Below are 128,346 nucleotides of genomic sequence, written 5' to 3'. Positions count from 1 at the left end.
GGCCGGAACTGAGCTGAGGACTTTAGCTGCTAGGCTAACACACCAGGCCTTCTTTACTAACATTGTTGTTATTATTGGAAAGGCAGATTTACAGAAAGAAGGAGAGACACAGAGAGAAAGATCTTCCATCTACTGGTTCACCCCGTAAGTGACCACAACAGCTGGTGGTGAGCCAATCTGAAGCCAGGAGCCAGGAGCCTCCTCCAGGTCTCCCACATGGATGCAGGGTCCCAAGGCTTTGGGCCATCCTTGACTACTTTCCCAGGCCACAAGCAGGGAGCTGGATGGGAAGTGGGGCTGCCAGGATTAGAACCGGTGCCCATACGGGATCCTGGTGCTCGAATAGGGGGGATTAGTCAATCCGGCCATTGTGCCAGGCGCAAAATAAATAAATCTTCACACACACATATACAGTTTCTAAAGACAAAAAAAAAAAAAAAAAAAAAAAAAAAAAAACCCCTTTCCCAGGAGTCAGTGGTGCTGTGTTTCACAGCCAGATCCATCCGGCTACACCCCCTTGCAGGGCCCCGGGGAGGGGTGGGGTGGGCCCCGGCTGTTTGCTTTCCTGTCCCCAGAGTTCCCCATCCAGAAGCTGGCCACACTGCCCCATTGTTCACCGGGGACAGGACGCCGCCGGCCCGTGCTTGTGGTCACCAGCCCAAGTGGGAGGACGCTGGGTCAGCGGGAACCGCTCGAGCCAGCCCCATCTGCAGGGCGGGCCATCCCCATGGCAGCCGCCACGCCTGCCAGCCTCGTCACCTCCCCAGTGTTGGCAGGACAGGCGTGGGCACCCGGGCGGGCCAGGGCAGGCTGATGCCCGCCTCGGTCTGGGAGCCACTGGAACAGAACCTGTCAGGGCTGGCGGCTCACGTGTGTGTGACCTTGGACGGCAGGTCCTTGCCACACCTTGTGCCTCAGTTTCCCCACAATGAGGGGAGGTGACGAACTAGCTCTCCTAGGAGGAGCCCTCTTGGAAGCCTCCAGCATGAGGACCCTGGAACTATCAGCAAGCAAAGCTTGAAGAGCCCCCCTACCCCATTCCCCATCCCCATCTATGTTTGGAAAACTCAGAGTCTATCTTAGGAAAATTCTAGAATGTTCTAGAAAGGAGCAGCTTAGAATTCTCCAGTTTCTCACACTACTTGCTGCCTACCCTGAAACCATGCCAGGACCCAAGGGTTCCGACCTCGTGGAATTGAGGCCAGCGCCCATGGCACAGTGAGTTACACCACCAACTGTGATATGAACACCAGTTCAAGCCCTGGCTGCTCTACTTCCCATCCAGCTCCTTGCTAATGTGCTTGGGAAAAAAGAGGAAGATGGCCCAAGTGCTCAGGCCCCTGTACCCAGATGGGAGACCCAGAAGAAATCTCTGGCTCCCAACTTTGGACCAGCCCAGCACTGGCTGCCACAGCCATTTGGAGAGTGAATCAACAGACAGGAGATCTCTCTCTAATACTGTCTTTTAAATAAAACTAGAATATTAAAAACAAAAAAAAAAATCACAGTATAGGCCTGGCACAGTAGCCTAGTTTCTAAAGTCCTCGCCTTGCACACGCCAGGATCCCGTATGGGTGCCGGTTCGTATCCCAACTGCTCTACTTTCCATCCAGCTCCCTGCCTGTGGCCTGGGAAAGCAGTTGAGGACGGCCCAAAGCCATGGGACCCTGCACCCGCGTGGGAGACCCGGAGGAAGCTCCTGGCTCCTGGCTTCAGATCAGCTCAGCTCAGCTCCTGCCATCGACAGCCATTTGGAGAGTGAACCAGTGGATGGAAGATTTTCCTCTCTGTCTCTCCTCCTCTCTGTATACCTTCCTTTCCAATAAAAATAAATAAATCTGAACTTGAACTGTGGTTATGCAACAAGGTGGAGGAATCCACCATGGGGGGAGGGTTAGGGGGAATCCCAGTACCTATATAACTGTGTCACATACTGCAATGTAATTAATAATAAATAAATAAATCTTAAAAAAAAATTTACGGTGTGACAACACCATCACTGACCTCTGGCTTCATTTCATCTACACAAAGTGTAGGGGGATAAGTTCATGTTGTGGGAGTGTGAGAAGCCATTTCTGCTGAAGCCGTAGGGGAACTCAGGGGCGTCACACCGCCAGAACAAGGTGGGGGGCTGGCCGTGTGAGCTTCAGCTCCCTGCAGCAGCACCCAGGGGATTCAGATACTCAACACCTTGGCAGAAAATGCAGGTGTGTGGATCTCTTTTTTTTTTAATAATTATTTTTTATTTTTATTGGAAAGGCAGATATACACGGAGGAGAGACTGAGAGGAAGATCTTCTGTCCGATGATTCACTCCCCAAGTGGCTGCAACAGACAGAGCTGTGCAAGTCTAAAGCCAGGAGCCAGGAGCCCCTTCCAGGTCTTCCATGCCGGTGCAGGGTCCCAAGGCTTTGGGCTGTTCTCCACTGCTTCCCCAGGCCACAAGCAGGGAGCTGGATGGGAAGTGGGGTCACCTAGATTAGAAAAGGAGCCCATATGGGATGGTGGTGCGTGTTATGCAAGGACTTTAGCTGCTAGATTATCACGCCGGGCCCAGGTGCTTGGATTTCAAAATGTCTGCTTTAAAGCCATCCCATCAGGGCTGCTGCTGGCCTCACAGGTACGCGCCTGCTATGAATTCCGCATTCCACGTGGAGTGGGAACTCCCAACTCCAGCCTCCCGCTCACGGAGTCCCTGGGAGGCTAGCCCACGACGGCTGCAGTCCCTGGGTCCTGCTACCCATGCGGGCGACCTGGACCCGGTTCCTAACCTCTGGCTGTGCCGAGCTGGCCGTTTGCAGGCATTTGGGGCAGTAGATCAGCAGAAGGAGCTGTTCCTCTCTCTCTATTTCATTGTATCTGCCTCTCCAACAAACGCGTAAAAAAGACTTAAAACATCACACTTGACTTTGTGTTTTCTCACGCTCAAACACAACCGCGTCGCGGCTTTTAAAGTCTCGGACACGCGCGCACCACTCGGTCAGTGTCTGCTAACAGACAGGAGCGAGTCCTCGCTGCGGCCCCAGCGTGCACGGTCCGCTGACAGCTCGCAGGAAATGCCCGGCCGGGGCGTGGGGCCCGGGCACCAGAGGGCGCCCCGGGTCCCGGAGGCGCACGGAGCCCTGAGCTCAGGCGCCCGGAATGCGCAGGCGGGTCGGGGCAGGTGCCGCAGTTCCCGAGGCGGGGGAGCGGGGCCGGGCGCGGCGAGGAGGCGGGACGCGGGGGTGGCGCGGGTCGCGTCTCCGTTCCCAGGCCCGGGTCCCTGCCCTCGGCACCCCCAGGCTCTCTTCCTCGGGCTCCCTGCCAAGTCCAGCTTGCCCCTCCCACGGGCTCCTGTCCACCCACGGAGCACCCAGGCCCGGGATTCCCTCTCTGCGCTCCACCCACCTCGCTTGCGCTCCCCACCGGCCTCCTGTGCACCCCAGTCCGGTTCTCTGCGGTTAAGCATGACCGTGGGCTTCCCGGAGGAGGTTTCCTGGGAGGGTGGGAACGCAGACGGGGCGTGGAGCTGGGGATGGGAGGAGCTTCTGCGGATGTCTGTGGGATGAGCTGGGACACTCCTGACACTCCCTGCCTCGGGCCAGTTATCTCTCTTCCCCGTGCCTCAGTTTCCTCGTGCCTGCGTGCGTGCGGATAATGGGAGAATTATACCTTTGGCTGCCAGCGTGGAGCTGGCAGAATCGGGAATTGAGAACAGTGTAGATAAAGCTCGTATCCCTGAGAGCCTTAATTACTGGCCTTGGTTCATTAAGATAACACAGGTACGAGGGAGCCCCGGGCTGGGCTGCTGAGTCCTGGAGCCCTAAATGCCAGCTGTGGGGACCCCCCCACGCCTGAGGCTCTGGGGACAGGCAGGGTGGGCACTGGGTAGGGACCCGCTCTCCAGCCTCAGCTTTCCATCGGTGGGGTAGGGTCCCTGCCTGGGAAAGCCAGACCCCACCACACACACTCACACTGAGCCTGCAGCCCTGAGCCTGCACGCCCCTCAACCAAGGGGGATCCTTTTTACGTCATCACTGGCCACCCCCAAGCCCAGGACTGAGGAAACGCCCCCTCTCCCCCACCTCCTCCATTGCCCCCCCACGACCCGCGCAGGGGGAGCAGCCGGTTCCGCCCTTCCCCAGCCTCAAGGACAGACGGACACCTCCAGAATTAGCCCGGATCCTCTCTTATCTCCCACAATACCTCAGGTCAGGCACGATGGGGGGTGGGAGGAGGTGACATTTCTCACCTCAGGGTCAGGGTGACGAGCCCCGGGAGCCCGGCCGGGTTGGTCAGAAAAGCTGGCTGGAGCCGGAAGGCTAAAAACCCACCCGGAGCGACCAGCCCACTCCGCCGCCCGGTGCGACACCCCAGCTGCCCGACCCCAGCCTCAGTTTCCACCCTCCTCTCTGCGGGACACCCGTGTGCGCTCTCGCGCGGGGCCCTCAGGCCCCTTGGCGGTGACCCCGCGTTCTGGCACGACCTCGGGCAAACCCCAGATTTTCCCACCGGCCCGGGCCACTGGGAGCCCCGGCACGCCTCCGCCAGGGGGCGCGGAGTGTGTAGGGGGGCGGGCGGCGGGTGTCCCTGCTCTGGTTCGGCAGGTCTGACGCCCCGGTTAATGACATGTTGGGGTTCGCTCAGCGGCACACACAGCAGCTGCCTCCGCCCCCACGCAGCCGAGAAGTGGGAGGGGGAGCGCGGGTGGACGGGGGGTGTCCCGAGCGCGCACCCCACTGTCCCTGTCCCAACCAGCGTCTCCCACGTCCCGTGGGAAAGGCGGCAGGGACGGCGACGTGCGCGATCGCCCCCAATCCGAGCTTCCCCTTTCTGCACCTGAGACCCTCCCCAAATCCCACCCAAGCAGCCAGAGTGCCCAGAACCCCTCCTCCCCAAATCCAGCCACTCAAGAATGTTCGCTCCCACAGGTTCGAGTCTCCCCCACCCCCGTTCCGAGAGCTCAAGCAGCCGAGACCCCTTCGTTTCAGCCCATCGGACATCCGAGTTGGAGCCTGCCAGGCGCCCCGCCATCTGCGCACCCCGAATCCCGCCCTGGGACCCGACACCGAGTCCCCTCCCAGGCCCCCCACCCTCTCCCAGGCACGCGGGGTGTCGGGTTCCTCTCGGGGCCGCTGGACCCCAGGAGGGTGGGACTCACGGGTCCGGGGCAGATCCTGGCACCGGGGGATCCCTCCGGCTCCGGCTCCGGCTGCGGGGAGCCGAGGACGGGGCGGGGCAGGCGCCGGGAACAGGTTAGACGACGTGACTCGGGCTGCAGGGAGGCGGGTCCCGCAGGGGCGGGGAGGGGGAGCCGAGGTCGCCACGAGCACCTTGGGACTTGTAGTCCCCCAGTGGCTCGGTGTCCATTTCACAGACAGGAAGGGCGAGGCCGGGGAGCCCGGAGCGATCTGGCCAGCGAGACCCGGCGGCAACGCCTGGATGCCTCCCTCCCTGTGGCTGCCAGCGGGTGCGCCCCGAGCCCCCTTCCCACCTCGTCCAGGCTGTTGGCCTTTAGAGAGGACTGGGACATCGCCAAAGGGTTAGGAAGTTCAAGACTGCGGGAGAACCTGAGTGCCCAGTCCCTAGGTGGAGAAAAGCCTCGTTTAATTGCCCCGGGACTCGGAGCCTCAATCTCCTGCTCGGTAAATAAAAATAAAATTTTTAAAAAGGCGGGGCGGGGGGGATGTGGGGGAGGGCTGCAATTTAAGAACTTTATCAGCCCACCCAGCAAGCGCCCAGTCGAGGGGCTGGACTACAATCCCCAGCAGCCTCCACGGCCTACATCCAGCTTCTCGCCGCCTCGGGCCTTCTGGGAATTGTAGTCCCAGAGCCCTGAGGGGCGGCTCCCTGGAATGCGTGTGCCCCCACGCGCGGCGGGGAGCCGTGTGGAGCCCTCGGGCCCTTCCGTCCGCCCCGGAGAGTCGTCTCCCTCCCGGGGAGCAGAGCGGCCGCCTCCGTCCTGGAGCAGGATCTGAAGTCTTGGCAGAGGAGGAAAGCGGCGCTGACACACCGGCCAGGAATGCAGTCGGGTCACCCCGTCTCGCCGCCGTCCCGCGGCTCCACCCGCCGCCCCACGCGCTCCAGTCCCGGCGGGGCGTGGGGGCGTCCCCCGGGTCCTCGTCCACGTCGGGCCGGGGAGAGGCCGCCGGTCGGGACGCCCCCCTCCCTTCCCTCAACAGCCCTGCCAACGTGGACCACGCGCCACACCAGGTCCTCGCGCGCATCCACGCATGTCACGGTGGGTGCAAGCCCCGCCCCTGGCAGGCCACGCCCTGCGGCCACGCCCCCGACCACAGGCTCCTCCCCCGCGTTTCCCGCTCCCCGAGGCCCCGCCCCCACGCGTCACCGCTCGGCCTGCAGCGTCACCGGCGCCTCCTCGGCCGCCGATCAGCGCTTTGAAGGGAACCGGGAAAGCGCGTCCCTGCGGGCCGCGATCCCTACCTGCTTCTTCCGAACGTCAGCCCAAACCATCGTCCTGTCCCTTTAAGAGCCAAAAAAAAAAAAAAAAATCCTCTCACGGAGACCGCCTCTTGAGGGCGGGGCTGGAATGAACCATACGGAAACCCTGTGGGAGGTCCGCCGAAGCATGGCGAGGCTCCGCTTCCTGAGAATTAGCGACTACGCTGTTTTTTCAGCGATTTTTAGATAATAAGATCGCACTCCTCTCGTGCTGCTGCCGTTCATCGTGGAGATCGCCCCCGGGGCTGCCCCCAGAGCGGTCGGGCGCTCGGCGGCGTCCCCCGCGTTCGGGCGCCATGTGGGCGCTCCCGGGTGAGGCCCCGCCCCCGGCACCCACGTGGTCGGGGCTGGCTGCGGGCGCGCGCGGAGAGGAGTCCCGGATGGCGGGGTCGCAGCCGGGCGGTGAGCGTGCGGGGCGCGGGGGGCTGCTCGGGCGGCCCGGGGCGCTGGGCCGGGCAAGCGGCGGGCGAGGCGGGCGGCACCGGCCTGCTCCATGCCGCCGGCCCCCCGCCAAGGGCCGGAAGTGAGGGTGGAAGTGGGGTGCACCCACAGCGCGTGCGGGGCCGGCCGGCGAGAAAGCATCAACAGCCGTCCTTGTCTCGCAGGGGCCGCTCGGTTCTCTTGTCCCCCCAACTTCACAGCGATGTCCCCGGACCCCGAGACCCCCCGGTTCTCCTTGGAGACGCTGGCGGGCCCGGACGTGGAGGTGTGGCTTATCCAGGCCCCGGCCGACTTCGCCCCGCTCTGGTGAGTGTCGGGGTGCGGGGTGCTGGCCTTGTCCCACCTGATGAGTGTCGGGGTGCGGGGTGCTGGCCTTGTCCCACCTGATGAGTGTCGGGGTGCGGGGTGCTGGCCTTGTCCCACCTGATGAGTGTTGGGGTGCAGAGTGCTGGCCTTGTCCCACCCTGATGAGTGTCGGGGTGCGGGGTGCTGGCCTTGTCCCACCCTGATGAGTGTTGGGGTGCAGGGTGCTGGCCTTGTCCCACCCTGATGAGCGTCGGGGTGCAGGGTGCTGGCCTTGTCCCACCCTGATGAGTGTCGGGGTGCGGGGTGCTGGCCTTGTCCCACCCTGATGAGTGTTGGGGTGCAGGGTGCTGGCCTTGTCCCACCCTGATGAGTGTTGGGGTGCAGGGTGCTGGCCTTGTCCCACCCTGATGAGTGTTGGGGTGCAGGGTGCTGGCCTTGTCCCACCCTGATGAGTGTCGGGGTGCAGGGTGCTGGCCTTGTCCCACCCTGATGAGTGTCGGGGTGCGGGGTGCTGGTCCCATCCCGCTTCGTGTTAGGGTCCTAGGGTGCAGGGTGCTGGCCCAGCTAACGGATCTGACCGAGCCCTCGCCCTCTTTTCTCCCCACAGCCTCAATGGGCGCCTGGTGCCTCTCTCGGGCTCCGGGACGGTCAAAGGCAAGCTGGCGGGCAAGCGACACCGCTACCAGGTCCGCAGCAGCTCCGGACCCGGTGCCGGCGAGGCAACCCTGCTGGCCCGGTCAGCTGAGGCCGACAGCGGACTCACCTGCGCCCCGGCGCCCCTGGGCTGCCTCAGGATATTTGAGGCACCCCAAGAATCCCCGTCAGGGACCCCACTGCAGCCGATCCCAGCTTGCCCCCCACCACGCATCCCTCCGGGCCTGAGGCCGCGGTTCTGTGCCTTTGGAGGCAACCCACCCATCCCAGGGCCTGCCCTGGTCCAGAAGAAGAAACGCAAGAAGCGGATGCCCGAGGCTGTTAATGGGCACATGGCCACAGCTTTGGGGTGTCCGGGAATGACCAGCAGCGAGCCCAAGGCCATGGAGCACGTGGTGGAGGCGCAGTTGGAGACACTCCCCACTAGCACCAAGCGGAGGAAGAAGAAGCTTCCAGGGGGAGAGGGGGCTGGGCCTGAAGTGGGGAGTCCAGAAGCAGAAGACAGGGGGTCGGGATTGGATCCTGCACTTCTGGCCCCGCCTCCAGAAGAGCCGGACCTGTGTTCCCCCAGTAAGAAGAGAAAGAGAGAGACCCAACAGGTGCAGCTGCCAGAGGGGGCCGGAAATGATGCTTTGCCGCAGGTGAAGGAGCAGCAGGAAGAACCCATCCCACTGACCCCCAAGAAGAGGAAGAAAAAGGAGAAGAGACAGAATGTGACACTGGAACCAGACCCCGGGGCCGTGCAGTCAGAAACGGGGTTCCCAGAGCTCGGCGGGGACATGATGGAGCCCGCCTCACCAGGGGCAGCTGGGCCTTGCATGGACGCAGCTCTGATGTCCACCAAGAAAAAGAAGAAAAAGAAGTGGCTAGGGCCAGGGGCAGCAGACCTGGGGACCCCAGGTCCTGCGGAGCCACCGTCAGCTCCGGTGACCCCCGAGAAGGCAGAGCAGAGCCAGCAGGAGGCAACCGAGCTGGGAACAGAGCCTGGGCTGGAGGGCAGCGCGTCCAAGAAGAAGAAGAAGAAAAAGAAGCAGGGTGAGGAGAGCGGGGCCCTGGGGCCGGAGCACCCAGAGGAAACGTCAGAGCCGGTGATGCCACCCACACATGCACCGAAGAGGAAGAGGAAGCTGGAGCCTGTGTAGTTACTCCTGGGGAAACTGAGGCATGGAAACAGTGGAGACTGTACCCAGACTGGCACCCAGACCTGGTGCAGCTTTATTGTAAACAATGGGGAGCTCCGGCCAGCGTCTCCCCGGGGGCTGGTAGGGGGACAGTCCTCGCAGGCTGTGTGCTCACCGGGGCACGCGCAGAAAGGGCTCGTGGAAGACGTCGAAGAGGCGCCGGGCCTGCAGGGCGGGAGGGGGTAGTGCCCAGTCATTAAAGCTGCCTCTTGCAGCCTCTGGAAGTGGGTTCATTTCTTTCCTGCCACCTTCTGGGGGGCGGGGGCCCCTGGATTTGGTCTTAGGCCAGCTGTGTGAGGTCCCTGGGCTGGCCCCCCACCTCACCCATTTGCACCTCCAGACACTGGGATCTGGGGTAGGCGCTGCCTGGGATGTCAGCCTCTGTTGGCAAAGGGGGCTAGGTCCAGGTCCTGGCCTTGCTCTCCATTCTAGCTTCCTGGTAAGACCCTGACAGTGTAAGTGCCAGGGAGGACCCTAGTGGAGTTCCTGGCTTCAGCCTGGCCCAGTGCTGGCTGCTCAGGGCGTCAGTGGAATGAATAAGTCTAATTGACACATGAGTCCTTGCTGATTTGGGGTGCCTGTGCACCCCATGTTCTCTCCCAGGGCTTACCTTCTGGGGGCCCAGACCGGGGCACAAGGCCAGATCATCCCGCGAGGCGGCTGTGAGCTGTTCCAGAGACTGTGACAACGACAGGTGGAGGGCGGGGGGAAGCGCCAGTTACCCAGTCCCAACTGGGCAGGGAGGCGGGAAGGGAGTAGGTGGGAAGCTTCTAGAAGGGGGACAGGGCAGCCAGCGCTTACTCCGAATGTGGCCAGCAGTGTATGGCTGTCAGTTTTGTTGACAGACTTCACAGTGGTGAGGCACTCAGTCACCTAGAAGGGTCGCAGGCCGGGGGTGTTAGGAGAAGGAAAGCCGGCCGGGCTGGACCCCCGAGGGCACAGCCAGGTCACCGCCCAGTGCCAGCAGCACCCCCTGCTGGGTGGGGTCCTCGCTGCACAGTCCACCTCAGCTTTGTTCACTCCTCAGCCAAGGCTTCCTGGTGCCCTGTTGCAAGAGGGGGCAAGCAGGCACAGCCTCCTGGGAAACATCCCTGCTGGGTCAGTGATCATCCAAATGGCCTAGCAGACACCTGACATGGCCTGGGCTCCCTGGAGGAGGCAGCATCAGAGCTGAGATGTGCCAGGTGGGCAACAAGGCTGGGCCTCCCCTCTGGCTGCTGGTGGGTGGGGGGCCTCACCCGGGACAGGAAGTTGTGCTCCAGCTTTTCCATCAGGAGGTCGGCAGGTTTCAGCTCGTAGGCCTTGTAGGTCTCCAGGTAGCGCGCGGCCTCCTCGGGGCTGGACCACAGGGACCCTCGGGTCAGTGCTGAGCACGGGAAGGCTCCCAGGCCCCTGCAGCAGCCACTGCCACGTACACACATCCCAGGCAGAGGGGAGGGTTGGGGAGCCCCAAGCTCACCTCCAGGCCAGGATGAGGGTGCAGTCGGCCAGGATGCACACCTTGGCCAGCTCCTTGAGCGCCTGCTGCGGGTCTTTCTGGAGGAGAGGAGCTTAGTAGGAAAGGCCCTGCCTGGGCCCTCTGCACGCCCCCCACCCCCAGGCACTGGGGCTGGGTCAGGTGTGTGGGCTGCAATGAGGAGCTGCAGGGGGACAGGCCTGGGAGCCATGGGACCAGGACAGAGCAGGGAAGAAGCGATCAAGTGATGAGCTGCTGGGAAAGGGGGCCGCATCTCGCTCCCGGCCCAAAGCGTGGTCTTGTGTCAAGCCTAGAATTTCAATTTGTTTCTACAAGAGCTGGGTGAAGCCCAGTGGTCCCACATCCCAGGTGGGGGCAACATGGCAGGAGCCCCGCTTACCACGTCCACCTGCAGCAGCAGGACGCGCAGGGCGAAGCTCTTGCCCAGGCTCTGCAGGCGCTCGTGGATGTAGTGAGGGTGCAGGTTGTGGTAGCGGAGGCTGGGGGCGGAGAGGGGCCTCAGGGCCTGCACGCCCCCTGAGGGTTTGAGGGTGCAGACACGGGCGGGAGGGGTCTGCAAGCCGGGACCCCGCTGCTCACCGAGGAGGGGAAGGGACTGGCACGAGAATGGGGCATGGGCCTGAGGACTGTCAGACGTCTGCTCACACCTTCCCAGGTCTGTGGGCCCCAGGGAAAAAGCGAGGACTAAATTGGGGTGCGGGGTGGAATCTCCGATCTTGTCAACTCCAGTTGGGAGGCAGATCAAGGAATACAGGTATCCCAGCTCCTCCTCCCTCACACCCAGGGGTCCAGCCCCTCCTCCCTCACACCCAGGGGTCCAGCCCAGACCCTCCTCCCTCACACCCAGGGGTCCAGCCCAGCTCCTCCTCCCTCACACCCAGGGGTCCAGCCCAGACCCTCCTCCCTCACACCCAGGGGTCCAGCCCAGCTCCTCCTCCCTCACACCCAGGGGTCCAGCCCAGACCCTCCTCCCTCACACCCAGGGGTCCAGCCCCTCCTCCCTCACACCAGGGGTGCAGCCCCTCCTCCCTCACACCCAGGGGTCCAGCCCAGCCCCTCCTCCCTCACACCAGGGGTCCAGCACAGCCCCTCCCCCCTCATACCCAGGGGTCCAGCCCAGACCCTCCTCCCTCACACCCAGGGGTCCAGCCCAGACCCTCCTCCCTCACACCCAGGGGTCCAGCCCAGCTCCTCCTCCCTCACACCCAGGGGTCCAGCCCCTCCTCCCTCACACCCAGGGGTCCAGCCCCTCCTCCCTCACACCAGGGGTGCAGCCCCTCCTCCCTCACACCCAGGGGTCCAGCCCAGCCCCTCCTCCCTCACACCAGGGGTCCAGCACAGCCCCTCCTCCCTCATACCCAGGGGTCCAGCCCCTCCTCCCTCACACCCAGGGGTCCAGGCCCCCAGCTCTTATTCCTCTGGGCACCTGCAGGCCAAGATCCTCCCTTCATCCCCAGGGGCCCAGAGCCCAGGCCTTCCAGGAGAGGCCGGCTCCTAGCTCACCTGAGGAAGAGGGCGCAGGTGCTCTGGCCCAGCACATAGTCTGGAAGGACTTCACCGAACTCCCAGGGCACGTTGCGCACAAACTTCAGCACGGGGTTACCTCTCTGCGGAGAGAAGGACAGGTGTTACCCCAGATGACCCCTAGGGCCAGGGCCTGGACCGCGCCCCCTCTTTCCACCCCTGCTCTCCCTCAGGTCCTGTCCCTCCCCAGGGTCCCTCAGGGGAGGGCTGCCTCCAGCATAGCCCTCCCCCGCAACCCCACTCCGCATGCCCTGGCACTCACTGGATGCATCCCCCTGGCTGTCCACCCTGGCTCCTACTTTGGGCCGTACCCTTCAAAGCCCCGGTGTGGGGGTGCGAGACACTCCTTCCTCACTGCCTTCACAAATGGGTTCCCATCCCTGCACCTGCTCTGTCCTGACCCCACCCCACCTCCTCACTCCCTCCCCAGGACACGCTGCAGGCCCTGCAAGGCAAGCTCTGCCACTCAGATCTCCTGAGCAGCTGTCAGACAAAGCAACAGGGACCAGGACAGCCATGTCCACGCTCCTGGGGGCACTGCCACACAGTTCCTGACTCTGAGGCAGGGACACCAGGACAGTGTGTGTGTATGTGTGCAGTGTGACCCTTGACCCCGGGTCCTGAGACACAGGATGACCTGAGACCTTGGTCATTTCCTACATGATAACATCACCCAAGCCCCCTAAGTCCTCAGGAATGTCCCTGCGGTAGGAGCATCCGGTGACCTGCCCAGGCCACACGGGCGAGTCATCACAGTTCCAGCTCCTGACCACCAGGGAGGGGCAGCGCCTGAGGGCAGGTGGCTCACCAAGGGCCAAAGGTATCGCCAGTCCCGTCCGTTCAGGTGCAGAGGACAAGAGCAGGGCTGGCGCTGTGGTGTGAGGCGAGGCAGACCAAGCTGCGACCAGCAGCACTGGCATCCCATGTGGGCACCAAGTCCCCCCGCTGCTCTGCTTCCCATCCAGCTCCCTGCCAAAGCACTTGGGGAAGCAGCGGAGGATGGCCCAAGGGCTTGGGCCCCAGCAGCACCCACTGGCTTCAGCCTGGCCAAGCCTGGGGCCATTGTGGCCCATTGCGCAGTGAATCAGCTGATGGAAGATCTTTCTCTGCTTCCTTCTAACTCTGCTTTTCAAATGAAAAAAAAGAGGCAGAGTGACAAAGACACACATGTTTTTTCACCCACTGACTAGTTTACTATCTCAAATGGCTGCAACAGCGGGGGCTGGGCCAGGCCAAAACCTGGAGCCCAGAACTCCATCTGGGCCTCCCACCCAGGTGGCAGGGGCCCAAGCCCTTGGGCCATCCTCTGTTGGTATGTCAGCAGGGAGCTGGGTCAGGAGTGGAGCAGCCGGGACACACACCGGCACCCATGTGGATTGCTGGCACTGTAGGCAGCAGCTTTGCTTACTGCACCCCAGTACTGGCCACTCCCCAACTTCAATTGTGAAAGCTTTACTTTGTTCACCTTATAGCCAGCCACTGGAGTGGATACAAGCAAAAAGAAGGTGGGGGAGCTTGGGTCTGGAAGTTACACAATCCATTTGGGAATGGATGATGCAGTACAGTGGGTTAAGCAACTTATGGCACTGCCCACGTCCCAGACTGGAGTGTTGTTCTGAATCCTGGCACTCCACTTTTAGTGCAACTTCCTGTTGTTGCAGGCCCAGGAGGCAGCGTTCAAGTGGAAGACCTGCACCGGGCTGCTGGCGTGGGTTGGATCCAGCTCTAGCTATGGCAGCCACAGCAAACAGTGACGGGGCCACCACTGGTACAGCAGATTAAGCTACAGCCTCGGATGCCGGCATCCCACGTCGAAGTGCCGGTTCAAGTCCAATGGCTCTGCTTCCTGCTAGTGCCGCTGGAAAAGCAGCCAGTAACAGCCCAGGGCTGGGGTCCCCACAAGCAGGTGCTGCTGGCAGGTGACAGCCCGGGACTGGGGTCCCCACCAGCCATGTGAAGAGTGAATGAGCAGGTGCTTCCATCTCATTCTCTATGTGAATCTCCATTTCAAATAAATATTTTAAAAATCTTTAGAAAGGCAGTGATGGGTAGTGGGGCCCCCGCCAGCCTCAGCAAGTGACAATGGAATGTAAAGTGACTGGCATGTATCACCAAAAAAACCCAAACATAAATTTAAAAACAACAACATAAAAGAATAAAAAAAAACAAAAACAAAAAAGAATAATAACGAACAACAAAAAAGTGACTGGCATGTAGGTCAATCAGCCTTGGGGGTGGTTTTCCCACAGTGCCTGGCAGGGGTGGGCTTATATCCACACCCCAGAAGATGGCCAACAGGCGGCCACGCCACAGCCTGCGTGCCCATGTGCCAGACGGCCCCATTTCTGATCACAGACAGTGCCAACGAGCCAATGGCTGTGAACTGACAGACACAGCAAGGGTATCATGTCCACCCAGGGCTGCGCCTGCGGGTACAAAGAGGAAAGGGCCGGGGGTGCCAACACGGGAAAAGCCCGCCAGACGTACCTGCTTGGCCTGCAGTGGGGATGGGCGGGTCACCTGGGAACTTTTTTTTTTAATTTATTTATTCTTATTGCAAAATCACAGGTACAGAGAGGAGAGACAGAGAGGAAGATCCTCCGTTCAATGACTCATTCCCCAAGTGAGCACAATGGCTGGTGCTGAGCCCATCCGAAGCCAGGAGCCAGGAGCTTCCACACGGGTGCAGGGTCCCACAGGCAGGGAGCTGGATGGGAAGTGGAGCTGCTGGGATTAGAACCGGCGCCCATATGGGATGCTGGCACATTCAAGGCGAGGACTTTAGCCGCTAGGCCATCGCGCCAGGCTCTCATTTGGGAACTCTTGATTCATTCACTCAAAGGATGGCCCAGGCCATCTGTCCCCAACGGGTGGCCCCAAATCTACATTCCCACCAGCAGGTGTGAAGGCTCCCTCTCACCCCATTTTCAGATGCCTGGCAGCTGAGAAGGGCCTCATCGTGTTTAGGGGTTGTTTATTTTTACTTTTTTTAAGGTTTATTCATTTATTTGAAAGGTACATAGATGTGGGGCAGTGGTAGAGCAAGCTAGCCCTTCACCTGTTGTGCTAGCATCCCTTATGTGCTTGGGTTCAAGTCCCAACAGTTCCCCTTCAATCCAGCTCCCTCTTTATGATCTGGCAAAGCAGCAGAGGATGGGCCAAGCGCTTGGGACCCTGCACTCGCACAGGAGACTTGGAAGAAGCTCCTGGCTCCTGGCTTTGCATCAGCTCAGCTCCAGCCACTGCAGCCATCGTGCAGTCACTGGTTTATTTCCCAAATGGTCCTGACGGCAGAAGCTGAGCCAGAGCAGACCCAGGAGCCAGAAGCATGTTCTAATCTACCATGCCGGGGCACTGCCCCAAGCACTTGAGCCATCCTCCGTGGCTTTCCCCAGCCTGTCAGCAGGAAGCAGCAGCAGAAATGGGATGCCAGCACTGCAGGTGGTGGCTTCACTTGCTGTGCCACAGTCCCCTGCCTGCTCCCCCCGCATTCCGCTACATGTGAACAGCTGGACAAGTCAGAGGACTGGAAACAGCCTACAAACACAGTCACAGCCCCAGCAAAACAGGTGCGAGCACCCTAACCCCCTGGGAGTTGTTGGCTGACTGACTGAAGGAACGAATGAATGGCCACAGGATGGACCTCAGCTCTGCCACCGCCCAGTGCCCACAGTGACCCCTCTAGCTGCTCCCCCTCCTCTGCAGCCCCCCAGGGTCACCTCACCTGCCGGGGGCTCACAATGATGCTATTGGACTTCGTCCCGGGTTTCAGGGCCTGGTTGGGGGCCTCGTCGGCCAGGGGCTCCACGGCCGGGGGGCACGGCGCTGCAGCCTCTGCCGGAGGCCGGGAGATGGCATACTCCGCATAGGTCTGGGGAGCTGGCCGGGCCGGGGTCTCTGGGGTCCCCGAGGTGGCGAGGCTGCGTGTGGATTTGAACAAGGGCTTGGCCTGCAAGGAGGAAGGAAGCCATCAGGGCCGTCTTGGGGGGCAGGGCTGGGTACCCCAAGTGCGGTGCCCCCAGCTCCGGTCATCTCGGAAGCCACCCTGCCATTTCACAGATGTGCAAACTAAGGCCTGCTTTCCCCAAGCCGCCCAGCAGTTCCTAACCCACACCCTGGCAGGTCACCCCGCTTCCTTCCAACACTCACAGCCCCCTGGCCTCCCAGTGCCCGCCCCAGTCGTACCCCAGCGGGAGGGACCGCCTCGTCGTCCAGGGGGATGACGAATCTCTTCCTTACGGGGGCCCCCGCGGCAGGCGGCACCCCCTCCTCAGCTTTTCCGGGTTCCATCAGGAGCCTGCAGAGAAACACGCAGCGGCGGAAGTGACTGAGGCCTCGGCATCTGGGTTACTCGGCCCCGCACTCACAGCTGCGACCCCGACCCTGCCCCTGCCCCGCGACCATCTCGGGGTTCCCTAGCTCTCCGCACCCCGAGTTCGGACAAGCCCCGCCCCCTGGACCGGTCCTCTCTGCGTCGCCCCGCCCCTACGAGCGCCGCACGCTTGGCCCCGCCCACCGCGTGCTCTTGGTCCCGCCCCCAGCTCGGGCTCCTACCTGGATCCCTCGCTCTCTCTAACACCACCGTGATTGGATCCCACAGCTGCCAATCTCCAGCCGTGATCTTTGTTTTTTTTCTCCTTCCCGCTCTGTTGGGCCGGGTCTTCGGGCCCGACGCTCCGCGGCTTCTCACCTCCTCACTGCGCAGCCGCGAGAAACCGGGCCCGGGGATGATCGAGATGTCCCAGCGCTCCGGTGCCTAGCGCGCCCCCAGGCTCGCCGCACTTCCGGCCTCTCTGGCCCTTGAGTCCGCCCCCACAGCACTTGGGGGTAAAGGGGGGCGGTCCCCGCGCGACTCTATGACCTTGGAGGACCGCGCTGCTCCTGGGGCATTGGGAGTTGTGGGTTTGCTCACCTGGGCACCTGTCTCCCCAAGCGGCTCGTCCCTCTGCCCCTATTAAGCGCCTGTATGGGTTGGAATCCACTTGGGCCTCAGTTTCCCTAAACAGAGAGGTGCTTTGTGTGGTGTCCGGATTGGGGGGAGACCCTTGTGTCCCTAGGTAGGGGCGCGCGTCTCGGGTGAGACCCCAGGGGCTTGGAGTAGGCTTGGGGGAGCCCCGGGTCGGCCCAAGGAGGCCGGAAGGCTTCCTGGAGGAAGGGACACCTAGTCCACGGGAGCTGGCTGATGACTTGGAGTTCCCTTAGTCACTTCCTGGGCGGCTGGCATCACTCCGCACTAACTCTGATTACTAAGGGGCCTGCGGCTCGCTGTGGGATTACAACTCTCCTGTATTGTGTCCTTCGAATGGCTTGCTCATATCCTCTGTTCCTTTTACCTTGTGGATTCCAGTTCTGACTCAGTGGAACACGCAACCGGTACTTCCTCCCCGGTTTAAACTTTATTTATTAAGATTTACTTATTTTGCTTGAAAAGTCAGACTTACTGGGAGAGAAGGACAGAGAACAAGATCTTGCGTCTTCTTCTTCACTCCCCAAATGGCCGTGATGGCTGGAACTGAGCTGATCTGGAGCCAAAAGCTCTTCCAGGTCTCCCAGGGGGGTGCAGGGTCCCCAGGCTTTGGGCCATCCTAGACTGCTTTCCCAGGCCACAGGCAGGGAGCTGGATGGGAAGGGGAGCAGACAGGACTAGAACCGGCGCCCTTATGGGATGCCAGTGCTGCGGGTGGAGGATTAGCTTGCTGTGTCACTGCTGGCCCCTTGCATTTCTGTTTTTATCACCTTCCGTATTCCCATGAACACATGGGACTGCCCGCGGGGTGTCTGTGGCTGTGTTGGTTCCTCCTTGTGGCTGGCCTGTGTCACTCCGGGGAGTCCATATCACCCCCACTCTGACCCCACTGGTCACATAGCATGGGGCCCACTCTCGTGACTCACGGTACCTTAAAGCTGCCCCGGGGAAGGTCCTGGGTCTACATGAACTCACCTACTGGCATACCAGGGTTAGGACGTGACCTGCGGTGCATAATAATTCTGTATCACTTCAGTACACGTCTCTACTTAAAGACAGTGTCACACACACCCCCATCTTCCATCCACTGGTTCACTTCCCAAATGCCTGCAACAGCCAGGGCTGCACGAGGGAGCGCGAATCTGTGCCCAGGTCTCTCACCCGTGTGGCAAGGGCCCCGACACTTGAGCCACCTTGCAGATGTACTGCCAGGGAGCTAGATGGGAAGTGGAGCAGCTGGAACTGGAGCCTGCATGTCTGCGTGGCATGTGAGCGTTGCAAGCAGCAGGCTAACCCACGGGTATAGCAGCGACAGCCATGGCGAGGGTGAAGTGTTACCAGGGATCACGGTAAGGAGAATATGAGAATTTTGGCCAAAAAATAACTGCCATTCACTTCCACTGGTAAACAGGAGAATCGGGACAGGGGCTGAGTCTGGGCAGACAGGCCATGGCACCTGCCGGCATGAGTGAGGGCTGGAGAGGGGAGTCGGTTCAGTTGAGTTAGGCATCGACTCCCAGTGGCGTATATGAGAGCTGACAGGACCAGTCCATTGCACCTGCTGGCAGGCACAGGAATCGGGGATGGGGGCTGGCCCAGTGAGGCTAGGCGGGGATCACTCCTGCTGGTGTGCGTGAAGGCCCAGTGTGTGGTGGGCGGCTTTGGGCTGGGATGTAGCACCCACTGGTTTCTATAAGAAATGAGGCTGGGGCCCCAACGTGGTAGTCTAGCAGCGAAGGTTCTTGCAGCTAAGGTCACCACCGGGATCCCATGTGGGCTCTGGTTCTAATCCCAGCAGCCTACTTCCCATCCAGCTCCCTGCTTGTGGACTAGGAAAGCAGTCAAGGACGGTCCAAAGCCTTGGGACCCTGCACCCGCGTGGGAACCAGAGGAGGCTCCTGGCTTCAGATCAGCGCAGCTCTGGCCATTGCGGCCATTTAGGGAGTGAATCAGCAGATGGAAGATTCTCCTCTCTGTACACCTGACTTTTCAATAAAAATAAATAAAATCTTACAAAAAAAGGAATGGGCAGGAGCTAGATCTGACCCAGCAATTATACCTATCAGTGTGTGTGTAGGCTGCTGTGGGTGACAGGAGTTGGACCCTGGACTGGCGGGCACACACAGGTCAGGGATCACCTCAGATGAGATTTCTTTGAGGGTCCCCTCAAATAAACTGCTGCATTCAGAATTCCAACCATGGGGGCCTGGCAGCATGGCCTAGTGGTTAAAGTCCTCACCTTGAACACGCCAGGATCCCATTTGGGCGCCGGTTCTAATCCTGGCTGCTCCACTTCCCATCCTGCTCCCTGCCTGTGGCCTGGGAAAGCAGTCGAGGACGGCCCAAAACTTTGGGACCCTGCACCCATGTGGGGGATACCTGGAAGAAGTTCCTGGATCCTGGCTTTGGATCGGCATAGCATCGGCCGTTGCACTCACTTGGGGAGTGAATCATCGGACAGAAGATCTTCCTCTCTGTCTCTCCTCCTCTCTGTATATCTCCCTTTCCAATAAATAAATAAATCTTAAAAATAAAAAAAAGAATTAAAAAAAAAGGACCTGTGCCCACACAGTGGAGAGCCTGTGTGTGAACGGGGCCCCCTCAGTTACTGAAGATGCTGCAGAGCAGAGCATGCCCAGATGCCCGTGGAGCATGAGGCAGTCGCTCGGAGCCTGCGGACGACATCTGGTACCAGAGCAGAGGAAGAAGGGCAGAATCAACTGGTCAGCTTCCACAGAGAAGCCTGAGAGTAATTTTCTGGGTGAACGGAGACTCGGGGTGGGCTGCGTCAGCCCATGGACCTTGGGGGGATTTCCTCATCCTTGGATGTACAAGCTGGATATGTCAGAACTATTGAAACACCACTGGAACAGAACCCTCAGAACATACTCCCCATTGAGGACCCTGGGATGACATCGGGTGGCCGTTCCGTACCCATGGGTACTAAGGCAGATGGAAGGCTGGGTATGGCTTCTCCCCTTGTCTCCCCACAGATACAGGAAGGTGTGGAAATAGTGGACTCATCTGCTTTCCCCTCGTCCTGGACCATTCCACCTTACCTAATCAACTGCGTAAACATTATCAAAGATAAAATTTTTAAAGAAATAAGTACCCTTGACCATGCCCTGGGCAGACAGGCTGGGCTGTTGTGGCGGCAGCTGCCCCACAGCGCCACCTGCAGGGCGCCCATGGGTTCGGCATTCAGAGTTGCGTGGAAGGAAGCAACAGCACTGAGTTCCTTCCCAGGATGTCCCCTGTCCGGTTGTGTCCACACAGGGAGCCATGATGTCTCCATCTGCAATTGCTGACTTTTTTTTTTTTAAGATTTATTTTTGTTGGAAAGGCAGGTCTGATTTACAGAAAGATCTTCCGTCTGCTGCTTCACTCCCCAGGTGACCACAGCAGCCAGACCTGGTGGCCAGGCTGAATCCAGGAGCCAGGAGCTCCATCCAGGTCCAGCCGGTGGGTTACAGCAGCCAGGCACTTGGGCCGGCCCCTGCTGCCTCCCAGGGACACCAGCAGATGGGCAAAAGTGGCCGGGCCTTGAGCCCAGTCACTCTGCTAGGGAAGTGGGTACCGCTAGCACCATCGTCACTTCGCCATGCCAAATGCCCTGATTTCATTTCTTGGTTATCTGCATTTTTGAGCACCTGTGGAGGTATTTAAAATTTTGGGATAATGTGTATTATGAAAAAGCTACAATGGATTTTGAATAAACAGACTGAAATAAACTTTGGTTTTAATTGTTTTAAGTTGTTTGTTTGTTTTTAAGAAAGGCAGAGTTACAGAAAGTGAAGGAGAGACAGAGAAAGATCTTCCATCTGCTGCTTCACTCCCCAAGGGGCTGCAATGGCCAGAGCTGAGCCAATCTATAGCCAGCATCCAGAAACTTCTTTCAGGTCTCCCACGCGGGTGCAGGGTCCCAAGGCTTTGGGCCGTCCTCGACTGCTTTCCCGGGCAGTCGGCTTCCTCTCTATCTCCCCTCTCTGTAAATGTGGCTTTCCAATAAAAATACAAGTGAAATAAAATCTTATTTTAAAAAAGTGCTTTTCCGGAAAGAGACCAACCGGGACCTGACTCAGTTTCCCAGTTGGGGAACGGCCAGATGTCCACCTGCAACTAGCGCCACCTCCACCAGAGGGCAGTGGCGCCACGCCCGACGCTCCGGAGCGAGAAGCCCCCCAACACCCCAACACCCCAACACCCTCGGGGGCGCGACTTCCACGATGGGCGCTCGGGAGGCCCCCGACCGGGTTCCCCGCTGACCCGGGCTCCCCGGATGGAAGCGCGCGGGGCAAGCTGTCGCGCGCATGCAAGTTGGTTTCCACGCACAAACTTGAACCTGCCAGCTCCGGTCGCGCAGAATCGCGGGTCCCGGGCTCTCCGCGGCGCGCGCTCGGACCCCGCACGCTCCTTCCGGGCGCACCGGAGCCGGCCCGGGGTCCTGATGGCTTCCCTGCCTCCCGCAGGCCTCCACCCCAAGTCCACCCTGCGCCCAGCGCGCCCCTCGTCCCAGGGGTCCCCAGAGGACAGCTGCGAGCCCCCCGGGGTGCGGTGGGGTGGGGGGGACGGACACAAGGACCTGGACAGTGTCCCCCCAACCCCAACCCCCGCCTCTAAACTTAGCGGCGGTGACGCGCGGCCAGGCGATCGCTGCGGCCCAGGGGACACTGAGGGGCCCGAATCCAGGGGGGCGGCTCGGCTCGCTAGCCTCTATTTATAGTGCCCGGAGCCCGAAATAGCGCGCAGCCGAGCGGCCGGGATGACGCGGGAGCCCGCCGGGGACTGACTCACCGGGCCCCGAGCGGAGGCCCCCGGATGAGGGGGCCAGTTAGAGGCGCCGGGCCCCGACCCCGCATCCTCCCGGCCACCTCTTCCGCGAGACATCCCGAGTGTCCGCGGGACGGGCTGTGGGTGGCTGTGCAGCCCCTGAGAAAGCAAGCAGCATGAGAGACTGCAGTCGGGTAAGAGGAGGAACTTCCAGGCAGAAGGAGGGGGCGGGACGGACATGCGCACCCCAGGAACCGCTTTGGCAGCCACTAGGCGCCAACTTGAGCCACGTGGAGATTTCTTTATGGACTTGAACTCAGAGAGGCCCCATTGCCTGATCCACAAATGCCCTCAGTGGGGGTTCCCCTGAAAGCCTGGAAGTCAAGGACAGGTCTCCCACGTGGCTGGCACCTGGGTCACAACCGGCTGCCGCCCAGGGCATGCATGAGCCGGACGCCAGAGCCAGGAGCCTGAGGTGTGACACGGGCATGGCACAGGCATGACTTCTTGGTCATCGACTCTTTCCAGTACCCTGGGCCACCCCCAGCCCGGCTTTGCACCAGGAGCAGGAGGTGAGCAGCATGGCCCGGGGCGGTGCCATGGAGGGGGCGGGGCTCCTTGCTGGCCACCCTTACCTACCTGTCAGCTGGGAGCGGCCACCCACCTGGGGGACAATCGGCCCCTCCCACGTGGACAGCCCTGCTGGCAGACTGCCCTGTCATCCCCCTGGGCGGGGCCAGGGCTTCCTGGGTTTTGATCGCAGTACCAGCGGGACTCACTGCATTGGTACACAGGACAGCAGCATCCAGCCCTGCTTCCCTTCCAGCTCCCTGCTTATGCACCCAGGCAGCGCACGCTGGTCCAAGTACTGGGGTCCCTGCCATTCTTGGAGAAGACCCATTTAAGGAGTCACCCAGCAGATGGAAGAGCTCTCTCCCCAACATCTTGTCTTTGAAATGGATAATAAATAAGGACACCTTAGACGGTGCTTTTTTTTTTAAAGTTTATTTTTTTATTGGAAAGTCAGATGTACAAAGAGGAAGAGAGAAGAGAGGAAGATCTTCCACCTGTTGATTCACTCCCCAGGGGGCCGCAAGGGAGCCAATCCAAAGCCAGGAGCCAGGAGCTACTCCGGGTCTCCCACACAGGTGCAGGGTCCCAAGGCTTTGGGCTGTCCTCTACTGCTTTCCCAGGCCACAAGCAGGGAGCTGGATGGGAAGTGGAGCATCCAGGACTCGAACCGACGCCCATATGGGATCCCGGCGCCTTAGCTCAGGTGCAGGATTAGCTAGCTATGCTATGGTGCCAACCCTTCACAAAGATTTTCTTTTTTTCTTTTTTGAGAATGTAAAGTGATCAAAGAGTTTTTAAAGGTGGCTGCAGCAATGCTCCGACAAGCCAGGAGAGTGCCCTGGGCACAGGGAGCACGGGACACCATGTTACTGTGGACATGCCCTGAGGGAGCAGGGGAGACCTCCAGGGTGAAGGTCTGGCAAAGGCAGAGGAAGCTTTCGAGGTGAGATAGCCCGGGTAAGGGCCTGCGGTGGGAAACTGCTCCACGAATCTGAGAAACTTGAAAATGATCTGGATGGCTGGCGCAGGGGAGAGCAGGGGGTGGGGAGAGAGAAGAAGTGATACTGCACAGCCAAGGGCCGGGACCCGGGACCAGGGACCAGGAAGGACCTCGGAGTGCGGCGTCTCTGCATGGAGAACTGCAGGCCGTGGGGCTGTGGGCGTCACTGTGCGTGCTCAGTGTGGTTCAAGTTCATGAGCCGCTGTGCCTACCTCAGCCACCATTGTCGGCAGGTGCAGGCTGACTTTTTTTTTAAGATTTATTTATTTTTATTGGAAAGGCAGATCAGATTTACAAAGAGAAGGAGAGACGTGGGAGGGCAGGATTGAACTTCCAGCTCCCAGCGTTGCCCTCAGCCCGACTCCAGCCCCTGCAAGCATGGCTATGTCTGTTTCTACCTCGCAAATAAATAGAAATGTAAGAAATATTTTGTTGAGGGGTCAGCATTGTACTATATAAGGGGTTAAGCACCACCTAATAACCCAAAGGAGTACTAATTCAAATCCCAGCTGTCCCACTTGCAATCCAGCTCCCTGCTAATGAGTCTTGGCCCGTGTACTGGAGATCCTACCCCATGGCGGAGACCCAGATGGGGTAACTGGCTGCTGGCTTTGGTCTGGCACAAGCCTGGCAGTTGTGGCCACTTGAAGGGTGAACTAGTAGAATGGAAGTTTTTTCCGTCTCACTTTCTCTCCATAAATCTAATCTCCCTTCCCAAGAAAAATAAAGAGAGAGAGACAAAGAGAGGGACTGGCACCATAGCCAAGTGCCAAAAGGCCTCGCCTTGCATGTGCCAGGATCCCATATGGCCACAGGTTCTAATCCCAGCGACCCTGCTTTCCATCCAGCTCCCTGCTTGTAGCCTGGGAAACACCCCGTAGGCCCCAGGGACAGGTGTGGCTCTTGGTCCAGTGAGTCGCAGCTAGGGAAATGAGAGGCTGCAGAATCTGGGGATGTGGGCGTGGGCAGCAGGTGGGACAGGGTGGTGCCTGGCATATCCTGAGGGCTGTATATGTGGGCTTTCAGACCTGCCTGGGCCCTGTGAAAACCTCACAGCATCACAGCAGTGATGATGGGAGAGCGAGCTCCTGGGACCAATGGAACACTTGGGGCTCGTGCAATGGCTCAATTGACTAATCCTCTGCTTGCAAGAACCAGCATCCTAGATGGGCATTGGTTCCAGTCCCGACTGCTCTACTTCCTGTCCAGCTCCCTGTTTGTGGCCTGGGAAAGCAGTCGAGGACAGCCCAAAGCCTTGGGACCCTGCACCCGTATGGGAGACCTGGAGTAGCTCCTGGCTCCTGGCTTAAGATTGGCTCAGCACTGGCCATTGCAGTCACTTGGGGAGTGAGTCATTGAATGGAAGATACTTCTCTCTGTCTCCTCTCCTCTCTATATCTGACTTTGCAATTAAAAAAAATAACTTTTTGGGCCCGGCGCGGTGGCGCAAGTGGTTAAAGGTCCTCGCCTTGCACGCCCGGGATCCCATATGGGCGCCGGTTCTAATCCCGGCAGCCCCGCTTCCCTTCCAGCTCCCTGCATGTGGCCTGGGAAAGCAGTCGAGGACAGCCCAAAGCTTTGGGAACCTGCACCCGCGTGGGAGACCCGGAAGAGGCTCCTGGCTTCGGATCGGCATAGTATCGACCCGTTGCGCTCACTTGGGGAGTGAATCATCGGACGGAAGATCTTCCTCTCTGTCTCTCCTCTCTGTATATCCGCCTTTCCAATAAAAATAATAATAATAATAATAATAATAAATCTTTAAAAAAATAACTTTAAAAAAAAAATAATAAATCTTCAAAAGAAAGAAAGAAAAAGAATAGAGAGATCTTTCTTCCACTAGTTCATCCCCTAAATGACCAGAAGTAAAACGATCCAAAGGCAGGAGCCAGGAGAGTCTTCTGAGTCTCCCACACAGGTGCAGGGTCCCAAGGCTTTGGGCCGTCCTCGACTGCTTTCCCAGGCCACAGGCAGGGAGCTGGATGGGAAGTGGAGCAGCTGAGACACCAACCGGTGCCCATATGGGATGCGTGGCTTCATCCCCTACATGCCAAAGCACCAGCCCTTGTTTATTGGAAAGGCAGAGTTAGAGGAAGAGCGATGAAGCCAAGACCCAAGATCTCCCTCACAGTCTCCTACGTGGGTGGCAGAGACCAAGCACCTTCCCAGGTATACCAGCTTCCAGGTGGGATCCTGGTGTCGCTGGGCTCCACTGCCAGCCCCTAGGGCTTCTCCCTTAGGACTTCCCACTGGCTGTATCCCAGGACAGGCAGGAATATTCGGCGGGAACTCCCTTACGGCTGGGATCACCTTTAGGAGTGACCCCTGCCACCTGTCAATGAGGACTAATTTTTATTACTTATTTATCTTAAAGATTTATTCATTTTTGTTGTAAAAGCAGATTAGATTTAGAAGGACAAGGAGAAATAGAAAGATCTTCCATCTGCTGATTCACTCCCCAAATGGCTGCCATGTCAGGAGCTGAGCCTATCCAAATCCAGGAGCCAGAAACATCTTTTTCCAGGTCTCCCATGCAGGTGCAGGGTCCCAAGGCTTTAGGCCATCCCATACTGCTTTCCCAGGACACAAGGAGACAGCTGAATGGGAAGTGGAGCAACATGAGATCCTCTTGTGTGCAAGGCAAGGAACGAGCCATTGAGCCATTTTGCCAGACCCCACAGCAGCTTCATGGAAGCCACTGACCCTGACCATAAGGGCATGATCAATGGCTTCAAAGTTACCCCGTGTGATGGAGACCCTTGCCATGAGCCAGCAATGACGTGAAAACGGGCCTTGCCCCAGAACCCGGCTTCTCCTGGCCCTTGACCCGGAAGGTGCAAGTGAACAGCCCTTGTATCCCCCATCCATCCCTGCCCGGGGTGGGGGGTGGGGGCCTGGCCACCTTCCCATAGGAGGCAAGCAGACACTGTGGCCCTGAGCGAGTCACAGCAAGTAATGAACGAAGAAAAAGGGGGCTCCTAGGGGACCATGACAGCTCCCTGACTCAGGGCCAGGGATTGGTGTGAAGACCCAAAAGAAATTCCTGGCTCCTGGCTCCTGGCTTCAGACTGACTCAGCTCCAGATGTTTTGGCCACATGGGGAGTGAACCAGCAGATGGGAGATCTTCCTGTCTCTTCTTCTCTATGTAAATCTGCTTTTCCAATACGACAAAAAAGTAAACCTTTATAATAATAATAATAATTTAAAAAGTGGTAGTTGCAGCTAAGTCAGTTAAAGTTTCACTTCCCCAGAAAGGCTTCCCCACCCCCTGAGCAGGTCATGGATTTTACTGTCCCTAGGGGGCCGGGGGCCACCTATAAACAGACCCCACTCACGTGTTTACGCTCTCCCACCAAGCCTTCCCCACCATGCACCTCCAGTTTCCCACCTGAGACACCACGGATGACTACATCAGCATCAATAACAAAAAACTGAGAGGGGACCCTGGCGCTGGGCACAGAGCCTCCTGCCAGGTAAGCATGCCATGTGTGAGTTCCAGCTGCTCAGCTTCTGCTCCAGGTCCTTGCTAATGCGCCTGGGCAAACAGCAGGAAAGACCCACCTGGATGGGCATCCAAGCTCCAGGCTGTGGCCCTGGCCCAGTCCCGGTCACTTTGTCCATTTGGGAAGGGAGTCAGCCAGCCTAAGATCTCTCTCTCTCTTTTCCCGCCTCCCCCCACCCCCAACCCATCTCTGTCTGCCACTCTGGCATTCAGTTAAAATATATATATATTTAAAAACCAAAATTATACTTTTGTTGAAGGGAGTGAGTTGACGCTGAAGTTGAACCACGTCCTTTGCAATTCAAGCTACAAGCAGAGTCCCAGTCTCTCCATTCACCGAATCGGGGTCACCATGGCACCTCTAGCCCAGCTCCTGCCAGCGATCCCGGCGGTTAAAGGGGGGCGCCTCGTGGGGCGCGGGGCACCAGCCCCAAGCCGGCCCTGGGCCGCTGGAGCTCCTGGAAGGTCCGGCACAGCCTGGGCGCGCGCGCCGTGCGCCCGGCACCCGCGGAGAGCGAGGTCCCCTGGCCGTGCGTGCGCGCTGCGTGCGTGCGTGGGGAGGCGGGCGAGCGGTGACTCAGGCGCGCCGCCCCCGATCCTCTCGAGGGGGCGCGCACGGCCTCGGGAACCCGCGCGGCGCCGCGTCCATTTTTACCCCAGCGCCGCTAAATATAGGCGCGGCGTTCGAGCCCGGCCCGAAATAGCGGCCCCCAGATAAGGCAGCCGGCTCAGCGCTTCCGGGGAGCGGAATAGGGGGGCGGCAGCCGGGGAGGGGCACCCTCACCCCGGTCCCAGGCACCTGCACCCCTAAGGCCTGGCCTTCCCCCTCCATTGTCAACCTGCTCCTTCATCGCTCTCCTAATTCTCCCTCCCAAACCCGCCCCTTCCCCTCGCCCCCCACCCCGTCAGGCCCGCATGCCCTCCGCTCCCTGCCTGCCCCGAGTCCCGCGGCTCTTTGCCTCCCTAAAGCTGTGCTCTGTCCCCAGGCCTGGGCGGGATACTGGACCAGCTGGCCAGGGTGCAAGGCTGGAGGCTGCGTGCGAGCCTGGTTTGATCCATGCTGGATTTCAAGGACCAGGGTTGGGGCTCAGGCCGAAGAACAGATGGAGACAAAGTTTCGCAAAGTTGTGAGGCCGGAGTGGTCGGGTTCCACCAGGGTCTTCCCTCCTACCTGCGTCTTGGGCATTGGGCGCAGCAGCCCCAGGGGGTGCAGCACCCTGCTGTCCGGGGTTGGGGGGAAGACTCGGGGTCCCCATTTGCAGTTGCACTCTCCGGCACAGCCCTTCCCACTCTGGAATCCCATGCCTCCCGCTGCCCGCTCCAGGAGCCAGTATCTGCGCAAGGCACTAGATTTCACTTAGCACAAGTTCATGCTGTCTGCATTCTTCTAGTAAGGGGCATAAGGAGCCCCCTCCTCCAAGCCGCCCCACGGGGGAGCAGGAGTGGAGTGCCCAGATGTTGGTTCCAGGAGAATTTACACAGAAACGCTGGGCAGTGGCTGGGAGGCAGCCAGCCAGCAGTGCTGGGGTTACCGCACTCCAGCCACATGCCCCCCATTGCTAAACCCTCCAGGTTGGAGGGATGGGAAGAGGCGGGTAAGGTGAGGGTGCTGTACCATCAAGCAAAGGACTAGAGCCTGGAGAATCTTGTGAGGCCGGAAGGAAGAATTGTGCACTTAGAATAAAGGAATGGGGGCCCGCACGAAAACGTAGTGGTTAAGGTCCTCACCTTCCATGTCCGTGATCACATATGGGCACCGGTTCTAATCCCGGCAGCTCCACTTCCCATCCAGCTCCCTGCCTGTGGCCTGGGAAAGCAGTCCAGGACGGCCCAAAGCCTTGGGACCCTACACCCACGTGGGAGACCAGGAGGAAGCTCCTGGCTCCTGACTTAGGATTGGGTCAGCTCTAGCCATTGTAGCCGCTTGGGGAGTGAATCATCGGACGGAGGATCTTCCTCTCTGTCTCTCCTCCTCCTCTCTGTATATCTGAGTTTCCAATAAAAAAATAAATAAATCTTTAAATAATAATAATAATAAAAGAATAAAGGAATGGGGGCGCTGGGAAGTCAGCGCAAACCAGCTCACTGTGAAGCTGGCAGCAGGGCCCTGGGGAGCATGGCAGACCCTGTGCAGGTGTGTGCTTTAGAGTAAAAGCTTTCTGGCTGCTTGTGAGGTGAGCAAGGGGCCGGAGGCCTAGTCCCTTGAGGGGCGAGGAGAGTGCGCTAGGAATGTGGAGGCGAGTCAGGGTTTGTAAGGAGGTGATGTAGGAGCAGGGCGTCCTGGAGTGAGACCCCGGGGTCTCACCTGGTAGGAGGGTGGCAGATGGGGCCGTCCATCCTGAGGGTGAGAGGAAGCAGGTGTGGGGGAAGGGCAGGTTTCAGCTTCGTCCAAGTTTTATTTACTGAGCGAATTGTTCAGAGAGAATCTGCTTCCTCCCTCCCACAGCCCGCTTAGGGCTCTCCAGGACTCCCTCTAAGGTCCGGCTGGCCGGATGCAAGGGGTTACCATGACAGCCCAGGATGGCAGGGAGCCATCACTCAGCACCTGTGTGTACACCGAGCTCCACGGCTGGGCCCATTTTCCTACAAGGAAGACTGAGGCTTGTCTTGGCACGCGTGCCAGTTTGGTTTTGAAGGCTTGTCCCAGCTGAAGACAGGGAAATGGATCAGATCTGAGTGAGATTAAGATCAAAATGAGGGCCCGATGCAGTAGCCTAGCGGGCAAAGTCCTCGCCTTGCACATGCCAGGATGGCCCATAGCCTTGGGACTCTGCACCCACACAGGAAACCCGGAAGAGGCTCCTTGCTACTGGCTTTGGATCGGCACAACTCCGGCCGTTGCGATCACTTGGGGAGTGAATCATCAGATGAAAGATCTTTTTGTGTCTCTCCTCTCTGTATATCTGACTTTCCAATAAAAAAATATTTTTAAACACATTTTTATAAAAAGATCAAAGCATAGGGCCGATGCCATGGTTCAACAGGTTAATCCCCTACCTGCAAGTGCCAGTATCCCAAATGGGCACACTCATGTCCCAGCTGCTCCACTTGCAGCTGCTTGCTTATGGCCTGGGAAAGCAGCAGAGAAAGGCCTGCACCCACGTGGGAGTCCTAGCAGAAATGCCTGCTTCCCGGCTTCCAGCATTTTCCTGGAAGCTCTTGCTCTCCCTCTGTCACTCACTTTTTCTCTATAACTCTTTCAAATAATAATGAAAGATCTTGAGACAAAGGACAAAACCCCAGGGAATCGGGGTTGGGGTGGGTCTCATAATTCAAAGAGGGCTGCCTGGAGGAGGAGTGAGAGTAGTCAACGTCTTCCAGAACCTTCTGATGCAGGGCTTGGGTGGGAGGCAGCACAAGCCCGCAGGAGGCCAAGAGCCACTGACAGTGGCTCCGGCACTTCCTCCCCAGGCCTTCAGGACCCCAGCGCTGTGGGAGAATGACGCTATGATATCCTGGGGACCTGGCTAGGTGATGGCAGAGCCAGCTGCGCTGACGTCTGAGTGATTCTTCTGTTAGCACCAGTCATGCCCAGTGGGGGGGGGGGAATGAGATACGGGAGGAAGTGACAGGCCACGGGGGAGGGGGATGCAGCAGCTCAGGCAGCAGCTGGAGGAATGCACGGGATGGGGGGTCCCCAGAGGGCTGGGGACTAGCCAGGGTCAGGCTGCCAGGACGTTGTCACAGTCAGCTTGGGATGGGGTCAGCCCAGAGGGTGCTCGGATTGGGTGCTTCCGTTCGCTCCCTGCTGTGTCGGCCTCAGCTAGGCCAGTCCCAGGGACACAGCAAGGGTGAAAAGAATGGATCAAGCCAGAGGGCTTGGGCCTCTCGGCTGCACCCTCCCGGCCACGCTCAGCGCAGTGAGACGCCCGGTGGACCTCACTTTTTTGCTTTCCACCGAGTTTTGGGGACTCTGGCCAACACGGTCCCCCCGCCCCAGCCCAGCCGTTCGGGCACTCCGGTCGACCGCTCGGGCGGAGGGGAACCCGGGCCAGGGCAGCAGGCAGCGGCCGGTTACATAACCGCCGCCGTCGCGGTCCCGCCCCGGGGACGGCTCCGGACGTCCTGGCCGCGCTGGGGACAATGGGCGGGGAGCGCGGCGGCCGCCTCCAGCCCTCTGATTCAGCCGCGTTTCCGGCCTCGTCTCCAGGGTCCCCGAGTCCCCCCAGCCGTCTCCCCTCACCCCTTGCCTCCTAACTCCCCAATTCCCTCCAGTTCCAGGTGCCCACGTCCCCCCTTTAAGCCCACCCCTCCAGCTCCTTCAACAACCACCTCCCCGTTATCTCGTCCCCCGGTCCCCAAGTCCCTTCCTCAGTTTACCTCAGCCCTGCTTCTCACACGGATCCCCTTAAACCTCCCCAAAGTCCAGACCCCAATCCGCTCTGGTCTCGTGCCGGCCCCTGCCTAGCTCACTCATCCCCAGTGACCCTCTCCCCAAAAGCGGCGGCCTCGCGGACTCCCCGCATTCCCCTCCAGGCCCTGCCGCTCCCACGCCCGGCGCCCGTTCCCAGGCCGCCCTCCCGCGATGGCCCAGAGACCCAGTTTGCGGCGACAAAACATTGGTTTCCCGGGCAACAGGTCCCGCCCCGCCCCGGGGCTGCCGCGCGCGCGCGCCTCCCCATCCGCCAGCCAGCCGGGGACCTCGCCGGGGCAGGGCGGGCGCGCGGGACCCCGGGCCTTCTTCTCCTCCAGAACCTGGGGTGTTGGGGGGCTGGAGGGGGTGCAGCTCAGAGCCTCGCGGACCAGGAAAGGGCCACGCGGAAATAGCGAGCTCCGGGGTCAAGAGCGAACCTACAGCCTGGCACCTGCAGCCATGCCGTCTTTAGAGACCCCGGAAGGGGTGAGCATGACAGGAGGTCTCCTAACATAGTACGATGAGACACAGGCAATCCCCGGACGCACGGGGACAGGGCACTCCATCTCTGGTCGTCACTGGTTCGGTTCCCATCCCAGGGACTTCCCCTCTTCTTCTCTGTCAGTTTCACATCTGCTAAAGTGAGGACGGTCCTACGCATGGCGCTGAGCACACAGAGCTTTGGTGACGGTGTCACCGATGCCCAGACCTGCCACCGCGGCGGTGGGCGCGGGCCACTCCTCCACCAGGTATTTCCTGAGCACCTGTTATGCGCAAGCCCTGGCACGCCCAAGTGGAGGAGGTCGAGCTTGGTAGCCTCCCGTGCTTCCTCCTGGGACAGAGGGGGAAGAGAAGTGACCAAGCAAGAAGCCTGCAATTCACAAACGTAAACGAGCCAAATAGGGTGTAACAGCACATTGGCGCTGTCGGATCCTAGGCCAGAAGTGGGTGAAGGAGCAGCAGCATGTTCAAGGGCGCCCAAGGCAGGAACCTGTCGAGCCTGTTGGGGGAGAAGGGAGAGGCCAGCAGGCAGTGCTGGACCTGTGGAGGGGGCTGGGAGTGGCAGCAGGTGTGGGTGGGAGCGACTCAGAGCCCTGATCTGCATGCAGGGCCTTAGGGAGCCCCAATAGACCTAGGACCTTGAGAGGGTCCCGGAGCCACCAAAGGGACGTGTAAGCTGACTCAGTTTTAGCTGCATCCCTCCTCCGCATGTGGGTCAAGGGTTGAGGCCTGAAGACCAGACACAGAGGGACAGGTGCTGTCATGGTCCAGGTGGGGCCTGGTGGGAGGGAGAGGGCCAAATGCAGCCTGGCAGGTTATTGGGGGTGTCAGGGTGTCCCCAGTGCTGGCCGGGATACCTGCTGTAGGAGCAGGCGGGCAGGCAAGGTCCTCCCCGGAGCTCCGAACTCTGAGCATCCTCCTCCCACTCCCTGGGCCCTGCAGGGACGTTGGCAGGCCAGCCAGGCCTGCAGCAACCTGTTCAGCACAGTGGCACAGACACCCAAGGATGTGGCCCTGCCTTCTGGCCGATGCTATTTCAGAAACACAACCTCTCTTATCTACTTTTTTTTTTTGTCTCCATCTCCACCCATACTTGCTATCTGTAACCTTTGCTTTTATCTCTCTCCCGCCTCCACCCTCTGAATCTTGCACCTGCGTGGAATGGTCCCTGGCCTTGGCCCACTGGAGACCCTCCCTCACCAGGTGGCTGTGCACCAGCCTCTGGGGATGCCCAGGGTTGACGTCCCCACGGTGGGCACGCGACCTGAATTTTTGCAACTCCTCCTTGCTTAGAGGCAGTGGTGCCACAGCTTGGCAAGCTTGGGCGGAGCGAGCCAAGTCTCCTCCCTGGGCCTGCCACGCAGGACGCACATTAAACACCTTTATATAACCTGCCCTCCGCGCAGATGCTCTGAGCTTTTACATAACATGGCTGGTGAGTCAGGCGGCAGACATGGGGCGCTGACATGGCATGCCCAGTGAGAGGGGACCCCCCGGCCCCACCCCAGCACCATCGGTGTCTCTCTGAAAGTGACGGAGGCATGGAGGGCCATCGGTTTTGGCCAAGTAGAAAGGCAGGCCCATGGTCAGCTGCTGTTGCGGCACAGTGTGTTAAGCCACCACCCCCTTCCCTTGTGTTGCTGCGGCATCCTGAGAGTCTTAGCCCCAGCCCCCTGTTATTGTACCTGAGAAGGCAGCAGATGGTAGCGCCCATGCTGGGGCCCCAGCCACGTGTGTGGGAGAGCCGGATGGAGTCCTAGGCTCCTGGCTTCAGCCTGGCTACAGCAGCCATTTCTTCCTCTCTGTCGCTCCCTTTCTCTCTGCCATTCCACTTGTCCAATTGATCTTCTCAAAAAACAGCGCCAGGCACGTGCCTGGGGTCACACGATGGAGTCCCAGCAGGGCAAGGATTCTGACCACAGCAGCTGGCACCTCACCTACAACTCCTTTACCACCATGCGGGAGACCCCACCGGCCCTGGCTCAGCAGCCCAGGGTGCTGAAGGCACTGTGCGGAAGCCAGCTCCCCCAGATGCCCTCTCGCTGATGCCAGCACACAGTGCGTCAAGCATACATACAGCTGTTCAACAGCATGTGGCAGCCTGTGTGGTCCAAGGCCATCCCTGGGTTCGGAAACTTTTTGTTGTTGTTAAGACTTACTTATTTTTTATTGGAAAGGCAGAGTTACAGAGAGGAGAGACTAAGAGAGAGCCCAAGTGGCCACAATAGCCAGAGCTGAGCTGATCCAAAGCCAGGAGCCAGGAGCTTCTTCTGGGTCTCCCACACGGGTACAGGGTCCCAAGGCTTTGGGCCATCCTCCACTGCTTTCCCAGGCCACAGGCAGGGAGCTGGATGGGAAGTAGGGCTGCCGAGATTAGAACCGGCACCCACATGGGATCCGAGGCGCGACACGCTGGAGGATTAGCCTGTGCGCACGGCGCTAGCTCCTGTATGGAGCCTTTTTGTAAAACAAGACTTCAAACACCAACAATTATGGAGCTGGGTGATGTTATCGTCCCTACTTCAGGAAGGAAAGAGCCTCACAGGTCAGGGTCACAGAGCGAGTACTTGAACCCAGGTCTCTTTATCTGCATCTCTGCCACCTCCTGCCATGTGCCTGTGCCCACGCAGGTGCACGCATTGCTCAACACCTGCTTCCCCTTCCTATTCCTTCTCTGTCTCCGGGGTACGGCCTAACGTAGCCTTCAATTCCCTAATCCACTCTCTTCACCCTGTGTAACGCCTCGGTCCTACCAGAACCGGCTAAAGGCAGGCGCCTGTTGGGACAAAAAAAAAAAAAAGTTCCTTCCCCTTTAAGAAAGCGAACAGTCGGCCGGCGTTGCCTAGCAGCGCCGCGGCGGTTGCCGAGCAACATCAACAAACGATGCGGCCGCCGTCTCCGTGCGCGCCCTCCCCCCGCCCCTGCCGGACGCCCGCGCAGACGTGGTGACGCGACGCACTGTGGCACGCCGTCGCTTAGCAACGGGCGGGCTGTTTGTCCCCAGCTCGGCGGCGAGGCCGCAGCAGGGTGCAGCGGGACCGGCCGGGGCGGAGAGCGGGGCCCGACCGGGAGCCTGGGACGCGGTGGGGGTGGGGGAGAGCCGAGACCCCCGATGGCCGAGCCCCCGATGGCGGAGCCCCCCGATGGCCGAGCCCCCCGATGGCCGAGCCCCCGATGGCCGAGCACCCCGATGGCGGAGCCCCCGATGGCCGAGCCCCCCGATGGCCGAGCCCCCGATGGCCGGAACCCCCGATGGCCGGAGCCCCCGATGGCGGAACCCCCGATGGCCGGAGCCCCCCGATGGCCGAGCCCCCGATGGCCGGAGCCCCCCGATGGCCGAGCCCCCCGATGGCCGAGCCCCCGATGGCCGAGCCCCCTGGATGGCCGGAACCCCCGATGGCCGAGCCCCCCGATGGCGGAGCCCCCCGATGGCCCAGCCCCCCGATGGCCGAGCCCCCCGATGGCCGAGCCCCCCGCTGCCGGAGCCCCTCGGACCGCCTCCGCTCGGGGAGATCTGTCCGTCGGCGCCCCCTCCTCCCCGACGGGTCTGTCGGTCCGGAGCTCATTCCGACAACCCCTCCCCAACAGTCACAGCCAAAACAGGAGGCAGGTGCACGTCCGGCCCGCCGTGGCGCCCCCCGCCCGCGGCTTCGCCTGCCGAGCCCCCGGGGTCCCCGTCGTGGGAGACGCGCCGGACGCGCCTCCCTCCCACCCCGTGGCTGTGCCCGGTTCTTGCCTGTTTCCCCCCTGAGCCTCTTCCATCGGACGGGCGGCCCCGCGGCGCTCCCTCCCTTCCCTCCGGGATCTGGGAAGCCGGCCCTGGCTGGCTGGGAGGGTCTAATAGCTCAGCCCCAACACCCCCGATGCGGTGGCTCCATGTGACCAGGGCTGGGGCGAATCTCCGAGCAGAACAAGTCGGGTGTGTGTGGTCAGGAGTGACAGTGCTACCTGGGCCGTTTTCCCCCCACAGGGGCCAGCGGGAGACAGCCGGGTTTCCCTCTCCATGGCCTGGTTCTGTGTCGGCGTCGGGAACCCTGCAGGACACAGCCCTGTGTGTGTGTCAGGAACCAGGACACAGCCCTGTGTGTGTGTCGGGAACCCTGCAGGACACAGCCCTGTGTGTGTGTCAGGAACCAGGACACAGCCCTGTGTGTGTGTCGGGAACTAGGACACAGCCGTGTGTGTGTGCGTGCGTCGGGAACCTGCAGGACACAGCCCTGTGTGTGTGTCGGGAACCCTGCAGGACACAGCCGTGTGTGTGTGTGTCGGGAACCAGGACACAGCCCTGTGTGTATGTGTGTGCGCCCGCCACCTCCCACAAGGACTCCTCAGCCACCGTGTCAAGCACAATCCTCTAATGACAAATCCGTTTAAATGTTTAGGGTCTGTCTCCCTCTCCCTGCAGGTTCCCCCGCTGGCCCCGTCGCCAGCCCCACTCTAAAGTGCAGGCTTGTGAAGGTGGAGGGCAAGGCAAATGAGGGGCAGAGCTTAGGGGGGGTTGGGAAATAGTGGTGGAGTCACTGACAGGCCTGGGAATGTGCAGAGCCGTAGAGAACACTGCGCAACTGCCGTAGTAGGCTGACTGAAAGTCAGACCCTCCAGGGGCCTGGTGCAGTAGCCTAGTGGCTGGGGTCCTCCCCTTGCACGCTCTGGGATCCCATATAGGCGCCGGTTCTAATCCTGCTTCCCATCCAGCTCCCTGCTTGTGGCCTGGGAAAGCAGTCGAGGACGGCCCAAAGCCTTGGGACCCTGCACCCACCCCGTGTAGGAGACCTGGAGGAAGCTCCTGGCTCCTGGTTTCAGATCAGCTTGACTCTTGCCATTGCAGCCACTTGGGAAGTAAATCAACAGGTGAAAGATCTTCCTCTCTGTAGATCTGGCCTGCCAATAAAAATAAATAAATAAATAAATAAAATCAGACCCAAGAAGGACTTCTTCCAAGAGCCGGTGTAGGGGCTGAAGTTGGAAGAAGCTGGGGCTGGGTGAGGGCTGCTTGGAAGAGGAACGGCCAGCCCCAAAGCCCTGGTTGCTGGTGGCTGGTGGGAAAGTCTGAGAACATGGGACCCCCCCACCCCCCCACCCCTCCCCCCCGTCCCTAAGGCCTAGAATGGGGAACCTGGAGCAGAAATGTTGGAATGGCTGATTGAATGAATGCATGACGGCTGTAGCAGAAGGCAGGATGGGCCTCTGTGGGTCTGTCCCTCTAGACACAGCCTGTGGTTCCCACTGCTCAGGGCTGCAGAGAAAGGGCGTGCAGGGGGAGGCGGGGCAGCGTCCGAGGCCACCCGTCCTGGACACAGGCCCGGGGGTGACTGCAGGGCCGGGTGCTTGAGTCACCCCGGAGAAACCCCGGCGCATACCTGGCCGCTGACATCACCCGCCCAGGGCACCCCCGGCGGCTCTGATTCACTGATTCAGCCACTGGGGCAGGCACATGGCCCACTGTGACCGTGACCCCACAGGCATCTCCCCACCCACCCTGGCTGGTGGCACAGGGCCTGACTCAGGACAGGACGGGCTTCAGCTGGCGACCACCCGGCGGCAGGCCAGGCCCCAGCAGGAAGGGGAGCTTGGGGGAAGGGAGGCCCATGGGGCAGCGACCGCGGAGGAGGAAGCACGTGTGCCTGTGACAGGAGGCTGCGGCTTGTGGAGAGCGCCAGCGGGGCTGGGCTGGGGGCCGCGTGTTTGCGCAGGGAATCACGAAGTTACAAGACGGCAGCGGTAACCCATGGGACAGCTGTGACCTCTCTTTGTTGTCACATGTACACTGGGGACCCCAGCGTGGGGAAACCCCGCTCCTGCACCCCACAGCAGCCTGCAGGGCGGGCAGGGCTCCAGGACTCGGTTTGCTTAGCTGATGAATGGCGGCGGCAACACTCACCGTCACTACCAAAGCGGGCATTGCCATGAATGATTTATTTCTTTCGTGTGAAAGGGAGAAGAGAGTTAGGGCGGCTTCCACGGGTGGGTTCACGTTTCAGAATACCCACAACAGCCAGGGCTGGACCAGACCCACGAAAGGAGCCTGAAACTCCATCCATATCCCCACATGTGTGTGGCAGGGACCCCAAAACTGGAGCTGTCACCTGCCCCCCCTGCCACCCCAGGACTAGCAGGAAGCCGGGACTAGTATCCCAGCATTCTGCTACATACAAGTTTGTGGCAAGTGTGCTCTGGCCCTGGGTAGACCTGCAGCCTCAGCGCAGGGCTATTGCCAGTATTTAGGGAGAGGGAGGCAACGAATCCAATTCTAAGCTCTCTGACTTCATTAAGGAGATATTTAAGCACCTACTGTGTGCCTGGAAGCATGCTGGGGACACAGCAGTGACCAGGACAGCCTCAGTCCAGCCCTCATGGGACTCAAGGCCCAGGTGAGGAAGAGGCGACTCTGTGTCTAGTAGCAGAGCTGGTCAAGGAGACTCCTGGGTAAGGACACTGGTCGGAACCTGGAGGACTTCCTGGAGGAGGGGATATAGGGCTAAACCCTGGAGAAAAGCATGGGGGCCAAAGAGCAGGCTCATGCCGAGGCCTGAAAACAGGTGAAAGAGACACCAGGCATTTGCAGCGGGGACGGGAGATGGAGCCAAGGTGGAGGTCACCAGCTCCAGCAGTCATGCCAGCCCTCACCGGCCCTGGTGAGAAGCTGGAATGGAGATAACAGGGATACCAGCTAGGCCCAGCTAAGAGTTCCACAATCTGGGTCACTCCGCTACCATGAAACTCCAGGAACACCCCCTCTGGAAGGCCTCCAGGATTGCCCTAAGTGGCCCGGCCGGTCAGTGTCACTCATTGCTCAATGCTGGTTTCCGTTAAGCAGGTAATGACACCCTAACAGCCTGGCGTGACCTGCCAGAGGTCACCTGGACTCAGCAGGACGATACACACCTGCCTTCCTCCCGCTGTGCCAGCTCCTAGCCTGGCAGCCAAGGAAACTGAGGAACAAGGTAGCAGGGGTTTTGGCTGAGGGGAGGACAGACACATGCCCAGGCCTGCCTTGGACCCACCCCAGCTCACAGGGCCCAGCCTGCCTGGACCCTCGCACACGCCTGCCCAGCCTACGTCCACACCGGCCAACAGACATGCATGTCGCAGCGGAACCAGCTCCCAGCCCTGCCACTCCACTTGCGGTGTGGCCTTGGCTGACCAACTTCCCCCCTCGGGTTCGGGTTCCACCTCTGTGAAATAAGGGTTCTTGGGGACTGGCACTTGGGTGCAGCATATAAAGCTGTCACCTGCAGTGCTGGTTCGAGTCCCAGCTGCTCCACTTCCCATCTAGCTCCCTGCCTGTGGCCTGGGAAAGCAGTCAAGGACGGCCCAAAGCCTTGGGGCCCTGCACCCACATGGGGCCCAGAAAAGGCTCCTGGCTCCTGACTTTGGCTGGGCCCAGCTCCAGACACTGTGTCCACTTGGGGAGTGAACCAGTGCATAGAAAATCTCTCTCTTTGTAATCATTTTAAATAAACAAATAAATCTGATTTTTTACTTTTTAAAGCAATGGGTTTATTTTATCTGAAAGACAGATTTACAGAGAGAGAAGAGAGACGGAAAGAGGTCTTACATCTTTGGTTCATTCCCCAAATGGCCACAACAGCTGGAGCTGGGCTTGTCTAAAACCAGGAGCCAGGAGCTTCTTCTGGGTCTCCGCCCTGTGCACTTGGGCCATCCTTGGCTATTTTCCCAGGCACATTAGCAGGGAGCTGAATTGGACACAAATCCGCACCCATATGGGATGCTGGTTCTGCTGGCAGAGGCTTAACCTACTACACCATGGAGCTGGCCCTAACATTTTTTTTATTTGTTTTCTTTTAAGATTCACTTTTACTTTTATTTGAAAGACAGAGAGGAGAGATCCATTCACCAGTGTCTCAAATAGCTCCAATAGCCAGAGCTGAGCCCATCTGACCCAAGGGCCAGGTGCTTCTCCTGGGCCTCCCATGTGGGTGCAGAGGCCTAAGCACTTGGACCATCTTTTGCTGCTTTCCCAGGAGCAGCTGGGACTTGAACCAGTGCCCATGTGGGATGCCAACTTTGTGAGTGGAAGATGAGCTTACTACATCGTGCATCGGCCCTAAGGGCTCTTAAAAAGAAAGTTCTTATCCCCAAATTGAGAATGAAGCAAGTGAAAGTGCTGGGCAGAACTGACTCTGGTCGCTGTCCTGTGAAAAGGTGACCATGGTGCTCTGTAAGAGCTGTGTGTGTGTGTGTGTGTGTGTGTGTGTGTGTGTGAGAGAGAGAGAGAGAGAGAGAAAGAGAGAGAGAGAGAGAGAGAATACCTACCTGCTCATCACTGCAGCAGCCCAGGGGTCCCCTGTGCACTTTGAGGTCCATCCCAGCCTGGCCTGGGATGGGTGGTGGTGCATGGCTGAGTACAGGTGTGGGTCTGCAAGGCTATTTTCGTGTGGCCACACAGGTCACTGCTGTGGGTAAGCGAGTGTCTGAGTGTCGCCTGTGGCCACGTGGGCTGAGTCTGTGCTGGCGGTTCTGTGGCCGGAGGTGCTGAGGATGCACTGGGCAGGCCAGGCAGGTGCCGGAGGGTCTCCCCTGCTCTGTGCCAGGGGCACTGAGGGGCCTGTGTGGGACGGCGTGCTGAGGGTCACTCCCTGTCTGATCCTGGGACCGAGTCACTGCTGGTGGTTGCTGTGTCATCTCCCAGTCCTTGTCCCTTCCTCCTGACTGGGAGCAGACAGAGGGGGCGTGAGGGCCACGGGGGCGGGGGTAGACTTGAGGCTGGGCCTGTGTAAGGGTGCCTGTCTCCTAGCTGTCCCTGCTCACCCCGTATCCCTCCAGCCTCCGTCTCCTGGTCCCTTCCCAGTGGTCAGGGTGGGGAGTCACGATGCTCCTGGGACTCAGGTCACTACTGCCACTCACTGCTCAGTGTCAGAGCCACTTGGCGACCCTCAGCTCGGCCCTCCCTGGCTCTGGAGCTGGGCCAGGTTGGATCCTAGGAAACCCTGGATTTCAGAGGCAGCTGCTGGCACCCTGGGTAACGTGGGTGGGGAGTGGTTAAGAACTGGGGGGCTGTGGAGTGAGAAGTATCCAAGTCCCAGCTCTGACACACAGAACCTCGACTTAGAGCTCAACTCTGAAGTCGGAGAGTGGCAGGAGGCAGGTGGCAACGAAATGGCTCATCTGACTAATCCTCCACTTGCAAACACTGGGATCCCATATGGGCGCTGGTTTGTGTTCTGGCTGCCCCACTTCCCATCCAGCTCCCTGCCTGTGGCCTGGGAAAGCAGTCCAGGACGGCCCAAAGACTTGGAACCTGGAAGAGGCTCCTGGCTCCCAGCTTTGGATCACATCAACTCAGCTGTGGCCATAGTGGCCATTTGTGGAGTGAGCTAGCAGATGGAAGATCTTTGTCTTTCTGTAACTCTGCCTTTCCAATAAAAATAAATAAAATCTATAAAAACAAAATGAAGTAAAAAATAAAAACAGTGCCCTGGGGACACCGGGGGTGGGTGTGCGGGGCTTACCTATACCCCTCCACATATAGAGGGACTTGGTGAACGGGAAACACATAGCATCGACTATTAGTATTATTAATTCCCCCATCACACACACGCGCACATCCCTGTCTCTGGGTTGTAAATTTGGAAAGAGGCGGCAGGCATGACCTACAGGGAGGACGCTTGGCTCCCCTCGGGCTCCCATGCACTCCGCGGCCCCTCCAAGTCCCCACATTCCCTCTTTTTGCAAGGAGAGGGAAAGCTGAAACTCCAGGAAAACGCTGGGCGAGCTGGCACGGCGAGCCAGGGGGAGAAGCTGGGCGCGTGCGAGGAGGGGGTCGCAGGCCCCAGCCCGGCGCTGCACCCCTGGAACAGGACAGCCCGTCCGAGCGCGCCCGGAGCCAGGCTCACACGGAGGACGGCGCTCTCCCTGCCCGGCACAGGGTGCGCGGCAGGGCTGGGGGCGCACGCCGTCCGCGGGGGGCGCTTCCCGGGCCCCGGGTTGCCCCCGATCTTCTCACCCGTGCCCGGGTCAGTCCCGGCACCCGTGCGTCCCCGGCGCCCGGCAGTGCGCAGGCGCAGCGCGTTCCGCAGGCGAGAGCAAGCGAGCGAGGGATTCCCTCTGACGTCATTGCTAGGATACCAAACAAACACTCGGCCGCGCCGGCCGAGCTCCTTATATGGCTAATTGCGTCACAGGAACTCCGGGGGGCGGGGTCGGGATCCCCTCCCGCCGCGCGCCTGAGCCCGCCGCCCCCCGCCGCCCCCCGGCATCCCGAGGGTCCCACGGGGGTCCAGTCGGTGGTCGGCACGGACCCCTCCCCCGGCATGGCGGGGTCCGGCCGAGAACCGAGGAGAATTTGGGGGAGTTTGTGGCGCGCCGGGGACGTGACGTCAGCAGGGGGGCGGGTCCGCCGGAGTATAAATAAGGCTGGCGCTTCTGGGGTTCATTCATAAGACTGAGCGCCACAGCCGCGGCGGGGACACGCGGGACGGACACCTCGGACGGGCTGCTTGCAGAGGGACGGGCGCCGGCGAGACTGGCCTGAGTTTTGGTTTTTATTTTGTTTTTCCGCTTTGTTGTTGTTGTGATTGTTATTCTCGCGGAGAAAGTTTGGCGAAGGATTCTTCTCGACATTTCTTCCTCGTTCTTTCGGAGCACCGACTGACTTTCTTCAGACACTCCACGCCCCGCGTGGACCTTCCACCGCCCCGCGTGGACCTTCCACCGCCTGGACGCACGGACTCTTCCCCAGCCGGGGGCGGGGGACAGCAACCTTCCGGCGCTTCTGGACCTGCAGCCCGGAGGGGGCACCTCGCGTCCCCCCCGCCGCCCAGAGGAGGACTGTCCGGCCACTCTGCTTGGCTCGTGGCTCCGGACCGATCGGCGGACGGGCGCGGCCCCCGTGCAGCCCCCTGCGCCCCCGGACTCGCAGCGAGCTAGCCCCCCACCCGGCCAGAGCCTTGGCTTCCCGGCGACCTCAGCGTGGTCACAGGGGCCCCCCTGTGCCCAGGGAAATGTTTCAAGCTTTCCCCGGAGACTACGACTCCGGCTCCCGCTGCAGCTCCTCGCCCTCCGCCGAGTCCCAGTACCTGTCTTCGGTGGACTCCTTCGGCAGCCCGTCCACCGCCGCCGCCTCCCAGGTCAGTTCCAGACTACTTTGTCAAATTTGGGGTGCGGGGTGGGGAGGAGGAGCAGGCTGGCGACAGCCAAGCGGGGTACACCCCTCGAGTGAGAACAAGACTAGCGGTCGCACTTTTGCAAAACTGCAAAGAAGTCAGGAGCGGGCGGCCCGGGGCGCGCTCCCCGCCGCTGAGAGCTTTGAGGTGGAGGCAGGACGGGGCGCCTCCCCGCCAACCTTCCAAGCCCGGAGCCTGGCAGGGGAGGCAGGTGTGTGTGTGTGTGTGTGTGTGCGTGCGGGGAACAGAAATCCTGCAGAAGCTTCCAGGAGCATCCTGTCCTTTCTTTCTTGCCCTGCGATCGGCGGCTCCGGCGGCCGGGGCGCTCTCCGGCACCCCGCGGGAAGGCGGGCCTCGAACCCGGGTCCGCCCGGCCTCCGCCTCCCTGCGCCGAGACGTAACGGGGAGGGCGGTGATGGCGGGGAACCCGTGCGTAACGGCTGACGTGCTGGAATCCTCCGTCTGACGCGGGGCACGCACGGCGCGCGACGCCCCCTTCGCCCGCCCCGCCCCTGACGTCCTGAGCGCGTTCTATTTTGGAACGCCGGGCCACGTTGCTAAGGGAGGGGGCAGCCCGGCCTTCCGATTGGTCGGCGCGACGCGGGCTGCGGCCAATCAGCGTTCTCTTCCTCTGTGCCGGGGGCCCGCTGTTCCCATCCTCCGCCTGGCCGCCCCCGGAACGCGCCGGGTTCTCCCGGTGCCCGGTTGGCGGCCGCCCGAGCCCGGTCTCCCGGACTCCACGAGCGCCACGAGCAGCTCTCCGCGACCCCGCGGGGTTTGCGCGGACTCGGTCTCCCGGCTGTGGAGAGCAGCCTAGCGGAGCGTCTGCTCGCGTGCTGCGGTGTTGTTGTTGTTGTTGTTTGCGGGGGAACCCGAGGTGGCCGTTCCGGGGCATACCCGGACACTCCGCCGGGGTTCCTTCCGCCCCGGTGTCCCGGGAGCGCCCCGAGGTCGGGCGGAAGCTAGCCAACCGGGGCTGCGGGGGGCGGGAGGGACGCCGGCGGGAAGAGCCGCAGGGGCGGGGCCAGCCAGCCAGGTGGCCCGGGGCCCCGCCCCTCTGCGTTCCCAGGACGCTGATTGGCCAGCGCGCCAGCCCTTCCCTCGCCACGCCCCCCGCGAGCGTATTTAAGAGCGGCGCCGGGCTGGCGGCCGCGCGGTTCCGGCGTGTGGAAAGATGGACGTTCCTCGGTCCTGGGGTCCCGGACCCCCGGCCGTCGCCCCTCGTGCACAGCCTGAACGAGCTAGGGCGTCTCTGTCCCCTCTCCGTGCATCCACCTTCCACTGTCCCTTATCAGCCTCACTCAGGGGAGAGGCAGTTACTTGAAACGTTTTCAAACTACTGGGCCCTGTCCTTGGAGGGGGTGGAGTCGGGGGTCTTCTGACACTGTGACCCCCACCCTCTGCACCTGCAGGGGACCTCGCCGGAGCAGGTGTGTGTGTGTGCGTGCGTGTGCCTGGGGCCTAAGGCCTCTACCCCCTCCTCCCGGTGCCTCCGGGGTGGGGGTGGGGTGTTGTGGCTGCTGTGTGTGACTGTGGCTCGTCCCCCTCCTCCCCCCCCCCAGAGCGGTGTTCTGTCACCCGCCCCTGTCCGGCCTCCTCGCCATCCTCCCTCCACACACACACACACACCTAAGAGTCACCAAACCCGGGTGTGAATCACCACCGGCTGGAACCGGGCAACCTTTTTCCCCCGAAGCCGGAGGAGGAGGAGATAGAAGCCAGTTGAGCAGAAATTTTCTCATTAACCACTGCGTCACGGCATAGTGGAAGGGCGGGTGTCGTGGCTGGGAGCCGGTGACACACGCATGCAAGCCCACTGGGCCCTGAGCTGGCTCACCAGGCCGGTGTGTGTGTGTGTGTGTGATGTGCAACGGCGGGCGGGTGTGTGTTGGTGTCTTTGTTTGTGTGTCTACGCCCGTGTGTGGCTGTGTCACCCCGTAGGAGTGCGCCGGCCTCGGGGACATGCCTGGTTCGTTCGTGCCCACGGTCACAGCCATCACCACCAGCCAGGACCTCCAGTGGCTCGTCCAGCCCACCCTCATCTCGTCCATGGCCCAGTCTCAGGGCCAGCCCCTGGCCTCGCAGCCCCCAGCTGTCGACCCCTACGACCTGCCGGGCACCAGCTACTCCACGCCGGGTCTGAGTGGCTACAGCAGCGGTGGAACCAGTGGTGGCGGTGGCCCTTCAACCAGTGGGACCAGTGGTCCCGGGCCTACTCGGCCAACCCGAGCTCGGCCCAGGAGACCCCGAGAAGAGACGGTGAGTGAGGCACCTGGGAAGTTGGCCTGGGAGGTGGGCAGGGGCAGAAGCAGGGGCAGTCACACCCCCTGGCTCTAGCTGCAGGTGGCACAGGCCTGAGGGGCTAGAGGGGCGGGCATGGGCTTCTCAGCATGCTCAAGCCTCTTTCCCTCCCACTCAGCTCACTCCCGAGGAAGAGGAGAAACGAAGGGTTCGCAGGGAGCGGAACAAGCTGGCGGCTGCCAAGTGCCGGAACCGTCGGAGGGAGCTGACTGACCGGCTGCAAGCGGTGAGGCTGGGCCCTGGGCTGGGCTGAGGGTGCTGCTGCTGCAGGGGGCTGTCTCCCCATCTCTGTCCATTCGCCCCCACCCTGCCCCTTCTTGGACCTGTTGCAGGTGCAGCTGCCCTAGGTGGCGCTGGCCACACACTCAGATGGGCCACACGTCTGTGTCGGCTCCTGTTCGCCCCTCCCCACCAGTGATGACCCAGGGCTTGGCATTGCCAGCCTTTGCCATATCCTGAGACGATGCCTGGGCTGGGCTCCCCAAGAGGAGCTTCCCGTTACTTCTCCCATCTCTTCCTCTCATTGCTCCCTATACCATCCAGGAGGGTCTGCCCCAGCTGCTGCCATGTTCTAGCAGTCTTAAGGGGTGATGCCCCCACCCCTAGCCTGGCACTCCTGTGGGAGACCCCCTTACGTGGCAATATTGGGGGTGAGGACTTAGTATTCCTTGAAGAAACTGGCAGCTTCTCCTCTTCCCTGTTCTGGGAGAGAGCGGTGTGTGGGGGCTGCGGACAGCATTAGAAGGAAGTTGCTGAAAGCGTGTGAAATGCCACGGGGCAGTTGGTCATTCACTGCACAAACCTGGCAGTGCTCCCTGCACACCGGATTTCCAGGGACCCCAGGGCCTGTTGTAGGGCTGCGAAGTCAGGCTCCATGGAAGCCTTGTCCCATGGCCCGCAGTGTGCTGCAGAGTGGGGGACTTCTCTCCCACCTGCCCCGCTCCACGGGGGCCTGGGTGGGGCGAGGCTCTGTTCCTGGTCCCTGGGCAGCGCTGGGGAGGGGGATGAGAACCCTACTTGTACAGTCACTCACTGGCTTTGTCCCCTCCCTCCCTCCCTCCCCCTTCCGCCCTGCCCCTGCGTGGTGCGCCGCTGCTGCGCTGCTGCTGACCACCCCCCTGGGGGTCTCAGGAGACGGATCAGCTGGAGGAAGAAAAGGCAGAACTGGAGTCAGAGATCGCCGAGCTCCAAAAGGAGAAAGAGCGCCTGGAGTTTGTGCTGGTGGCCCACAAACCGGGCTGCAAGATCCCCTTCGATGAGGGGCCCGGGCCGGGCCCGCTGGCGGAGGTGAGAGACGGGCCGGGGCCAGCGCCCGCTAAGGAAGATGGTTACAGCTGGCTGCTGCCGCCCCCGCCACCACCGCCCCTGCCCTTCGAGACCGGCCAGGACGCGCCCCCCAACCTGACGGCTTCTCTCTTTACACACAGTGAAGTTCACGTCCTCGGCGACCCCTTCCCCGTTGTTCCCCCTTCGTACACTTCCTCGTTTGTTCTCACCTGCCCGGAGGTCTCCGCGTTCGCCGGCGCCCATCGCCCCAGCGGCAGCGACCAGCCTTGCGACCCCCTCGGCTCGCCCTCCCTGCTCGCTCTGTGAACTCTTTAGACACAAAGCAAACCCGCCAGGCAGAGGGACTTGGAAGAAGACAGAAAGAGTTGGGAGGGGAGATGTGCTGGGGGCATGGCCAGCTGGACCCTTGGCCGCAGTCGCCCACCCCGGAGGACCGCCCTATTGACTGTGCTGCCTCTGATGGCTGCACGTGCTTGCACACAGGACTTGACCTGAGAGCCGGTGACTCTGGGGACAGGGACTGGGGAGGGTGTGGATGGTTGTGGGGTGCCTTGTGTGGCCCCCTACCGCTGGTTCCCACCCATCGCTGTGGCTGCGTGAGCAGGTGGTGGGGTTGTGGGAGGTGGGGCACACAGCCTGTGTGAGGCTGGGGGTTGGCTTGTGTGTGCTGTGCAGTGGGCAGTGGGGTGGGTGGACTAGGGGCTTTTCCAGAGCTGTCCAACAAGGCCTTGACCCACCCCCACCTACCCCCTCCTTTTCCCAGCCTCTCCACTTGTACCCTTCATGGGAGCAACCAAACCGGTTTGGCCTAGCGCCCCCTCCCCTCCCAGACCCCAGCTTTATTTATCCCACATTTCCAGGGGCAGGGGTTTTGATCCTCTTAGGCGGCCCCTGACCCCCCAAGGGGGACACTGCTGAGGCTCTGCCCCCTCCCCAGACTTAGTTTAAAATGTGAACTGCCTTCCCGGCTGCCCCATCCCCATCCTTGTCTCCCAGAACAACACCCAGCTTGGCTGGGACCGGGCTGTGCGGGTGCCCCGCCCCAGGACCCCCTGCCCCCGCCACCCACACTGCCTTGTTGGGTCTCTGGTAACAGCAGCAGGGGCCCCGCGGGTGAGCCTGGCCTTGATACTGTGAAATGCACGGCGTGATTTTGCGCAGGGAGCCAGGGGCAGCATCCCCCACTCCCTGCAGCCTCCCCTCCCTCATTGGGAGTGGGTGTCTGTCTGCCCAGGACTCTCAGTGCCCTGGCCGCCCTGGCCTTCCCCTCTTCCTTTAAGGCTGCCACGCCCACACCCACCCCCAGCCTAGGAAGCCCGTGGCACCCCGCATGCCTTTGGGGCTGAGGCTCCTGTGCCCACCCCGTAGGGGCCACTGGGTTCCCTGGCGGGTTCCTCCGTTCCTTCTAACTCTCGTGAGGGTCAACCCGGAGGCAGATGTCTTATTTTTTAACCCTCTGTGGGTGCCCTCCCTGGCCGCCACCGCCACCGTCCTCCAAGTTGCATGGGAAACATTCCACCCGCCGCGTCCGTCCGTCCGTCGCCGGCATTGGCCTTGAGTCCCCCAGGCCCGTCCTTAGCTATTTATCCCGTCCCTGGTCTCCGAAAGGCACTTATATCTATTATGTATAAATAAGTATATTATATATGTGTGTGTGTGTGTGTGTGTGTGTGTGTGAGTGTGTGAGTGTGAACCCTGCGGCAAGCCCAGCTGGGGTCCCCCATCCGGCATGCAGAGTGTGGGGCCGCTTGGGGAAGTAGCCGCAGCCTGTCTGTCCCCAAGCATCTCCGCCTCTTGCGTGTTTTGTTTTGTTTTTTTTTCCTGCCACTCTGAGCGTCCCTCATCCTCCGCCTGTCTGGAGCCGGGGCACGGGGCTGTGTGTTTCCACGACTTGTACCCTGGACAGTACTGGGTGTGAGCAAGTGTGTGACTGTGGGTGGGGCTGCCCTGCTGACCACAGTTCATGGATTCCCCAGGCCTCGGCGATGCCCTGCTGTGTTCGTGATTTCCTTTGTTTTTTTTCTATCTTTCTTTCTTTTTTTTTTTTTTTTTGTATTTTGCACCTGACCCTGGAGGGGCTGGGCCGCTTCCCTCCCCCACTTGGTTTTGCACTGTCGCCAATAAAAAAAAAAAAGCTCTGAAAAACACACCTGCTGGGTCACAACGCCTCTTCACTAAGGATGCTGGCTTTTCAGCAGGAGTTAGAGAAGTTAGGGGGCTGGGGAGACCCCCCCCCAAGCCTCAACACACACACCTCCAGGTGAATCAGCCTGCTGCGGGACAGAAGCAAGCTAGACTCTCGGGTGGACTTCCACAAGCTCTTTTTGTGGGAGCTTCCTGGGACAAAGTCCCCTGAGGGGTCAGAAACCTTGTAGTGACCGGGATGTCCGATGGAGCCAGAGAAGGGGCTGGACCAGCAAAAAAGGCAGGATGGATGGCGGGGTGGCAGCTGTCTTCGGACTGTCACCACTTGCAGGCATGTGCCCCCCGCGCCACAGCATACCCTGAAGACCGGTGCCGTTGTGCCTTGCCCACCTGCATGGTGGGTACATGAACGTGCACTGGACTAGGTCTAGTCAGGAGTGAAGAGAGGGTTGGAACTACAAAGTACAGAACGCGCAGCACTTCCCTAAGCGTTTCTATAAGTTTTATCTTCTGATTTTCCCTTTGAGAAAGAAGTCTTCTATGAACTCGTTCATTATGTCTATTCCCCTCGTCCAAAAAAAAAAAAAAAAATTCTGCAGCAGCCAGGACAAAGCCAGCACTTGGGAACCCCATCGGGGTGACAGAACCCCAAGTGGGTAGCAGGGACCCAAGGACTCCCAGAACACAAATTAACAGGGAGCTGGACTGGAAGCAGGCCCGTCTTCCTAGGTCAGGGCTGACTGGAGCGGGGATAGGGCACAGCAGCTGAATCTGACTCGGCATAGGAGCCTGTGGACTTCCTAGAGGAGGGGGCATTGGGTCTGTGTGCACGGGAGGGGCTGGGAGCCTGGGAGCGGGGACTGGATGTCAACAAGGGGCTGGCAGGGGTAGACACCGCAGGTCCTGTGCAGAGGAGGTAGGGGCTGTTCCCGGACCCCTGACCCTGGCCTGGAGCATGTCCGCTGTTCCCTGAGCCAATGCCTCCCCTGGTCTTCGTGGAGGCTCGCACTTTCCCTGCACAAATCGCTAATCAAAAGAAAACACAAATAAAAGCAGGGTCCCATGCGGAGGCTAGACAGAAACAGGGACCTGCAGGGGTCTTTGCCAAGCCCCAGGTGCACACGGAGCAGGGGTCCCTGGGGACGCAGGGTGCAGAAGTGTGCCCTAAGCCCATGCGGGGTTTACAAACATTGCAAAACTAGGGAAAAAAGAGGGCCCAGCGCCCGAAAGGTGGAATTGAACCACTCTGTCGCTAGACAGCTACAGGTTTGAAGCCTGCACCCCAGACCACTGAGGATCATCCGGGCGAGTAACAAACTGCCCGCGGCGTTATATAAAGCTCTGAAATCCGGCCCTTTTAGGGTGATGGCATCTTACTAGATTATGACTTGATCAAGCCAGTTTTACATTGATCAATTCTGTCCTTTTTGCACCACCACGCATGCCATTTCGAATCGCTCTGTTTTCTGGATACAGTCTGAATTATCCTTATTCTAGAAACAGTCTCATTTACATAGCGCCGCGCATTCTGGGAAGCAGCGCTCTGAAAGTTGGCTGTTCATTAAAGGGCCAGGAGTCCCCTCCACACTTTTTTTTTTTCCAAAAAGAAAAAAGTCAGGTTTTTTTTTTTTTGGTTTTTTTTTTTTTTTTCTAAATAGTAGGAAAGGCTTCCTCATTCGGCTTTCAGAAGGCGCTTCCAGGAACAAGTCTGGATTCTTGCAGTCTGACGATGCCCGTCTGGCGATGGGGCTGCAGCGGCACCTGCTGCTTCTTCCGTAGAACTGCAGGGACCTCGGGCACGTCCACGCGTGTTAGTCCCACGTCCAGGAGGGCAGGCCTGCAACTTGGACCCTCGCTGGCCACATCTGGGTTTTTGTAATCAGAAAATCGGACGCCCTCCAGCCCACGCGCCCGGAGCAATCAGCTCTTAACGACCAGAGCTGTTCCTGTAAAACAGGCGATTCCCTGGGGAGAACTTTGGCATCCCCTCTGGAAGACCCCCGCCGCATTAAAGGGGTTCAGGGGGGTCCAGGCTCGAAGCCCCCAGCTGCTTATCGGACTGCAGCTTCCTGGGAAGCAGAGGTCGATGGGCCTCGGGGCTTGGGTCCCTGTTGCTTCTAAGGCCCAGCCTCAGCTACTTAGTGACAATTTTGGAAGGTGACCAGTGAGTGCAAACCCTCTGTCTCTCTCTGCCTTGGTGCCTCACCCTCCTGCAGCTGGCTCCCAGGATGCAGGTGCTTCGAGGCTCTAGCTAGAGGGTGGGTGTGTGGCAGCCTCCTACGGGCTCAGTGCCCTGTCTCCGTAGCTCCCTGACTCCTTGGGCTTCAGCCTCTGCTTGGCTATCAATTCCAGGTCTAAAATAGCAAGCCTGTCACCCTATCCCCTGAGCCCGCCATCACCTGGCCTGCCACATGCCATTCTGAGCACTCCACTCCACAGATTCACGGATCCTGCAGTTCTCGTGGGTGGATCCTGTAACCCACCCCCTGCCACCCCACCACCTGGCACCCAAGAACCCAAGAACACTTAACAGGTGTCCACCTGTGTGGGTGGGGTGAGTCCTTGTTCTGCAGGTCTCAGTCTCCCCAGCTGTGTGCTGGGACAGGCTCCACTGACCTCTCCAGAGGAGATGGACGCCGCGCTGAGGTCGGCCCAGGCCGCAAGGCCGTACAGCATAAAATCTAGTCCAGATGGGGAGACCTGGGGGTTCAGCCACTCCCGCCCTGCAGTCTCCAGGCTGTGAGGCCAGAGCATTCACTAACAAACATTGTAACTGTACATATTTCTGTGTTTTTTGTTGATTACTGGTGCTCAGTACAGCTTCCGGGGTGGGAGGCAGGGTGGGGCTTCTGCCTTTTTCTTTCCCCTTACCCCAGATACAGAAAAAAATAACAACAATAATAACGTGCAAACAATGGTCTTACACACTTTCCTGTAGCCCTTGACCCTTTGTGCCCTAATCAGCTATGTAAAGATTGTCAAAATAATTTCAAAATTAAAAAAAAAAAAAAAACACGGCATCCTTTCAAGGAGTAACAGTTCTTTGAAAAATATATTGTAGGGCCCGGCACATTTAGGGGTCTCAGGCTTGGAGATGGCCACACAGCAGGTGGAGCAAGAAATCGTAGTGAGGCCTGCCTTGAGCACAGCTATGGCAGGGCTGCCCTCGCCCTGGAGTGGAGCGGTCTCCCAGCGAGCTCTCCACAACCACTTCATAATCTTGGCAGACAGGCCAAGCACAGTAACTTGGTGGCTAAAGTCCTCGCCTTGCACACTCGGGATGCCATATGGGCACCAGTTCATGTCCTGGCTGCTCAGCTTCCCATCCAGCTCCCTGCTAGGGGCCTCGGAAAGCAGAGGAGGACAGCCCAAAGCCTTGGGACCCTGAACCCATGTGAGAGACCTCGAAGAGGTTCCTGGCTCCTGGCTTCGGATCAGCTCAGCTCTGGCTGTGGTGGCCACCTGGGCAGTGACTCAGCGGACAGAAGATCTTCCTCTCTGTCTCCCCTCTTCTTTGTATATCTGACATTCCAATAAAAAAATAAATAAATCTTACCAAAAAAAAAGAGCCGAAGGAGGCTGTGGGTTTTTCCACAGGAGTCTTTATTAAAGTGTAACTCCAAGCTCAGGCCTCCCCTGGGCCCCATGCAAAACCCCCAGCCTTGGGGGGACCCTCTGCCTTGGCTTGTCGGGGGAAGACACCCCTTCCTGCACGGCGCCACCAGCGGCGGGTCGCAGTAGTGCAGAGCGAGGCCTTGACGGATGACTCGCAACTACAGGTCCCAGCAGGCCCCGCGGCCAAAGCTCCTCGCCTCTCCTGGACTCCGACAGCAGAGCCTCTTGGGAAGTGTAGTCCTAGCCGCTCAGACGAATTGCGAGTTCTTTTGGGTGGGCGTGACCCTGACCCCCCACCAGGGGAAGTGCCTGAGGCAGCAGGGGCTGGGGATGCAGATGGAGGGGCCGTGGGGGGCTGCTCGGGGATGGGGTCGGGCGTCCCGTGCGGGCGCAGAGGCAGCCCTCTCATTCGGCTTTGGCTTTGGATCCAGAGACGGCGGCGGCGGCAGAGGCCAGGGCTGTGGTCCCTGGGATCTTGGCTCGGATCCTGCAGAAGAGGCGGAAGGGAGGCGTCCGACGTGGGGCAGGCAACCCCCAGAACCGTGGGAGAGGAGGGATGGAGGCCGATAGAGCCAGCCCTGTCCACCCAGTCACCCTCTGCGGGTACAGACAGAAAGCACGTGCCAGGCCTCCCACCCCGTCCCCCACCTACTTACTTGGCTTTGATGCTACTCAACTGATTGGTCACCAGCCCCACGTACTGGTCAATCTGGGTCTGGGGGAAGAGAGACAGGATCGGAGGGGATCTCCCTACTCCCTCAGCTCACAGTCAGTCTTCTCCTCCAGGGAGCCAAGAGTGACCTCAGGGCAGCCCACGCCAGGGCCTGCCCCAGCGTCCCCATCCTGGGCACGGTGGGAGGGGAGCTGGGGGTGTGCATGTCTGGGGGTGTGCGCACGCACGTGGACAGAGCCGCGAGAGCCGCTCTGGGGCGAGGGCCCGAGTCTCTGCTCCGTGTATTCATCTGTCCGTCTGCGGATGATTAGGGGAAGGTGGCAATTGGTTTGCCCGACCCTGGCTAGGGGAGGAGACAGAGGTGGAGGGCCTGGTGCGTGGGCTCAACTGGCTAATCCTCCATCTGCAAGCAACAGGACCCCATGTGGGCGCCAGTGTATCCTGGCTGCTCCACTTCCCATCCAGCTCCCTGCTTGTGGCCTGGGAAAGCAGTCGAGGACGGCCCAAAGCCTTGGGACCCTGTACCCGTGTGGGAGACCTGGAAGAAGCTCCTAGCTCTTGGATTCAGATCGGCTCAACTCCGGCCACTGAGGACACTGGGAGTGAACCAGCAGATAGAAGATCTTTCTCGCTATTTCTCTTTCTCTCTGCCAATCTGCTGTTCGGGATGCTGGCCTCTGGCCACTCAGACACCGTAACTTGGCTCTATTAGCCCCACGGAGAAGAGGAGCGGCCACGGGACACGTGCCCACAGCACGATTTGGAGCGCTCACCTGGTGCTGCCGGTAGAGTAGGGGCACAGTGAATAGCGCAATCACGCCTGCAGGAGACACGGCCGTGCGAGGGGGGAGTGTCAGGGCTCACCCAGGACAGTCCCACCTGCAGCTCCCCCCATCCAGACCCCAGCCGTCCGCCTCCCCACCCGGCCGCCTTCCCAGCTCACCCAGAATGAGAAGGGTCAAACCATTGAAGACGGCGCCCACGAAGGTCAGGATGTAAAAGAGGAGGGCCAGCTGGGGGTGGGAGGGGGTGCAGGGTCAGCCATGAACCACCCCCTCCGGCCTGGGGCACCCCCTCCCGACTCACACACCCGGGGGGTATACAGGTGGACCTGGGCAGTCAGGAGGGGGTGGGGCACCTTGAGGGAGTCCACGAGGTCTTCCACAAGGAAGAAATGCCGCAGCTGCGTGGCCGTGGAGACCACGTGGGAGGCGATGTGCCGGGACAGGCGCTCAGTCTGCTCCCGGGTCATGGTCAAGTCCACATCCAGGTATGCCCTGAGAGGACATGGGGAAGAGGGGGAGAGGGGAGGGGCATTCAGAAGGACCATGGGGCCCAGACTGAGCAGGGTGTGTGTGTGTGTGTGTGTGTGTGTGTGTGTGTGTGTGTGTGTGTGTGTGTGTGTGTGTTGAGGGGGGATGCTGCAGCCAGCACAGAAAATGGGGGTCAGGGAGAAGGCCAGAGGGCCAACATAGGGTCAAGGTCAGGGATAAAGATGGAACAGAGGTGAGGATGATGGGGGGGTGGTGGGGAAGTCAGAAGGCAGAGCAGGCTTCAGGTCAGGGCTGGAGCCCGGTTAGAGGATGAGGACGGACTGCACTTTTGGGCTGTGGGGAGGGGGAGTGGCAGGGGGCTCTCACTGGAAGGGGTTGGCGCCATCCCCCCGGTGCACAGCCTGCAGCACTTTGCGGTAAACCCTGAGAGAGATGGTGCCACACAGCAGCAGCAGAGCCACGTGCGCGGCCACGGACACGATGCTGAAGTGCAGGAGGCAGAGCAGGGAGACCATGAGGCCCGTGAAGACCACGCCCGACCACCGCGTGTCCTTCCAGTAGAGCAGGTCCGCCACTGTGGAGAGGGAGGGGGCGGCAGCCTGTCACCTGCCTGCGGCAGCAGTGACCTCCCATTATCCAGCTCTCCCAAGTCCCAGCGTCCTCTCTGTCTGGTGCCCATCTGGAAGACCCCATCCTTCCTGCCCCTCGTCCTGTGTGTGCACACACAGGTGGCACTGCACTTCCTGGCCACCACTAGGACAGGCAGGTCACAGGTGCAATTCATCTCCACATGTGTCACGGGTCACACACATGTCACACACAGGTCATGTATGCACAAGGTGTGTCCATTCAAACACAAGTCTTCACGCAGCTCTCAGAAGCTACCTGCACAGATCTGTCCACAGACTTCCACACGCACCTGCCTATACCCACTTTCTGAATGTTTGCACACTGCGCCCTACTTTCTCCCCACAGCTCCCCCTTCGTTAAATGCAGTGGAGCCTGGTGATTTTTTTTTTAAAAGACCTGCATGCTATTCCATTGTCTGCTGTGTTGTCATTTGTTTTGTGATTATTTTTTGGACTCAATGTCTGGCTGGTCCTTCTCGCTCCAGTCCCTAAGCCCTTGACCCATGCAGTGTCACACACAGCATCCTTCCACTGCTTGGAGCTGCTGTTTGGGAGTGAATCAGTCCCTGGAGAGTAGGGACATCCCTGGACAAGAGGAGCTGGCCGCCGGTTTGGCACGTCACACGTGGTGTGAGCTTGCTCAGTAATGAGGTGGCCACCTTCTTCATTTACAGCAGCAAAACCAGAACCATCACTCGCCTCCCAGTAACCTGCCCCGGTGAGCTCACTTGTCAGCCTGCCAGGGGCTACAACCACAGGGACCCCCTTTGTCTAGGGGCTGCCTCTTGGGGAAAGGTGGGCCTTCACTCAGACCCAAGGCCCCTTGCTGAGATCTGAAACGCATCTCCTCAACCACCCCAGAGCCCTGGCCAGGGACTTCCAAACCCCAAAGCTTTGGCTCCTCCGTCTGCAGCACCCCACCCCGACCTGGCCCCCAATAACCCTCCTACCATGCTGATCCCCACACAGGGGGCTGAGCCCCCTGCCATGCATGAAGCACCCAGCAGGCTCCCCAAGGGTGGAGGAGGGGCCGGGTCGCCTGAGGCGGGGTCTAAGTTTAGGCACGCTGGGGGGGAGGGGGCCTGGCCAGCAGCTGTGCTGGCTTGTCCAGCCCTGGGCTGACAGCTTCGCCTGGGCCTCAGGCTGGGGGAGGGGCCCACTCAGCTCCTGGGGCCACAAGCCCTGGGGCAGAGGACACAAGGGGGACCCCCAATGCTCCAAGGCTCGCCCTCCCTCCCCCTTCCCTGAGCACCCCCAGCCCCAGCCCGCAGCTCTGCAGACGCCCCAGATCACTAGGAAACACCACCGCTGCCCCCCGAGTTGGAGGGGAGGAAGGGCGAATTCAGGACCGCTCCCCTTTCTGCTATGCCCCAACCCTCCGGCCGGCTCCCCTCATGCCCCAAAGCCCACCTTGACTGCACATCTTGGCTCAGAGGAAGAGGCTCCGGGTACCGGCTCCTTTCCGGGGATTTTGCCCCTTCAGCGGATCCGGGAGGCAGAGTTGAGGGGCGGGGCGCCCCTGGACCCAGCCAATGGGTGTCCCCAGAGGTGGGGCCCCAGGCCCAAACTTGGAGGCCGAGTTGTAAACAGCGCAGGGCTGGGAGCTCCGGGTAACCCGGCCCGGCGGGGCGCGGAGGCGGAGCTGCTCTGTTTACGACCCGCCAGCAGGTGCAGCCCCAGGAGGGGCGGCCGCACCGGCCCCGCTCGGCCTCCAGGGGGCGCACTCCCAGCGAGGGGCGAAGCTGCAAGCGCTCTCAGCCAATCCGCCTCCAGTGGGCGGGGCACTAACGCACCAAGAGCCAATGGCAACCTCAGATAACGGAGCCGGTCCCGATGCAACCCACGCCTGCCTTCCCCCCATTGGCTCCTTCCAACTCCCGCGGTGTCCAATGGGGGGGGACTTTTCTCCAGCTCTTGGCTTACCGAGAAGGCGTGGCTCCCAAGTACACTGGGATTGGTCGGTGCTATCGAGGCACTGTCTTGTGATTGGCTCCCGCTCCAGGGGCCCCCACGGGGCTTCCTCCTCGGCCAGCGAGGGCTCCTCAGGACCCGAGTTCGAATCTCGAGATCGGGGTGGAGATGGGGTGCCGGGCTGCGGGGTCCCAGGCCGGGGGCTGGGCTGAGGAGTCGGGACCCTGGGCGGTGAGGGCTGAGCAGGCCGGGGTTGTGCGTCCAGTTCTGCAGTGGGAGAGAGACAGGAAAAACCGTGAGCTCTGAGGGGCCAGGCGGGGAGACCCCCAGCCCAGGCCTCAGCCCTCTCACCTGCTCCAGGCTCTCCGGCCTCCACTCCGGCTGCACGTCCTGGCTCCTCGTCTTCCAGCGGCGTGGAGCTGCTGGTGGCGGAGGAGTCCTCCCCAGCCCCGGCCTCCTCGGCAGCCCAGCCCAGCAGGTGTAGCCGCAGCCTCAGGTCCTCCTCGAGGGGGTGGTCGGCGGTGATGGACGCAGGATCAGGGTCGGGGTGGCCGCGGCGTCCGGGCTCTGGGGACTGGCTGAGGCTGGGGATACTCTCCAGGCTGTCGCCCAGGTCCAGCTGCGGAGGGGGGTCTCGCGGTTCCGAGATGGAGCGGCCCTGGGGGCGGGCGCGGCGGGCGGTGGGGTCGCGGCGGCCGCTGGAGCCCCCCACGCCGTCGAAGGCGATATAGGAAAAGGTCAGCTCCCGGGGGGTGCCCCAGTCCTGCGACGTGGTCTCCTCCTCCTCCTCGTCGGAGAACTCGCGGGCTGTGTGCAGCTCCCGGAAATCCGAGTGTTCGCTCCCTCCTGCCGAGGACCCAGGTGGGAGCGGCTGAGCTCGCCGGAGGGGGATGCGGCCCCCAGCGCCCCCTTCCAGCTCCACCCCACTTACCCTCTGTGGAGTCCGGGGTAGAGGAGGCTGTGGACGGGGCTTCCTCTGCAAGAGAAAGAGTGGAAGACTTGGGGCAGGCCCAATGACTGGTTGAGTGACCCTCACTCTGCTTGCACCAGCATCCCATTGGGGTGCCAGTTTGTATCCCAGCTGCTTCACTTCCCATCCAGCTCCCTGCTTGTGGTCTGGAAACACAGCGGAGGATGGCCCAAAGCCTTAGGACCAGCACATCCATGTGGGAGTCATGGAAAAAGTTCCTGGCTCCTGGCTTCAGGTCAGCTCAGCTCTGGCTATTGCAGCCATTTGGGGGGAATGAACTGGCACACACAAGATCTTTCTGTCTCTCCTGCTCTCTATAAATCTGCCTTTCTAATATAAATAAATCAATCTTTAAAGATGGAAGATTCTTAGAAGAAAAGTCTGGACTGTCTGAGCCAGTGCTGGCATCTTGGGACACGTGGTCCACCATAGGGCAGGCGGGCAGCTCAGAAGTTGAAGTTCAGAAACCTTAGAGGCCTCCCATTAGGGATCTTAGGAGGAAGGGGTTCCACCCCGACCACCTGCTCTATCCCAGCACCTTTACCACACAGAGGCTTCCGGAAAATGTGCAGAAGGAAGACAACAAACACGTGCTATGGGGGCTCATCAGACAGGGCCGAGAGAGGGAGAGCCTGGAGGTGCGGTGTGCACCCCAAGATGCCCGTGGGAGCAGAGACCCAAGGCAAGTGAGGCACAGTCGTCCTGCAGTGCGCAGGTGTAAGTGAGGAGGGGGAGATGAGAGCGGAGAGGGGGTGGAGGCAGGGTACCCCCTTCCTAAGCCAAAGCAAGATCTTCACGTGCTGGGGTGCTGGGACGGCACCCCACGAGGTTGAGCTCACACCTTCTCCCATCGTGGTTTCTGTACGCTCCATTCAGGCAAAGCGTTGAAACACAGCCGTGGGAGCCAGCCACCATGTGGGGCAGGGACAGAGAATGGTGCCCGAAGCCCTGGGCTCAGAGACCCAGGGCATGCTCAGCTGGGAACCCCGGGCCCCCCGGAACCAGCCAGGTGCTCCACACCCAACAGAGGTTCCACACCGCTGCAAACCCGCCACCCTTCGCCCCAGCTCTGGGAGTCGGAGGCCAACAGCAGGGCAGTTACTACTAAGCAGTGGCAGAGCCCGCTGACGACTGGCGAGTCCTGGCCATCACCCAGAGGGACAACAGGGGCTGGGCCAGGTCGAGCAGAAAACGGAGGTGGGATGTGGAGACGGGTGGGCCATTGGGGAGATAGATCCCCTCCTCTCCATCCTGGCTGTCAGCATCGCATCCAAGCAAGCACATTCGCCGCCGGCTGCGGCCAGCACCAGGGCCAGGGGACAGCTCCCGCCCGCGGCCTCGCCCTGGGGAGGGGCCCGACCCCTCCCAGCGACCCGCGCGACCCATCCCGGGGCGCCCCTCATTCGGGTCCAGCTCCGCCCGGGGTCCTGCAGGTCAGGCTGCTCCCCTCCATCCCCCCCGGAGGCCGCGGGATCGCGGGGGGAGGGGAGGCCTTCCTTTGTCTCCACCGCCTCCTGCTCCCGGTTCTGCATCGGCGGGGCGCCCCAGGCGGGGTACCCCAGGACCCCCGGCGCCGGCCTCTCCACCAGCAGGCCCGAGCCTCCTGGTACTCACTGCAGTGGGCGAAGACAGGCAGGACCTGCCCCATGGCCCCCCTCGGGCCTGCATCGGGACCCCCGCCCACTCCGGCCGCGCCGCCCTGGGCCCGGGGCCGCCGGCGCTCATCTCCGCCGCGCCCACGACGCCGCCATCCTCGCCGCCTCCTCCCGGGCCGCTCCCGCCGCCGCCGCCGCCCTCTGCACGGCTCGGCCGGGCGGGCGGGGCCGGCACTGCGGCGCGAGGGGGCGGGGCCGGCCGGACCACGCCCCCGGGGCGGGGCCAGCGAGGTAGCCCGCAAGGCGAAGAGGAGGGGAGGGCCATGGTGGGACCACGCCCTCGGGGCGGGGCTAGTCTAAAGAGCTAGCTAGGGGCGGGGCCAGCGAGGTTAGCCTACAGGGCTAGGACGGAGTGGTTAACCAGCGGACGGGCGTGGCCCAGCGGGACACGCCCTCCGGGGCGGGGCTAGCTGTAGAGCTAGGGGGCGTGGCGGGGCCAGCGGGTCTGGGGTCTGCACAGAAGGGGCGGCGCCGTTAGGGGAAGAGGACGGAGGAAAAAGAGAGTCTGAGAGCGGATGGGGTGTGGGTATCTGGGCTGAGCTGGAGCAGGGCTAGGGATGGCAGGGGGGAGGCAGAAACAGAAATATTCTGGAAGCTCTGAGCTGGCCCAAGCCCAGATGGAGTGGAAAGAGACCACGAAGAAACATTTATTTGGGATTTATTTATTTATTTTTATTGGAAACAGATTTACAGAGAAGAAGAGACAGAGAAAGATCTGTCCCCTGGTTCACGGATCTGAGCTGATCCAAAGCCAGGAACCAGGAGCCTCCTCTAGGTCTCCTGGAGCATGGAAGACGAAGACTTTAGCCACTAGGCTACCACGTTGAGCCCCTCATTTTTAAAAAAAAATATTTATTTATTTTTACTGGAAAGGCAAAGTTACAAAGAGAATGAGCCAAGTATCAACAGCCAGATCTGAGCTGATCCAAAGCCAGGAGCCAGGAGTTTCTTCCAGATCTCCCACGTGGGTGTAGGGTCCCAAGGCTTTGGGCTGTCCTTGACTGCTTTCCCAGGCCACAAGCAGGGAGCTGGATGGGAAGCGGAGCTGCTGGGATTAGAACTGGTGCCCATATAGGATTCTGGCACATGCAATGTGAGGTCTTTAGCTTCTAGGCAACCGCACCAGGCCCAAGAAACTTTCTGAGTTCTGAAAAGTTAAGACACAGGGTTGGGCCTCAAACAAATTAGGATTATTCTGATAAACGGGCAGGATCGGAGTTCTGGAGGCATGGCGAGAGGAAATGAGAACTAGCTGGTCAGGTTGGGGGCCTTCTCAGAACCTGGAGAGAAAATAGGCCGGTTTCCACAGGCCAGGGTTTGGGGACAAGAGCTGGAATTCTGTCCGCTTACTACAGGCTGCGCTCAGACAGCGACAAGGATGACAAGTGTGAGGCTGCGGGCTTGGTCGGTGGGTGGGCAGGGCTGGGAAAATAAAAAGCACCTGACAGGCCGCAGGGCGCAGGGGTGGAGGGGCCAGGGCACCCTCACTGCGTGGGCGGAGCTTGGGCCGGGACCCTGGCCACGGACGCTCACACTTCTCCCTCAATTTCCCCTCCATAAATTGGAGAAGTGAGGTGAGCCGTGCGTGATGTTTGCTCAAGTGCTAGTTATCCACGTCTGCCCTCCGAGACCCTAAGCCCGACCTCGGCGGTGCGACCCCATTCCACCTACAGGTCCAGGAATAGAAACGGGATTTAGCTGGTTTAACGTCTCACCTCGGAGGGAATTAATTGGGAGGAGGGAGGAGGGCAGCGGAGGGCGGAGCCTTCCCGATTCATAGGCCACAGGATGGCGGCCTTGGCCCGCTTGCTGGAGCGTATCCTCCGGCCAAACAGCGAGGAAGAGGAGGAGAAGGAGGAGAAAGAGGGGTGCCCGGCCCCAGGCGAGTGTCCGTCTTTGCTGGCCGTCCCGCGGTGCGTGCAGTGGCCGCACGGGGGAGCGTCGGGAGACCTGCGCTTCGGCGCCAGTGCGGTGCAAGGCTGGCGCGCGCGCATGGAGGACGCGCACTGTGCTCGCCTGGAGTTACCCGGGCTGCCCTCAGGATGGGCACTCTTCGCCGTCTTCGACGGCCACGGCGGGGCACGGGCTGCCCGCTTCTGCGCTCGCCGCCTGCCGGCCCACGTGCTCGAGGCGCTGGGTCCGGAGCCCCGCGAGCCCCAGGGTGTCCGTGCCGCGCTGCGCTGCGCCTTCCTGCGCGCCGACGAGCGCCTGCGTGCACTCTGGCCCCGCGGTGAGCCCGGAGGCTCCACAGCCTTGGCGTTGCTCGTGTCCCCGACTTTCCTGTACCTGGCACACTGCGGGGACTCGCGTGCCGTGCTGCGCCGGGCCGGCACCATGGCCTTCAGCACCGAGGACCACCAACCTCTCCGGCCCCGAGAACGAGAGCGCATCCACGATGCAGGTGGCACCATCCGCGGCCGGCGAGTCCAGGGTTCTCTGGCCGTGTCGCGAGCATTGGGGGACTTTGCCTTCAAGGAGGCGCGGGGACGCCCTCCCGAGCAGCAGCTAGTGTCGGCGGAGCCCGAGGTGGCCGCCCTGGAACGCCAAGCCCAGGATGAGTTCGTGCTCTTGGCCTCGGATGGCGTTTGGGACGCGGTGTCTGGCACGGCTCTGTCCGAGTTAGTGGCGTCGCGCCTCCGCCTGGGCCTGGCCCCAGAGCTTCTCTGCGCGCAGGTGTTGGACACGTGCCTGTGCAAGGTGCTGGGGACAGGGCGTGGGGGCCAAGTGGGGTCCAGCGCGTCCCTAGACCAGGAGGCGAGGACACAGCCAGGTCAGCTTGCTGGATCCCTAGCGATGCTGTGAGACCTCGCGGGAGAGTAGAGAGGCTAGGCAGACGCGTGGAAGGGGCCTAAGAGAAAGACCCTGGTCTCACGGAGAGGGCAGTGCTGGACAGGGTTGGCAGGTCAACTACGCACTGGTGAGAGCCTCAGCAAAAAGGCGTGGTCATCCTCCCATTAGGTCGGGGCTTGGACTTGAAGGGGCATGGTCTAAGGGATGGGGTCTTATGGCCTGGATTAAGAAGGGGATCCCTGGGCTCCGGGATTGTTGGGGAATTCGGCCTCCATCTTGCTCTCCCATGGGGCTCCCTTTTCTCCTTCCTCTGTAGGGCAGCCTGGACAATATGACTTGCATCTTGGTCTGCTTTCCGGGGGCCCCCAGGCCTACGGAGGAGGCCGCTAGGAGGGAGCTGGCCTTGGATGCAGCCCTGCGCCGCAGGGTCGCAGGTGAGTGGGCGCTTCAGGGAGTCCGACTCCATGGGTAGTCGGAGAGCAGGGTCTTACCACTCCATCCCCCCAACCCTTGCCTTCTTCACAGAACTGTGTGCCACTCAGGAGCCCCCTACCCTCAACGCCATATTCAGAACCATGGCTTCAGAGCACATACCAGATCTGCCTCCTGGGGGAGGGCTGGCTTGCAAGTGAGTGGGGGGTGTGGAATGGGGAGAGCTGGGGGAGGGGTGGGAGGAGGAGGGCTCACTGCAGAAGGCCACCCCCTCTCCCTTCTCTAGGGCCACCACCATCGCTGAAGCCTATTCTGAGCTCCGCCCGGCCTCAAGAGAGCTGGGGAAGGTAAGGCCCTTGCGTATTTGATCGATTCTTTTAGGCGTCTGTGGTATGATCCCCTTGCCCCTTTTGTTTTTGGAGGGTCATCCCGCAGTGGCCTAGGAATGCTGCTATAACTTCCAAGCAGCACAGGCAGGTGCTTTCTGGGATTCTTGGCACTGTGACTAGGTGGAAGCGAAGCAGGGAGCTTACTGGGCCGTGTAATTGAAGAGGCCGGAGGCTGCAGGCATGGTTGCGTTTGGCAGCCTGGAGATCCCACCAGGAACTGTCTCCGTGCTTCTATCCTTGGAGTCGGGGGGGCGGGGCAGAGAGCCGTGGCTCCAAGCTAACCCCTCCGCAGTTAGTCATTCTTCCAGGAGAGGGCAGCAGCTGACTCTCATCCGCCACACCAGGTCCTGTACCTGACCTGTCACTGAGGTCACCGATCAAATCCTAACCCTTAGCATTGCGGGGGTTGGGTCATGCCACCTGACTATACTGGATTGAGGACAGATACAGGAAAGGCTGCATCAAGGTCATGGAAAAGGGTGGGCATTTGGCACAGCGGAGAAAATGGGCCTCGGGATGCCTGCATTCCGTGCTGCAGTGCCCAGCCTTGGGTGCCAGCTCCACTTCCCCAGAAACACCAGGGGATGGTGGGTCAAGTCCTCGGGTGCCTGCTGCCCACTTGGGAGAGATGGGTGGAATTATAGCCTGTTCGCTGACCTGGCTGTGGTAGGTAATTTTATTTCTGAGGAATGATTTTTTTTTTTTTTTGAGGAATGATTTTTTTCTGAAAGATATATTTGTTTTTTTTTTAAGATTTATTTATTTTTATTGCAAAGTTAGATATACAGAGAGGAGAAGAGACAGAGAGGAAGATCTCCCATCCGACGATTCACTCCCAAAGTGAGCACAATGGCCGGTGCTGCACCGATTCGAAGTTAGGAGTCAGGTTCTTGGTTTCCTATGCAAATGCAGTTGGTGGGTGCACAGAGTTTGGTGGGCAATTTTTTAAAATTGCTTTTAAGATTGATGTATGTGGGGCCCAGCGTGGTGGCGTAGTGGTTAAGGTCCTCGCCTTGATTATGTTGGATTCCCATATGGGCACAGGTTCTAATCCCAGCAGCCCTGCTTCCCTTCCAGCTCCCTGATTGTGGCCTGGGAAAGCAGTCGAGGACGGCCCAAAGCCTGGGGACTCTGTACTCGCCTGGGGGACCCAGAAGGAAGTTCCTGGCTCCTGCATCAGATAGCTTAGCTCTGGTGGTTGCGCTCATTTGGGGAGTGAGTCATTGGATGGAAGATCTTCCTCTCTGTCTCTCCTTCTCTTTGTATATCAAAGTTTGCAATAAAAATAAATAAATCTTTAAAAAAAAGATTGATGTGTGGGATTGGCATTGTGTAGGTTAAGCTTTCGCCTGTGGCTGGCATCCCATATGAGTGGTGTTCTTCAAGTCCTAAATGCCTTACTTGCGATCTAGTTCCCTGCTAAAGTGTCTGGGGAAGCAATGGAAGATGCCACAAGTTTTTTTTTTTTTTTTTTTTTACCGAAAGATTTATTTCTTTTTATTGCAAAATCAGATAGACAGAGAGGAGGAAAGACAGAGAGGAAGATGCTCCATCTGATGATTCATTCCCCAAGCAGCCCCAACAGCAGGTACTGCGCCCATCCGAAGCCAGGAGCCAGGAACCTCCTCTGGGTCTCCCACATGGGTGCAGGGTCCCAAGGCTTTGGGCCGTCCTCCACTGCTTTCCCAGGCCACAAGCAGGGAGCTGGATGGGAAGTGGAGCAACCAGGAATAGAAGCGGCACCCATATTGGATCCCAGTGCGTTCAAGGTGAGGACTTAAGCCATCAGGCCACCCACCGTGCCAGGCCCTATGCCCCAATTTCTTGGGCCCTGCCCATGTGGGAGAGCCTAAAGAAGCTTCAGGCCCCTGGCTTAAGACAGGCCCAGCTCTCGCCTTTGGGACCATTTAGAGAATGAACCAGCAGATGGAAGATCTCTCTCTTTCTCTCTCCTTCTCTCTATAAATCTGCCTTCAAATAAAAATAAATAAACTTTTTTTTTAAAGTCAGATATATATAGAGGAGGAGGAAAAACAGAGAGAAAGATCTTCCATCCAATGATTCATTCCCCAAGCGGCCACAATGGCCAGAGCTGAGCTGATCCGAAGCCAGGAGGCTGGAGCGTCTTCCGAGTGTCCCACGTGGGAATCGGGGCCACTGGGACATGAACCAGTGCCCACATGGGATCTCAGTGCATGCAAGGTGAGGACTTTAGCCGCTAAGCTATCACGCCAGGACCCTAAATGAACTTTTTAAAGTGCCTGGCTCCTGGCTTTGGTCCGGCTCAACTCTAGCCAATGTGGCTGCTTGGGGAGTGAATCATTTCACAGAAGATCTCCCTGTCTTTCCTTCTCTCTGTATATATGCCATTCCAAAAAAATAATAAGTCAAAGGGGGGGCAGCACAATAGCACAGTGGCTAAACTCTCCTTGCAGGTGCCTGGATCTTATGTGGGTGCCAGTTCTAATCCTGGTTGCTCCATTTCCCATCCAGCTCCCTGCTTGTGGCCTGGGAAAGCAGTAGAGGATGGTCCAAAGCCTTGGGACCCTGCACCTGTCTGGGGGACCCAGAAGAAGCTCCTAGCTCCTGGCATTGGACTGACTCAGCTCTGGCCGTTGCAGCTGCTTGCGGAATGAATCATCAGACAAAAGATCTTTCTGTATCTCCTTCTATTTATCTGCCTTTCTAATAAAAATAAATCTTGAAAAAAAAAGCTTTTAAAAAAGGATATATTTATTTATTTACTTGAAGTTGGAGTTACAGATTTGTAGAAATAGTGGGGAGAGGGGGAATCTAAGAGAGAGAGAGAATCTTCCTGCAATGACACAGTGACCAGGGCTGAGCCAGTCAAGACCAGAAGCTTCATCTGTGTCTCCCACATGGATGCAGGTGCCTAAACACTTGGGCCATCCTCTGCTGCTTTCCCAGGCTACTAGCAGAGAGCTTGATGGGAACTGGAGCAGCCGGCATACCAACTGGCTCACATATGGGATGCTGTTGTGGCAGGTGGTAGCATTACCTGCTATGCCACAGTGCTGCCCCTTTGGGCATTTGAGGAGTGAACCAGTGCTTTGAGGATCTCTTTCTTTTGAAGATTTACTTGAAATCCATACTTATATGTAAAGAGAGATTTTTCCAGCTGCTGATTCACTCTCCAGATGGCTGCAACGGCCAGGACCGAACTTGGCTGAAGCCAGGAGCCAGAGCTTTGCTCGGGTCTCACATGTGGCTACAAAGGCCCAAAGACTTCAGCCGCCTTCTGAGACATGTTAGTAGGGAGCTGGGTTGGAAGTAGAGCAGCTGGGACATGACTGGACTCACAGGGACTGCTGGCATGACCAGGTGCTGCGTCATCGGCTATGCTGTCACAGTGCTGGTTTGCGCGCTCTCTTTCCGATAAAATGAAAATAAATAGCAACTTTATAAAGCAGACAGAGGCTAGATGCTGGGAGGCTAGGGGAGCCCCCACAGGCCACCCCTTCCCACTTGCATTTTCCAGAGGTATGAGGTGGGGGCTATGGGAGACGCCCCCTCCATGTCCACACAAACTTTGCCTTGGGCTTGGAGGCCACCCAGCTGTCACCCTGAGCAAACCCTCAGGGCAGCGGGAGCCCCAGGGGACCAGAGGAGGACTACTGCCATCGTCCCAGCTCCCCAGAACCAGCAGAAAGAAGCCAGGATGAATTTTTGCTTCCCCCACATCCCGTCAGTCAGGTCCGCTAAGTGGGGGACTCCACCCCCAAGCAGAACACAGCACAGAAACCAACCCTCAGGGTGTGCAAAACTAAAGTCACCCAGCTCAGCTATCCTCTCTCCCCTCCCTATATAGAGGCCTTTTGGGGGGGAGGTAGGGGAGAGCTACTTTACTTACATTTTAATTACATGTGTTTCTATGTACATTTTCTTTCTTATTTAATTAAAGGTTTATCTGCTTCATTGAAAAGCTGATACACACACACACACATATATATAAGATCGTCCACCTGCTGGTTCACTTTCCCAATGGCCATAACAGCTCGGGCTGTACCAGACCAAAGCCAGGAGCCTGGGACTCCATCTGGGTCTCTCCCATGACTGGCAGGGTCCCAAGTACTGGGATCAGAAGTGGAGCAACTGGGACTTGGAACTTGTGTCTATCTGTGGTGCTGGCACTGCAGATGGTGGGTTTACCCACTATGCCAGAACACAGGGTCCCACTGTGCACGCAAGGGGAGAGCCTAACCACTAGGCTACTGTGCCAGCCCACTGTTTATAGCTTTTTTTAAAGATTTATTTTATTTTTATTGGAAAGGCAGATATACAGAGAGGAAGATCTTCCGTCCGATGATTCACTCCCCGGGTGGCCGCAACGGCTGGAGCTGAGCCGATCTGAAGCTAGGAGCCTCTTCCGGGTCTCCCACACGGGTGCAGGGTCCCAAAGCTTTCAGCCGTCCTCCACTGCTTTCCCAGGCCACAGGCAGGGAGCTGGATGGGAAGTGGAGCTGCTGGGATTAGAACCGGTGCCCATATGGGATCCCGGGTGCAAGGGGAGGACCTTAATCACTGCACCATCACCCTGGTCCCCACTGTTTATATTTTTAAAGAGTTGTTAAAATTACCCAAATAAAATAATACCTTATTTTGAATATGTCTACAGTACTTACTATTTAGACTTTTATAGAAAGAGTCTGCTACAGGCCTGAAGCAATGGTTCAGTTGGCTAATCCTCCCCTTGCAAGTGTCAGCATCCCACATGGGTGCTGGTTTCTGTCCCAGCTGCACGATTCCCCTTTCAGCTCCCTGCTTGTGGTCTGGGAAAGCAGTGGACAGTCCAAAGCCTTGGGACCCTGCACCCGTGGGGGAGACCTGGAAGACGCTCCTGGCTCCAGATCCTTCAGCTCTGGCCACTGCAGCTCTGTGGGGAGTGAACCAGCAGATGGGAGATCTTTGTCTTTCTTCCTCTCTATAAATCTGCCTTTCCAATTAAAGTAATAATAATAATAATAATTCTTACAAAGCAGCTCAAAGGGGCTCGGGCTAGAGGGCCCAAACTCCCGGGACTCTGGGCATCCCCAGCCTCAGCTTTCCTGCTCAGAAACTTGAAAACTGACTTAGGGAGTACACCTTACCAGGGGCCAGGTGTGGCTGAACAGGGAGGGGCGTGGTCGGGGGACGCGTGATGTCATGGGGCGGGGCTACTAACGCGAGGGGAGGGGCTTCCGAGGTTGGGGTTCGGTGTGGGCTTGGGGGGCCGAGGTTGGGGTTCGGTGTGGGGCTGGGGGGGCCGAGGTTGGGGTTCGGTCTGGGGCTGGGGGAGCCGAGGTTGGGGTTCGGTCTGGGGCTGGGGGCCGAGGTTGGGGTTCGGTCTGGGGCTGGGGGCCGAGGTTGGGTTCGGTCTGGGACCTGGGGGCCGAGGTTGGGTTCGGTCTGGGACCTGGGGGGACGGTTTGGAGCTTGGGGGGTCGGTCTGGGACATGGGGGGCGGCTCCCCGACTTGGCGCCCACCCCGATTCCCGCGCCGACCCCGCCCCCTTCCCCAGGAGGTCACCTCAAGGCGTGCGTGCAGAGGTCTGGGGATCACGCGGCTTCCTGCACCCTAAACCCCCCCTATTCCCGGCCCCCGCGCCCCCCGCACTCCCGGCCGGTCACCACCCCCTCCCCGACCCTGCGGCTCTGAGTCAGCGGCCGGCCTCGCCTCCTCGGCCCACTTCCTTCTCACCTTCCCCGGGAGGGTGGGGTGTGGCCCAGGCCCTGCCCCACCGGCTGCCCCCTCCTGATGCCGGGTGGGGTGCTAGGAGGCTCACCCCTCAGCATCAATTAGACACAGTGTGTGTTGGAAAAGGGGCACCTCACAAAGGTGGGATTTAGAGGGCACAAGCTGGCTTAACCCCGAAGGTCCTTTCCCCTACCTTCCCCCAACCCCGGAAATTCAGCAGAATATGCAAGAATGGACACGTCGGTGGAGAGAGCAGGACTGAGCAGGGCAGGGGCGGGAGGACCGAATTCTGACCCCATTGAGACGCCCCGAGAATCCCCCATAATGGGAGAGGACCCCCCTGCCTGGTTTCCATGAGGCCGGACCCCCCGCCTCCACCAGGGCTGCACCCCCCGAGTCTGGGACAGGGGTGACAACCAGGGGTGCAGTCCGCTGGGGAAGTGCCGCCGGGGTTCCGCCCCCCACCCCACCCCCATCCCTCCCCACACGGCCCGGAGGCGTCTGCGGGCCCTTTAAGGCGCGGGGCATTGTGGGAGCGGGGAGTGGAATTTTGGAAGGAAATGTAGCGAAGAGAAGTCCGGGAGTGAGAGTGAGGTGCTGGCGGCCGCCGGCCGAGGGGGCGCGCCGGGCAGCGAGCCGCACCCCGCCGGGCACAGCCGCCTCCCGACCCGCGCCCCCCTTCGTCCCGGGCGCCGGCTGCGCCCGCGGAGCCTCCCGGGCCCTCCTCCCCGCAGGGGCGGGACCCCGACCGGGGGAGCACGGAGCAGACCCGGGAGCCGGCCTCGAACCCCCGCCGCTCGAGCCTGGGGCGCCCCGGGAGCGCCCGGGCCGAGGGCGCGCCGCAGCCATGAGGTGAGCCCCGCGCGCGCGCGGCCCGCGACCCTCCCCCCGCGCCCCGCCTTTGTCCCCCTCCCCCAGCCGCAGCTCGCCCGGGATCGGGATCGGGACCGGGGCCGGGATCGGGATCGGGGCCGGGACGGGGTGTCGAACCTGCTCAGGCCATCTGCACACCCAGACCGCCTCCTGGGGCAGCCTCGCGGGGCTCCCCGGGTCAGTCCCCTCCTGGGAGCCTTCGGGTTGGGGTGCCGGGGTGGGGGCGCGCTGCAAAGACTCCCCGGGTTCTCCACTTTGTCAGGGGACCTCCAAGTTGGCCGAGACTCCCTGTTAGAGATGTCGCGATTTCTGGAGCGCTGCTCTCCACCCCAACACCCCAGAGCTCAGCTGGGGCCGGGGGAGGCTGTTGGGGACGGTTTGGGGGAGATCCTGGCACCTTCAGATTCGATCGGTCTGGGTTCCCGTGCTAAGTCTCCTCCAAGTGTGGGCGCGCACCTCACTCCTCACTTCGGGAGGCACTTCTTCAGTCGCTCCCCATCCTCAAACTTGGGTTCGCTCAGATGATGAGGGTGAGGAGGAGAGGGGGTGGTCGGCCCCGCGGGGCGCCCTGCGTGCACACGCTTGGCCGGAACCAGGCGGTGCCTCGGACGGAGCTGCGGGTGCCCAGGGCGGCTCCCCCGGCGCGGGGCCAGGAGGGCGGCCCCCTCTCTCCACCTGCAGGGAGGGGGCGCGGCAGCTGGGGAAGGGGGGGCCTTTGTCTTCCTGACTCACCTGTCGAGACAGCTGGCCGTGCGGAAAGGAGGGGGCGGGCGTGGAGCGCAGAGGGGCGGCTGCTCCCCCAGCCAGGGGGGGTCCCCCCATCCGCCTACTCCGTACCTACACCCCTTCTCCCAGCCGGTCCCTCAGAGCGGGGAGGGGGGGATTGGAGGCAGGGTCACTGGGGAGCTTCAAGGTCACAGCCTTCCCAGTCCCCTACCGAGATTCCAGCTGCCCCAGTAATTCTATCCTGGAGGGGGAGCCCCCCCAGTACCCGTGGGTTCACCTGAGGGCGGAGTGGGCCTGTGCTGGGGGGGTGCCATGTGGACTAGGCCCACCCCCACTCCCCTGGGGCCCGAGGCTGACAAAGCTATCTCCCTTCCTCCACTCTCTCTGGGACTTCCTGCCCCAAAGCCCCTAGGCTGAGGGGGGAGGCCCCTGAGGCCGGCTCAGGGGAGTGGGGGTAACTTCGTGCCGCCTGCACCCTGCACTCCCCCTGCTGTTCCCCATGGTCCTCCTTCCTCCCGGGACCCTGAAAGACCACCCCTTCCCTCCCCTTTCTGGAAATTTTGCTACGGGAGAGGGAAGGGGAAGACCTCTCCTTGCACTTACACACACCCCCAGACTTCCTGCCAGTCCCCCTCCAGAGACATCCCTTCCCAGGGGGCCTGCCCTGGGGCGGGAGGGGGCGGCTGCTGGGAGCCTGGTCCCCTGCCTGCACCCCCTCCCCTCCCCCGCCTCGCCCCTCCCCCCCAGCGTTTCCGGTCCCAAGCCCGTGGAAGGCGGATGGCGGATGTCCGAGTTAGTGCCGCCTCGCTCGCCGCGAGACCGTAAAAGGACAGGAGCCTGTGGTGTCTGTCTGGGACGGCCTCCCGACGCCACCCCCACCCCGCCCCGGCGGGCCTGCCCCCTCCCCAGTGCCGGCTGGGCAGGGGCAGAAGGCAACCCCTCTGTGTGGGCCGCACCTGAGGGTCTACCCCTTTCTCCCACCCACACTTCTGGGACTGTACCCCTCTCGAGCGTCCTGGGGGATCTGCACCCACACTCCCTGCTGGGGAAACTGAGGCTGGAGGAGCGCAGGGGCCAGGAGCGAGCCTGTCTTCATGGACTCAGTGGTGCTGCCCGCAGGCCCTCCTCTGGCTGGTTTGGCTGGAGCCCTGACCCCTCGGGGGAGATGGAAAATTACAAGATATAAGTTCTTTTTCTCTCTCCCAGTTGGACAAATATTTGTTGAGTGTCTGCCGGATCCGGGGACTTGGAGCCGGGATTGGAGGGAGGGCTGGGAAAGGAGCAAAGTGGGCCTTAGGAAGACTTCAGGGGGTGGGGGACAGGCTCCTGGGGCCGTGGGGTGGTCGGGTTATTTAAGGGGGTGTCCCAGCCCCATGCCCTTTGCTGACAGGAAAACGGAGGTGTGCAGGGAGCCTGTGGGAGTCGCACGATGTGAGAGAGGCTAGGCTTGTTCTTACTCTTGTGTTTGAGCTCTTTTGCTGTTAGAGCCAAACTTTTTAAAGTACAAATAACGTAGTTTCACTGTGAAAAAAAAAAAGAACCACTGAGGACAGTTCAGTCCCCTGACTCACATAGACACCTGCAGGTCCGCTTCTGGACCAGGGTAGGTTCACAGATGGAGAGTTGGGGAGGCTGGGGGACCAAATCTCCAGCACTAGTGTGGCAAGGTGGGGTGGCACACTCAGGTGTGGCTTGGGGGAGGACTCTGCTTGACTGCCACCCAGGAATGGGAAGCTCTCGGCCTCCCGGCTGACCATCAGCCCCAAGGCGTCAGATGGGTGCCCACCTCTGGTTGCTGAGCTACAAGGTTGGCGAGTTGTGGCGTGAGTCACAGAGGCAAGCTGGGGGTGTTGGGGAGACCCCTGGAGACCCCTGCAGGGCTCAGTTTGCAGTCTCCCTGACTTTCCCAGTCCCTGGCTGGTTTTGACTCTGTTACCTGTAAGGTTTTTCACTGCAAATTTCCACCGAGGACAAAGACGGAGTGAACTAGTTCCACAAAGGGCTAAGCATGAACTCACTGACCCACAGCGGCTTTTTAAGGTTGTCAGTGCTCCACCTTCTGCTCAGCTCTTGGTGGGCTTCACAAACAGCCCCTCTGCCCTGCTGCCCTGTGGCCTGGGACCGGCATCCCCACCCATGTCCACTCTGTGCCTGCGGCTCCTGGCCTATCACAAGGGCAGGAGCTAGAGGCCACCTCCTGCACCGCGTGTGGGACACCAGGCCGGCTGATGGGGGCTGGGCGGCTGTGCTGTTGTTGTTTTTTCCTTTGTATTTAACACCCACTGAGTCCCTGCTGTGTGCTGGGTCCTGGGGACATAGTCCTACCCCACCGATGGCCATCCCGCCCCTGAGAACCCCGATGCTTTGCTGGGGGCTGGGGTACGGGAATCGCAGCTGGGAGCCATGTTGGTGGCAAGGATGGAGTATCCTGGAGGGCTTCTGGGGAGAGGTTACATGTCAGCGGAGGGACCACTAGTTTGTAGAAGTGTCACAGGGGCTTGTCTGGTTGGGGGGTGGGGCTGTGACAGTATGAAGTAAGAGGAAACCAGGGAGGGTGGGGTGGGCACAGGGGCACCATCCCTCTGGCCAAGGCCAGGTCACCAGACCCTCAGCTGGGCAGGGCTGCCTGGGAGAGCAAAGGGCAGCTGGGGTGGGGCAAGGGCAGTTCTAGGCACCTGGCCAGAGTTCTGCCCTGGGCGTGGGTGGCAGGTGTGGGTGCAGCCTTAACTCTGCCCTGTTGGGGGTGGCGCAAGCCAGAAACAGGCCCTGAGGCTGCGCTTGGCTGGAACTGGCACCTGGGGTTTGCCAGGGGCCCACACAGTGCCGGCTGGTTATGCCTGGGGGCCCATGGTGGCTTGGGTTCCCGGGTTCCCATCCTGCTTCCTGGGGCAGGGCTGGGGACAGGTGGCCCACCCTCTCCCCTCACTGGCCTGAAGACAGCTGGGCCTGCAAGGGGCTCTCCCCACCCTTGACCCCCAGTGTCACAGCCCAGCACCTGCCCTGTCCCATGAACGAAGAGGAGCTGCCACCACTGTGGGTGGAATCCCCATCCCCCTCTCGCCACCAGCTTCCTCTTTTCAGGAAAAACCCTGGTGTAGGGGTGGGGCCAGCCAAGGCCAGCGCTTCCCCCAGAGATGTGTCACCTTGGGCCAGTCACTTCCCCTTGGTACCCCGTTTCCTCACTGGGGAAGGGGAAGCACCCAGACTCTACCCTTCCTCCCGCCCTGGTGGGTAATAGATAGCTGGCTCTTTGCCTGGGTCACATGGGTGGAGGGGGTCATCTGGAGCCTGGATCCACGCTTGGGGATGCCCCCTCCTGACTGAAGCCTCCCACCGCTGCTACCCCAGTCCTGAGTCTGCAGCAGGCTCTGTTTCCCCCAGGAAGTCCTCATGGACTCCAGGGCCTGGGCTCCTTGGGCAGAGCGGGGAGGAGTTACTGCCTGGGGACAGGTCTGTCTCCTGCCCTGACAGGGCCCTTCAGTGTGTGCTGAGGGAGCTGCAGGGTTGCGGTGAGCCCCAGGCGGCAGGCACCCCCCACCCCTGCAGGGGTCTGGGCCGTGGTCTTCCTCTTCTGCTCCCTGGCCTCAGCTTCCTCCTCTGAGCTAAGCAAGTGTTGCTGGGGATGGGGCATTCAAACCTTGGCTGAGGTAGGGACACTGGGGCAGTTGGCCGCTAGAGAGTGGCTCAGTCCCCCTACGCAACCCCAGCTGTGTTCACCTACCTGACCCCTGCCCAGCGTCTTTCTCCCATCTTCTCAGCTGCCTCCTCCACTTCCTGTTTGTCCCTCTCCTGTCTGGGTCTCCCAAGGTGACCCCGCCCACACCACCTTCTCCCCTCCCTCCCACAGTGAGACGGTCGTGTGTACCAGCCGGGCCACTGTGATGCTTTATGATGACGGCAACAAGCGCTGGCTCCCCGCAGGCACGGGGCCCCAGGCCTTCAGCCGCGTCCAGATCTACCACAACCCTACAGCCAATTCCTTCCGGGTCGTGGGCCGCAAGATGCAGCCTGACCAGCAGGTAGGTGCTCAGCCCTTCTCCCCACACCCCTGCAGTTCTGCCCCCAGCCTGGGCTGCTAGTCCTCACCCCCCCTTGCCTTCTCAGGTGGTCATCAACTGTGCCATAGTCCGGGGTGTCAAGTACAATCAGGCCACCCCCAACTTCCACCAGTGGCGCGATGCCCGCCAGGTCTGGGGGCTCAACTTCAGCAGCAAGGAGGATGCAGCGCAGTTTGCTGCCGGCATGGCCGAGGCCCTAGAGGCATTGGAAGGTAAGTGCTGGCCACAGACCCCAGGGGGCGGGGGTCCTGTCTTTAAAATGGAGCAGAGTGGCTCATGGCAATGGAAAACGGTGGGGCAGGGAGGTAGGGCAGCTTCCCTAACTCCATGAGCTCCTGTCACCTGTCATTCCACCTCCGGGCACTGGCACTGCCAAAGCCTTCAGTCGGTGTTTCTCAGATGTCTACCTGCTCCTGGAGAACCTGGCAGGAGGGCGGGGCTGGGACACTGGTGTCTACCTAGGTGCTGGTCTGCAGGACCCAAGGGCAGGTGGCCGTCCCCACGGTGTCCTAGCCACCCCTTCCTTGGCTCTGGGAGGAAGAAGGAAGTGAGGGAATGGTCATGGCCAGGATTCCTGAGCGATGTGGGCAAGACTGCAGGGCTCACGCTTGGCGCTCTCTCTCCTTGGCCTCCAGGAGGGGCACCCCCGGGTCCGCCGGCACCTCCAACTCCTGCCACCTGGGCCAGCCAGAACGGCCCCTCCCCAGAAGAGCTGGAGCAGCAGAAAAGGTAGGGCCAGCTACTGTTCGGGCATCCCCCTAACTTTCCAGAATGTTCCAGCTCTTCCCCGCCACCTGTCACCAACACCTCTGAGAGTTTGAGTGGCTCTTGAGTGCTTAGAGCTGCACAGCCTGTGGTCCTGCAGAGTCCAGACCCCAGGCACCGAGAGGATCCGGGCACAGCTGATGGCCAGAACGGCTCCACCCCAGCTCTCTCATGGGCTCCCATGGGTGCGGGAGCTAGGGTCGGGGCACGGGAACCAAGAAGCTTGGTGTCCTTGGGTCCTGACTGACCGCAGCCTCCATTCCCCACAGGCAGCAGCCAGAGCACTTGGAGCGCCGGGTCTCCAATGCAGGTGACTGGGCATGCTCGGGTGGCTGGACCTTGAGCCTGGAGGCCTTCCTGGAGGAGGGGGTGGACATCTCTCTGAGCCACTCCCCTCCTCTGTGTGTGTTTCAGGCCCACCTGCGCCCCCTGCCGGGGGCCCACCCCCACCTCCGGGACCTCCCCCTCCTCCGGGTCCCCCCCCACCTCCAGGTCTGCCTCCTTCCGGGGTGTCTGCTGCAGGGCATGGAGCTGGAGGGGGCCCGCCCCCTGCACCCCCTCTCCCCACAGCCCAGGGCCCTAGTGGTGGGGGGACTGGTGCCCCCGGCCTGGCTGCAGCCATTGCGGGAGCCAAACTTCGGAAAGTCAGCAAGGTGAGGGGGGAAGGGTGCCTGACCCTGAGGTAATAATGGGCTGAAGGGAGCTCCCCTTCCTGTCACAGAGGCCTGCCCCCCAAGCTCCTCTCTCTTGATTTCCTCAGCAGGAGGAAGCCTCAGGGGGGCCTTTGGGCCCCAAAGCTGAGAGTGGTCGCAGCACAGGTGGTGGGGGTCTTATGGAAGAGATGAATGCCATGCTGGCCCGGAGGTGAGCCTGAGGAACACCCCCCCAAACACATCCCATCAGTCATGAAGGGGTGGGAGGTCAGAGCCCGGGCCAAGCTCTTGTGGTCTCCCTCAAGATGGCCGAGGTGAACAGCCACTGGGGGAGCCTGTGGAATGTTCTAGAAACTCCACTTCCTAGAATCCCAGTTCTGAGAGGCCTTCTCCAGCCCCCTCTCCAGGATGTCAGGGTTCCTGAATGTGAAAATCACTGTAGCACCTGCTCCCCCATCTCCCCTGGGGCCACTTAATGGCAGTACCCCACCCACTTCCCTAGACCCTAGATGGCCCGGTGCTGGGTTTCCACCGCTCTGGGCAGGGCTGAGGTCTCTCTTGCCCCCCTTGCCTGCAGGAGGAAAGCCACGCAGGTGGGAGAGAAACCCAAGGACGAGTCAGCCAGTGTGAGTGAGGGGAGGGGCCCGGCTTGCCTGGGGGCTGAGGGACGGTGTGGCCGGGTGGGTGGCCAGGTGTGGGGCTGGGGGGCTGCTCACACCGCTTCTCTCTCGGGCCAGCAGGAAGAGCCAGAGGCCAGAATCCCTACCCACAGTGGTGAGTGCCAGGCCCTGCCCATCCCAGGGTGCCCTGCGCCCACCCGCAGGGAGCACCCGATGGGGCCGGGGGCGGAAGTCCTCCTGCCTCATCTTCCCACTTGGTGGCCTGTTTCCCAGAATCTGTGCGGAGACCCTGGGAGAAGAACAGCACGACCTTACCAAGGTGGGCTCAGCTGGGGGCTCAAGGTGTGAACTCAGCTGGGGGTGGGCAGTGCACTGCGGCCCCTGGAGGGAAGGACGGGGCCTCTGGAGGGAGGGACGGGGCCTCTGGCTAACTTCATCTCGCAATCATCCCTGTCCCTCTCCTCCCAGGATGAAGTCCTCCTCTTCGGTGGCCACTTCTGACGCCCACCCCCCCGCCCCCAGCTCCAGTGACGAGTCAGACCTGGAGAGGGTGAAGCAGGTAACTTGGGGAGGAGGGGAAGTGCGGAGGGGAGAGGGGCTCCTCCAGGTGAATCCAGCAGAGCGTCCGGATGTTCTGGTCTGGAAAATGGGGAGGTCGGGCCAGGTCAGGGGTCCCACACACGCCTGCACTCCCGACGAGCACCCAGAGTCCTCAACATGCAGACCCCAGCTGTCTGGCCACCGCCAACTGCAGTTGGCAGGAGATGGGGAACGTGCTTGCCAGCCGTGGCCTGGACGTCTTCCAGTTCTTTCTCTCTGGCTCCAAGCGTCTAGAATTCTCCTGTAGGGCACCTGGGCTGGGGCTGGCAGCTGTAGGGGCTGCGGCTCCAGGTGGCTCAGCCCGGGAAGGGAACGGGGAGGGTCCCACTGGCAGCCCAGGGACCCCTCTGGCCTGGTGACACCCTGTGATTTTTAGGAGCTCCTGGAGGAGGTGAGGAAGGAGCTGCAGAAGGTGAAAGAGGAAATCATTGAAGGTGAGGCAGGGTGTGTCCGCCTGAACAGGCGGCTGTGGGGCAGGAAGGACCAAGAACCTCTGGCCTTGACCCCTGCTCTGTTTTTCCTTCCAGCCTTTGTCCAGGAGCTGAGGAAGCGGGGTTCCCCCTGACCGCGGGGACCCATTTCTCCTTTCCCGCGCGCCCCGCCTGTTACCCGGCTTCCCCCGCCGCCACCTCGACTGGACCTGGAGTTGGCTCAAGATCACATAGGAATGCAACGTCCCTTGCCCACCCCCACACCTCCCTCCCACTTGGACAATTCCGAGGGGTGTGGTTTCCTGCGCCACGCCCACACCCGTACTGGCTGCTGATTGGCTGGGGAGGCCCCGCCCTTTGCTCCCTTTGGTCCTTCCCCTCTGCCATCCCCTCGGGGCTGGTTCCTCTGCTGGGGATGTACCATGGAACCCCACAGGAAGGGGGAAGGAAAGGGAATTTCACATTCCCTTGTTTAGATTCACTTTAACGCTTAATGCCTTCGAATTTTTGTTTTTTTAAGAAGTATATAAATATCTAAATATATATATATTTGGGTTTCGGGGAGGGGGAAGGGAGATTTTTTTTGCCTCTTTGGTTTTGATAAAATGGGGTGTAGGGGTTTTTAAATGCTGTTGCCCCGGGTGGGGTGGGGGAGTCCCGGCCCTGGACTTCTCTTCCTGCTCGCTCCCTCCCTTTTCTATGAGGAATTAAGATGCTGTAACTTTTTTGGAACCTCAGTTTTTTTGTTGTTGTTTTGTTATTTTTTATTTGGGGTAGGTTTGGGGGTCCAGGCCATTTTTTTAACCCAGCAGGGAAAATGAAGGAGAAAGGAAAGGGGAGAGGGGCAGCCTCTCCCCCCACCACCTTCACCTTTTAGCTTCTTGAAAAAAGGGCCCCAGTGGAATAAATCTGCCAGTTTTTCTAAATGCTCAACTCTCCGAGTGGTTCTAGGGAGTAGAACCCGCGGCAGGGTTCACCCGACTCGCGTGGGGGATAAGGGTGTTGGGTCCCCTGTTGGGGCAGAGGCTCCAGGGTGCTCTGCGCCCTCTCCCCGCCCCCAGCTTGCCTCCTCATCCACTTCGCAGTTGTCAGACCTGAGCTGCTTTCATCGGAAACCACTTAGAGCCTCGCAGAACAAGCTAGAGCTGCACACTGGATGGGGTGGGTGGTCTCGCCGGAGGAGGCCTGGCTGGGGAGGTAGGCAAGAAGGGGGGTGGGGCTGCTGGGAGGACAGGACAGCTCAGGACTTAGGACAAGTGACTGGAAGCCAGAGGCAGTCAGATCACTTTTCCTCCCTTAAGGGAGCGGGTGCTTTGTACTGCCCCCCAAAAGACCAGGAGCAAATGGATGTGATGCCCACCGGCCAGGCCAGGTGTGGCATGGGGGCGGAAGGGGACACTGCTGCTGGGCCAGCCATCCCAGGAAGGGAGAAGCCAGGCAGAGGCACCCATGAAGGGGGAGCACAAAGCAGTATGGAGTGGACACAGTGCAAGGTACAGCCCACTCCTAGAAGGAGCAGGGCTTTGGTGGGAAGTCCCTTGGAGCAGCTGCTGTTTTTTCCTGCACTTGCAAAGAGGTAGGTTGAGCTCTCTTGAGAAAGCTGGAGTGGAAAGGCTAGCCGATTCCCTGCCCAGGCCCTGCAGGATGAGGGGTGGGGGCCCCTCCCCAGTGCTGAGCCCCCTTCCCTGTGTGTGCTAGGGGGCGAGGAGGGTGGGAACTTCCTGCCAAGAGGGAGGGGTGACCCGGGAGAAGGGGCCCCTGAGGTTGTTACAGTGGAGATGACCAGATGCCCAGGTGGGTCAGTCCTTGTCCTGAGCCCAAAGAGGGTGCTGTCAGCAGGGCTGGCTGACTTCAACTGGGTCAAGGCGGAGAAGCCCAGACAAGCCACCTCTGCTGCCTGCTACTCCTGGGGCGCGCTTGGCTGGTCAGAAGGGCACAGCTGCAAGCGCACCTCCTGCAGCTGGGCACGCAGCTCGTCCAGGGCGCTGTGCGTCGCCGCCAAGGCCTGCACTTGTTCCTGCAGCGCCTCGAGCGCCAGCGCCAGGTGGCCCACCTCGTCCTGCATCCCGCCCCAGGCGGCCCGTCGCTGGTCCTCCTTGCAGAGCCGCTGCGCCTGCTGCCGCCAGTACTCCAGCATCAGGCAGCCTCCGCCCACGATGAAGATGGTGGCTTCACCCAGCAGCTCGGCGCCCAGCTCGGCGGCTGCCTCTTCGTTCAGCGGCTTCACCGCCTCGGCGTTGAAGCCCATGATGCGCATCTTGGTCCGCATCTCCACCCAGTGGTACACTGCGAGAAGGATAAGAGGGGTCAGGGACCACAGAGGCGAGGCCCCAACAGGCCAGCCCGCCCCTTGAGGAACAGGGCCGCAGCAGTGGGGCATGTGGGGGGTCACTGGCACCTGGGACCTACACGGCAACTTCCTGGAGGGTGGTGTGCCCCGAGTTTGAGTCCGCAGCAGAACAGCTCTGGGGACAAGGTTTGCCTCTCCCATCACACGCTCACATGGAACCGGACCTCCCGTCACCTCTGCCCTGCATCCCAGGCGCAAGACAGGGCGGAGCGCTTCTGGAAACACTTTGCTCGTCTCACCCTTCCAGGCATCCAGCCATGGCCTGCCCCAGGCAATGCCATCACTTGCCCCACCTCCACCTCCTATCCTACCAGCCCTGGGTTTGCCCATGGCTTCCCCTTGATGGGTCTATTGTCTCACAGTCACCTGACCCTGGTGCCTGGGGGTCCGTGAACCCTGCCTGCCCTCGGTTCCCCAGTTCTTTGCCTCCACCCGCATTTTTAATTTTTTAGAAACTATATATTTTTATTGGAAAGGCAGATTTACAGAGAAAACGAGAGATGGAAAAGATCCTTTGTCCGCTATTTCACTCTCCAAGGGGCTGCAACGGCCAGAGCTGAGCTGATCCCAAGCCAGGAGCTTCTTCCCCAGGTCCCAAGGCTTTGGGCCGTCCTCAACTGCTTTCCCAGGCCACAAGCAGGGAGCGGGATGGGAAGCAGGGCTGTCTGTCAGGATTAGAACCGCCGCCCATATGGAATGCCAGGGCTTGCAAGTCAGTGGATTGAGCCATCCTACCAGGCCCGCCATGGGGGTGAAATTCATGTCACTGGTGTTTTGCTTCACATGTGGTAACACCACACAACAATTCAAGTGTATTTATTTGCAAGGTGAAGCAACAGAAGGGAGAGACAGAGAACAGCAGTAGTTTCTACAAAGGAAGTTGCTTCAATTTTGGCTGAAGCCAGTTGGTCTGTGGATGTGTTACCAAAGCAGATGTTTTTATGAAAAGTTTGACTTCAAGCCCCTCCTGCAGATTGCACTGGAAGCTGCAGTGTGGCAGATCCACACACAGAGGGCCCAGGACCAGGGTCCAGAGCAGGCAGGGAGCCAGGAGCCCCGAGGGCAGGTGGCACTGACCAGCCATGGGTAGGAGAAGCCCCTTTGAGGGACACAATCCTTCTAAATGCCAAGCAGGAGCAGTAACAGAAACCCCACAGGCTGGCGTCGTCATGCGGCAACCTGAACTACCTGTGTCCCTGCATTCCACGGGAACGCTGGTCCGAGTCCCAGCCGCTCCGCTTCCCATCCAGCTCCCAGCTAGTCCATGTGGGAAAGCAGCAGAGGAAGGCTCAGTGCTTGGGCCCCTGCACCCACGTGGAAGATCTGGAAGAAGCTCCTGGCTTTGACCTGGCTCGGTTCTGGCCACTGTGACCATCTGAAGAGTGAACCAGCAAATGGAGGAATTTGTTTTTCTCTAATTTTTCCTTTTAAATAAATACAGAAAGAGAAGCAAAGAGAGAAAAACTTCCTCAGTGTTGCCTGCATCATGATTTCCCTTATTTCCACACTGCAAATCCTTCCTAAAGACACTAAAACATCAGCAACATAACAGGATTTTAAAAAACCCGTGTGTCGGGCCCCAGCATGATGGCTCAATGGCTAAATCTTGACCTTGCAGGCACTGGGATCCCGCATGGGTGACAGTTTCTGTTCAGCTCTCCCACTCCCCCTCCAGCTCCCTGGTGGTGGCCTGGAAAAGCAGTGGAGGATGGCCCAAGGGCTTAGACCCCTGCAACCACATGGGAGACCGGGAAGAAGCTCCATAACCCTTTCCATGACACAATAAGGGGAACTGAATCTTGCCCAGCTGGTGTGGCACTCAGGAAGTGACAGGTACCTGGAGCGCGGAGGCTGCTGGGGAACCAGGACCCGCCATGCTGAACTGCGGCTCTGTAACTGGCCGGCTGCACGCGGCAGCGACTTCCTTCTCTCACCGGAGAGCAGGTGCGTCACACACACGGCAGAGGTGGCCAGGAGCGACCAGTGGGTAAGTGCAGGCACCTGGGAGGCTCCAAGTGACAGGACTGGCTCAGGGCCCTTGTCACCAGGGTCCTTGCTTGGGACAGGAGCCAGAGACCCTGGAGCCAGCCCCATCTTGGGCTGGGACATCCTGAGGCCCGTCCCCGTGGGAAATCAGCATTGTGGTCCTTGCCCAGGCTGCCCTCTGTCCCAGCGCCCTGTTCCTGGCTCTTGCCCAAAAGGGCATTACAGACACCTGTCCTCTATGTGCCAGGAGATGCCCATTTGGGGCAGGGCTGGTGGGAGAGGACGGTCGGGGATAAGAAGCAGGTTGGCAAGCTTTGTCCTTGCTCTGGGTCCCGAGCCCTTGATCTGAAGCCCTGCTCCTGCGCCTACCTCAGGCTGTGGCCCTGGACCGGATCCCTTCAGGCCCGCCCAGACCTGAAGATGATCTCCCTGTGCTGGACTCAAGGAACAAAATCAACCCAGCAGACAAACAGGAAGTGATTCCTGGGCTCCTTGGGGGCTCACAGGGACTGTCACCCCAGTTTTGCCCAAGCTGCTCTCCGGCCCCACCACCTCATATCCCCTGACCCTCTCTGCTCCTGCCCTACTCCGCCCAGGATGCCCACCCACAAAACAGCCCTGCCCATGTATGTCTGGCAGAGCTTCCTTTCAGCATCCCCGCTGCGCGCCATGCACACTGACCCTGGCTCACACCTGCCCCTCCTAGGAAGCTCTGCTTCTGTCACCCGAGACGGCGATGGACAAGGATGGACAAGGGCTAGAGCAGCCCCGCCTGGAGTCACCCACACAGACACCAGCGCGTTTCTGAGAACAGGGACTTCTGGTCCCCCTGAGCCAGCATGATGAGGAAGTCCCCTCTGCTCTCAGCCTTTGCACACTGGCCAGTCACAACCAGTTGCCCTTGGCCCATTTCCTTGTCTACAGCTCCGCCTAGCCCAAGGCGGTCTGCCAGGCTGGGCGGGGGAGCCCTGTGGGAAGCTCTCACTCTGTGGAAAAGAGGGGTCCCTGATTTGGGTCGCAGGCATTGAGGTCCAGATGGATGGCTACTCTGCAGCTTCTCTTTTGGGCATACGATGCCCTCTCCCTCTGTGCACACACAGAGTGCACACCTCCCTGTAGTGGGATGACCCACGGTTGCCCTATTCTTCTACTCCTCTCTGTCTGTTATACTTGCAATATTTGAAAAGTAACCAAGGAGGAAACGAAGAAATAATTAGAATGGAAATTCCTTTCTCTGCTTCCTGGTTCCCCCACCAGGAGGCTACACACTCCTACCAAAAAAAGCGACACCCTGTGTGGACAGGCTTCCAGCCCCATCCTGCCATGGTCCTAAGCTCCACAAATGACATGTGCAGGCTCCTGCCTGGCCCTGGAATCTCTGGGGATCTGTCCTTCCTCTCTCCATTGATTTATTAATTTATTGGTAAAGATTTATGTGTGCGCCAGGCCTGGTGTGATAGCTTAGTGGCTAGAGTCACTGCCTTGAACACACTGGGATCCCAGATAGCTGCTGGTTTGTATCTTGCCTGCTCCACTTCCCATCCAGCTCCCTGCTTGTGGCTTGGGAATGCAGCAGAGGACGGCCCAAAGCTTGGGACCCTGTACCTGCATGGGAGACTTGGAAGAAGCTCCTGGCTTCATATTGGCGCAGCTCAGGGCGGTGGGGCCACTTTGTGAGTGAACCAGCAGACAGAAAATCTTTCTGTCTCTTGCAGATAGAAGATTTTTCTTTCTCTTCTTCTGTCTGTAAATCTGCCTTTCCAATAAAAAAAAGTGTGTGTGTGTAAATTTGAAAGGCATGCTTACAGAAAGGCACACAGAGAATGATTTTCCATCCACTGATTCACTTCCCAGTGGCCACAGTGGTCCGAGCTGGGCCAGACAAAAGCCAGGAGCTTCTTCCAGGTCTCCCACGCAGGTGCAGGGTCCGCAGACTCTGGGCCATCCTCTGCTGCCTTCTCAGGCCACAAGCAGGGAGCTGGATGGGAAGTGGAGGAGCCGGGATGCTAACCGGTGCCCACGAGGCAGGGAGTGACTCAGCCTTTACACTCATCCAGCAGTGATCTCAATCTGCCTTCTTTCCTGTAACACACCACAGCCCTGAGCAGGACAGCCCTCCCGGTCCTGTGACTCACTTGTGACTGGCTGTGCCTGAGGTGGGTCATGGGGATGCGGGACACAAAGAGAAGGAAGGATTGATTCAAAGATATGATTCCTGAGCGCCAATTGGCTAATCCTCCCATTGTGAGAGCTGGGATCCCATAAGGGCACCCCTGGTTCATGTCCTGGCTGCTCCACTTCCCATCCAGCTCCCTGCTTGTGGCCTGGGAAAGCATTGGAGGACAACCCAAAGCCTTAGGACCCTGCACCCGTGTGGGAGACCAGGAAGAAGCTCCTGGCTCCTGGCTTCAGCTCAGCTCCAGCTGTTGTGGTCATTGTGGCCCCTTGGGGAATGAAGCAGTGAAAGGCGAGATCTCAAAGACCACCCTGGATCACCCCCAGAGGCCCCAATTTCATGAACAAACGGCCTTTACGTAAGACGAGCCGTGCCTGATGCTGTGGTGCAACAGGTCAAGCCGTCTCCTGTGAGGCCATGATCTCCAAGCAGAGCAAGAGTTAGAGCCCCAGGCACTCCACTTCCGATCCAGCCACATGCTGGCGCTCCTGGGAAGGCAGTGGAAGATGGTCCCAGTCCTGGGGACCCTGCACCCCTGTGGTGAGATTCAGCAGCTCCTGGCTGCAGCCTTGTCCAGCTCAGGCCGTTGTGGCCATTTAGGAAGTGAACCAAGGATGGAAGATCATTCAAATCAATTATAGTCTTTTAAAAGAAATGAAAGAGAAGACATGGGCAGGTGGAGCCAGGAACAGGGATGATACAGCCATAAGCCAGGCAGGCACACCTGCATCCCCTAGAAGCTGATGGGGGCCGGAAGGACCTGGCCTGGGCCCTTAGCAGGGATGGCAGGCGGCATTCAAAACCAGGCTCCACCAATGCCGGATTCCAGCCTCGACGATGGCAAGAGGGTACATGGCGGGCTGTATTATTTTTTCTTTTTGTATTTTTTCTTTTGTAATGCTTTTTTTTTTTTTTTTTAAATTCTCACCCTCTTGAAAGGCAGAAGCAAACGAGAAGGATGACCTACACTCACTGGTCCAATCTCCAAATGACCGCGGAGATCAGGACCGAACCCGGCCAAGCTCCACCAAGGCCGCCCCTGTCCCTGCGTGCTCGCCTGCTGTTCCCTGGGTGCCCGTCAGCTGGAAATAAGTGCAGCCTGGACAGGAAGCAGCCAGAGGGACTGGATCTCCGTCACTGAGCTGAAGGCCTGGTACGATGGCTCAATGGCTTAATTCTCACCTTGCAGGTGCCAGGTTCCTTGATGGGCACTGGTTCGAGTCTAGCTGCTCTACTTCCCATCCAGCTCTCTTCCTGTGGCCTGGAAAAGCTGTTGAGGTCAGCCCAAAGCCTTGGGACCCTGCACCCGCATGGGAGACACAGAAGAGGCTTCTGTGCTTCAGATCAGTCTAGCTGCGGCCATTGCAACCATTTAGGTCGTGGAAGCGGATGGAGGATCTTTTTTCTGTCTCTCCTTCTTTCTGTTGACCTGATCTGCTTTTCCAATAAAAATAAATAAATTTTTAAAGACATCTTGAACAAAAAAAGTCATTGAGCTGAATGCTTACCCCTCCACCAACTTAAAAAAAATTATTTATGGGCTTGGCATGGTAGCCTAGTGGCTAAAGTCCTCACCTTGAACGTGCCAGGATCTCATATGGGTGCTGATTCTAATCCCAGCAGTCCCACTTCTCATCCAGCTCCCTGCTTGTGGCCTGGGAAAGCAGTGGAGGACGGCCCAAAGCCTTGGGACCTGCATCCACGTGGGAGACACAAGTGAAGCTCCTGGCTCCTGGCTTTGGATCAGCTCAGCTCCAGTTCTTGTGGCTGCTTGGGGAGTAAATCAACAAACGGAAGATTTTCCTCTCTGTCTCTCCTCTCCTCTCTGTATATCTGGCTTTGTAATAAAAATACATACATACATAATTTGCTGATGGAGGTCTTCCGCTTGCTGTTTCTCTGCCCAGCGTAGCAGGCCTGACTTTGTTCTCGGCCCATCTTCCTCGGCCTCCCCGAGGGTGCTGGCAGGGAGCTGGACGGGAAGCGGCCAGGACTCTGAAATAGGATGCTGGTGCTGAAGCAGTGGCTTAACCTGCGCTGCTGCCCTGGCCCTTCAACCAGCTTTCTCATGTCGCTTATACACAGGGCAATGGAGAGCACAGTCCAGCAGACCAACAGATGCACATGTGCAGATATGCACACACGTGCACACATGTGCACACACTGTATCTGCATGTGTCTGTGCATGTATGTGTGTCCACACGTGTATATGCACAAGTGTGTGGGCAAAGCGCCCGCCATCCTGGGTGATGCTCACTGGTCAGCAAGGCTAACCCCAGGCCTTTGGCTGCATCCGGTCTCTTGCGCCCACAGCGGCCTGTGCAGGTACTGCTCTGGACCCCCTGCACATCACAGGGAATGCAGGAACACATTTCCGGTATTCCGACCCTCAGTTCTGGGTGTCTCCCAGGCGAAGTGCTGGCCACTGGGAGGCAGGTGTATGCCCGCCAACTGCAAACAGGAGGGTGACGGCGTCCACGGCCACATTGGGGTGATTCAGTGGAGTCCATGTGGTCCAGTCCACTCCTGCTTGGGGTCTACAAACCTCATCCCTGTTGTGAACTGCAGACAGGATGTTTGTGGGTGGCGAGCAAGGGTGTCCTGGCTCCTATGGCATGACTAGGCTTGGACCAACAGCCTGAGCAGTTTGGACAAAAGTATATCAGGCAATGGCTCAACTGACTAATTGTCCCCTCGCAAGCGCTGGGATCCCATACAGGCACCACTTCATGTCCCGGCTGATCCACTTCCCATCAGGCTCCCTGCTTGTGGCCTGGGAGAGCAGAGGAGGACGGCCCAAAGCCTTGAGATCCTGTACCCATGTGGGAGACTCTGAAGAAGCTCCTGGCTCCTGGCTTCAGAATGGCTTAGCTCTGGCTATTGCAGCCACTTGGGGAGTGAACCAGCAGAAGGAAGATCTTTCTCTCTGTATCTTTCCCCTTCTCTCTGTAGACCTGCCTTTCCAACAAAAATAAATTAATGAAAAAATAAAAATAAGCAAAGCTAAGTATATTGAGGCATGGGTTTCCCCCTCTCCCTTGCCACAAGTGAGGCCAGCATCTTGGCTGTGATGGAGTCTGCTGGGACCCTTCTGGTCCACAACCAGCTCCTGCCAGGGGACAGTGCATCCTGGGGAGCCTGCCTGGGACACTGCCCTGTCAGGGGAAGGACCCCTGGCCGGGACCAGAACGACCGGTCGGTTGGCACCTTCTGGCTGGCTGGGATGTCCCCACATAGAGCTCAGAGCGTGTCTTGCCAATTAGTCAGCAAGAGGAACAGCCAATGATGTGGCATGCAGGGGCTGGGGTGGGCTCACAGCTATACCCCGACTCCCGTCCTCACTGGCCACAACTCAGAACAAGCACCATCTACCAGGAGTTGGCAGAGTCTGGGCGTCCAGGGTGGGAAGCAGGAGTCATTGGGGCCTCCTCCCAGGCACTTCTGAGGGGCACCCCCACCTAAAGATGCAGGGCCATCTCCCTTCCAGGTGCACACCAAAACCCTGCAGGTCAGCAAGGGCAGAAAAATCCCCTCTCCTGCTGCATGGCTCAGCCTGGTCAACCCCTAGAAGCAGCAAGCCTGCTTCCCCCTGCTCTCCACTTTGCTGCCATGCTCCAATGCCTCCTCCCTGGACACACAGTCCCCCCAACAAAGGCACCACTCCCCGTTCCCCCCTCAAATGGCCACCTACAGGCGCGTCCCAGCAGGTCCAGCCCCCCCTCTGCTCACAGGGCTCTCCCCTCAGCCCACGGCAGCCTGCGCGAGTTTAGCTGCTGCATCCCCACGGATGCGCTTCTCGTGGAGAAAGCGAATGAAACAGACAGCAGTGTAGGGTCCTGCACACAGCGGCACGGGGGGGCCTGTGACAGGTAACGGGCACTGCCGGCACAGGATCCCCTAATTACAGGACATACATACACACGGGCCGAGAACGCATGCGTACCTACAGCAGCAATGTTAACACTGCACACAGAGTGATAACGGAGCAAAGCTTTCATGCCAGTAGTAGCACATGCGCGGCGTGTTGTGGTTTTCCTGCACGAGGCATGCAACACGAGCAGCAGCGTACATGCACACATGGAGCCGAAAGCCGCAGCGGGAACACGCACACAGGCTTACGTGGACTGTTCTCGCTGCTTCTCGCTGCGGATGGCGACGCCACAGGGGACAGCTCCATTGGAGTGAGGGAAGCCCGGCCGGGCAGAGACAAGCCTGTTGGGGTGGGGTGGGGGTGCAGGAGAGGGCTCGGAAGCCTGTGGGACCCTCCAGAGACATGCCACTCCATGCCCTGTACACATTCTGTCGCAGGGAGGAATGAGGGTTTTTCTAGAAAGAGCCAGAGAGGAACCATCTCGGACTGAAGTTTGTGACCGGAGGCAGAAGTGGTCAGAGTAACGGGCAGGGCTGTGATGTGACACGATACAGAAAGACACAGCGTGGTGGGGACAGCTCCGTGGGGACAGATCCGCCGCTGTCCCAGGACAGGCCTGTGGCCAATGCGGGCACCGACCACTCACAGTCCATTCTGCCCTTGAGCTAAGGCAGCCGCTCCTGCCCTCACTCGCTGCTTGGCCTGGCCACCTCCACCCCTGGCCGACACGGGTCTTGCCCCCTCCCACCACCTCAATCACAGTGGGTGAACAGGTGCTTGTCCAGCTCCTGGCTGACTCTTTGACCTGAGGATGAGGCCAGGTGCACAGGTGTGGGATATGCCCCACCCCTGCTTCTGTGTCTGGTGCTGTTGGGAGCCATTGGCACTGAGCAACCTGTGCCTGGCCACTCAGTGTCACAGTGGCTGGCACAGAAACAGCCTGTGTGTCCCCCTGGGGGGGGGACTATGACCAGCAGGGAAAATGCTGAGGGGGAGACATGGCCAGGCAGGACTGGAGAGCTGGGACCCGTGGAAGACACCCGGGAGGGGAACGGAGGGGTCTGATAAGGCCCGACCATTCTCTGCCGACAGGACCAGGGATGGGGCAGGCCACACTGCTGAGGCCATGTCTGTGTGTGTCACCCAGCACCCTGTGAGACCCACTGTTGGGGCAGGATGGGTGGCTGCTGGGACCACTGGCACAGAACAGAGAGGATGCCATGATGTGGGTTGGGGGGGCCCTCTCGCTTTTGAATCAAACAATACAGGAAACACGTTTTCTCCAAGGTGGGTGGGGACTGTTTAAAGAACATTTAGAAAAAAGAAGGAAAAAAAAAAAAGACTCATGAGTTTGAAGACACTACCTTCAGTCATAAGTTTATTCTAGCCCTGCCCCGGCCCGCCCCACACCAGACCACAAAGCCACCCGAGTTTAGCTGGCAGGAAACCAGAGCCGCGACGGGGTGTGCGTGGGTGGGGGGTGTCTGTGGCCCAGACTTCCCATCCTCCATCCCACTGGTGTGACCCAGAGCAGATGACTGTCCCTCCCCGACTCCTCACCAGTGTAAGGCACCTGGGACGGCGGCCAGCATCCAGCAGCTCACCAGCGCTCAGGGACTCTATCAGTTTAGAACAGTGACTGCTAGCTAGGGATGGGATGTAGTAACCATGGAAACCAGGCACTGAGGCCACTCCTCTGGCTCCACCCAGCCCCTTCCTGTGCTGGGCTCTTCCCCTCACTTCCTCCCTCAGACCACTCCCAGCCTCTCCATCCCTTCCAGCAAGGGTGAAGAGGCTGTTTCTGAGCCTGGTGCCCCACCTCTACTGGAGCAGGTCCTGGCATCCCACTGGCCTTAGCTCTGAGCCCCCACACATTGCCCCTACAGCTTTGTGGAAACCGGCCCAGGTAGGAGGCATGCGCCTGTTTACTCAATGCCACGGTCGGTCTCCATGCAGTCTGGGGCTGTGCTGACCCCCACCTCAAGGCTTCCGTCCATCCATCCTCTGCACCTAGTGCCTGAGTGGCCAGGACGTCGTGGCCATGCCCTTAGCTTCCCTGGGGGGGCCTCAGTTTCCCTAACCTGGGCAGAAGCCCCTGGTACGAGCCCAGGCCCCCTCGCAGGCGCTCGCCTCACTCTAACAGGCGCTAGGCTGGGTGTGGAGGCCGCTGTGGTTCTCAGTGGCATTCCACGATGCCGGGTTCCTGCACACACTGCACTCAGGGATCTGGAGGAACGGCTGGGGACAGACTGGCTTGGCCCTGACCAGGGTCAAAATCCCCACCTTGGCAGGAGACACTGGTGAAGAAGGCCCTGCCCAGTCACGCCTGCAGCTGTGGGCGGGGCTCACAGATACCCCTTGGTCCTCTGCTGACCCCTCCCAGAGCAGGTGCTCAGCTGGGGCTGAACTTGAGTGATCACTGCCCCCTCTGACAAAAGAGGGGTGTCCCAAATCACAGGTGGGTCTTGGAGGGCAAGGGGAAGGCAGCACCCATCAGGTTTCAGGGATTGGGGTGGTGAGTCCAGCTTTTTTTTTTTCTTTTGCCAGAAGAGGTCTCTTGGTGTCCAGCAGGCCAGGACGGAGTAGGTCCCTGTGGTCTGAGGGGGAAGGCGAGCCTTGTAGGTGGTGCCAGTGACTCGGAGCTGGAGGGGTAGCCACAGCTGCCTAGCTTCACCTGTGGGGGCGGCATAACAGAAGACATGTGGCACCCAAGTACCAAGCAGCCTCAAAATCCCCATGGTTTCTGTTGGGCCAGCGCAGGCAGGGTCTGGTGGGGAAGACGGCCAGGCAGGGCACACACAGCCATGTTCAAGTTCAGCTTCAGTAGTCCCCTAGTTCTTAGACGTCGATGGCGCTTGGGGCGGGGACTTCTCGGCTTGGTGTGCTTGCCGCTGGTCGGCGTTGTTGGAAGCGCAGAGCTGGGCGCGCACCTCCTGCACCTGGGCACGCAGCTCGTCCAGCGCGCCCTGCGGCGGTGCCGCTTGCACCTGCGCCTGCAGCGCCTCGAGCGCCAGCGCCAGGTGGCCCACCTCGTCCCGCAGCGCATCCCAGGCGGCCCGCCGCTCTTCCTCCTTGCGATGCTGCTGCGACTGCTGGCGCCAGTACTCCAGGACCAGGCAGCCTCCGCCCACGATGAAGATGGTGGCTTCACCCAGCAGCTCGGCGCCCAGCTCGGCGGCCGCTTCCTCGTTCAGCGGCTTGATGGTTGTGCCCCGGAAGCCCATGATGCGCATCTTGGTCCGCATCTCCACCCAGTGGTACACTGCAGGGGGAGAGAGCCGTCAGGTGCACCCTGGAGCCCAGGCTTCACCTCGCCCATCCTTGCCAGTCCTCACTGTTGCAACGGGTATGAGGTACCCAGGATTGTGGCTGGGGGGGCGGGGATGGGGGGACAAAGTGATGACACTTTAAACAAGACCTGCCCCAGCGTCACCCAGCCTGAGGTGACTGGAGGACACTTCTTAAAAGCGCCATCTGGCCAGCAGCTGGGGATACGGATCACTGCATCAGAGGCCAGGATCTCCCCGGCCAAGTTTAAAGCAGCTGGAAAAGTTCATCTGCCCCCCCCCCCCCGATGCCCCTTCAGCCTGGGCTTGGGGCTGGTCAAGCCGCCCACTTCCCCTTGCACTGCGGCCCCACTCTCCTCCCAGGGGGAAGGTCAACTCCTTTCTTTATTTGCCCAAGTGCAGAGCTGAGTCGCTGGGAGGCAGGAACGGGCAGCTAAGGCAGGAGTCAGTGCCAGGTGCATGTGCGGTCAACAATCCTTTCCGGGCACGTCTGGTGGCTGCAGCTCAGCACCCAGCAGGTGGAGCTAAGGGCTGTGCCAGCTTCGCCAGGAGGTGGCTGTGGTAGTGTATCCTGGAGTGGGTCTGAGGGGAGCACCACTCCTGCTCCAAGGGTGCACGAGAAACGCTGCCAGCAGTAACAGGCTCACACCCGACAGGATCCACAAAGCCTGTGACTGCAAGGTTACAAAATTTACAATGCCCAGAATAGATGCAAGGATCCTGCACAGCCCTAGGAAATGAAGCTGTACATTTTGTGGGGACCAGGGGACGTGGGCCCGGCATGGTAGCCTCATGGCTAAAGTCCTTCCCTTGAATGCACCAGGATCCCATATGGGCACTGGTTCGTGTCCTGGCAGCTCCACTTCCCATTCAGCTCACTGCCTGTGGCCTGGGAAAGCAGTGGAGAACAGCCCAAAGCCTTGGGACCCTGCACCCGCGTGGGAGACCCACAAGAAGCTCCTGGCTCCTGGCTTTGGATTGGCTCAGTTCAGACCATTGCAGCCACTTGGGGAGTGAATCAGTGGATGGGAGATCTTTCTCTCTGTCTCTCCTTCTCTTTGTAAATCTGATCTGCCTTTCCAATAAAAATAAATAAATCTTAAAAAAAAAGTCAGCCTGCACCTGCCGACAATGGTGGCTGAGGTAGGCACAGCGGCTCATGAACTTGAACCACACTGAGCACGCACAGTGACGCCCACAGCCCCACGGCCGGCAGTTCTCCACGCAGAGACCCCGCACTCCGAGGTCCTTCCTGGTCCCGGGTCCCGGCCCTTGGCTGTGCAGTATCACTTCTTCTCTCTCCCCACCCCCTGCTCTCCCCTGTACCAGCCATCCAGATCATTTTCAAGTTTCTCAGATTCGTGGAGCAGTTTCCCACCGCAGGCCCTTACCCGGGCTATCTCACCTCGAAAGCTTCCTCTGCCTTTGCCCAGACCTTCACCCTGGAGGTCTCCCCTGTTCCCTCAGGGCATGTCCACAGTAACATGGTGTCCCGTGCTCCCTGTGCCCAGGGCACTCTCCTGGCTTGTCAGAGCATTGCTGCAGCCACGTTTAAAAACTCTTTGATCACTTTGCATTCTCAAAAAAGAAAAAAAAAATCTTTGTGAAGGGTTGGCACCACAGCATAGCTAGCTAATCCTGCACCTGAGCTAAGGCACCGGGATCCCATATGACGTAGAAGAGGCTCCTGGCTTTGGATTGTCTCAGTTCTGGCTAATGCGGCCACCTGGGGAGTGAATCAATGGAAGATCTTCTCTGTTTCTCCTCCTCTCTGTAAATCTGCCTTTTCAATACAAATAAATAAATCTTTAATTAAAACAATTGTGTGGGGACCTGGAGATTGGATCTACAAAGGCCAGCATCTCCCACTGGAACAGACAGGCTGGTCCTTTCTGATGTTCTAGACCAGCCCGATGTTCTAGACCGGCCTGTGGTGGCCTAAGCCACAATGGACGGGTGCACCTGCCTTGTGTGGAAACCTCGACACTCAGAATGTGCCAGGAGCTACGTCTCTTACGGCCATGTGAACCTAGCGAGGGGACACTGCTGGTCGACCTGGGAACACACAAGGACTCTCTCTGTTCACCGTCTCTAGCAGGCAGGGCAGCAGATTTGTGGGAAGCCTGCCACAGCTGGCAGTGGATGGTGGCCTGGGCCATGGGGCTACCATCTTTAAAAAAAGAAAAAGAAAGAAAAAGAAAATTGCCCTCTCTCCTTTGCCTTTCAAATAAAATAATACACCCTTCCCAAGCACATGGCTGCCATATGGGTGCTGGTTCCTGCCCAGCTGCTCCACTTCCATCCAGCTCCCTGCTAGCAGACCCCTGGCTCCTGGCTTCAGATCAGCTCAGCTCTGGCCCTTGTGGCCGCTGGGGAGTGAACCAGTGGACCAAAGATCTTCCTTTCTGTCTCTCTTCTTTTTGTAAATCTGACTTTCTAATAAAATAAATAAATAAGCACATAAATAAAATAAAAAAATAAACATGGAGAGATAAAACACCAAGAATCCCCAGGGACTCGGTGAGGCGTGAGGACCGGCATGGTAACAACCCTGAGGACACGTCAGGGCTGCTCATGTTCCAAACTGCACTGTCATGTAAATCTTTTTTTTTAAAAAGATTGTATTTATTTTTATTGCAAAGTCAGATATATAAAAACAAGGAAGAGACAGAGAGAAATATCTTCTGTCCAATGATTCACTCCACAAGTGACCACGATGGCCAGTGCTGCGCTAATCTGAAGCCAGCAGCCAGGAGCTCTTCAGGGTCTCCCACGTGGGTGCAGGGTCCCAAGGCTTTGGGCCGTCCTCCACTGCTTTCTCAGGCCACAAACAGGGAGCTGGATGGGAAGTGGGGCTGCTGGGATTAGAACTGGCACCCATATGAGATCCTGGCACGTTCAAGGCAAGGACTTTAGCCACTAGGCCACCACACCGGGCCCATCATGTAAATCTTTGTAAAGCCAGAGTCGATCAAAATTTCAAAAATACAAAAACAAAACAAGACAAAGAGATGAGAGTAAAGTAGAACAGGGCAGGGGCTGGTGCTGCAGCAGGGGGTTAAGCTGTTGCCTGCAATGCTAACATCGCACATGGAAGTACTGGTTCAAGTCCCAACTGCTTCCCTTCTGATTCAACTCCCTGATCATACGCCTGGGAAAGCAGCAGATGACGGTCCAAGCAATTGGGTCCCTGCTACCCACATGGGAGACCCAGATGATGCTCCTGGCTTCAGCCCCTGTCCGGTCCTGGCTGTCCTGGCTTCCAGCACTCCCAATGAAGCACTCCCTGGGAGGCAGGGGGTGACAGCCCCTAGCTGTTCCTGCTACCTGCAGAAGCAATCCAGACCGAGTTCCGACCCCCGGCTCTGACCCCAGCCCCGGCTCTGGGCTCTGGCTCCGGCCCTGACTCTGGCCCGGCTCTGCCCCAGCCCCGGCTCTGGGCTCTGGCTCCGGCCCTGACTCTGGCCCCGGCTCTGGCCCCAGCTCTGGCTCTGGACCTGACTCTGGCCCCGGCTCTGGCCCCAGCTCTGGTCCTGGCCCCGGCCCCGGCCCTGACTCTGGCCCGGCTCTGGCTCTGGCCCCAGCCCTGACTCTGGCCCGGCTCTGGCTCTGGCCCTAGCTCTGGCCCTGGCTCTGGCCCCTGGCCCTGACTCCGGCCCTGCTCTGGCCCCTGGCCCTGGCCCCTGGCCCTGGCCCCGGCTCTGGCTCCAGCTCTGGCTCTGGCTTTGGCCCTGGCCCCGGCTCTGGCTCTGGCCCCGGCCCTGGCTTTGGCTCTGGCCCCGGCCCTGGCTCCGGCCCTGCTCTGGCCCCAGCCCTGGCTTTGGCTCTGGCTCTGGCCCCCGCTCCAGCCCAGCGACTGCTGCTGTGAACCTCCAAGGAGTGAATCACAGGCAGGCGCGCTTCACAGATTTTGTTAAAAAAAAAAAAAAAGGAGAGGGTGGGTATTGTGGCACAGCAGCTGAAACTGAATACAATGCTGGCATCCCACAAGAGCACAGGTTTGAGTCCCCAGCTGCTCCGCTTCCTGTCCAGCTCCTTGCTAAGGCATCTGGGAAAGCAGCAGAGGATGGGCCAGGGGCCTGGACTTCCGCTACTACCCACGCGGGGACCTGCATGGAGCTTCGGGCTCCTGGGTTTGGCCCAGCCCAGCCCTAGCTGTCGTAGCCCTTTGGGAAAGGAGTCAGTGGACAGAAGACCCTTTGCTTTCAAATAAGCAAACAGGAGGAGCAGATTCACTGTGATGATCAGCCAGGGTGTCACTCCGCACTCCCACGGGGTGCCGGTATGGAGGCGAAAGCTTAGCTGTGCCCCAACACCAGCCCGTACATCCGTCCTTCACACTGCAGGGCCGTGGCATCTCCAGGAAGACCACGCGGAGCAGCAGTTACTCCCAAACACCCGTGGGAGGAGGGGCTGCCACAGGGAGCTCTCTCTGAGCCATTTCCACACTCATCAACTGGGATGGTCATGAACTCCCTAATCAGATGGACCAGATCAAGTGTCACACAGCCAGGAAGCCTGTGAAATGGAAGCTGTGATGATTCGTTAATGAACTACCCTCCAGTGGACACAGAGCTCCCAGCAGGCGGCCCTGGCGCCCTGCCCTGGAGGCACTGGGTCGCTTCAGGGCTCTAGGGGACAGGGCCACAGATGGGTGCTTCCCCCACCCTAGGGCAGCCAGAGTGGAGGACCTGCTGGGCCTAGGAGGTGCCCTGGGGACTCCCCTCTCACTAACTTCTGATGAGGGGCTTCAGGAAGGGCTAAGCCTGCCCCTCAGGGGGGCCAATCAGAATAGCAAAAGAGGCTACAAGTGTTCCTTGGGCCACCAAGGTGGGTTTGGGGATGTGAGCAAAGAGGGCCACAGCGATTCAGCCTGGGAACCAGACGGAAACTTCCTGAAAGACACAGGATCCCCATGCCTGAGTCTTGCAGATGCCTGCAGCTGTGAACCATGGGAGAACGGGGGCATGCCCGCTCTGCGGGTCACTGATTTAGTCCTATCAGCCAGGGCAGCTCCTGGCTCAGGGCAAGCGCTCAGGGAAGATCTGCTGAGTGAGCCACACAGCTTCCCACAGGGCAGACGCCTGCATCCGGCCAGCTGGCACAGTGGAGGGTGGTGAGCAGAGACGACTCCCTGGGGGCTATGAAGCTTCAGGGGAAGCAGTGGACAGAGGTCTGGGGCGTGACACACTCTAGAGCCAGGGCTGGGGCTGCTTGGCAAGGCCTGCTGCACCAGCATCCCATAGCAGCACTGTGAAATCCCCAGGCACTGCGCTTCCCATCCAGCTCCCTGCTAAGGAACCTGGGCTCCTGGGGGCTTGGATCTGTGCGGTCCATGTGGAAGACCAGATGGGGTTTCAGACTCCTGGACCAGCCTTGGCCAATGCAGCCATTTGGGGAGGAACCAGCAGATGGCCAACTTCTCTCCCCACCTCTCTGCAACTCTGCCTTTCTTAGCACGCGGGTGGGGGAGGCGGGGATGGGGGTTGGGGACGGAGGCTCACAGTCCCAGGCGTGCAGGCACTAAGGGGCTCCTTTAGGGCTGGCAGGACCTGAAGGTGTCCAAGGCGGGTGACCCTGTGTACCGCCAGGGGCTGGGCCTGGGATGGCACCGCCCAGCACTGTAAGAGTCCCTTGGGGGGTGTGGCCGGGTCAGGACAGATCAATACAGGCAGAGATGGGCTCTGCCACCTTAGTAGTGCTGTGAGTGTCCATTAGCTCCGTCCTCCTGGGCTCCACCAGAGATGAGGGGCTGACCCCTACACCCCACCTGCCCCCGCCATCGAGGGTGAGCAGGGCGCCTGCCCCGGATTGCTGGCTTAAACCCACTGCCCTGTGGCTTCACTACTTAACTCTTCCCCTGCAACCTTTTTGCAGTCCCCGCCTACAAGGTCACAGCGCCCCCTGCCGGCCCCAACTGCTGGGACACAGGGACGGCTGAGACACTACAACTGGGAGCCGCCGATCACAAAGCTGACAAAGCCCCAAACAAACGCCCTTTTAGGGTCTAAGATTTATTGGCTGCGTGTTCAGACACTCACAGAGGAACACAAACTGACAGCTGGGTGAGGCGTGGGGCGAACTCAGCTGCAAAAGCGTCGACTCTAGTGCCTTCTGTCCGTTTGGTGAATTGCTTGTAGCTGTGGGCTCTGGGAGTGTTAATACCGTCTTAAAGCTGCAAATCAGGCTGCCTCACGTTGGGGGCTTCTTTATAAGACTCCTCAAATGCCCACAATGGTCGGCGGGAGCGCTGAGTTACAACAAAGCCAGGAGCCAGGAATTCAACCTGGATCAGGCACAGGGAAGGCTGGGTCCCAAGTGCATGAGCAGGCAGCTCAGGAGAATCCAAATGCCCACCCCCTATATGCGCTTAAATGCTCACACTACGTACACCCTGCGCATAATACGCTATCCATGACTGCTAAATACCAGCACTCATGCACACACACACACACACACACACACACACACACACACACACACAGCCGGGTCCTGATAGGGACATAATAAACCCTAAAGCTGGAGACCGACTGTCACACAGCATGCTCACGGGCCACTCCAGTTATAAATAGACTCGGGGGCAGTGACTGACAGCAGCAGGGCACGTGAGTCCCTCCCCGAAGACCGCTGGCCCCGGCCAAGGTGGCAGGGACCTGGTTGTCACCTCAGGAGCCCCCAGAGCTCGCGGGCCCACCGGGTTCACCCCTAGCCATCCGCATGGCAGCAGGGCTTCCCTTCACCCCTCTGCTACTCTGTCAGTTATGGCTTCGGCTGTTTCTAAAACAGATACTGGGCTCTTTCTCCACCTTCCAGTGATTTTTTTTTAAAAAGATTTATTTATTTTGATTGGAAAGGCAGATATACAGAGAGGGGGAGAGACAGAGAGGAAGATCTTCCGTCCAATAATTCACTCCCCAAGTGAGAGCAACAGCCAGTGCTGAGCCAATCCAAAGCCAAGAGCCAGGAGCTTCCCCAGGTCTCCCATGTGGGTGCAGGGTCCCAAGGCTTTGGGCCAGCCTCGACTGTTTTCCCAGGCCACAGACAGGGAGCTGGATGGGAAGTGGATCCGCTGGGATTAGAACCGGCGCCCATATAGGATCCCGGCAGGAGCAAGGCGAGGACTTTAGCCTTTAGGCTACTACACTGTCCCCCACCCACGAAGCCGGGAGTGGAATGTGAGGTGCACACGCAGAGCGGGGGTTCGATGTATTTATGCTTTCCAACACTAATGCCCGGTTGTGCTGTGCTGCCACGGGGGCAGTGGGCCCATGGCTCACTGGGCACTGCCCAGGGGGAGGCCAGTTTTACTGCTGTCAAACAAAGCCTACAGTGGTCAGGGCAGTCCCAAACCCAGACCCAAGACTACCTGCTCCATGTAGGCTGAGGCACAGCCTCTGGTCTTCTGAGTGCTGCCCTCGTACAATGTCCCCATCTTTGGAGTGTCCAGGAGGTGGCTCTGACCACAGAAAAGGGACAAGGAAGTGGAGCAGTCCCTGGTCAGCTGGCCTCTGGCCTGTGACTTCTGCCTGTGCCTTCATGGAAATCTCTCCAAGTAACTGGGAGAAAGGGTCAGTTCTTGCGGATCCGGTCACCACAGCGGCCCTGTCACAGCTCCACAAGCTCGGAGGAGGGTCTCGACTGTGGACGCAACTGTTGTGTGGCCGAAGGAAACTGACCCAGCCCCATGTGACCCCCAGCCAGGCCCTGGCCACACCGGCCCAGCCCACCCTGGCTCCAAGAGGCAGGTGCTGGCCACCCACTGCCAAGAACAAGGTCAGAGCTCCTCGCCAGGGTCTCAGCATTAGCAAGAGGTCCCAGGTGCCACCACAGGTAAACATGGGGACCCCCCCCCCGGGGAGACATCCTCAGCCACCCAGCAGTGGGTGAACCGTCCACAGTGACTCCAACAATAGGAAGGGCTCAAAGCCCAGGGGCCAGGGGCAGCGTCCCGAACAGTACGAAGGGCTAGAGGGTCAGGAGTCCAGACTGTGGGGGCAGGGGGTTCAGGAAACAGCGTCCCCTTCATGTCACGTGGCCGTGACCTCAAACTAGAGGGCCCAATGGCAGACATACTGTGGGGCATGGGGGTTGACGAGGGACTGGGCATGTCTCCATGAACTTTCTCTGAGATCCTCCGAGGCTACCCAAGGACCAGGAACATCCTCCCTGGAATTCTGTATGTTGGGGACAGTGCCAAGTGTCAGTGGAGGAAGAAACTAGAATTTTCCATCTGGTCCAGATGGGCGAAGGCCAAGCCACCTCCGGCAATCACTCGCGGTCCAGCCCGCCTAAGCGTCCCCCTCCTCTCTTATCTTCCCGTGTTTACTTCTCCACAGGTAGTGGATGACTGATAACGAACATGACATCACCGCTTCCTGGTGTGTGTCACGGGGTGGGGGTGCAAGCCCCTGGCAGCCCTGGTGAGCCACAGCTGGCCAACAGGGAGAAGCTGGTGTGCTACCTGCTCTGCTGTTGAGCGTCTGATTCCCCGTCACCACCAAGACAGAAGGCTCTTGAAGTCCCTCCGGGGCATCCATCCTACCCATCCACCCACCCAAGTACAACTGGCCGCAAAAACGTGCACGGTCCCAGAACTTGCAGTGTCCTCCGGGAGACCTGCTGGCAGAGCAGTGCTTAGAGAGCACCCAGCCTGGCACAAACCAGGAGGAAGCAGAGGCTGGCAGGGCTGGAGGGGCGCCCAACATGGCTGGACTGGCAGGGAAGAGGCCACAACTCCAAGTCTAAACTGTCACGTGAGGACGGGGCCCAGCAAGGGCAGGCCAAGATGGACCGGGAGCTGACCAGGCCCGGGGGTCCATCCCGGCCCCTCGGGATCCCAGTGGGAAGTCTCCCTCTGCCTAGAACCCCATGGCACGGCCATGCAGGGTCAGGGTCAGAGGAGGGGTTCCCCTTCTTTGAGGCTGCAGTGTGCACCACCTTTTTCCAAAGCTGCTCACTCTCCTTGGTGTCGTTTTGTTTTGGTCTTCCTGACCCCGGGACCCCCAGCACCTTTGACCTGGGGGAGCTCCCACCATCCTGACCACTGTGATTTGGCACAGTCAGGAGGGTTTCTGCCGGTGTGGGGATGAGTGGGGAGTGCACGAATGGCCTATGGAAGACACGAAGAACATACAGCCCGGTTCTAATTCCCTTTGGCCGAGACCCTCCGGGACACGGGCCTGGATCTCAAACGTCACCCACCAGCCTCGCGCCTTCACCCGTGTCCCTCGCCCAACATCAAGGTTCCAAGTGGGTGCCATAGACGCCCTTCTCACCTCCCCGGGCAGGAGGGAAGCAGAGCTTCCATCCCGGAACTGCCCAAGGACGCCTTGGCAAAGACTGACCGGTCCCTCCTCAGTTCCGCCCCTAGTCCATTGAGCCATTTAGCCCGGTAAGCCCCACCCAAATTACTTCTATCTCCCACACTATTGGCTCGCGCCGACGTCAATCCTCCAGGAGCTCTCTTCTATAGGCTAAGGACTCCAACTCCCGCCGCGGCGCCTCGCTCCGCCCCCTCACCACACGCCTGCCCTCACTATTGGCTGACCCGCATGCCCCTCTGCCAGCAGCCCTCCCTATTGGCTACCCAAGATTTTTGCCGGTGCGGGCTGTAATTGGTCGTGGACACATGTCCGTCCCCTCGGCAACCACCTGCGAGGGGTCGGAGAAGGGACGTGGGGTCGGACTCACGCTGAGCCGGAGGGAGGCAGATGTAGGTCTTGAAGAACTCGCTGCGGCGGGCGGCCTCCTTAATGCGGTTGGCCAGCGGCTTGCTGACCTGCCGGATGCCCAGGTAGAGCAGCTTCGCCATGGGGAACGCGCCCACCACCATCTTGGCGGCCGCACTGGGCACGCGCAGCCCGGCTGACTGTGGGCGGGGCGCCGCTGCTCCCCCGCCCGCTCGCGCGGCCGTGCGTGCCTGCGTCCGTGCGTCAGCACGCCCGAGGGGGCGTGAGCGTGCCCTGACGCCGTCGCTGCGTCGACGACGTCCGCTCGTTGAAGAGGGTGGGTGGGAGGTGCCGTTCAACGGCCGCTCCGGCGTGACGTCACCGCGGCGTGACGTCACGCCCCAGGAAGCGCGCTGCGTTTGTCCTAATTAGGTGTTAGGGAGAAGGTTCCCTGGGAACTGGCAGGTGTTGGGGCCCTGGACCAGGGTTCCGCTTCATCCTGCCCTTTCCCGGGTCATGCAGGCCGGATAGGGGCTGCGAGCGGGCACAGGCTTCTGGGGTCTGCAGAACTGCATGAAGCAGCCTTGGGACCTATAAAACCCGACCGTCCTCCAACCCCAAATCCAGCTTCCTCCACTGCGGGGTGTATGGGGAGGTAGTGAGGGTCCCCAGGGAGCTGGCCCAGGATGGAGCTGAAGAACATGGCCCAGAGTGGCCCAGCAGGGAGCAAGATCTTGTAAACAGGGTCAGCGAGGGGTTGAGAGCTGAGGGACAGGCAGGCGGAGAGCCGGGCCGGGTGCAGGAGGAACAAAGGCACATCTCCCCGTGTTGGAGGCGGGGGACCCCACGCCTTCCTTGGCATCCATGCACTGCACCCCCTGTGGATCCTTTGCCCAGGTCCCTGGCACTGGCGAACCTGCCTCCTGTGGTGCTGGGTTGTCTGTTGAGCCCTGATCGGGGGTACTACATAAGCCTAGGGATCGAAGACCTAATGAGGTGACCCAGGGCATGAGCCCAAAGTGTGGTTTCCTTGGAGCCTAGAACAGAGCCTGGCACCGACTGCTATTGAATGAATGGGAAGGTGCATGTGGTGGGGGTAATGCCTGGTCCTCCACAGGGGCTGTGTCCACTGCACCTTAGCCCCTTGCATCTGCATCCTGGTCGCTTTGGGGCCTGGTGGGAAGCCTCCCAGGTCTCTGCCTCCCTCTCTTCTCTGACTGCCCCTCTCCTCCCCCCACCCCGTCCCCGCCAGGCACCAAAGCTCTGGCTTCCTGCATCTCGCTGCTTCCTCACGCCCTTGCCCGTCCCCCCCCCCTTCTCTTCCGAGTGTGGGTTTTTCCATCCACTGAGAGGGACTCTTGTGCAGTCAGGGTGTGCATAGTCTGGGCATCTTCCCCGCCCAGGGGGAGCCATCCTTGAGTACCTGCCCTTATAGGAGGGGAGAGTTGTGGCAGGAGACCTGACCGGAGCTGAAACTCCTGCTGCCGTCGAGCCAGCCCAAGGGACTGACATCATCGGGGCCATTGCTGGTGATCCCCCTGCCCCAACAGGCCAGGGGAAGGGATCCCGGGCCATCCCCAGGGGCGTGGGAACTGAGGCAGAGCTGGAGAGAGGAGAAGCAGGCCGGGCCAGCTGCGGTGCTGACTCACAGGCCAGCCCAGTGGCCAGCCCCGCTCAGGGGCCTGGAGTCACGGCCTTGCCCTAGGCCCATGGGCTCCGTCCATACCAGGAGCCCTTCCCGAGAAACCTATCCTGGGATGTGGGAGGTTGTAGCTGCTTCTTGCCCCATTCCACCCCACCCCTGGGCCCCAGCCAGGATCTGTGCAAGTTAAGTTGAACTTGCTGCACATTGGGCTTCCAGCTTCTGCCCTCGCCTCCCCTCATCGACTCCCCAGGTGGCAGCCCGCAGGATCCGTCCATATGTAGGTCACATCGTTTCTGTTCTGGGCCTCCCATTTTTCTCAGAGCTGACTCTCCCCCATGCCTGTTCCCTCTGCTGACCTCCCTCCACCTTCAGGTCTCACCTCCCCAGAGTCCTCCTCATTCCTCCAGGTCACTTTGTGTCCCCCTCAACTGGTTTACCACTCCCCTTAACATTGAACAATTCCAAACATCTATTTATTTATTTCTTTTACTCGCCCATCCTGAGCCACAGAGGGCAGGCCCAGCACCCAGGGTCCCCAGCACCACCCTTGCCCTTCATGGAATTGTCAATCCACTTGGTTTTGTTTCCTTCAGTGGGGGGAGTGGGGGCTGCCCTGCTCACCCCTCCTCCAGGCAGTCTGCCTGGATTATCTAAACCCAGGCTCCCCTCCTTTCATCCTGGTCCCTCCCAAAGAGAGGGCAGCAGAGCTTGACACACACCACAACTCGGCAGTCACCCACTGGTCTCTGTAATCAACCGATAGGCAACCGTCACTGCTCAGGGGCCGGGGAAGGGGGGCGGTGCTTTCCCACGTAGGCAGGGGCGCAGCCTGGGCTGTCTCGAGCTGCAACATGGATTGGAGCTGCTGCCAGAAAACCAAGTCTGGCTTCTCCCTGGGACGACCGCCTTCAGCGCTCTGCAGCCCCCTCTCCCTGGACGGCACAGATTTGCGGCCCCTTGTGGGGACTTTGTCCTCCCTTGGTCTTTATCTCCTGGCAATCACATGGACTTTGGTGTTTGGGTCAATTTCCTGTTAGCCTCTTCCGGGGAACCCACCACCACCACCACTCCCACCCAGACCCTAACCGGGGCCCTGCAGCTCCTGTGGGACAGGCCCAGGGCTGTGGGCTGGCCTTGGTGGAAGAAGCCAGTTGACCAGTAGCATACCAACCCGTTCTCCTGGCGTTCTTATGAATATGCACACCGTCTTATTTACATACAATTTGCATCAGCAGGCAGGGAGGGTCAGGGGTGATGGTGTTGGTGGTGGAGTAAGGGAGGCTGATTTGCCCCAGGTGCAGTTCACTTGGGCAGCAGCGGTGGCGCTAGCATCTTCAGCTGCACCTGCTCCCCGGGGGTGGGTGGTGTGGCAACCCAGCCAGCCGCCGCTGCTCCTGCCGCGCTGCCCTTCCTCTTGGAGGTGAGTGGGGTCTCCAGGGTGAGAGAAGCCGTGGCCATCTCCTGGGGCTTGTCACTGGCCAGGAATCGCAACAGGTCGTGTAGCGCCTGGGCCACGTCGCCTCGGGCACCCTCGTTGACCAGGCAGTAGAGGATGGGGTCAGCGACACAGTTGAGGCTGGTGAAAGCCAGCGAGCTGTGATAGGCGGCGAAGACGCGCTCCTCGAAGCCACAGTCCCAGGGGCGGCCCAGGTAGACAGCGCTGCGCAAGAGCAGCAGGACGTGGTAGGGCGCAAAGCAGACCAGCACGATGGCGATGAGGCCCAGCGCCAGCCGCTTGATCCGGACCTTCTCCCGGCGCTCGGTGGACACGCTGGCCCGCACGGCCCGCAGGATGCCGCGGTAGGAGAGCAGCATGAGCGCCCACGGGAAGAGGAAGCCGGCGAAGACGCGGTAGAGATTCATCCAGGCCACCCAGCCTTCCATAGGGAACTTCTCGAAGCAGAAGGTGTGGTTGTAGCGGTCGCGGAAGAGCTCGTCATGGAACAGGGGCGCCGAGTTGGCGCCCAGCTCTGTGGCCCAGACCACGGAGCTCACGGCCACGGCTGTCTTAACGCGGCGCAGGCGCGCAAAGCGCAGCGGGTGGGCCACGGCCAGGTAGCGGTCCACGGAGATGCAGCAAAGGAAAGCGATGCTGATATAGATGTTGGTGTAGAAGACGAAGCCGAAGAGCTTGCAGGAGCTGGGGCCGTGGATCCAGTTGTCGTGGTGCAGGAAGTAGTCGACCCAGAGCGGCAGTGTGCAGATGTAGAGGAGGTCGGCGACGCTCAGGTTCATCAGATAGACGCCCAGCTCGTTGCGTTGGCGCACCTGGCGGTAGGCCGCCCACAGTGCCAGGCAGTTGGTGGGCAGCCCCACGCCGATGACAAAGATGTAGAGGGACGGGGGAAAGAGGTGGTCCACGCGCGAGTCCACGTGGCAGCCGTCCCACGTGCGGTTGCCCATCCCGGGCGCGGCTTTCCAGGCGTCCCCCCTGACCCACAGGGGCTGCAGGGCCACGGGGGGCGGGAGGCCATCGGAGCACACCCCCCAAGCCCCCTCCTCGGAGGCTCAGGGGAACGGCAAGGGGGGCCAAGGGGCGAGGCAGAGGCCGAGGGGTGGGGGATCAATAAAGGGGTCTGTCAAGGAGTTTCTAGACCCTAACCAGGGATTATGGGGGAGTCCTCACAAAAGCTGGCCTCAGCGGGTGGTGGTGCTGATACGGGAGATGACTGTGGACGACCTGGAAAGTCACAGTGGGGCAGTGTATAGTGAGGTGCAAGTGGTGCGGAGTGTTCTAGAAGGCAAAGGAGACCCACAGGACAGTGCAGTCAGGGAGAGCTGGAGAGACCAGGGTGACATTTCCTAGGATGCCATGCAGGAAGTGAGGAGCAGTGGGAGAAAGGAGGTGTTCCCTCTCCCGGAAAAGGGGATATGTGTAAAAGGGAGGGGTTCTCAGGAGACAGGCTGCGGGGGACAAGAAGAATGAGGTCAGAGGTGGAGGGATGGAGGGGGCAGGAGACCGACTCTGGCTTGGTCCTGGTGCCGTCCAAGGGACTGGGAGGGGAAATGGCTCCCAACCCAACACCAAGTTCAAGGCTGACCGGCAGCAGTGCCTGTGGGGGAGGAGAGAGGACAGCGTGAGGATGTGTGGACACACCATCCCAGCCCCCTTGGGTGTCTGTCCCAACCGCACAGCTCAGAGGACAGCCTGGGAGAGGGGTCACCTCCTCCAGACAGATGCTAAGATCAAGACGGTGGCAGGGTGGGAGAGGCGGGGGACAGGGCTCAGCAAGGTGGATTGGGCCCACCCCCACCCCAGACCTGGGACACACAGCAAGGCAGCGGGCTGGGACGAGCCAGCTGCCCCCACGCGGCATGTAGAACAGCCTTATCCTGTCAGTTGATGTGCAATAAGTGTTCCCCATCCTCAGTGCTTGCCCTGGGCATCACCACATGGACCTCACCTAGGGGGGCTGTGCTCCACCCCGGCCAACTGAGGTGCAGAGTGGCCTGAGACCTGTCCAGGGTTCTGGGGACGGAGGGGACAGCTCCGGCCCTGTCAGCTCTCTCCTCCGGCCACTGCTTCAGTTCCAACAAGGGCTGGACACAGAGAGGCCGGGAAGGGGCTGCTGGGCTCAGTCCAAGGCAAAGCGGGGACACCCCTCCTCCTCCAACCTCACAGGGAACCATGGCCTGTGTGACCCCTGGCTCAGGGGAGAGCAGCAAGCAGGACCCAGAACCTGGCCATGGTCAGGGGTGCAAGACCCTTGTCACAGGCACCGGCCATGTCATTCTGCCGGGGTCTGCACGTGTTTGGGTGCGGGGTCCCGAGGCTTTGGGCCATCCTTGACTGTTTTCCCAGGCCACAAGCAGGGAGCTGGATGGGAAGTGGAGCCGCTGGGACACAAACCTGGGTGGCATCGCATACTGGCACTGGTCCTTAGTCCCAGCCCAAAACCCTGGGACTCTGCACCCGCATGGGAGACTCAAAGAAATGTCCTGACTCCTGGCTCCTGGCTCTGTATCGGCTCAGCTCCGGCTGTTGCGGCCGCTTGGGGAATGAACCAGCAGATAGAAGTTATTTCTGTCCTTGTGTCTGTAAATCTGAGTCTCCAATAAAATGGCTAAAAAGAAAGTCACAGAGAGAGGAGAGGCAGAAATCTGTTTCTTTGGTTCACTTTCCAAATAGCCGCGACAGCTGAGGCTAGGGGAGACCTAAGCCACGCCAGGAGCTTCTTGAGGGTCTCCCACATGCGTGCAGGAGGGGTCCTTGCACTTGAGCAGTCCTCTGCTGCCTTCCCCAAGTATGACAGCAGAGAGCTGGGCTAGAAGTGGAGCAGCCGGGACTTGAACCAGTGTTCAGATGGGATGCTGGCACTGCAGACAGCAGCTAAACTTATGGCACCACAGCGCTAGCCCCTCCTTTTCTCTTTTTTTTTTTTAAATAAGATCTTAATTGGAAACTCAGTGTGAGGCAGTGAGAAGGGGGAAGCGCTCCATACTCTGAGGATGCGGTGGGGGAAGGTGGAACTGGAGAGCTCGGAGTGCCTGGTTCTATTCCCAGTTGCGCTCTCCATCCTGGTTCCTGCTAATGTGCATCTGAGGCAGCAGGCGATGGCCCAAGTGCTTGGGCCCCTGCTGTCCTTGTAGGAGGCCCCGACGGAGTTCCAGACCCCTGGCTTTGGCCTGGTCCCAGCCCTGGCTGTTGCATCCCCATGTGGTGGATGGACCAATGCATGCAAGAACCCTATTTCTCCCTTCTTAGTTGCTCCACCCTTCAAACAGATCTCTTTCTGAATAAATAAATGGATAACCCTTGGCCTGGGCGGGCTTCCTCCTCTACTTCCTCAGCCCCTCCCTGTCCATCCAGAACGGGCGAGTCTCCTGGGCAACAACATCTTCAGTATACAGGAGGTGCTCAATAAATGACCAGGCACAGACGCCTCCATGACACTTCCCAGAAACCCAGAGCCAGGAGCACCCCCTGGGCAGCCCATTCCCGACTCACTCTACACCAAGGCTGTAACCCCCCACCCCCGCCAAGTCAGGCTCAATCCAGTCCTCATGGCCGCCCCAAGGGAAATGGCAGGCAGGATATGCCGGCGTCACAATCCCGGTGAAAGCTTATGGTGGGTGCACTCACCACCCCCCCACCCAGTGGGGTCCTCAGAGCTGCGGCCACGCCCCACGCCCCACCCCCCACCCCCACACCACTGCAGTGTCTGGGAGGGGCACCTACTGCAACTGGACAGCAAGATCTTGCCCTTCTCTCTGGGGTCTCTGTTCCCCTCACCCCCACTCTTTCTCTGCCTCTTGGTCTTCCCCCTCCTTCCTTCAGGGAGGCGAAGAGACCCTCAGGGGACCGGTTCCCCTTCAGTGAGCCGAGCACAGCACAGCAGAGAAAAGCCCCAGTGAGTGGCCCGTGCAGTGTCCGGGCAGCCAGCAGATCCGGGAGCTCCCGTCTAGCTCATGTGGTGGGGAAGCTGGAGGGGCCCCTTCTCTATCCCCACACCTGCATCTCTGTCTGTCTCCTGAGCGTGGCCCAGGCTGGAGCAGGTGCGCAAAGGGCAGGAAACTGGTGTTACTTCCCACTGCTAACTTCCTCCACGGCAACCACAGCATGGCCTCGCCCCTTCCTCTTCACCCTCCTCCCCCTCCCCTAATGCACCTACTGCTTACAGATGCTGGACATTGGAACCTGAGGCCCAGAGCTTCTTGACCAGGTCATGTCCAGGGACAGGGCAGGGCCCCTTGCTCCGTCTTCTCTCTCCCATTCTGGTTTCCCCGGGGTGGGGCGCTCCAAGCTCTGGGAGAAAGTGCTGGAGAAAACGGTTTCGCCACAACCAGTGGAAGCAACCCCGCGGACCCCCCCAGGCACCTCCAGATCTCGCCTAACCTTGCTAGCCGGCCCCCAGGGGGTCAGGACCTCTTCAGTTGGGAACAAAGCTAACTTCCTTTCTCAGCCTCTGGCAGGGTGAACCCCCAAGTCTCACACCTTACAGTTAGCTCTGCCTGTCCCACAGGCTCCTCCCATTCCCTCCCTGCCCCTGCATTGCCCTGCTGGCCCCATGCAGAGATAAAGCCCTCACGTGAGGCGATAGGATAGCAGGCACCAACAGACACGGCTCAGACCCCCGGCCTCTCTCACGGGCCCCAGCTGCCCGGGTTCAGATAAGTCTCCACACCCCTGGGAGGCCGGCCAACCACCCACCCAACCCCCAAATCCAGCAAGGCTAGGGACAAGTGATGCAGACCCCCACAGCCCCAGCTCTCACACTCTCTCACCGGCCTGTCGGGCGGTCCGCCCCTTCCCTCTGTGGGCTCCAGCCGCAGGCGGCCCCAGGGGACTGGCCAGCTCCGGTCTGCTCATTAGGGAACGAAATGTGATCACAGTGCCTTGCCTCGCTCCCCACCTGCTGTCCTGGCAGCCACGCAGCGGAAACCCGGGTGGGAGGGTTAGCCAGGCCACCCAACCGCCCTGCCCAGACTCAGTTTCCCCATTTTCTATGGATGGGGCAGCAAGGGGTGGGCTCCACTATTCCCCAATCCCCAGAAGGAAAACTTGGAGTCCTCAGCCCTCTCCTACATCTGCATCCTCCTGATGTTCTAGATTCCACGTTTTCAGATCCCCAAGTTCTATAGTTAGCCTGGTTCTACAGAACATTCTAGAACATTCTAGACCTTTATGTTCCTTCCATTCTATTATGAAGGCACCCCCCACTGGTCAGTGCCGGCCCTTCCCTCCGATGTGTTCAATACTCCAGGAGCCTTGCATTCCAGGATTCTCAAGTTCTATTGTTAGCACACTCTAGGATTTTTCTTTTTTTCAAACATGCTTTGACTTTTAGAATCTATTATTAAACCTCACCGATTTTTTATCTCGGCCCCACAAACGTGTGTTTCCCTTTTCCTACAGAAATAGGAGCACACGCTCCATGCCCCCCCAACCCTCCCCGCACCCCTGTTGGCTCTCCTGAGCCCTTCAAAGTCCCCCAGGCGTGGATTCACAGAGGCAGAGTGTGGTGCTGGGGACACAGCCTGGCACCCCCTGCCAACCTGGGCCTGAGAGCTCCCCCCACCACCTGGGGAGGGCACCTCAGGCACCCCGCCCGGCCTCTTCACCCTCTGCTCCTCCGGGTGCCTTGGCCCTCCCGGCTGACACCGGCTGAGTTATTATTTGTCTAGACACAAACCAAATTACAGGCCCTGTCCCTAGGGAGGGAACAGTGGGCTTGCAGGGCAGGGTCAGAGCCAAGGGGTAGGGGTTCACCCCTGTTTCCGCCCCCCCGCCCCCATATACCTTGCTCCCTCTCTTGCTCCCCACCCCAGCACCACCCAAGCTACAAGGTTTGGGAAATATTTTTCTCTCCTCAGCTCTCAAGCCCTCCCTTCTGGGTGCCAGCCAGGCACGCTCACCTCCCCTGGCACCCCTTGCCGCCTCACTGCACGAAGCCTCATGTTCCCCCCCCAACCCCCCCAAAAAAGATAATCCTCCTTAGCGGCGACACAGGAAGCCAGAGCTCTGGATTTAAGCTCCCCTGGAACTGCAGTGGGAGCCAGGCACCAACTCAGTCCAAGGGGACTTGTTCAGGACTCAGTTTCCCTTGGTTGAAGCCATGCAGGGGAGGGGCAGGCAGGCACACAGAGGGGTGCTGTGCTTCAGACAGTCCAGCAAGTCTCCAGGAGCTCTGAGCCCAGATGCAGGACCTGGGATCCCAGACTGCTCCCCCTACGCACACCTGCCCTTGCCCTTGAAGTTGGGTCCTGCCGTCACCAAGAGGTTTAGGTTCAGGCTTTCTGGATTCTCAGTCCCCAGGATTAAGGAGTTCCCTACCAGTCTGCCCCAGTGTAGCTGCACCTTAACCCTAAACCTCAAACGTGGGTGGGGAGATCTCTGAGTAAGCTCATGGTGGTCCCCTGGGAAGGCATGGGGGGATGTGGCTCCGTCCTCTTCTTGAACCCCCCCCAGCCCACACACCTATTCACACACACATACACACAGAGGAACCGTGGAGCAGGCATTGCGGTGGGTGGGGGAAATGGGAGGGTCAAGTTCAAGGTGTGTGCGTGTCTGGGGGACTGAGGCCAAAGTAGGAAGGAGTTAATGATGGCCCAGCCAAATTCTGGAAGGAAGTGAGCGGAGGAAGTCCACCCCACCTCCCAGGCAGGAATTCCTGCAACTGGAGGGTAGTGGGGGGTAACTGGACAAGGGGGTCGTCCAGGACACAGTGCCCCTGAGTGCATTTGTTTCAGGTCACGTTCCCCGTTCCCCTTGCCCTCATCCCTTCCCCCAGGAAAGTTCTGGGATGAGGTTTTGCAAGGGGAAGAAGATGAGGCTGAAGGTGCGGAAATAAGGTCTCAGACCGGGCCACACAGGCGACACAGAGACGGGAAGGGCGGACACTGGCGGGCGCTCGGGAAGCCGGGGTGTGTGTGTGTGATTGTGGGGAGGTGAGGGTGGGGGCGCCCAGGGACAGCCAAGCCGAGCTGGATGCTCCGCGGTAGACCCTGGGACCCAGAGCCCGAGAGACACACCCGGGAGCTCAGAGACCTGCATGAGGCAGTGCACCCTATGGGGACGCGGGGCGCACGGTGGGCAGCGGGGGCGAGGGCACGGCCCGGCCTGGGGGATGGCCGGGGCGAGGGCGGGTGCTTACCTGCACCTGCCGGCTACTGGAGGAGACGCGCGCCGGCGCCTCTGTCCACTGCGAGCCAGGTCCGACGGCGGGCAGCTGCGGCGCGGGGACCCAGCGGGAGCCCCCGCGGGGCAGGACAGCAGCGATTCCCTCGGGGCCCCGGGGACCGGAGCCGCCGGCCGAGGCCCCGCCTCGCCAGGCCCGCCCCCGTTAACTCCTCCCCTGCCGCGCCCCCTTAACCCCTCTAGACCGCCACCCCCCAATGCAGGTTTCTGGCTTTGGGGAAAGCTCGTCCACTCCACCCTTGCCCGCTGCTGGGACAGGTCCCGTCTGGGAGGTCGGGACTCGCTGCCTATAAATGCTGCTACGGTACCAAGGATATCCAGCCCTGGGCTGGCGTGGGGAGACTTCAGGGAGCAACCCTGAGCCGTCTCGGGTCCACTTCCCCCGCCTCCAAGCTTGGGACCACCACCCCCATAGACTCCCAGAACTTACAACTTGGCCGCACCTCAGGATGCTAATAACCTCGGGCGGTCTCAGTTTCCCCTTTTCTTGGCTCACGGAGGTCCGGACACCTGCCAGCAGCACCCAATTGATCGGAACCATGTCACTCAGCCACCCACACCGCCCCTTTCCTTCTCCCGGCTTCTCCTTTCCTCCCACCATTCCCCATCCAGCACTGGCCCCAACCAACATTTTTTCAAACATATTTTTTTTTGAGATAACGTTTTAAATTTCCATTATGGTCAAAGGCTTCCTGGCTTGCACTAAATAAAGACTTCAACAGAAGAGAAAGAGGCCAGGGCTACAGACAATAACCAACACAGGAGCTGTGCAACCTCAGACGTCTACATTTTAAAACGGTCACATCATCATTAAACTTATAGTCATGATGGCCAGGCACTGTGATACTGGAGTCCTGTGGGCATTTGGGGCTTGTTTCATCCAACATCAATTCTGTGGCTCCAATCAAACCCCCAGACAATCATTTAGCAGCCTTTGTAGTTCCTGTCTTCCTTTCCTTGGCCACCCTCCCCGCCAGCAGGTGTATCCTGAGAGCAGGTGTATTCACGTGGCTGTGTCTGTCAGGGGTGAAATATGCTTTGTTTTCAGCGAGTGAGGCGATGTTTAGTCTTTTCCACCATCAGCACCTCCTTCCTACAGCATCTCTGGGAATTTGTGACTGCCCCAAGGACTTCAGTTATTATTATTATTATTTTAATTATTTTTTTCTTTATTTCTCCCAGAACTTTGAGTTAGCCCTGCAATGTAGCACTCCAAAGGAACAACTCTGAGATTCCTAAAAATTTTGTTTTAATCCTTTGCATCAAAAGTGGGGCCTGACGCAGTGATCTGATGCTTAAAGTCTTCGCCTTGAATGCACAGGGATCCCATATGGGCACCGGTTCTAACCCCAGCAGCCCCACTTCCTATCCAGCCCCCTGCTTGTGGCCTGGGAAAAGAGCCGAGGACGGCCCTGGGACCCTGCACCCACATAGGAGAAAGCTCCAGGCTCCACTTGGGGAGTGAATTATCAAATGGAAGATCTTCCTTTCTGTCTCTCTTCCTCTCTGTATATATGATGTTGCAATAAAAATAACAGAAATCGTTTAAAAAAAAAAAGTGCCTGATTCTTCAGGGAACAGTAAGTGCAGTGAGGAACAAATATGCCCATGGAACTCACCGCCAAATCAAAACTGTTGCCTTGTGCCCCCCTTTGCTGTCACCCTACTTTACTCTCAGGTTACCCTCCCTCCCTTCCTTATAACCCAAGATGAGTTTCATGGGTTCCAGAACTTTGTATAAATGAAAGTCATACAGTTCCTTTAAAAACAAACAAAAAGTAGCCACTCTTGGCATCGTGGGCTGTGTGGCGTCCAGCAGATAACTTCACCTCCCTGGAGCCCTTGTCCCTTCACCTGTCTCCATAGGGACAGACAGGCAAGGACAGCTGCTTCCTCCAAGCGACCCTGGATAGAACTTTCCGGAAAAACTACACATACAACTCCCCTCCACCCAGTTGGCAGGTCAGTTCCTCCCAAGAACAATTCCCTCCCCCACCCCCGTTCTTTCCCAGGCTCCCCTTACAGGTCCCACGGGGATTTTTTGGGATCCCGGAAGGAAGCAAGGGTGACTTCTAGAGTAGTGGGCTCCCGCAGTGTGGGGCAGCCACGGTGGGGCGGGGGCAAGTCCTTCCCCACACTCCCACTTTGGGCTGACTGCAGGGACAGAGTTTGGAGCGCAGTCAGTGGGAACGAGGTGTGGGCAGGGAGGGGCATGACCCAGGGTGGCAGGTGCGGGGAGGGACCCAGGAAGCAAACATCTTCTTCCTGCCCATCCTTGGACCTCCTGTGCAGGCCTTCCCTTAGCACTAGAAGATGGAGACCAAGCCCTGGGCATGGGAGCCTGCCCCGTCCGGGGTCCCAGGACCCAGAGCAGGGGCCCAAAAGCCAAACCTGGACTTGGGGACACGGTAAAGGCCCCCCAAGCGCTTCCCCAAGTGAAACTGTGGAAGGCAAAGTTTTCCAAGCAAGCCCAGGCTGGCCATGAGGGGGCGACAGAGTGCCGGATCCTCCCAACCCCCTTGCAAGCCAGTGCGTGCTCAGCTGAGTCCCCCAAGCTCCCCCCACCCCGGGAACCTGGGTTACCAGGGTCCAAAGGTGGGGAGCAGAAAGGCAGGCTTCGTCCCGGGAGTGGCAGGAAATTGGCCACTGAGGCCTGAGGGTCTGGAGGGATGCTGGGATGGCCAGTCAGTAATGCCACGTGCAGAAAGGCTGGCAGGGCAGGGCTTGAGGGAGGGGCGGTCAGAGCCAGCAGTTGCTGGGTGGGTGGCAGTGGCTGTAGCCCCGGAGGTTGTGAGGGGCTGGGATGCTGGCTGAGACAGCGAGGGATCTGCCTCGTGGTTAGACCGCTGCTTGCATCCTTGCTCCTTACCCAGCAGGCTTGGGCGCCTCTCAGCTCTGCTCCAGGTTCGGGCACCCCGGAACAGGTGACAGCTCAAGTACTTGGGGCCAACGCATGGCATGTTAGTAATCTGGAGAGCCAGACTGAGTTCCTGGCTCTTGGCTTCGGACCTGGCCCAGCTCTCACTGTTGCAGGCATTTGGGAATGAACGAGCTCGCTATGTCCGTCTCTCCACGCCTTATTTATCAAGTAGAAACAATTTTTAAAAATTAAGAGAAGGATCAGAAATGATGGAAAAAGAAAAACTTCTAATTTTGCTTTTTTTTTTTTTTTCCTGTGGTGCAGCAGACTAAGCCTCTAACTTGCAGCACCAGCGTCCCATATGACTCTGGTTCGAGTCCCAGCTGCTCTACTTCCCATCCAGCTCCCTGCTAATGGCTTGGAAAAGCAGTAGAAGATGGCCCCAAGTCCTTGGACCCCTGCACCCATGTGCGCGACTCACAAGAAGCTCCTGGCCAAAATTAGAATTGGTTATTGGAGACACTAGAAATTGAACCAGTAGATGGAAATATATTTCTGTAACTCTTTCAAATAAATAAATCTTTAAATAAAAAGGGGGGGCAGTGTGATAGCCTAGTGGCCAGATTCTCACCTTGCATCTGCCAGGAGGCCATATGGGCACCAGTTCATTACCCCTCTGTTCCACTTCCCATCCAGCTCCCTGCTTGTGGCCTGGGAAAGCAGTCAAGGATGGCTCAGAGCCTTGGAACCTTGCACACACATGGGAATTCCTGGCTCCTGGCTTTGGAGCAGCTCAGCTCTGGCTGTTGTGGCCACTGGGGAGTGAATCAGTGGATGGAAGATCTTTGTGTTTCTTTCTTTCTGTAAATCTGCCTTTCCAATAAAAATAAATAATTTTTTAAAATATGGGGTCATTGCAGGAAGGTGGCTGAAGAGTCAGACTTTTCACCTCTTTCTTATCTCTCTCTCTCATATTCATTCAACAAACACTTGCTGAGCTCCTGCCCTGTGCCAGGCTGTGTTGGGGACACAGTGCTGGTCACACCAGCCCTGTCCTTCTGTCTGGGGACTCAGAGGAGCAGTGACAGATTGGCAGACCTGTCACCAGCTCCTCCATGACACCCAGGGCAGTCAAGGCTGAACAAGACCAAGGGGGGGATGCTCGTGAGTGTGTGGGGGGGAGGCCTTTAGCTTAGTTTTTTGGGGGGAACAGTAACAAGAAGGGTTGGACAGATGATCATGAGAACTTCCACTTGCCAATGTTCGTGGAATTCTGCCGCCCCCTCCAGGAGGCCCTCCCTGATATCCCCCTGGTCTCCCTCTGCCCATTCGTAGCCACTGCTGTCTGAGGACCAGTGCCCACCCCCACCCCATGAGCAGTCAGCCAGGCTCTCCTGGTGACCGCTGCGCCTCGGCTCTGCCTGTCGCAGGCCCCGCCCTGGAATAAAATGCTCCTTATCTGTGTTGAATGAATGAGTCACTGACCACCATTTATATTTGCTACGCATTTACTGCTTTTCAGACACGTGCTAGGCAGGCCGGGGAAAACACGTGGCTACAGTTTTATTATTTTAAGAAAGGCTCATTGACTTCTTTATTTGAAAGGGAGAGAGATGGAGTGAGAAGGAGAGAATTAAAGAGAAAGCTTCCCTCTGATGTTTCATTCCCACAAATGGCTGTGATGGCCAGGTGGGCCAGGCTAAGGCCACGAGCTTCCTCCAGGGATCTCATGAGCGGCAGGACCGACTGCTTGGGGCGTCCTCCTGGGCCTTCCCAGGAGCACGATTAGGGAGCCAGTTGAGAAGTGAAGAAGCCAGGGCCAGAACTGGGAGGCTGGCCGTGTAGACAGAGGTACAGCATGCAGCACCACAAATGCCACCCCAACACCCATCACCCCAATTAAAAAAATTTTTTTTAAAGATGTATTTATTTTTGTTGCAAAGTCAAATATGGAGAGAGGAGGAAAGGCAGAGAGGAAGATCTTTCATCCTTTGATTCACTCCCCAAGTGTTTTTCAGAGTCTCCCATGCAGGTACAGGGTCCCAAGGCTGTGGGCTGTCCTCGACTGCTTTTCCAGGATTAGAACCGGCGCCCATATGGGATCCCAGTGCGTTCAAGGAAAGGACTTTAGCCATGAGGCTACTGCGCCAGGCCTGATTTCAACTTTGAATAGCTCTAATCCCTAATGTCATGGCCAATTGATCATTAAGCGAAATTTCCAGTCGGATGAATGGAGATCTTTGACCAGGAAGATGGAGGAAATGGGGTCTGTAACACAAGGTAGCGACACTTAGAATTTGGCATGGGCATCAGTTTGGGTCCTGGCTGATCCACTTCCCATCCAGTTGCCTCCTAATGGCCCGGGAAAGCAGAAGAAGGCGATTCATGTGCTTGGGTCCCTGCACCCACCTGGGAGACCCAGCGAGAGTTGCAAGTGCCTAGCTTTGGTCTGTCCCAGCTCTAGCTATGGGGCCACTGGGGAATGAGTCAATGGCTGCGAGAGCTCTGTCTCTCCTGTCTCAATAGCCTTGCCTTTCCAATAAAATATTTTTAAAAGATTTTTATTGGAAAGGCAGATCAGACTTACGGAGAGAAGAGACAGAGAGAATAAGATGTTCCATCCATTGGCAGCTGCGCGAGGCACTCTCTGAAGCATCCACCCACCCTCCCCCATGCCTCAACCCTCCCCACCCTGATGGTCTTCATAGATCTACATTCTTGTCAAATATGTGAACAACAACAAAAACAAAATATTCGTTTTTTTTAAATTATTTATTTTTATGGGAAAGGCACATATACCGAGAGATGGAAAGATAGAGAGGAAGATCTCCCATCTGCTGGTTTACTCCCCAAGTGGCTGCAATGGCCAGAGCTGAGCCAATCCGAAGCCAGGAGCCAGGCAGGCAGGAGCTTCTTCTGGCTCTCCCACTCTGCTGCAGGGTCCCAAGGCTCTGAGCCATCTTCAATTGCTTTCCCAGCTCACAGGCAGGAAGCTGGGCATTCACCTTAGCCAATCCTATATATATATATTTTTTTTTTAGTTAATTGACTAGGGCCTGGCACCAGGCCTAGTGGCTAAAGTCCTTGCCTTGCATGCACCAGGATCCCATATGGATACTGGTTTGTGTCCTGGCTGCTCCCCTTCCAGCTTCCTACTGATACACATGTGGAGGAAGTGGAAGTTGGTCCCATGTGCTTGGACCCCTGCACCCATGTGGGAGACCCAGATGAAACTCCTGGTTCCTGACTTCAAATGAGCTCAGCTCTGGCCATTGCGGCCACTTGGGGAGTGAACCAATGGAAGGAAGATCTTTCTCTCTATATCCCCTCTCTGTAAATCTGACTTTCCAATAAAAATAAATCTCTTAAAAATTAATTGATTAAAGAAATTAAAGTAGGGCCCAGTGTGGTAGCCTAGCAGCTGAAGTCCTCGTCTTGAATGCACCAAGATCCCATATGGGTGCTAGTTCTAATCCTGGCGTCTCCATTTCCCATCCAGCTCCCTGCTTGTGGCCTAGGAAAGCAGTCGAGGACGGCCCAAAGCCTTGGGACCCTGCACCTGTGTGGAAGACCTGGAAGAAGCTCCTGGCTCCTGGCTTCAGATCGGTGCAGCACTGGCTGTTGCAGCCACTTGGGGAGTGAACCATCAGACGAAGATCTTTCTCTCTCTGTCTCTCCTCCTCTTTGTATACCTGACTTTGCAATAAAAGTAAATAAATCTTTTTAAAAAAAATTAGTTTCTTGACACAACAGGCACCCTGTGGCACAGGAAACAGCCCCAGTTGAGTTGCAGACAGGTCCTTGAGGGCAGACTCACCCTCCTGGCACCTGGTCAGTCGCTGGAACATTGACTCCCAAAGCAGCTAGCCAGCTGAGGCTCCGTGGTCTTCACCTGACGCCTGGCCCAAGGTTGTAGTGCTTCATTTTGCATAAACTCAAAATTCAAAGCTGGCAAGGTGGGGGTGGGGTGGAGCACAGGAGGGTGTCCTTGACCTCAAGGGGCCTCTCCTCCCAAGGCCACACCGGCCCCCAGAGGACAGACCCGAGGCACCTGCCAGGGCTTGTCGGTGCCTGGTCCTTGAGCAAACACCAACAGAGATAGCAGGTGGGAGAGAGAGTACGCATGCGCATGAGCTGGGTCTGGACAGCAAGGAGGCCTCGGAGGTCAGCGGGGATGCCAGCCTCATCAGAGTCCTCCTCCTAAGGCCTTTCCTATTCGCCCCTCCTTCCCTAAAAGCTGCCCCCGTAAAGGCTGAGAAGCTCAAGAGAAACCAGGAGCAGGCAAGTAAGAGGGAACATTCCAGAAAAAGAACCTGACCCCAGCCCTTGCCCCATCAGCTAGAATCCTTCCCTTCCTCCCAGAACAGCTCCCTGGGGAGTTCCAAAGAGGCCCTCACGGAATATCATTCACCCTCTGGTTTTATGTTGTGATTGTTTTTTTAATTTTACTAATTTATTTGGATTAGAGAGACACAATTTCCAGCAGCTGCTTCCCTCCCTAAAGGAATGTCCACAACAGCACAGGCTGAGGCCTCCCCAGTAAAAATAAATAAATCTTATTAAAAATAAAAGAGAGAATGTCGATTTGGACTGTTTGGAGGTGCACGGTCCAAGACGGAGCAGGTGCCCCTGGCACAGCTGTCTGGGCAGGCGGCAGGGGAGCTGACGGCTGCGGGCAGGTGTGGCAGGGGTGGTGGCTAGAGGCAGAACCACATGGGCATCTGCAATAGAGATGGGGAGCTGTTCCTGGGAGCCCCAGCTGGGCCCACGCCTCCAGCAGCAGCTGCCTCCTGTCCTCCTTACGCACAGCCTGATCACCCCACAGGACTGTTGAGTCTCTTGTGCTACTGACTGACATATGACTTTGGGGTTCCACCAACTGCAATAGTTGGGGAGCCAAGCCTTGTGTAAACCACAGCCCTATCTTAAATCCACAGCGATAGGGAATGGGAAATGACAGCTGAATTCATTTTCAGGTCACGCACCAGCATGGATTGGTGACACGCATGGGAGTGGATTGGCCTGAGTCTTGCGTGGACAGTTCCGGATGGAGCTCCCCTCAGCCTCCAACCCCCTGGGGAAGTGCAGCCCTGGCTTTTCTGGCTCCTGAAGACGCCAGTGTTCCTTGGCTCCTGGCCCCTCCCTCCAGCACCACAGCCCATCTCATTCACCCTGGCCCCCACTTCAACCCCCAATCCTCCGGCCCCTTATTTCTTCACGGGGACCTCTGTGACGGCGTGGAGCCCCCTTGGATGATCCAGGACGACCACTCAACATGGGCTACAGCACCAGGTCCCAAGGTTTACAACAGGGCTTCCTTGGAGTGTGGGGAGGCCTTATTCTGCTACCATCACACCAGGCTGCGCTCACCGCCTGCAGTCTCTGGAGACTGGAAGAACAATGCCAAGTGCAACTGCCCGCTTTATATATATATGTATTTTTTAAGATCTATTTATTTTTATCGCTAAGTCAGATAAACAGAGAGGAGAGATAGGGAGGAAGATCTTCCATCCGATGATTCACTCCCCAGGTGACCGTAATGGCTGGTGCTGTGTGATTCGAGGCCAGGAGCCAGGAACTTCCTCCAGGTCTGCTGTTGGGGGCACTGACCATTTCCTGCCCTGTGATTGGCCCTTTGCCCTGATTGGTGTGCCTTGGTTATCTTTAAGTTGATTGGTCAAGTTTGACAGTTAAGCGGGGGGCTTGGCGGGGGAGGGGCTGGAGCGTAAGGGTCATAAGGGTCACAACGGAGTTAACGGACGGAACGGAAGATCAGAATAAAAGCGCCTTGGAGACTCTCTCAAGTGTCGGGTGATCTCTTCCGCGGGACGGGAGGACCCCCGATAGTCTCCCATGTAGGTGCAGGGTCCCAAGGCTTTGGGCCGTCCTCGACTGCTTTCCCAGGCCACAAGCAGGGAGCTGGATGGGAAGTGGAGCTGCTGGGATTAGAACCAGCATCCATATGGGATTCTGGTTCAAGGTGAGGAAGTTAGCTCCTAGGCCACAGCGCTGGGCCCTGCCCACTTTTTTTTTAAGATTTAAAAGATTCTGGAAAGTGAGATTTAGAGAGAGAAACAAATACAGAAAGATCTTCCATCTGCTGATTCATTCCCTAAGTAGCTGCAACGCTCAGAGCAGGGAACTGGGTGGGAAGTGGAACAGCTGTGATGAACCAGCACCCATATGGGATCCTGGCCACTAGGCTATCATGCCAGGCCCTTTTCTTTCTTTCTTCTAAGATTATTAGAAGACCTGTGTTATATAGTGGGTTAAGCTACCTGCCTGCAGTGACTGCATCCCACATGAGTGCTGGTTCAAGTCCTGGCTGCTCCACTTCCCATCCAGCTGCCTGCTCGTGGCCTGGGAAAGCAGTCAAGCATGGCCCAAAGTCTTGGGACCCTGCACCTACATGGGAGACCCAGAGGAAGCTCTTGGCTTCTGGCTTCAGATCGGCTCAGCTCTGGCCATGGTGGCCGATTTGGGAGTAAACCAGTGGATAGATCTTTGTCTCTCCTCTCTATACATCTGCCTTTCCAATAAAAATAAATATTTATTAAAAACACTGACACTGACTTCAGCTCACGTGTGTTTTATTTCTGGATGATATAAAAGAATAAACTTAAAAAAAAAAAAGCACCCCAAACCCAACAGCAATGGCTCATCTAAAGCAAGTGACCCCTCACCCCACCCCGATAAGCAGAGACCGTGTCAGGCTGCCCTCCCGCCCCAGGCCCCCGCGGCTATAGACACACTCTGGGTATATATTACTCTACTCGGCAATAGACATCTCCCGAAAATAAAACTCCAGTCCCACCACCTGCCCCGGCCCCGTGTCCCTGGGACCACCCCCTGCCACTCTAGACCACCCGCCACTGCAGCACACTGGTGTCCTTGCCCCCCGTGGTCAGGGCCACGCTGTCATCCCACAGGAAGGCCACGTTCGTCACGTGGCTGCTGTGTCCACCATATTTGTGGCTGAGGGCCTGGGGAAAGGAAAAAAAAAAAAAACAACAACGTGATCAGAGGGGGTGAAGACCTCCCATGATTTTCTTGTCCTTTGCTTAATAAAACAGTGGGGGAAGGGCAGGGGATGTCAGGTTAAGCCTCTATTGACGGTGTTGCCATCCCACATGAGCGCTGGTTCAAATCCCAGCTGCTTCACTTCCCCTCCAGCTGCCCGCAAATGCTCCTGGGAAGACAGCAGAGGACAGCGCAAGGGTTTGGACCCCTGTGTCACCGTGGGAGACTCTGTTGATGCTCCTGGCTTCTGATTTCAGCTCACCCAGCCCCTAGTCATTGCAGCTAAAAAAACAAAAAAGAACCAGTAGGGTGGGGTGCACGCCTCATGGCTGAGGCACAGGAGTCTCACTATGGGAGCACGTGGGTTAAAACGCCCTGCCCCCACATCCCAGCTAATGTGGGTCCCAGGAGGCAGCAGGTGGTGACCCAAGTCACTGGGCTCCGGCCCAGACCCCCCAGTAGCAGGCCTGGACTGAACCTGCAGCTCCCACCCGGCCCAGCAGCCCTCGCTGTTGGCGGGCGTCTGATCAATAAACCAGCAGACGAAACATCCGCCAGTTTCTTGGCCTCTTGGATAAATACAGAAAAAGCAACTGAGCTAGTTCCTTTATGGCATTAAAACAAAAGAGAGAGAGAGTGCACGTGAGGGCAGCTGCCCTCTGCCCAGAGATGTGAAATACCGTGCTTGGATTCGGATTCAAGCCAACCAGCTTGGAGGACCTGGGGAGAGCTGGGTGGGCGTTGGCCGAATGCAGGAGCAAACACTAACACTACAGGTGTGTTCAGGAGCGTGGGAACGGGCGGGGATTCTCCTTTGGAAACACTGGGTATCTGTGAGGCTGAAAGAGGGTGAGCGAGGCACAGCAGCCTGCACCTGCTGACTCACTCCCCAGCCACTCCCAGCGGGGAACCCTCTCTCAGGATGGATGCACGTGTCGGCATCAGTATCTTCACCACTAGGATAAATGTCCCATTTTTCAGATGTGAATGTTTCATTTGGAGAGACAGAAGCCACAGAGGGAGATGTGGCACAGCCACAGGTGAAAAATTCCAAGTAAGGGCCAGTGTTGGAGCGCAGTGGGTAAAGCCATCACCAGTGAAGCTGGTATCTCCCATACAGGCGCCGGTTTGAGTCCCGGCTGCTCTGCTTCCTGTCTACTTCCCTGCTGGTGTGTCTGGGAAAGCAGCAGAAAGAAGGATGGTCCAAACCCTCAGGCTTCTAGCACCCATGTGGGAGACCCAGAGTGGTCGGCTCCCAGCCCTGACTGCTGTGGGCACCGGGGTGGTAAATCAGCAGATGGAAGATCTCTCTCTCTCCCTTACACGCTGCCTTTCAAATAAATCAATCTTTTTTAAAAATTAAGATAAAAATAAAAAGCAACAGGCCAGGTCTTGGGTTAAACTGTCACTTGGAGCGCCACGTCCCAGGGAGGAGGATACAGGCTTGAATCCCAGTTCAGTTTCCTGGCCAGTGTCCGGCTAGTGCCATGCTGGCAGGCAGCACGTGACTCAAGGACTCCAGGCCCTGGCACTTCCAAGAGTCCAAGATCAAGTCTGGGATTCCCGACTTTGACTTGCTTCGGTCCTACTATTGTGGGAATCTGGGGAATAAACCAGTGGATGGCAGATTTCTGTCTTTTTCCCTTTCAAATATACAATATCACTTTCGTTTTTAAGGCAGTCACGTGGGGAGGAGTTATCTAGCTGTTAGCAGGCTGAAGCTCCGCTGTGGGGTCTGGGTTCGAGTCCTACCTCCGGCTCCTGACTGCTGCTTCCTGCTAACACCGATCCTGGGAGGCAGCCCTGACAGCTCATGTCACTGGGTATTGGTCTCCCACGGGTGAGACCCAGATGGAGCTCCCAGCTCCTGACCACGGCCAAACACTTGTGGGATGAAGCAGAGAGGGGGCCTCTCCGACCACAGCCCCCACCCTGTCCCCAGAGACACTCACTCGAGGCTGGCAGCATGGGTAGCTGAACAGGTGCACCTTGCCAAAGTCATCGGCCGAAGCCAGAAGCTTCCCGTCGTGGGAGCGTGCCACCGCGTTGATATCTGTGCCGTCCGCCCCCTCGGACCAGATCCCTGCGGGCCAGACGGGGATGGGGGATACAGTGAGATGTCATCTGGGGCTGGGCACCCCCAGGAGGACCTGGCCCCTACTCCACCAAGGCTTTAGACGCCCCAGGTTTTAAGTTACCTTGGGGCTTCAGGCTCCCCTGTCTCCAGCTACTGGGTTAGGAGCCAGGCTGGGGCTGTGTCCTTCCAGTCACTGCTGTGCATATCCACCCCACGCACCCCCAGCTGCCCAAACCCGGCTTCATGCCTCGAATGTACCCGGGGAACCCGGCAGCTCAGATCTCTCCCAGTCACACCCACTTGGTCTCACGTCATTGCAGCTCCAAGGGACACCACTGACCAGTGGCCAGCACGCTAAGACTGCCCCCTATGCACAAAGGGAGTGAGTTCCCCACCCCGTCCAAGGCAACCAACCAGAGGCCATGCAAACCAGTAGCTGGACAAACATCTTGGAACTCCCACCTTCCTCCCAGAACTCACCGAACACCCCAAACCCCAGCACACAAGTAGCCGAGGCCCACTCTACATTCCGCACAGATTCGGTACTGATGATCTGCTTACAGGTGCTGGGGTCCCCTGGGCCGGAAAAAAAGTGGGGGAATGTGGTGTAGTGATGTCCCAGCGGCCCTCAGCCCCTCCTTGGACCAGTCCTGCAGGCTGGACCCTGGACCCCCAACATGCTGTGCCCCCAGCCACTAAGAGAGGAGAGGGATCTGGATGAAAAGTAGGGTACTCCAGGGTGACCATGAGAACAGCCCTGAATACCGGTACAGTTGGGGTAGACCTGGGAATATGTGCAAGTCCCGGTCCTTGCACGCCCAAGCAGGGCTGAGGCCAGCGGGATTTGGGTCACTCACAGTACAGAATCTCGTAGTCCCCAGAGTTGGTCACGAAGCAGCTGCTGTCCTGGGCCCAGTCCAGGTGGGTGATGAAGCTGGAATGACCCTGGGGGAGAGGAAGGGGGAGGCAAGAGGCGGAGTCAGCGCCGCAAGGGGCGTGGCTGACTGTGGAATGGGCGTGGCCGGCTGCAGAAGGGCGGGTGAGAACACAAGGCAACTCCAGGAAGGGGGACACAGGCCTGGGCGGGGCGGGGGCGGGGCCAGACCAATGGGCGGGGCTGACGAGATGCATGTAGCAAACGACACAGGGGGTGGGGTTTGCCTGCAAGGGGTGGGGCCACACAGAGGCTGTGCTTTGAACGCGAGGGGCGGAGTTACACAGAGGGGGAGGGGCTACACGCAGGGGCGGGGCTTGAAAGACGAGGGGGCGGGGCTTTGAGTCCTAGTCCGGGGGGATCTGGGCGGAGCTGCTGCAGTGAGGAAGCTGTGCTTAGTGAAGTTGTTAGAAAATTGGTTAATTCTGTAGCCCCTTGGCAGGGTGGCGGCGCGGGCTGGGGGCCACTGCCCACTCACCGAGCACTTGCCCAGGCGGCTGACCTTGCGGCCGCCCTGGTCCACCGTGTACACGTACACCAGGTTGTCGTGGGAGCCCACCGCCAGGTACGCCCCGTCTGGGGGAGGGGGAGGGGGCTATAAGGAGGCACCCAGACTTCAACCCCCTCCTTTCCCAGACTCAACCCCCTCCTCTCCCAGACCCTACAGTCATCCCAGGCCCTGCCTCGCTGGGGGTCCCAGTGACTCACCTGGAGAGAAGCTGACCACGGAGATCTGCTCATTGCCATCTGTGTGGATAGCCACCAGGTCGTGGGTCTCCGTGTCCAGCAGCAGCCATCTTTGGGAAGCCATGGGGGAGGGGGGAGGAGAGTTGAGCTGGTCCGAGGGTGGGGTGGAGCCACAGCTGGAGGAGGGGTAGGTAGGGAGGAAGCTAGAAGGACCCCAGAAGATGTGGGAGGGGAGTGTTGGAAGGATGGAGGCTGGTTAAAGTCTGCACCTTCACCCCAGCTTTACCTGCCAGTCACTGTTCCCACGGCCAGGACAGAGCCACTGGGGTGGAAGCCAGCAGAACAAGCGGGGTCCTACGAAGGCAGAGAACAGGCAGGGTGGCGAGCTGGACCTCATTCCTCCGTGGTCACTCCCCTGCCTTGGTGTCAGCTCTGGGCTAGGCCCGAGGGTCTCATCGCCCCCTGCTGCCCTCCTGGATGCCCCAAGATCAATCATCCTCTCTAATGGGGCAGCCTGCACCCAAAGCATTCCACCCATTTCCAAGGCGACTTCTTAGGTCACTTCCTAGCTGGGGGACTGCTGGGACCAAAGGTATCTTTCTTTTTTTTTTAAAGACTTCTGACTACAGTGTTAAGTCTGTTTTCCCTAAAACGCATTGGCACTCGTGTGCAGGTGCCAGTCTCCCTCATGTCGTCAGCGCTGGGCACCACCAGTTTGTGTTTCTGGAGACCCTGGCTGGTTTGCAGAAAGGCAGGCACCACGGATGGGGTCCCTCCTGCGTTCACAAGGTGCGACCGACATCAAATGGTTTTCCCTTTGCAAGCTTGGGGGAAGGGGCTCATCTGGGAAACAGCCCACCCCCCAACCATTTCCCCAGGTCCCTAGAAACGGAGGGCAGTTGGGAATACACTGTAGGCTCCCATTAATGGCAGCCCTGTGCTGTGGCTTAGAATGGTCTGTTTGGCCCCCAGAAGGCTGTGTAACAGCAGCTGGGCCCCTGAGGTGGTGGTATTGAGCAATGGGGGAGAGCCAGCACCATGACACGCCATAGTGGGCTAAACTTCTGCCTGTCATGCCAGCATCCCATATGAGCACCATTTTTTGTCCCGGCAGCTCCATTTCCAACTCAGCTCCCTGTAAATGTGCCTGGGAAGGCCCCTGTGCCCACATGGGTGAGTTCTTAACCCGTGGGGGTGAACCAGCAGATGGAAGATCTCTTTCTCCTCATCTCTCTGTAACTTTGCTTTTCTAATATATTCATTAATTAAAAAACCTATCTATCCAGATGTGAGGATACAATGCAGTATGCAACTCCGCTTCCAGATAAAGATGGACTCCCAATGAAACTGTTTACTGTATCTTGACAATAGGATGCTGGATTCTCTGCCATTGTCCATGCCCGCAATGGACATATGACTGTGTATAAAGAACTATACTATAGTAATGATATAGGGGAACTCAGTGAGGGGAGGGAATTGGGGAGGGGATAAGGGAAATCCCACAATCTTTGGAACTGTATCACAAAATTATAATAATAAAAAGAAGTAAAATTATTTTTAAAAAAATCAACTTTCAGTCCCCAACTCAGAGGTTCGCATCAGCGTTCTGTGGGCGGGACCCTGGTGCCCTGCTTCCCATGGACCCGTGAGCTCAGGCCCAGGCAGCTTGAGGCCTGTGGCATGTATACAGCACATGGGCCGGACACACAGCAGGTGCCCCGTGCAGGCAGCATGGGCATCCAAACCCTTAACAAACTCCCAGGAGGCCTGGGTCCTGAATCACAGCAGGTCAGAGGCACTGCAGTGTTCCAGAAGGAGGTGGTACCCCTGGAAGATTCCAGAAAAAAAAAGAAAAGAAAGCCAGCTTTCAAAGTTGGTGGGGTTCTGGTATCCATCCACTTCCTTTCTGTATCAGAAAAGGAACTTAAACAAACAAAAAAATCCTCCCCAGAATGCTTTGCAGCTCCACTTCTGCTGGGGGTCGCACGCTCAGCTGCTCCTTCAGGGCCTGTGCTGACCAGCAGGGCCGTGCAGCCATGTGCCTGCAGCCAGCGGTGGCGCTGTGGATCCAGCACTCGGCCTGACCTTCCTCAGACCCTCTGGTAGTGGCACAGACTGGCTGGGCCTGTCCCAGCCACAGGAGACAACCGTGCCTTTGAAATGCAACAGCTAGGAGCCAGGACCCCATTTCTTCCGTCTCTGTTAGTGTGTGGCCAGCGGCATCACCAGGGCCAGTGGAGCTCTGGAAAGCACAGCCAGCACTGTCTGTGAACTCGGAGCCTCCCAGCTCCCCAGCTGCTTGCCCAGCCATGTCAAGGGGTGCTAGGTGGGATGTGGCCTGCCGATACACTCTGAGCCTTATGCCAGCTCCTGCTGCCCTCCCAAGGCAGTCCTGTGAGCCCTGAATCCCCTGTCCTCTAGTCACTGCTGCCATGGTTTCCATACCCAAATGCCTGGAGAAAGAGGGGGTGCCTGGGGGCACCCCATCATACCTCGATGCTCCTGCTCCAGAGGGGCTGGTGGGACTCTGAGCTCCACAGGTGCACCAGCTTGTCTTGTCCACACGTCACAAACTGCGCCTGGTTCGGGTGAGTGGCCAGGCCCCACAGCTCTTCCACGTGGCCCTGGCAAAGGGGAGGGGGACAGGATGGGGTCCCCACGCAAGGCGCTGGCTTCCCTTGCCGCGGCTCTGAGGGGGCGCTGTCCCCAGGTCAACACCAGGGGGTGCTCACGAGTGCACATCCTAGCCTTTTTCTTTCCTCTTTGCACGGGGGACTACGGCTTGGAACTTGACCTTGGCCAGCCTGCAGCATCTAGGGACGCCTTCCTGGCAGCCTGGCTGGGCACAGCCAGCATGAGACCAAGATAATGGGACAGGTCACTGTTGGCGCCCCATTGCCCTGCTCACACAGCCTGGGTACAAAGTGCTAAACCAAGGGGCTCACAGAATGGAAGGGCCCAGATGCAGGCCTGCATCACATGGGACAACAGTACCACCTTGTTGGTGACATTGGCGACAGATCAGCCACCAGCAGTCATCGCATGGGGGCTGGCACTGTGGCATGGTGGATTAAGCCACTGCTGGCTCAGAGCATCAGTTCGAGTCCTGGCTGCTGCACTCCCTCTCCAGCTCTCTGCTAATGTGCCTGGGGAAAAGCAGTAGAAGATGGCCCAGGTGCTTGGGCCCCTGCCCCACAACGTGGGACTCGGAGTGAGTTCCAGGATCCTGGCCAGCTCCAGTGACTGTGGCTATTTGGTGGCTAAAGTAACAGATAAATAGCTTTCTGTGTTTCTCCCTCTCTCTGTGGCTGTACCTTGGAAATATTTTTTTTTTAAATCATATAAAAACAATAAGTAAGAATGTGATTCTAATGGGCGCATTACTCTAATGCATGCTGATAACACTGGCATCGGAGTTTGGCATCGGAGTTTGGCATCTCTTGGGTTCCTCTGAGGCCAGACATGCCCTCAGCCCTTGCTTTTCCTTCATGTGGAACTGCACAGCCAAGTGCAGCAGGGCAGGGTGCAGCCAGGGCCCTGGGAGAAAGGCAGGCTTGGGGTCCTCTCTCTGTGCTGGGGTTGGGGGAGTGCCACCATTCTTGACTCCACACACTGAAGCCTCACATAACCCCAGGGCGTATCACGCAGGCAGCTTGCAGCAGGTGCAGCAGGCGCGCAGCTTGCGGAATTCCTGTCCCTCCCCACATTCCTAACCACCACACTGCACCGCCTCCGACAGGCCGGTATTTTCACTGGAGGCCTTCCCGGGTCTTTGGAAGTGTGACCCTGTGGCACCTGCTGGGGCCAACAGGACTGGCCAGGGCTGAGCCCACCCC

General features: G+C 59.2%; 9 protein-coding genes and 1 non-coding gene across 20 annotated transcripts in view; 4 read left to right on the top strand and 6 right to left on the bottom strand.

Moving 5' to 3' along the window:
* Positions 1 to 1,162: 1,162 nt before the first annotated feature.
* Positions 1,163 to 8,983, top strand: POLR1G (RNA polymerase I subunit G). The gene is made up of 8 exons (XM_040976503.1): positions 1,163 to 1,218; positions 4,910 to 5,128; positions 5,356 to 5,520; positions 6,161 to 6,219; positions 6,308 to 6,437; positions 6,673 to 6,752; positions 7,046 to 7,187; positions 7,795 to 8,983. Exons 1-8 carry the CDS (start codon positions 1,163 to 1,165, stop codon positions 8,981 to 8,983), a joined length of 2,040 nt encoding a protein of 679 aa, XP_040832437.1.
* A 45-nt stretch (positions 8,984 to 9,028) lies between these two features.
* LOC121153830 (DNA excision repair protein ERCC-1-like) lies at positions 9,029 to 16,772 on the bottom strand. 3 transcript variants are annotated; one of them, XM_040976578.1, is made up of 10 exons: positions 16,578 to 16,772; positions 16,209 to 16,320; positions 15,748 to 15,972; positions 12,003 to 12,106; positions 10,879 to 10,978; positions 10,482 to 10,558; positions 10,261 to 10,360; positions 9,824 to 9,895; positions 9,633 to 9,701; positions 9,029 to 9,187 (listed from the first exon to the last, which is right to left on the bottom strand). In XM_040976578.1, the coding sequence occupies exons 2-10, from the start codon at positions 16,311 to 16,313 to the stop codon at positions 9,134 to 9,136; spliced, it is 906 nt and encodes a 301-aa protein (XP_040832512.1). In that variant the 5' UTR covers positions 16,314 to 16,320; positions 16,578 to 16,772; the 3' UTR covers positions 9,029 to 9,133. The 3 variants fall into 3 exon arrangements, with proteins under 3 accessions (XP_040832512.1, XP_040832511.1, XP_040832513.1); XM_040976577.1 differs by lacking the exon at positions 16,578 to 16,772 and having other exon boundaries at positions 16,209 to 16,452; XM_040976579.1 differs by lacking the exons at positions 9,824 to 9,895; positions 16,578 to 16,772 and having other exon boundaries at positions 16,209 to 16,452.
* Positions 16,773 to 42,132: 25,360 nt separating this feature from the next.
* LOC121153561 (protein fosB-like) lies at positions 42,133 to 47,000 on the top strand. Of its 3 annotated transcripts, XM_040976154.1 has the most exons (5): positions 42,133 to 42,780; positions 44,758 to 45,075; positions 45,236 to 45,343; positions 46,249 to 46,415; positions 46,545 to 47,000. In XM_040976154.1, the coding sequence occupies exons 1-5, from the start codon at positions 42,655 to 42,657 to the stop codon at positions 46,708 to 46,710; spliced, it is 885 nt and encodes a 294-aa protein (XP_040832088.1). In that variant the 5' UTR covers positions 42,133 to 42,654; the 3' UTR covers positions 46,711 to 47,000. The 3 variants fall into 3 exon arrangements, with proteins under 3 accessions (XP_040832088.1, XP_040832086.1, XP_040832087.1); XM_040976152.1 differs by having other exon boundaries at positions 46,249 to 47,000; XM_040976153.1 differs by lacking the exon at positions 45,236 to 45,343 and having other exon boundaries at positions 46,249 to 47,000.
* A 2,769-nt stretch (positions 47,001 to 49,769) lies between these two features.
* TRNASTOP-UCA lies at positions 49,770 to 49,856 on the bottom strand. The gene has a single exon. It is a non-coding gene; the product is annotated as a tRNA-Sec (tRNA).
* A 2,318-nt stretch (positions 49,857 to 52,174) lies between these two features.
* On the bottom strand, positions 52,175 to 59,269 carry LOC121153558 (reticulon-2-like). Of its 2 annotated transcripts, XM_040976144.1 has the most exons (10): positions 59,236 to 59,269; positions 57,583 to 57,627; positions 57,003 to 57,497; positions 56,664 to 56,918; positions 54,478 to 54,685; positions 53,976 to 54,114; positions 53,781 to 53,850; positions 53,611 to 53,657; positions 52,821 to 52,879; positions 52,175 to 52,651 (listed from the first exon to the last, which is right to left on the bottom strand). In XM_040976144.1, exons 1-10 carry the CDS (start codon positions 59,267 to 59,269, stop codon positions 52,570 to 52,572), a joined length of 1,434 nt encoding a protein of 477 aa, XP_040832078.1. In that variant the 3' UTR covers positions 52,175 to 52,569. The 2 variants fall into 2 exon arrangements, with proteins under 2 accessions (XP_040832078.1, XP_040832079.1); XM_040976145.1 differs by lacking the exons at positions 56,664 to 56,918; positions 57,003 to 57,497; positions 57,583 to 57,627; positions 59,236 to 59,269 and adding an exon at positions 56,151 to 56,321.
* Positions 59,270 to 61,064: 1,795 nt separating this feature from the next.
* LOC121153758 (probable protein phosphatase 1N) lies at positions 61,065 to 63,255 on the top strand. The gene is made up of 5 exons (XM_040976502.1): positions 61,065 to 61,973; positions 62,383 to 62,500; positions 62,592 to 62,694; positions 62,785 to 62,845; positions 63,232 to 63,255. The coding sequence occupies exons 1-5, from the start codon at positions 61,065 to 61,067 to the stop codon at positions 63,253 to 63,255; spliced, it is 1,215 nt and encodes a 404-aa protein (XP_040832436.1).
* Positions 63,256 to 69,341: 6,086 nt separating this feature from the next.
* On the top strand, positions 69,342 to 78,234 carry LOC121153559 (vasodilator-stimulated phosphoprotein). 3 transcript variants are annotated; one of them, XM_040976148.1, is made up of 13 exons: positions 69,342 to 69,434; positions 74,029 to 74,200; positions 74,286 to 74,451; positions 74,875 to 74,968; positions 75,274 to 75,314; positions 75,419 to 75,657; positions 75,768 to 75,868; positions 76,235 to 76,283; positions 76,395 to 76,431; positions 76,551 to 76,596; positions 76,746 to 76,836; positions 77,254 to 77,311; positions 77,405 to 78,234. In XM_040976148.1, the coding sequence occupies exons 1-13, from the start codon at positions 69,430 to 69,432 to the stop codon at positions 77,440 to 77,442; spliced, it is 1,137 nt and encodes a 378-aa protein (XP_040832082.1). In that variant the 5' UTR covers positions 69,342 to 69,429; the 3' UTR covers positions 77,443 to 78,234. The 3 variants fall into 3 exon arrangements, with proteins under 3 accessions (XP_040832082.1, XP_040832081.1, XP_040832080.1); XM_040976147.1 differs by having other exon boundaries at positions 75,765 to 75,868; positions 76,398 to 76,431; XM_040976146.1 differs by having other exon boundaries at positions 75,765 to 75,868.
* A 928-nt stretch (positions 78,235 to 79,162) lies between these two features.
* On the bottom strand, positions 79,163 to 100,836 carry LOC121153560 (optic atrophy 3 protein). Of its 2 annotated transcripts, none has more exons than XM_040976151.1 (2): positions 100,669 to 100,836; positions 79,163 to 79,594 (listed from the first exon to the last, which is right to left on the bottom strand). In XM_040976151.1, exons 1-2 carry the CDS (start codon positions 100,808 to 100,810, stop codon positions 79,209 to 79,211), a joined length of 528 nt encoding a protein of 175 aa, XP_040832085.1. In that variant the 5' UTR covers positions 100,811 to 100,836; the 3' UTR covers positions 79,163 to 79,208. The 2 variants fall into 2 exon arrangements, with proteins under 2 accessions (XP_040832085.1, XP_040832084.1); XM_040976150.1 differs by lacking the exon at positions 79,163 to 79,594 and adding an exon at positions 90,230 to 90,953.
* Positions 100,837 to 102,788: 1,952 nt separating this feature from the next.
* Positions 102,789 to 104,926, bottom strand: LOC121153829 (G-protein coupled receptor 4). Its single transcript, XM_040976576.1, has one exon. The coding sequence runs from the start codon at positions 104,692 to 104,694 to the stop codon at positions 103,594 to 103,596; it is 1,101 nt and encodes a 366-aa protein (XP_040832510.1). The 5' UTR covers positions 104,695 to 104,926; the 3' UTR covers positions 102,789 to 103,593.
* Positions 104,927 to 120,425: 15,499 nt separating this feature from the next.
* LOC121153827 (echinoderm microtubule-associated protein-like 2) overlaps positions 120,426 to 128,346 on the bottom strand; it is a 22,363-nt gene continuing 14,442 nt past the window's right edge. For all 3 annotated transcript variants that reach the window (XM_040976573.1, XM_040976574.1, XM_040976575.1), the window contains 8 exons: positions 127,003 to 127,134; positions 124,797 to 124,864; positions 124,532 to 124,620; positions 124,302 to 124,399; positions 123,747 to 123,834; positions 123,370 to 123,465; positions 122,765 to 122,895; positions 120,426 to 120,775 (listed from right to left, as the gene is read on the bottom strand). In XM_040976573.1, coding sequence (XP_040832507.1) covers positions 120,650 to 120,775; positions 122,765 to 122,895; positions 123,370 to 123,465; positions 123,747 to 123,834; positions 124,302 to 124,399; positions 124,532 to 124,620; positions 124,797 to 124,864; positions 127,003 to 127,134 — 828 coding nt within the window. In that variant the 3' untranslated portion in view covers positions 120,426 to 120,649. The remainder of the gene's footprint in view (positions 120,776 to 122,764; positions 122,896 to 123,369; positions 123,466 to 123,746; positions 123,835 to 124,301; positions 124,400 to 124,531; positions 124,621 to 124,796; positions 124,865 to 127,002; positions 127,135 to 128,346) is intronic.

Source organism: Ochotona curzoniae, unplaced genomic scaffold (genome assembly GCF_017591425.1).
Source record: "Ochotona curzoniae isolate NIBS_2020 unplaced genomic scaffold, NIBS_Ocur_1.0 contig_2699, whole genome shotgun sequence".
Classification (NCBI taxonomy): Eukaryota; Metazoa; Chordata; class Mammalia; order Lagomorpha; family Ochotonidae; genus Ochotona; species Ochotona curzoniae.
This window is presented reverse-complemented; position numbering and strand designations above follow the sequence as displayed.

Excerpts from the sequence above, each read along its gene's own strand:
- POLR1G (XM_040976503.1), top strand. The coding sequence starts at position 1,163 with ATGCCAGGACCCAAGGGTTCCGACCTCGTGGAATTGAGGCCAGCGCCC. Across the intron at positions 5,129-5,355 it reads GGCCGCTGGACCCCAGGAGG|ACAGGAAGGGCGAGGCCGGG; the intron begins GTGGGACTCACG and ends TCCATTTCACAG. Across the intron at positions 6,220-6,307 it reads GCGCATCCACGCATGTCACG|GCCCCGCCCCCACGCGTCAC; the intron begins GTGGGTGCAAGC and ends CCGCTCCCCGAG.
- LOC121153830 (XM_040976578.1), bottom strand. The coding sequence starts at position 16,313 with ATGGAACCCGGAAAAGCTGAGGAGGGGGTGCCGCCTGCCGCGGGGGCC. Across the intron at positions 10,361-10,481 it reads ACCCTCATCCTGGCCTGGAG|CCCCGAGGAGGCCGCGCGCT; the intron begins GTGAGCTTGGGG and ends CCTGTGGTCCAG. Across the intron at positions 9,188-9,632 it reads CCGGTCTGGGCCCCCAGAAG|GCCCGGCGCCTCTTCGACGT; the intron begins GTAAGCCCTGGG and ends CCCGCCCTGCAG.
- LOC121153561 (XM_040976152.1), top strand. The coding sequence starts at position 42,655 with ATGTTTCAAGCTTTCCCCGGAGACTACGACTCCGGCTCCCGCTGCAGC. Across the intron at positions 42,781-44,757 it reads CCACCGCCGCCGCCTCCCAG|GAGTGCGCCGGCCTCGGGGA; the intron begins GTCAGTTCCAGA and ends GTCACCCCGTAG. Across the intron at positions 45,076-45,235 it reads GGAGACCCCGAGAAGAGACG|CTCACTCCCGAGGAAGAGGA; the intron begins GTGAGTGAGGCA and ends CCTCCCACTCAG.
- LOC121153558 (XM_040976144.1), bottom strand. The coding sequence starts at position 59,269 with ATGGGGCAGGTCCTGCCTGTCTTCGCCCACTGCA. Across the intron at positions 57,498-57,582 it reads TACCCCGGACTCCACAGAGG|GAGGGAGCGAACACTCGGAT; the intron begins GTAAGTGGGGTG and ends GGTCCTCGGCAG. Across the intron at positions 54,115-54,477 it reads GATGGCGCCAACCCCTTCCA|GGCATACCTGGATGTGGACT; the intron begins GTGAGAGCCCCC and ends ATGTCCTCTCAG.
- LOC121153758 (XM_040976502.1), top strand. The coding sequence starts at position 61,065 with ATGGCGGCCTTGGCCCGCTTGCTGGAGCGTATCCTCCGGCCAAACAGC. Across the intron at positions 62,501-62,591 it reads CCTGCGCCGCAGGGTCGCAG|AACTGTGTGCCACTCAGGAG; the intron begins GTGAGTGGGCGC and ends CCTTCTTCACAG. Across the intron at positions 62,695-62,784 it reads GGGGGAGGGCTGGCTTGCAA|GGCCACCACCATCGCTGAAG; the intron begins GTGAGTGGGGGG and ends TCCCTTCTCTAG.
- LOC121153559 (XM_040976146.1), top strand. Across the intron at positions 75,869-76,234 it reads AATGCCATGCTGGCCCGGAG|GAGGAAAGCCACGCAGGTGG; the intron begins GTGAGCCTGAGG and ends CCTTGCCTGCAG. Across the intron at positions 77,312-77,404 it reads GAAAGAGGAAATCATTGAAG|CCTTTGTCCAGGAGCTGAGG; the intron begins GTGAGGCAGGGT and ends TTTTCCTTCCAG.
- LOC121153560 (XM_040976150.1), bottom strand. The coding sequence starts at position 100,810 with ATGGTGGTGGGCGCGTTCCCCATGGCGAAGCTGCTCTACCTGGGCATC. Across the intron at positions 90,954-100,668 it reads CTGCCTCCCTCCGGCTCAGC|TGTACCACTGGGTGGAGATG; the intron begins GTGAGTCCGACC and ends CTCCCCCTGCAG.
- LOC121153829 (XM_040976576.1), bottom strand. The coding sequence starts at position 104,694 with ATGGGCAACCGCACGTGGGACGGCTGCCACGTGGACTCGCGCGTGGAC.